The 122,818-nt window shown below is 47.7% G+C and overlaps 2 protein-coding genes across 2 annotated transcripts; both read right to left on the bottom strand.

The window, feature by feature from the left end:
• Positions 1-37,060: 37,060 nt before the first annotated feature.
• Positions 37,061-42,850, bottom strand: SUPT4H1 (SPT4 homolog, DSIF elongation factor subunit). Its single transcript, XM_090026234.1, has 5 exons — positions 42,692-42,850; positions 42,499-42,605; positions 38,495-38,550; positions 38,085-38,138; positions 37,061-37,380 (listed from the first exon to the last, which is right to left on the bottom strand). Exons 1-5 carry the CDS (start codon positions 42,758-42,760, stop codon positions 37,313-37,315), a joined length of 354 nt encoding a protein of 117 aa, XP_089882360.1. The 5' UTR covers positions 42,761-42,850; the 3' UTR covers positions 37,061-37,312.
• Positions 42,851-44,479: 1,629 nt separating this feature from the next.
• Positions 44,480-121,323, bottom strand: RNF43 (ring finger protein 43). Its single transcript, XM_090025821.1, has 9 exons — positions 119,160-121,323; positions 76,803-76,925; positions 66,143-66,217; positions 64,189-64,320; positions 63,760-63,861; positions 60,882-61,037; positions 59,522-59,624; positions 57,533-59,041; positions 44,480-48,565 (listed from the first exon to the last, which is right to left on the bottom strand). Exons 1-9 carry the CDS (start codon positions 119,394-119,396, stop codon positions 48,522-48,524), a joined length of 2,481 nt encoding a protein of 826 aa, XP_089881947.1. The 5' UTR covers positions 119,397-121,323; the 3' UTR covers positions 44,480-48,521.
• Between the last annotated feature and the right edge of the window lie 1,495 nt (positions 121,324-122,818).

Here is a 122,818-nt window from a genome sequence, read left to right on the forward strand (position 1 = left end):
GGGGTAGGATAAAAACCCAGAAGGCATCACAGCCAGCAAACAAGAGAGAGTCCCAGGAATACACTGCACTGTATTTCTTCACTACCAGGATCAGAGGAAAGGAAAGCATCTCTCTGCTGAGAAAAGCTTGCTTTGTATCATCCTCATTTTGATCTGTCAAAGGTTTGGCAAGCAGAAGATCCACAGTGCAAGCCCCCCCTCCCCTCTCCATCATACAAAGGCTGCAAAATGAGCTGCAGAATATCAGGCTCAGCGCTCTCCTCAGCTGCAGCTCCTCAATGCACAGGCTCTGTCATCGCTCAGCAGGATCTCCCTTCTCGAGTCCAGAACAAACAGCATCCAGCAGGCCTATTTATTTGTTCAGGGTCTGATGCTCATCTGCAGCTGTGTGCTATGGAGGCCTTGTCCGATCTGGTGCTTGCCTCATACTCGCACACGCTGAAGCAATGACGTAGGTGGAGGGGTTGGGGAAGTTGTCAGCCCTTACTGCTCCAAGGAATCTGTCCGTGTTGCCTGCCGGATTTTTCCAGTGCAAGCTCCATCGCCAGCCGTGGAATCACCAAAATCACCAGCACAAATAACACAAAGTCATTGATATTAACACAGGACTTACACCTAGGAGGATCATAACGCTGCAAGCCCTCCAATAGAAAAAGACTCTGTTGGTTTCCATGGAAATTGTACTGGAATGGTGTGTTTGCTGCCTATTGATTAGAGGTTAGGGTACTGCAATACCAAGCTGTCAAATAAGGAACGCACGCTCCTGATCAACACCTATCCCTGTTGATCCGATATTGATATTGGGCACTTAGAACCCCGGCAGGACTCGGAACCAAAGACCCCTCCTTCCCCTCCATCACAGTCTTTAATCACTTCCTCACCCTAGGGCTAGAGCAGCTCTGTATTTTGACAGCTGGCCTAAATACCACTGAGACCTCAGCAGAACCAGCTTTCAAAGCCCTGCAGCCCATCCCGGGAGCCTGCACAGACTGCTCACAATACAGAATCCTTAAGCTTGCCAGAAATGTCCTGCATGGGAGTGGGAGTTAACGCTGCTGTCAGTAAGATGCATTCCCAGATCAGCTCTCGCATGAACGGTTGCTTCCTACAGGAGGAGTCAGCACAGCTCTGCCTTCAGCTGCTTCTCTCAATAAAGCAGCCAGACTGACGGCTCCAATCTCATCACAGGGAAGGTTCAGATGCTGTTCATCTTCCCCTCTGGCAAGCTAAGACTCCTACACACTGTGTGCAGTCTGTGGCAACCATTTCACAGTGTTAACCAACCAACCGAACTGAGACCATTGCCTGCCGCAATGTGCAAAGGCTAGGCGTCCACCTGAAATCACTCCAAGCCGTAAATTCAAAGGGTGGAATTGAAAAGGAACGCAAGAGGGAGATCTTTGTAAAAATCAAATTAGACAGGAGCGTGCAGCGTAACATAGCAAAAAATAGATCGCTGCAATTTTTGAGCCTGTATGCAGAGGTATCATACTCTAGAGCAGACAGATGAGCTCTGTCTGTGCCCACCTATGCACTTCTGATACAGTGGAGTTCAGTAAGTTTTCACTGACACTACAAGCTCCAGAAGCACTGCCAAAGTGTTATTGTAACTAAAGGTGGCCCCATGAAATCCAAACACAGCCAAATCAGAACATGCTGTACTTAGCTGTCAGTACTGCTTGTTCCTGACATGCTGGAAGGTTGCTCCATAACACAATGCAATTCCTCCCTTCTCTCTCTCAGGATTGTGTGTCGCTTTTTCTTCCTCCCTGGTTGATGAGACTTGTTATGGCTCCTGATAGTTTGAGGAAACATCCCCCACAAGTGCTCCCTTGTTATCAAGTGCATTGGAACAGGGAGGTCGCGTCTACATGAGATACTGACTACTCCGTCATTTAGTACTTGTATAAACAAGTACTAAATGACCGTGCAGTAACCTGAGTTACTCTGCAGTTGCATCGCCAAACAGTTTTTCATGACACTGGTTGTTCAGTAACCCAAAACTACTGCACAGTAGCACTGCATTAGGTTTTCTGCCACACAACACTACTGCACAGTAGTCACCGTCTCATGTAGATGCAGCTGGAGTGTCTCTAGTCTTGGCCTCACCTCAGGCAGGGTGAATGAGAATCTCTTCTGTGGGGCCTGGATGAAGCTTTATGCTTCTCTGTTTCCCTCTCCAGGCGGGGGTCTTGGATCATGGCTGTGAGAGAACCTGCAGAAGCTTTGTGCAGGGCAGCATGGGGGGATGTTAGCTATGGTGGAAGTTGTGGCCACAGAGTTGTAGCCATCCAGTTCACTCATGTTTCAAATTGCTTTGCACAGCACTTTGTGTTTTGGCTGGTCACACACTGGTCTATGAGCATCTCAAGCAGCTTTCAGATTGGGCTATCTGCTTCTCTGGTCAGGGAGTGCGAACAGTTATGATGCACTGCCGTAAATTTCCACCATCAGAGTATCAGACACCAAGCAAAATGCCCAGGCTTATATCCAGGTTAGGAGAATCGGATGCTGCAGCTGAAGTACCACAACCACAGTTGAGCCCCACTACTCTGAAAAATATTACTGACCTGGTATAGTTCAGCAAGGAACAACAGTAATGAACAAGAGCAGATTTTAAATAGCTGGATCTGTCTAGCTTGATTTAACAGCAACTGTGGTGGGGTAGTAAGGGGTGAGCCGCCTGTCTCACTGCGCCTGGCCAGAAACCAAGCTCCAAATGGCTCCTCTGGGGCACCTCATGTCTAGCCGACCCCCTTCCTGGAGTACACGTGCAAGCCTGGGGGTACCGCCACCACCACCCAGACTCAGGTCTTCGTCTGGGCCCTGTGCCTTCCAGGATAAACAGGCTCTATAGAACATGGGATTCTGGGGTGCTTCTGTTAGCCAGAAGCATTCACCAGTAGCCTCCTGTGTGGGAGGAAAGTAAAAAGGTGGGAACACCTTAGCAGGTCCCTTCCCTCTTAAGCACACACAGTAAGGCTTGCTAAAATAGATAGATTTATTGACCAAAGAGGAATAGGGTGGGGAAGGAATACCAATAGCAGGATATAGAAAGAAAACCAACCTTGAGCAAAGCTGAGTGGCTTGTCAGCCTTTTGATTCATGACTAGGTTACAAGTCCACTAAGATCCTAGTTAAATTTCTGATAAGTTACCCACTTCCACATCCAGAGCGAGCTGTGGGGGTCCAAGCTTCTGTGTGAATGTGGTTTAAAATGTCTGCCACCACCTTCTTCCTCAAGGGACCCTCTTAAATAGCCCTACCGACCTCACCACCTGGGACCAGTCAGGGACAGGGGGCATTTGAACCCAGCCAATCAATTTGAAAGACATTACAGTTATCTACTGGAGTGACCTGGGCCTAAGCCCCTGCCTCCATGTCGTGAGGTCAGGGCTCAAGACAGTAAAAGCGGCTAGATTCACCCCGTTACCTGAGGTTCCTCACATATGCAGTAACCTGGGGAAATCAGGTTGATAGACACTTGAGAGAGAAGAGAAACAGACAACCTCCAAAGAGAGAGAAGGGTGGAAGGGGATTTTTTCACACCAACTAGAGTGCAGAATTACTCCTATATATGTGAAAGAGACAGACACTAAGGAAGGAGAGGAATGTAGCTCTAGGGTAACACTGAGGGGTTGAAATAAGTGGAACTAAGACAAGAAACCCTTGGACCAAATCCCAAGCAAAGGTCATGGAGGTGGCTGGTGATCATAGCCTTCAAACTCAGTCACCTCCTGCTTTTTTCACTTCTGAACATTTCTTTCCAGGTTAAGTCCTGACTGACATCTCGGTCTTTGTGGCAGCCCATCTGCCAGCATGCAGGGTTCATATTTACAACGGTATACCTGCCACGCAAGAGGGTAATACCTAGAAGAGCTCCAGGTACTCCATCAGCATTTCTCCTAGCATAGCATTTCCCTGGAGACAGATATTAGGCATAGCAGGTACCATGAGCCAGGACTGCTCTTCCTTCCTTTTCACAAGACTGGGACCACAATTGTTTTCTCCAGTCCTAAGTGGTTTCCAGATCTCCACTGCTTATCACGAACAACTGTCCAGTGCATTCATTAATCAATAGGGCTCTGCATATTCACTGAATATTGTATGAGAGGCAGAAAAAAAAAAATTCAAGGCAACAGACCTTTATCACTTCCCTGTGTCCCTGTCCACCTTCTGGAAGTTGAGAGCACAAAAAAAAAAAAAGTGGTCCAATGGTCCTCTGAGCCCCAGACTGACATGCCCACAGAGTTATCTGCATCTTTAGACATCTCAATACTTCTGAAAAATTTGTTCCAAGTGCCTTCATATCAGCAACCAGCAGCTACTTGGAATGAGCCTAGTTGTCAAGAGTTTGACTGGGACACAGATGATTAGGTTTTGACCCTAGAGGGTCACAGCACAGGGGGATCAAGAACAGTTCGGGTTAAGGAAGAAAGACCCAATTAGAGTAAAGGGGATCAGGAGTAGGTGGTTACCTTGGGCAAACCCATGAACTGAAAAGAAGTGGGAGGGAAGGATCCAGACTGGAGTCATCTACTAGCCAGGGGTTCTAGAGGACAGAATAGCTGTACAGGACCAGGACATCAACAAGTGCCATGCTAAACCACAAGCCAGGGACCAGTTGCCAAGAGAAAGGTGTCTGGACTGAAGTCAGGATCACAGGGGATAAAGCTGGAATCTGGAACAAGGAGGCAGAGACCAGGACAAAACCAAGAATTGAACAAGCATGACCAGGGGGCAGGAAACCAGGAACAAACAAACAGCATAGCACACTAGGAACAAACGAGGAGGCCCCAGGTACTTGAAGCTGGGAATCAAAGGGTGGCACTAAAACCAAGAAGTCATTCATACAAAACCCACCAGAAAGACACCAGTCCTATTGAGTAGCTTGCTGGGCATTGAAAAAGCTGCTACTTATTAGTAGACAACCAAGCTCATGCAGGCAATTGGGGCTAGATGGGGGTTAGGCCACTGGCAATCAGGATCACTAAGTATCAGCTAGGGATAATTTAGCCTGCCTACTACCCTAGCTCTGGATAATAGTAGAGTAGCATCTACCCGAGGCAAAAGCAGAGACCTGCTGGTCTGAACCGCATGCTGGAGCCTCCCACACACTATTTGGTTCCCAAATTTCCCAAGAAAAAGCAACTCAGTGTGCTAACCCTTGTACAGGCACATCATAAGGCCTGGCCCAGACACTGATGAGCTAATTTTAAGGCAAGCTGTAACAAGTGAATCTGAGAAGCAGGTTAGAGCAGGTAGCAAGAAAAGCCCTATAACAGTAATAGACCATGTGTTTTACAGGTTGGGTACACATGGCTTGCTTAGGCAGTGTGCACCTAAAACCCTACACTGGACGGTTTTGCTCTGCTGTCCCAGGGACTTGTGCACTGTTGTGCTATTTGTCTGTCTCCTTGTGAATGGCTTTTCCTTTTCCAAGTTGCAATCAAAGCCCAACTGGATACCGATATCTCTTGCTCTCCTGGAAGCTACCTCAGCCCCTCACCTAAGGGGCAGGCTCCCAAAGCAGGCTTAGCCATGGGGCTCCAAGGTTCTTTCTGGGACAGGCAACCCAGAGGGTCCAGGGACATGTAGGGTGGAGTTACTGGATGAGCATAATCTAAAAGTTTTAACTCCAAGGCCAGGCTCTGCCAGCAGATAGATCCAGGCACATGGGCGCCTGTCTGGGCTGTTCCATACCTGCTAGCATCTCCTAGGGCTACAGACAGACAGCTCCACTCCAGCACATATGGGCTGCTCCTCTCCTAACCAACAAGAATGGAAGGACAGAATTTGCTGAGGATCTCTTCTGGATCCTGGAGGTCATGAAAGCCTTAGCTGCGTTCTTCTCCCCTTGCCTTGGAAAAAATCCTACTTATAAATATACACACTCCTGCACTAAGATACCTGTTGGATTCTCATTGTGAAAACTGATCCAAGTGGAAAAACAAGGATTTATTTGATATCAGACCTTCAGGATGTGTTAAAGCAGTCAGCAAGGCTGTGTGTCACTCCAGGGCCTGGATGCCAGATGTCCCATGGCACATAGACCTCCTTTCTTAGCAGCAGGCTGAGGGGCACATTGGGATAGGCCCCACCTCTCCATACATCCATTTGTGCAAAAGGACCCTCAACCCCACATGGTTGTAGCATCGCAAACAACTCTAGTCTGTACACACAAAGGCCACAGGGCACCTCCCCATCAATCTCAATGGGTGACCTGAAAGGGGAGAGACACTACTTTGTGCCTGTGTGATCCAGTGGGAGGAAGGGGGCAGTGGAGGGATGCAAAGGAGGGGAGGTTAATGCAATCAAGCTATGAGGCAGGTCCATAACATTGTAGCCCCATTCTGAACAGCTTGCAGGGAAACATGGCAGAATTTCTCCTAGCAGACAGGTCTAGTCCTGAATCATGGATCCTAGAGATGTTGCATAGGGCAAGAGGCATGGGGTTAAATGCTATTTCACTTTTAAATGCCAAAGGGCTGCTTATGCATCCAAATGTAGCTGTGTACATGGCATTTTTGGCACTTACACAGTTTTTAAATCCTGTTTGTCTGTAGTTGCACTTCTGAGCATGCTCAAAAGGTTTCAGCTATGGCTGTCCAGGAATGGGATAACCCATGTGGACATATAACTGCCCAGAATGTGTGGCTGGAGTTGGAAAACAACCATGCTTCTTGTCCATTTGAGCCCAAGGCTTGGGAGATTCAACTTCTAGGCCCCAGAGAGATGGGGTGAGGGGTTGAACCTGCATTATTTGTGTAACCCCTTCTTCCAGGCTACTCAGTCCAGAGGCTCTACCACATATGCCAGCCAAAGTAGCAAGTGATGGATCGGAGACCTGCACCAGGGTTGTAGACCCTCTGCTGCTGGGAATCACTTCTCTGCCACTGTCAGGGGTCAACACCAGGGGTCCCTGCTACTGCCAGGTGTTGCCACTGCACCTAGGTGTTGCCATGGGTCCTCTTCAGGTTGCCTATGCAACCCCAGCTCTAGAGGTGCATTGATACATAGGTCCCATATAGGACTGGCACCAATATAAGGAAAGCTGACAGGATCAAACATTGGCTTTTCTGGACTATGTGGCCAATAATGTTGCCAATAAATGCTGAGTGTATGTGCATAGCCACAGCACAGCACGCAGAAGGCCAGCAGTGCAGCCCATCAGCATGGAGAGCAGCCAGGTTTGGCTGATAAGTCTGTTGCTAGGGAAGGGGCATGGGGGGAGCAGGGCAGATCAAGGCCCCACAGTGAGGGAAATAGTGGGGCAGCGGGAGGCGCTGCACAGCAGGGGAGGAGCATGGGATGAAGCCTCAAGTGGGTCATCTGGGGTAAAGCTGGAGGGAGGGATCTCACTGTTGTATGCACCCCTGGAGGGCATGTGGGCATGTGCCCCTGGATCTGCACGCAGGGCAAGGGTGGGCTGTCGCTGCAGGCTGGGACTGGGGTGACGCCAAGCTCTTACCAGCAGGGGGCTGGGCCGAGCTGTGCTCGGGGCAGGTGGTGGCAGCACTGGAAGGGGGGGTTGGGGAGGGCTACAGCAAATTTTGGGGTGGCTGCAGCCCTGTCCCTGTGCCCCCCCCCGCCCCCAGCACCACTGCCGCTGACTGCCCCAAGAGCAGCCCGGCTCAACCCCCCTCTGGGAAGAGCCAGGCACTACCCTGGCCCCAGCCCACAGCAGCAGCCTACCTTTGCCCCATGCACAGTCTAGAAGGCAAATGACCCCCATGCCCTCCCAGGGTGCATGTAGGAGTGGGAGCCACCCCCCGCCCCATTCTCCCCAGACGAGTCGCTTGCAGCTCAATCCCACACCCCACCCCAGCTGGCCAGTGCCTGCACCTGCCCCTGCCCCACTCCCTTGATCTGCTCCCCCACCCCCTGGTCCCTTCCCTTCTCCTTGCCCCTTCCCCCACAACAGACTTACCAGCCGGACCTGCTCTCCAAGCTGCCCAGCTACACGTCGGCTATTGGATCAGTATCAGCCTACATGGCTCATTAAAGGTCAGCCATCAGTATCAGCCCAAAAATTCTCTCCTAGTGCACCCCTACCCAGCTCTTTTAGACCCTGACCTTCTTGATAGCAAACGCAGGGATTTCTGCTGTTTTAGCTATAGTGGACGTGTCCACACCAGATGTTTACTAATTAGTTGGCTAATTAGCTCCACAGTATCCACATCACCATCTCCACCTGTGGTGCTATTAGACTGAAGTAAAGTAATTAATTCCTCTGTAGGACAGTACTCCCTATCTTATGGTGGAGTTATTCACTCTACCACAATGCCGGTGTAGATGCTGATGGGGCTGGCTGGGCTATGAGGGTGTGTCAATGCAGGGGCCAGCTAGCCCTGCACTGGAGCAACCTCATGCCTGAGCCAGCCCCCCTGCATGTTGAGCTGGGTTGGAGTAGCCTGAGGCTGGCAGGCTGACCCTGGGGACCCCCCTGCCAGCCAGGGCTGCTCTACCCCTGCTCAATGTGCTGTGGTCCCAGGCGCACTTGCAAATGCGGCGCCCAGGAGCAATAAACTCCAGCTTGAACTGCACTGGAGTTTATTCAGCCACATTTACTGCACATGTAGACATGCCCAGTGAGTATCAGGCTTGGACATCAATGCACCAGAGGGACTAGGGAGTTGTGCTTACAAGCACTTTCCCTGTGAGGAACTGATGATGAGCCACAAAGCCATCAAAGAAATAATTTCCCTCCAGTCTCTCCTGTTTCTGCATTAGGGCCTCCCACAGCAGATCTCTGCAGGGCTCAGTTACAGCTGACCCCTGTGACCTTTGTGTAACTTTCGATTAGCAACATTATTGTGCCTGCAGACTTCACACTTTTGGAAAGGAGAACCTCTGAACACAAAGATGTGCTCTGCCCTCCTCTTGGAGCTGGCTCACTGGGCGACAAGGAAGGAAAAGTACATGGGATCAAGAAGGCACAAGTCAGGCTGAGGCTGTGAGACTATGTCTGCAGGAAAAGGCCCTGGGTTCTGGCCCTCACAGCTTTTCTGTACTTTGCAAAGGGGTTGACAACAGTGGTATAGTTTCTGCCCCATTGGGAAGAGCAGGGGCCAGTTACTGGAGCTTTCTGAGCACCCATAGCTGCACAGCTGAAATTCGTGCTTAGTCACCAGGATGCCTGTCCTTAGTGATGCCTTAGTGCCCACACTTCAGCACACCTGTGACTCTAGCACAGCCACAGCAACCACCCCCGCTTCCACCCAGTCCCTGTTAGCATGTGGCACCACTTCGTGCCTCCCTCCCATCAGGGTGAGCCCCTCCCCACCCCGTCCCACAACTGCACCAACACAGGGGTCTGTCACCAAGTCTCTCCGGTCACCCACTGCATGCCACACAACCCATGGAACAGCAATAAACTAGAGAGCCCCTCTCCTAGGGGGGCCACATCTCCTCTACACACAGCCACAGCGTCTGCCTTCCAGACTCTTAGCTGCTGGCAGGTAATAGAGGCTACCAGGGATGGACCCGCCCAGGTGCTGAGATGAGCCCCAGGGCCTGTGCCTGCCTCTCTGACAAGACAGGACCCTGTTGTCCCACCTGAGTCTGCAGGCAGGAGCCCAGCTGCCCTTCCTAGGGAAGGGGAAAGGGGAGCCATGATGCTGCAGCACTTTGCAGGAATGGGATGGATGCTTCACCCTGCCAGCATCACTGTGAGTGGGAACAGGGTCTCAGGACAAGGCTATGCTGGGCAGGAGGGCAGGTCCACACCCCTAATGGCATCTTGTGAAGCCAGAGGACTCAAAAAAATACTTACACACCAACCTTGTGCCTCCCCTCTGAGCTCAGGAAAGTTGAGTCTTCTCTTCCCTCAGAGTTACCATACTGCCAGCCTCAGTGCAGTTGCTGTAGCATCAGCAACACCGGGAGCCCGAGTGTAGACGGGGCTCCAGGCAGCCAGTAGTGTTGTGCATGTGAGCTGAGCCTTGGAAACTCTTGGGGCTCAGAAGAACAAAACCTGGAAAATGTCTAAACCCCCAGTCTCCTACATTTCATTATTGAAAAAACAGCTTGGAGCAGCGTGCAGCAGTAACTGCTATTCAGCATGCAGTCGAACTGGAGAGAATTCATATCTATGGCTTGTAAAGGCACAAAAATACGAGTGAGGATAAATAAAGTGAGATGATATAGCTAAATACAGAAAAAGTCTACAAAATAATCTGAGCTGCTTTCTGCTTTTCTGGGTGTAATATGAAGCAATTTTTCAGAAGTTTTCATGAAAAATTTTTTGAAAAAAATAATTTGTATTTTCCCTTTTCCATTTCTTTTATTTTTGCAATAAAATTAATAATGTCCAATTTTGAAGTTTGTTTTTTTATTTTCACTTTTTCCACAGTACATTTTCAAAACTTCTTCAACTTAGGGAGGTTTTGTCCCCATCAAACCAAAGCGTAGCCATTAGCCCCTTGATGAGTCCAAACAGGCTGATCTCCAGAGGCTGGGGGACGGGAAGACACTAGATCTCTTAGTTTTGTTAGGACTCGCTGTATATACTGAAGCTCTTGGGGCTTGGGCTTGGGCTAAGTCTGAGGGTGCCTCCCCAGTTTAATAAGAGTGGCAGGTGAGCAGGCATGGGAGGCCCATATGACAAGGCTCCCCGGGAGCCTCAAGGCCTCGTAGGGGTACAGTGCCCCACCTAGTTCTCCCCTCAGTAAAGGCTATAACCTAAGTGTAACTCATCCCTTCCTTTCTACTGTTCACTCAGCAGGTTAAGGAAAATCTAAATTTGTGGATGCCCTCACCCAGGAACCCATCACCCCATTCACTTCAAATGGGGATAAAATGACATTCTGCCCAGCCCCGATCTCTTAACACTGAACCCAATAGCCCCGTAATGCGGATCCCATAGAACAAGCCTGAAATCAGGCTTCCAAAAAGAAACTCAACTACAGTCTTAGCTACAGAGTGGCTACTAGCACCCCTTGGCAAGCCAATCAGAGACCCCAGTGTAATGTCTGGCCGTGCAATGGACTCTGTTGTGTTGCTGTCAGCACCAGGGATGGTAAGTGTGTTTGACTGGCTTTGTGGGCTATATAAATATAACAAAGAAATCTACAAAGAAGTGATAAACCACTTTATTTATAATCCCCATCCTTCCATCACCTTACAGCATCATAAAACAATTCAAAAGATCCAGCAAGAGAGGACCCTCCCCATGCTTGAAAGCAATCCAGCCATTTAAAAAAAAACACCACCACCTTGCACCTGAAGCAAACCTGTCTTCACACTCCCACTCACTAATGTCTCTCGCTGTGGTAACTCAGCAAGCAAAGGAAACACATTGCTCTCTGTTTTCTGTGCTTCACAGCACTTTTTACGTCATTTTGCCTGTTCAGTCAGGCGCTTTCCTGGTTCTTTTTTTCTGCGGGTTTGTCACATGACAAATGTGGAGAGAAAAACATTTTTGAAAACAGGAAGATGTGGCTTAGGGCCCTAAAGTCTGCCTAGGCTCCCCCCAAAATGCAGTGCCTAGAATCATGCTCTTATAGCAAAATGTTTCACTCTCCATCCCTTTCATGTGCCTAGGGAATGGAGGGAAAAGGGAAAGAAGGAGGCACACGGGGGCACTCGCACTCCCCACCCACCTGCTTGGGCCACCAAACACCCCCTCTAGCACTTCCATGCTCTCTTTGAACAGTCCCGTCTGCAGCACGTGCAACTGGCTGAACTCTCCTCATCCGGGAAAACAAGCCAAAGAGCCTTTGCTTCCATGGAGCAGCCCCTGTGCTGGAGAAACATGAGAGCTGAGCATGGACTCGCAGGCAACACAGGCTCCAGACAGCAGCAGTGCCTTACATGGCTGAGCCCAAACACTCAGACAGGGACAGGGACAGTGGGAGACGGGGACAGGAATCTCAGTCCGAGGTCTGGCCTTCCAGCGACGTGCAGGCAGTCGGTGTTGTGGAGACGGTGGCGTTCTCTTCTCCGTAGCCCACAGTACACTCATCCATAAAGTAGGAAACACTACACCCTGCAGTGCTGTTTAGTAGTGCTTTCTACTTTATGGGTGACTGCACTGTCTCTCAAACGTTGGTCGGCTCCTCTTCTCTTCCAGTGCTGGTTCTTCCTTTGCCAGACCAGACCCAGCTGAGCTGAGCCCTATCTCCCACACAGAGGAAAACAGATCATGTGGTCTTCCCAAATGCTACTGGTTAATAACTAGATTTTCTTCTGGAGCAGCAACAGATCTACCAGGCTACTGGCCTCAGGGCTAACTGTTCAGAGGAATCAAGAGATGCATACCCAGAGGAGACCCTGCCCATGACTCATCCTAGCCTCTCACTCCCGATCCCCGCCGGAGACCTTCCTCTTTATGCCCCAGTCCCTGCCAGAAGTGACCTTTCCCTGCACTTCATTCCAGCTCCTTGCTCCTCTCTGCTCTGTGCCCCATCCTAGCCCTTCATTCTCCTGCACCTGCCAAAAGAGACCCTACCCTATGCTTACCCTAACACCCCTGTGCTTGTCACGAAGCCCTGCCTGCACTCTCCCAAACACCTAGTTCTTGCCAAAAGAGACCCTGCCGTTCACCTCATCTGAAGCCTCACTCCCCTGTCTATGCCACAGGAAACCTTGCCTGGCACCCCATCTAAACCCTCAGTCCCAGCTCTGTAGAGGAGACCCTGTCTGACCCACAATCAAACACCCCAGTGACAGAGGATCCCTGACCCAGCCCAACTTCCCACCTCCTCCTATTGCAGACCTGGCTCCTTGTCGCAGCCCAGGCCCTCACACTCCTGTCCCTGTCGGGGGAGATCTTACCCAGGGTACCATCCAGGTCTTTCATGCTCCTTTCTTTATTAGAGGAGATGCAGCCTCGCACCCCATCCCAGCTCCTCCGCAGCTGATTACAGGAGGCTAGTTTCAGCATAATAGTCCTCCATATCTAATTCCAATTCATCTCAATGGGGCAAGGAGATGTGAGGGGAGCTCCCATGTAAACTTGCCATCAACCTTTCCACCTTGCTGCTGTCACCCTTCTCAGAGCAGCTCTCCCCCTATGGACCAGACTGGAGGCCAGCCCTACCTTGCAATCTGAGAGCGAAAGCTGACAGGTATGAATGTACATGAAGAAATAGCTGCAGCTAAGTTTGGTGGTTCATTTATGGCTTTTCCACCAAGCGGCTGTTGCCCATGGCCGTCCCTCCCCTACAGTAACAATGGGAAGTCCCCTTGTTAGACAAATGATTATTAGCTGCAGGAAACCCACAGCCGCTGACATGGTGCACTCTTCGACAAGTGCTGGAAGCAAAACTTTAGGACTGACAGACTAACTCTCTCCACTCCCAGCCTGTTCCTATCAGAATAGGACAGAACAAACTACCTTATGCAGAAGAAATGTTTGGCCTAGAATGACCTGGTCACTCTCACTGTTTCTTGAAGAGGGATCTGGCAGAGCCTGCTTACAGACTCACCCACAGTCGGAGTCCTAGGCAGGAACATGAGCTAGTGCCCACCAGCCCTCCTTGCTTTGCAGCTGCACTCTGGCCCTGGGAAACCTTCCCCGAGAGGCACTGCAAAATCTCCCTACTTCTGCTTTTGGAACTTCCTCCCTCACTGTCTGCTTGGCTAACACAACTCACTGGGCTCATCTTTCTCTTTCTAAATGAGACCATCGCAGGCACATAGGAGAAGTGTAGCTGAGACCACCTCCCCCAACTCCCGGCTACTAGCAGACATGTATCTGCTAAGACTGGCCCGCGTGGACACATGTCCACCCCAACGAGCCCCACTCCGCCTGCTACACATGGCATTTGTTTAAATAAAGCCCCCTGAAGCTCTGCAGGGAGCCTGCCAGTCTTTGCCTCTAGCCGGGCCTTTCTTACCTGGTTCAGTGGTGCCTGACTTCTTCACATCCAGGCACTAAAATGGTTGGTCTCTCAGAAGGAACAATGAACTGTTAAAGTGGTGAGTAAATGCAACACAGACACTGGATCTGTTTGCTTCACTGCTGTACTGTTCCAAGTATATTTTGTAGTCATCCTCTCTGCACACTCGGACTCATACACTGCACACTTACGCTTGCATTTACACACATGTGGATCCACACTCACACTCCAGATCCTCAAATTTATACATACAAACACTGAAACATTTGCATTCCCGTGCACATACGTGTTGATACGATACACTCATGTGCAACAGCCATGTACACGCAACACACTCTTGCACACACCGATGTGCACCCTTGCACAGCCAGTACTTGCCCTTGTGCATATACCAGGCACACACACATATACGCATACATGTGTGTATACAGACTTACAACACATTAGACACTCACATGTATGCATGCCCTTACTCACAATCACTCTTCACACAACAGATACTGCTTTACAGTGACTCGGCTCTCTGACCCTATGTGGTACCTACCAATACAGACCTTAATTTCTGAAGCTGTAGAACTCTTGCCCAGCAAGTTTCTTCTGCGGACAGAACCATTCGAAGAAGTCTAAATACGTTACCAGATTCAGCCTCTTGCGCGATGTGTTGTACAGGGTAAAATCAGCTCTAAGCTGTTCTCATTGGGTCACCTCTCTGTCCCTGCTGCTGCTATTGCTGCTGCTGCTTAGGGTGCAGCAAGCTGCACACTGGTGTCTCAGGAGGAATGGAACCCCTCCAGACAGCGCCTGCTTTTAACCCCTTCCTACCCACGTGGGCTTAACCACAGGAAGAGAGTCGTAGCAGTTCGAAAGATAAACCGTGTAGCTGTCCCCACCCAGTGACGCCCCAGCAATGTGACCGCAAAATGTTCTAAAACGACAGTGCGGAGTGGCTGCTGCCGCTGCAGAAAACTCACGGGAAATAAGACACACTCTTAAGCTAGAGTCAGGCTTGCTCTTCAGAGCTTTGCTTTTCGCAGCAGAAACTATACTTTTTCCAAACCCTTGTTTTACCCAAATGTTTATTTCCAAATGGTTGTTTTCATCGGCCTAGGCAACTCAGTCCCCTTGCTTAGGAGTTTGCCTGGAAACCTTTCCTCTTTGAATTACGAAGTCCTGGCAGACTCCTCAGCTGGGTGCCTTGCCATCACACTGTGGCATGTAGGGGGTGAACCATGACAGAGCCTGCACAATGACATCCAACTCAGCGATCAGTGATGAAGGCAGATGCACTGCAAGTAAAAAAAAGGGTCAAAGGCAGCTTATTTCCACTGCTTCCAGTTGTGACGGCTCGTCACCTACAAGCCCCTGTCGGTTATTCTCATACTAGCTCTGTTCCCCTTCCATTGATTTCAGCAGGATGATTTGTGAAGTAAGGTATTGCTCAACCTCACTCAGTAGCCAGCCCTGAGTGGCATTGATCAAAAGTCTTGGGAAGGCAGTGAACTGGAAATCACTGAACCAGAAGGCATTCCAGCCCCTCTCGGCAGGATTGAGTTTTGGGAAGAGAGCAGAGCTGGCTTTCGGTATGGGCTTCTCCATCTCTGTTAAGCAAATTCCCCTCGTGTTCATTGAGGCAGGAAGCTGATGGGGCCCCAGGAAGCTACTAGCAGCTGGAGGAGTCAGTGCAGGATGCAAGGCCTACACTTGCTTCACAGGGAAAGCATTACCTAATGAACCAGCTTGCCTCTGGCTGACCTCTCACGCACACAACAACTAGGGAATAGTCAAGAAAACTCAGCACTTCAAAGTGAGGACAAAAACTAGGGACCTGTAATGACCTACAATAATGTGGCGAAAATCGCAGACAGGAAATCAGGGCTGGGTTTGCAGAGAATTTGGAAGGCTGGAAGGATTGGAAATGGGAGATGGAGACTTTCACTTCAAACTTATCAGCTTGAACCAGTTCCAGGCTAGAAGTGACTGCAAGCTGTGACTACCTGAGAGTGACACTATGAAAAGTCCATGTGACAGGTTTAATCACTGCAATGAAGTTCCTGGTGGACGGTCTGTCACACAATCCACCACCAAAACCATTTGACCTTGTGCCTGATGTTGGTAGCAAAGAGGTACATACTGAAGAGGTGCAGGCTCTCAGGGTACATCTTCATCATAGCCACAGAAAGCTCAGTTGTTCCACAGAAGCTATAGAGAGGCCCTGTCTGCCTACTCCTGCTTTGTGCTGGTCAACCCTGGAAATGAACCCCTAGAAACTCTAGTCTTGAGCGCAATGCCAGCCACATCCTCACTGCCTCATTTCTGAGTTGACACACACAACGGAAGAGCAGAGGGGCAGGGCTTATTGCCTCAATGGTGCAAATGGGCACTCTTTCTCTGTGATGTAGACATACCCTTAGCTACTCTTCCCTCTCCAGGACTAGCTTCTTCAAGTCAGGGATGAATGCCATTGGAAATGCAATGTGAAGGAAGGCTACATTATCATTATCATCCCAATGCATGTATTAAATATGCACTGTGCACCAGTAGCTAAAACATTAATTATCTTTCAATCTGTGGCACATGGTTTACAGAAACCAGGAGGTGCCGCCTGTGCCCTTATTATATTGGTGTGGTATACAAAACACTGCAGTGTTGGAACCAATGAACTAACAATCAGTTCGGCTGATAAAGTAACATACAATTCTTTAAAGCAATCATGACATTGTCATTAGAAAAACAGCATTAAAGAAACATGAACTAAAAACTAAAAACAGGCTAACTGATTGATCTAAAAAAACCAACTGCAACTGAAGAATTGTCTTCAATCAGAGACTCCTCTTAGGAATTTTCTGAGATCTGTTTTCAGACCAGTGCAATTAATATCTATATCGCTGAACTGAAAGAAAATCTAGTCATTAATTAGAGTTTGCAGATGACAAAATAGACGGTAGAGCAAAAAGCAATTCAAAGAATGGGTCACTTCCAGAGCACTCAGAAGCACTTGGTAAGCAGGGCTTATTTCAACAACATAGACCTTGGTGTATGTTTTTTGTTTGTTTGTTTGTTTTGGTTTTTGCAGGGGGTGGGAATGTGCCACATAGTAACTTATTTGCAAAAAATGTCGCTTCTGTCATCCTGAAGCTATTTATGAATTTGGGTCAAATTCACTAAATAGCTTTGGCTGGGAAAAAATATTCAGAGGTAAGTTTACATAACTTCTAGAAGAGGATGCAGGTGAAGGGATTTGAATCTGCCTTACTGACTCACTCTAACACCCTCTGAGGTAGGGGAGGCGAAGGGGTCAAGGAAGGCCCCCAATATCTTCTTTTAGTGGAGCTGGTCCACTTTGCAAAAATATGTTAACATTCACTGGAGAGGGAACTGGGACCCATGTGTCCTGCTTCCTAAATGAGTAGCCAAACCACCCAACTAAAATTCCCCTCAGGCCCTGTTGTTCTGACTGTTCAAGTATTTTATATTGGGTGAAACAGCCTCTGCAGGCAGGAGGTCTGTCTCAGGCTTTGATCTGTGGAAAATCTTGGTTCATACCCCTGCCCTAAAAAGGATCACAACAGCATCTATCTAAGGACTGCCTTATCCAAGAAGCTATAGGGCGTGCTGAAAATTGATGCCTCTCAGACCTTTCTGTTAAAACTATTTCAGCTTGTATTAAACGTTTGACTATTCACTGTGCCAGAAAGGTTGTGAAAACATCTCTCTAGTCTGGCAGTTGTGACATGCTTTTTCTACATGGTTGGGGAGCACTTTCAGTCTCTCCTTTGTAGACTTTTCCTGCCTGTACTTAGGCATCTTTTAAATTTTTTCTTGGAGGCAGATAATGCCCCTTTTCTGAGGGAGTTTCTAAAACAAAATCTCATGGTTTTTGGCATTGTTCTTCAAGTCTATGCTTCGGGAATGTGAAAAACTTTATATATATATATATATATATAAAAGAAAGCGCTAGTTTTTCACATTCCCAAATTGTTGAAGACCAATGCCAAAAGTCACGAGCGTTTGGCAATACTACAAAATGGAAATACATGGGAGAGGTTAAAGTGCAGCCCTGCCCTACGAGGCAGTTCTCAAACATGGTGTCAGGGCAGCCCTGGATAATTGTCTGCCCGCCTCAACAGCTGGTCACAAACAAAAGGATCATGGCCCTGGGGTCCCTTTGCACCAGCTGAGCAGATGCATGGCACGGCAGGTATGGAGCGCACGTGGCAGGGATGGTTTGGGCTCCTGTGCAGAGCTGGCTGCACCTGCTTTGAGCTATCCCCACACTAGCCCCAGCACAGGACAATAACGGAGGGAAAAAGAGGGACATGTGTGGACAGGGTGTTTGTCCACCACGCAGGCCGATGAAGCAGTGCCACAACTTACACAGCCCCTGAAACCCCTGAACAGTTGCCCCTTCTCTGAAGCTGTAGCAGTGCTGACCTGAATCAGATGACCCATTTCTATTTACGGTTCCTGCTAACTCACCCTGGGATCTGAGAATGTGAGCATCCTCTTCCTCCTCACCCACCATACAGCTTTGCTGACTAGTTTAGCCCTTCGCTGATGCCTGAGCATGCCGCCGGAGTGCCCGCGAAGCGGTGGAAGGCAGCACTGGCTGCCAGAGTCGTTCTGGGGGGCAGGAGTGAGTGCTACCTGGGTGTACCTTGCTCTGACACCAGGTACTTGGAGGGAACACGAGTGACAGCAACCTCTTGGAGCAGAGCTGCACTTTGACTTGTAAACCAAAAAGCTTTGTTCCGTGTTAACTCAAAGAAACCCAGTCATAAAGAAAGTGTGCAGGCCATGTGCTTTTAATGGCATACTAGCCTAGCAGCTAAAGAGTTAATGGCACCTGGTCTCAGCATACAGGGTGATACACTGTTGAAACCAGATTTGTGGGCTGTTCTACATTAACCATTTACTTTACTTGATCTGGAGAGGGAGCAGGAGAAGTTGCATTTTAGGGTGCTCTGAAAAGCCAGCTCTTAAATGTTCTGCTCAGCTTTAACCTGAGATGGCACTGTGGCTAAGCTGGCAGAACAGTTCATTTGAATTTACTCCTTGGAGGATTATGGCGAAAAGGAAACACTTGCTAGAATACTCCAAATGGGAGTTCCAGGTTATTGACCGCAGCCCAGTAGTCCTTGCATGGAGGCTGTGCAGTGGACTCCCATCTCCCAGGCTCCTGCCCCTGACTACAAACAAAGATGGGTAGTCCAGCATTGTTTTTTTGACAGATATATGTGGCAGTGGAAAAAAGCCAGAATTGACTAGGTTTTTTTTTTTTAACTGCAGATGTATTAGCAGGGAAGACAAAGGCAGGGAGTGGTAAGAGCCCTTTGGCTCTATTGCAAGTGATTCTGCTTAGCAACCGAGTTTCATCTCAGAAACATGGGAACAGACTGGAGGGAGTCCAGAAAGAGCCACACTGGAGGCTGGCTGGCTGGAGCCATTTTATAGAACGAGAAAGTGTAGAAGAGGGCACTTTGGGAAGCCTCATCTAGGGAAATTCAACCTTTGGCTGCTGCTGCTACCACCCTTCCCTTTTGTCCTCCATGTACTTGATCCCAGCTGGCAGGATTAGTCTCTTAACAAGTCGCTTGAATCCAGTGTCAGCCTGGTGGCCCAGTAGCACCAGACTCCAGAACTTGGCCCCAACACCCTCTGATTGGCACCAGGTGGGCTGAGTCACACAGATCCTCATTTCTTAAGGACAGAAGCACCCAATGGCAATCCTCTCATCACTCTTCTGCACAATGCAGGCTGGAGCAGAGGTTTTCAACCTTTTTTGGTTGGCCTACTCCCTGGCAGCCAGTCAAGAAGCAGGGAATCCCCTGGCTGGGCAATGAGTGGGGGGGGGGGGGGTCCTCCAGCAGCCAGTTGGTGAGCAGAGGGGAAGTCCCCTGGCAGATGATTGATGAATTTGGGGGGAGGAGAGGTCCTGGCCACAGCGGCAAAACCAGAAGTGCCTCCCACTTCTCTGTGCTGCTGCTGTGTACCCCTTGGGGCCTTCCCAAGTACCCCCTTGGTTGACAACCCCTGGGCTAGAGGACTCCCATAGATAATTTCCTTTTGAATAGGAGCAGGTTTTTAGAAGGACATCTACACATGCAATTAATACACATGAATAAACTCCAGAGGTTATTGTCTCAGAGATTTTTTGCTTCTGCGTGGACCATTTGAACATGCATCCAGGAACAAAAGACTCCAGAGTATACTGCTTCAAAGTTTGTGCGCCGCACATTCAGTCGAAGCCATGGATGGATCTGTGTGACTCAGCCTACCAGGTGCCAATCAGAGGGTGTTGGGGGCCGAGTTCTGGAGTCAGCCATTAGCTCCTTGCTCCATTCACATGGGTCTGGTGCCACTGGGCCACCAGGCTGACACTGGATTCAAGAGACTTGATCCCAGCTGGCAGGATTAGTCTCTTAACAAGTACATGGAGGACAAGGGGGAAGGGTGGTGGCAGTAACAGCCAAAGGTTGGATTTCCCTAGATGAGGCTTCCTTAAGTGTCTTCTTCTACACTTTCTCTTTCTGTAAAATGGCTCCATCCGGCTAGCCTCCAGTGTGGCTCTTTCTGGACTCCCTCCAGTCTGTTCCCATGTTTCTGAGACCAAACTCAGTTGAGCTACATTATACTGGCTAAGCAGAATCACTCACAGAAGAGCCAAAGGGCTCTTTTGTCTTTCCCTGATAATGCATCTGCAGATAAAAAAAACAGTCAACTCTGGGTTTTTTCCGCATGCCCCCAGAGGCGGGGGGGGGAACGGTGAGCTCCTGCAGGTGGCGGTCGTGCAGTTGGCAGCAGGAGGATGGCAGCAGCGAGTGGTCAGCTCCCGCAGGCAGCCACGGTACAGTCAGTGGGGGGTTGCCGAGTGCTGTCCAGCAGTCAGTGACTACCCGCAGACGCTGCTGGCGGAGTTAGTGGCAGGGGTGATGGCTGGTGAGTGGTGTCAGCAGTGTTGGTGGTGCTTTTTGGAGGGGGTGCACCGCCAATTTCAGTGGGTACACTATGTGTTGCCAATGGTCAAAGCAGCCCCAGCCAGCAGCAGCCCAGGGATGCGCCAACCAGTCTTAATGTGCTGCAGAGGGACTGGCAGGGGCATGAGGGTGCTTCATTGTGGAGCTAGCTGGCAGGTAGCCCTCATCTTGAAGCACCCTTGTGCCCCAGCCAGTCAAGCAGCATCTACACATGTGCTGTTGCACACGAAAAAACTCTGGAGCAAGCTAGTACTTGTATTTACAAGTCCTAACCTGCTCCAGAGTTTATTAGTTTTGTGCACCCCAATAGGAGAGCACGTTTAGACACGGAGATGTTTACTGTGGAGCTAATTAGGCAGCTCTGCAGTAAACATTTCATGTAGATGTGCCCCTAGTCTCCATTTAAAAATCAAGCCTGGAAGGAGGGTGCAGCTCCCAAGAGACAAATAATATTTTCCCCAGGGCCCCAAGGAAGGGAAAGAGCAGCATCTGCAGACAAGGCAAAGATCTAGCAGTCAGCCTGGAGCACAAGGAGCAGAGAGATGTGGAGACCCGATCTGGTGGGCATCTGGATTATAATCAGGGTATATCAGGCCATTCACCCACTGGCACCCGACCCATGTAGGCAGCCACCAGAGTAGTTTGGGCTGGGTGCTGCAGTGGATGGGGATCCAGAGGAATTACTAGAGCCTGAGTGTCTTGTGCTGAACTCTGGGGAGAAGGGAATGGCAATAACCAGGAGAGTGAATGCAATGCTCATGCTTTAGGTGGCCTAAAGCTCCAAAGATGGCACAAACAATCATGCAGAAGTGATGACTGGCCTGTGACAAGGTGATTCAGGTTCCAGTGATGGGCCATAGGGGTGATGAGAGGAGGCAGAAAGGGGAGCTGTCCTGTAGTATGCTCCTCTTACCTTAACATGATATTTTACTGAGATCTGGCTGCTTGTAAAGACAGGCAGAAAGGCTGGAATACAGGCACCAGGGGCTCTGGACGGCAAGGGCCAGATCCTCTTCCACTTATTAGGCACCTAAGTGGATTTGGGCACCTCTGTGGGCATTCATTAATGCACCACAGTTACCCACCTACCATTTTTGGTGGAGCCAAGCAGGAAAGGTATGTAACAGGGCCTCACCAGTGGTTAGAGCATGCATAGGTAGATCTGTCCTGGCCAGGGCACACAACCGTCACAGTGTAGGCAAGCCCAGAATCTCACCCTGTGCATTTTACATCAGTCCCACTTGAGCTAGATTGTATTTTTAAGGAAGAGAAACCCAGACTAAATTTGACTCCAAACTGACTTTTATCACATCCCTTAGTCAGCCATTCTGTTGCTAAATGGTATTCACTGTGAAATAATTGCACCTGATTTTAATCCAGATTTCTTTTTGCCTTTGTCCACAATGTGGACCCCTTTTCCCATAAGAAATTTTCCCACACACTTAGGTACTTATACCCCATGATAGTGACAGCCTTTAGCTTTTGCTTTGATCAGCTAAATAGTTAAGTATCTTGGCAAGCAGGCAGGTTTGAGGGACTTCAGATCTTTATGGCTGCTGTTCTCTAAATCCTTCTAACCATTCATTACTTTTGAGATGTGGATACCAGACTGGATGCAGTAGCCAGCAATGGCCCACATTTCTTTAAACATAACCTGAGATTTCCCTGTTCATGCATCCAAGAACTATCTTAAGCCATTTTACCAATGATTGCACCAATAACTTAGCTAATTTGGTTTTCACCTTTGCTCCTAAGTCTGTCTGAGTCACTGCTTTATAGGTTATAGCTCCTCAGATTGGATGTGTTCTTCAGTAAGCACCACATACCAGCATTAACTGCTCATTGAGGTGAACAAGGAGTGCACTCCTTTCTGACTTAGTATTCTAGGTAACCTGCAGACCAAGGCAGCTGTCATGACAGCCAGTCATGCCCATCATGGTTATCCTCATATCTGTGAGTAGAACATGACATTTCTTAATTTTTACAAATTGTGTGTGAGTGGTGGTCTCATAGCAGCCAGTACATTGGTGAGGACACACAACTTTGGTTCTGGCAGATGCAGCTGGACTGCTGCTTTCCAGTCGCTCTTGTGTGGTGGGACATAACATGTAAAATGGGAGAAGGGCAGCAGGCAGTCTAAAGCTGTTGATTTGAAAGTTATGGGCCACACCAGGAACCAGCAGGGGGAGGGGATCTTGTCAGCCTGTGCAGTCAGGTTGCTGTAAAGACTCTGATATTTCTTATCTCACCCTGCAGCAACTTCCCCTCCTTGCTTGTGGTCACAAAGCATTTACTGCACTGGCAGGGGAAGTAGGGAGCCTGGCCCAGCTGCATTCCACCCCACTTTACTCAGCTCTGTTTGAAAGTAACAAGGCTTCATTTCAGCAGTCTCCACTTGAGGAAAAAGGCTGATTTACTTACAGTTCATTTTACTTGAAGCGGCTTCTGGTAGCCAGCTCCTTTGCTATTTCTCCAAAGCCTGCTCAGAACTTATCTACTACCTGTTGATGGTACCCCCCAGGATCCACAGCCAACTGAAACATGCGACTAACCCGGACTTAACTGCAGCTGCTGCTGAAACCTAGCCTGCCTGCTCCCCCCATGGGAGTTGTTAAATACTCTATGCAAACCATTTCCTGGTCTGGTCGCCCCACTGCACAAACCATATTGCGAAAGCAGAAGAGCTTGTAGAGCAGTGCCAAAAATGGTGAGAGGTCTGGAGAGAGCCTAGATTCTATTGTTAGAAAGGGGACAGATCCAAAAGACATGACAGAGGATTAGGAAATAGTCAGTGGCACAAGGAAAGGGAAGTAAATGCTCTTAGTCATTATTCAATTTACCCTCCCATAATACTGGGACAGCAGGGCACTCTGCTAAATTTGTAAGTACCACTTCTAAACTGCAGGGAAGGAAATACTCTTTCATGCAATGCATGAATGACCCATGAAATCCCTGCCATGACATGTTAATGAGGCAGATCTGACATGTTTATGAATAATAAGAAAACCATCGGTTAAATTACATAGGAATCTATATTTTAAGGGGTATCAGCCCTCATGCTTCAGGATACAAGCCAGCTGACTTGGGGTCAGGAAGAAAGTTTTTTCTTAGTTTTATGCAGAATTATTGAAATTATCACCTTTCTCTGAAATATTTGCAAGCAGCCAGTGTGATAGATAGAGACTGAGAAGAGCTGCCCCTATACCTTGCCCATTCCTGCTGATTAGACAAAGATCTCCAGGGATTCTTTTAAAACTAGGGTTTTGCAAAATTCTGCAGGAAGTTTAATATTCAGTGCTCTGACCGAGTTCCAAGGCATAGCAAATTCAGTCATTTCATGACCTAATTGGGATTTCATCCACGGACCATCAAGCATTTCATTGCAAGGATGAGCACAGTGGCCATCTTGCTTCCAGAGGGAAGGCTTCTGATGAAATCACTGAAGCAAGAATAGATGCTAAATAAGGTGACAAGCACATTAAAATAAGAGTAGGGGTGGGCTATGCCTTCCTAAGCTTGCATATCACTTTATTTAGAGGTTTGGTGTGCTGGTTGGGTGAGATATTGTTGGATATGGGGCAAAGGGATCTCAGACCAGACAGTGGGCAGCCTTCCAACAAACCAGGGAGCTGCAGTTGGGAAGAAGCCAGCAAAGAGGCTGCCATATTGTCACACAAAGCCCAACTTTCATGGAAATACTACAAGTCATGAAGTGTAGGCCCTGGCTGTCAAGGTCACTTGAAGAATGGGACCCAGCTACAACCAATGTGGTACCATTTGCCTGAGCCTAAGGGAGTCCGCCTCATTCATCTCATTTGGCTGCTAGTGAAGAAACCTCATGACCATATTTTTCATTGTTAAATATGGCTTACTTTGAGATGACAGCATCTCAAAGATGGACGAGAGTAGCTGTGAGGGAAGGCTCATTTTAGCCTTGTGAGTGGAGGGACTTTGGGTTGTGGAGTTTGTTCATTTTCAGTCTGCTCCTGGATAAATGGGTAGCTAGCTGAGGCACAACGCAGCTGCTAAACGATTCAATGGACTTTGCCAGTGTTTTGCTTTTCTCTGAAAATATCCCCATGTCAAAGAGGTCTGCTCAGAAGCCCTTCTGGTGTGAAATGCGAGAGAAAAGAGGAGGTGGCTGAAGATTATTTGCTGAAAAACAGGTTTTTTGAACAGAGAAAAAGAGCTGCCCTCTGGAATGGAAGTGACGGCTAGATTATTAGCTATCTTCTCCTAAGGCCTAAGGGAAGCCAGCCTGGCAGGGCAAGCTAGGTAGGCTTTAAATCTAGTTGGAAGGTGGAAGAGAAGCAGAGAGGGGATAGGAAACAGAGAAGAGTAGCAACTGTCCTGTCCAGGCTGGCAGGGGTGATGCACAGAGCATGTGCGCGGATGGATATGAACTCAGAAAACCCATCCGCTAGGAGAAAACTGGAGTCCGTATTCTCAGGAGAGCTCAGTAAGGCCTGACCCAAAGCGCAGCGCTGCCAGCCGAAATAGTCCCATTGATTCCAGAAGACTTTTCATCAGGCCTAATCCTGAACGTTCAAGTAGGGACATCTCAGTTTTAACTTCAGAGTGCCAAACTCCCTCTGAAAGGGGGAGTTCATTCAAGTATTGGGGTAAAGTGGGCTTTACAATGTAAGCAAGGGCCAGGGCTCTGGCTCCCTGCCCCAGGCAGCCGCCTTGGGACGGGCAGGCTTCTCCCTCCGGGGAGACAGCACTAGCACTGGGCCTGGCATCGGGGTGGCGGCCCTACCCTGGGCTCGGCCTGTTTTCTGTTCACACGTGGCACCATGGAGGCAGAAGTGCCCAGAGCAGCGGGCTGCTTGTTCAACACAGCTTTTGTTCCACACCCAGGCACGATGAATAAACGCAGCCCACGGGAATCAGTGCAGATGGAAACCTCCAGCCTACGAGCCGTCGCGCTCGCTGCCCTCGCTCTGCTAATTGCCAACCGCCGTTCTCAGCTCGGCTTCCGATCCCGCACGCGCTGGCAGCTGCTGGGGTTGAGAGCGAGTCCGTTAAAATTGAGTCAACTAGAAACTGACAAGTGAAACATGGCTGGGCTTGAAGGCAAAAAACAGCCTGAGAGAAAAACCTCAAAAAGCTGAAGTGACAAACCCAGCGGCAAACTCAGACAAGGCAGGCAAGAGTTAAAACGGGAGCCCTGACATGCCCATATATAGACAAAACTTGCACGGTTTGCACCAATAGCAGCCGGCGCTGCGTGCTCAGCCTGCGAGCCAGAAAGTGCCCAGTCATTTTCCATTTCACCTGATGCAAACGACCCAGCCGCCGGGGGGGGGGAGGGCGCCCAGACTGCCAGAGAGGAGTCGGGGCTCGGCTGGGCTCCCCCTGCAGCGCCACTGTCCTTCCCCAGGGCACCGCCAGGCACAGGCCTTCAGAGGGCTGGCAGCACTGACACCTTCCTGTGCGTGCACGGCGGTCCCAGTGCTGCCAGAGCCCCCCCAGCTGCTTACACCCTTCACATGAACAGTAGCTAGTTTCCACCTCCCCCTGGTCTCGCTTGGGTTTCCTGTGTCTGCTGTTTCTTCCTTAACCCAGAAGTGGTGTATGGCAAGCTACCCCACAGCTAGCTCCAGAAGGAGCCACGCACTGCCAGGAGCAAGGGTCACTTTCCCATTACTTGCTGGTTGTCTGGAGCCCAGTTTCCACGTTGGCTAGGTCACCGGGTCCCCAAGGACAGTCGAGGTGCTCTGGGGAGGTTGTGGGAAAGCCATGTTGAGCATGATTAGACAGCTGTGGGGACATCCCTTCCACATGTGGAAGAAAGGAGGGAAGCAGCTCGGATTAGTGCAGAGAAGGAGCCAGTGGGAGGATTTCCAGTCTTCCCATTGCCATCAAGATAAAATAAGGGTTGGATTGCTGCACCGAGCTCTCAGTTACCCTGCCACCTAGTGGACTCCACAGTCCCAAGCGGGGTACCCTACGCTCCCCGTGTTGTACGTGGGGGGAGTCCAGTGCTTCAGAGCAGGAACCAAAGCTAGCACACCAAGTGGGGAACGGCCCAAGCAAGCCACAAGGAAACGTAGGCAAAAGTGTTGTGTAAACCTCACCCTGCTTGAGGACTTTGATGCCCCAACTGTGGGCTGCAGGGCTCCCCACACCTGGGATTCATAATCATAAACCATCTCCTGGAGTTAGGAGCTTACACCCCTCTTTGAAAAGCCAGCAAGGAATTAGACATATGGTGAGAAAGGGCTACTGTGCTCCCTCTTGCCAGAGGGAATTTCAGCTCCTATCACTTATCTCCCAGCATAGCATCCCGACTAGCCGTCACAGGCTATTTCAGGCAGGACTGTCTTAGACCCTTTCAGCTTTGACACTCTGGACTAATACTCATGGCACCTGCTTGTGATGGGAAGATCTGGGTTCCTGGGAATATTTAAGCCGTTTAGTCATTCTGATATTCTTGCATGCAAAGTGTAGCGGCTTCAAAAAGAGCCTCCACTTCACGATACTGCCTGGGGAGGAGAACGCTCTTGTGGGCGACATGAGTTCAATTCCTCAGGCAGAGGAAGTGAAATGAAACCCAGGTCTCCACACTCCTGGAGGAGTGCTCTAACCCCTGGCAAGTAGGTAGAAGCCAGGGCAGCAACACTCCCCTCTTCGGGAGCTCTGCTTTCTGTACCCAGGTCAGCCCCTGTAGTAGATGAGCTTGATGGGTTATCCCCATTTTGAAAAACCTGGCGAGGCCTAGACATGGGACAGGCACTGAACACTCCAGTACTGTCAAGATGTATGCTCAGTACTGCACACCCAGAATCAGGAACTTAGATCCACATAGGATTTTACATTGGCACTGAGGGGGTTTAAATGCCTACAGGGTTAAATAGAGACTTCATGAATAGCAAGTGACTCACTCTTGGGTTTAAGACACCATATTCTTCCTTAGCAGTATACAGTGACCTCAGACTGTGGTGTGGGGGAGACAGTTGGGGAAGCTGTGAGTTAATGCTGTATTTGGTTTGTCTAAAGGAAATGCTGGGGCGCTGTTAAATTGCACCAGTTCGTGCACTTTGCTGCCTTCAGTAGCAGCACAACTTACTGTGAGGCTTCCACGGAAGAGTGTGTGTGGGACCAGCTAGAGGATTGTGGGGAGCTTGGCTGACTCTCTTCATCATTCTTGACACCCTAAACTCCAAGGCCAAAACTCACAAGACAGGCCATTTAGTGGGGATGCCTCTTGCAGGACACCTTACAGCTTGTTTTTAAGCAGTGCTGAGTATTTTCAATACACAACATAAACCAGAGTAGTAAATGCCAAGAACCTCTGTAAATCAGGCCCCTTTAGAGAGGTTTCCTGCCCAACTTGTGATAAGTGAGGTATGCAGAACCAGTGGACATTTCTGAAACATTTGGGCCCAAGCAGCAGCCAGGCCCTTAGAGGCACAAGACGCAGGAACATTGGCAGAGCAGAGATTTTTCCAACTTGTGGGAGCAAAGGTCAGAAGTCCTTTGGCCCTTCTTTCCCCATACACCTCTCATCACCACTCCTCGGTATATCTTTCATTAGGTCCACCTCTTCTTTCTGTGGGATGCAGCATGCTTCATCAGCAGTGCTTCTCCTTTCTTCCCTCCATCTTCACCTGAATGACCTCGCCTGAAATCATAGCTTGAGTCATCTTCTCTGCCCTGAAGACTCACAGACCAACATTTCTACTTGGGATCCATCTCCTTCAACCAAGTTTAAGTCTCACTCTTCCCTCTACTATCTCCTTGCTCGTATCTAGCCATCCCATAGAACATAGTATGGACAAACTTGAGTGACTTGGTTTTCTGCACAAAACTCTTTTCTCTACTGCACCTCAGACTCCGTGCAGTTCAAGACCACAGTCTGGGAACTGTTTTTGACCACGTCTCATTTAGACCAAGGACCAAGTCTAAATTTTGCATCTCTCTCTCTCGTGTTTTTAAAAAAAAAAAAAAAAAAAAAAAAAAAATTTCAGAGAGCCAGTCCTTCCACACCATCAAAACTCTCATCCATGGCTCATCATCTCATATCTCAACTACTGAAGTCTCCTGTACTCTGGTCTCGATAAATGTAAATTTCCTTCCCCCACCAACCCCATTTAAAACCCTCCTCCCACTCTCCAGATCCTGGCACTGTTGCTTCTACACCCCCTTCCCCATCTCTACATCAGAGGCAACTTAGTGGTACACTACTTACCAGTAAGTAAGGCTAGTGGATGGCCCAGAGGACAGGTCTGATGAATCAACATATCTTATTGCAGAGCCACTGAGGCTCACCCCCCCCCCACCTTTGCAAGTAATGCCAGCCTTCATTCTTCCATACAAAGGAATAACTGAGGACCACATGAAACAAGACTGTCATAAAACAGCCTTCTTAGGTACCAGGCAGCATCCTGCTGCATCGGTTGGGAGGATACAACATGATGCTATGTGGCACCAGATGAACTCAGCTACATTGATTCTGGGTGGGACCTGTTCAGCCTGTTGTCAGTAGCATAAAGCAGTACAGCCACATGCATACAGGATAATTAGTCCCATCTCAGCATAGCTAGTTGTCCAGGGACAGCACTACATGAATAGAACTCAAATAATCTGAGAGAACTAATTATTTTCCTTTCCCCCACCCCAAAATACACCCTACTAAAGATGACTGCACTAACCAGAAGCCACATTCCAGTTACATAGGCTTGTGAGGCATCCAGGACCACATCCTGAATTTTCTTCCTTGAAGGTTACTTGGTTAGGCTGGGAACTGAGGAGAAGTTGCAAAGGTTCAGAGAAGGGCAAGGCAGCTACAAATAATTTTAGGGGGATGGCTAAACTGATTGGTTTTACACAAACTGAATAGAAGAACATTAAAGATGCTGAAGAGTTCTTGCATCCCTGTTTATAGCAGAGCAGCATTTTCTAGGGCACAGAGATTCTCTGCCTATAGAAAAGCTTCAGGCCCTGCTTGCTACACAGCCCCAAATGTGTTCAGTCAATTCTGATAGGCCCTTTTACCACCACCACTCCACACAGAGGCCACTACCCTAACCTCAGCTCTAGGCTGGGGGCTATGGCTCTTACTGACTTTATGCTAACTCCTGCAATTCATTCCTTGCAGACCTGCTGTGCATGTGACCACAGCAGCCCTGTGCTGCAGAGCAGGAGTGAGGAATGCATGTGTGTGGGTGGATAAGTCAACCGGAGGCTGTGTGTGAAAAGCGTGTGAAAGTGGGCGAAAGGAGGCCCCTCGCTCCTTGGGTGGGTGCAGGTGGTGGTTGTTCGCCTGGGCGTTCCCCAGAATGGCAGGCAGCTGCTTTGGGTAGAAAAAAACTCTGCTCTTTGTGGTTTTGGAAACTCACTTTTCATGCCTGAGGCAGAGCTCGGTATCAGTTCTTGAAACCGGTGCGCAGAAATCAACTCGCTCACACTTCCTGCCCAAGCCAGCCTCCCTGCCTCATGAGAAGTGCCTGGCTGCGACAGGGCCTAAGACCTGGGGTGGTGTTCAAAAGCCACACACAAGGTCAGGAGACCCCAAAGGAAAGCCAAGCTGCTTAAGACTAGCTCAAACAAGGGTGCCAAACCTGTAGCTGTATGATTGAGTCCCAAGGCCTGATTGAAACACTCCAGCACCACCAGTCAGTACAGGAGCAGCCTGAAACTGCCTCTGGGTTCTAGTCCTGCTTCAGCAAATAGGTCATAGTGTTGGCAGGCTGGGGTTTGTCATAGGTTTCTTTCATGTCCTGCTTCAGGGGAACTCACCACCTGCTATTGCCCCATTTCCTTTTATAAACCCAGCTCTAGGTACAGCCAGACCTCCCAGCCTCTTGCTTTGGCTAAAGATGCAGAGCAGATACGGAAGAAAGAGACAGCTGGACTTTGCTGCTGGGTTACCCAATGAAGGATGCTCTGTAAGGGGTCCCAGTCACTGGAACTAGCTCTGGGCTGGGCGAGTCACTAGGCAGCTAGTACTTTTCTTCCTGCCTGAGCACAGGTGGGGCTGCCTTGCTAGAGGCAGTGAAATGGGTATGCTGGTAGGTGGTACCTTGAGTCAGCAGAGTTCGAGAGCCAGCACAGCTGTTAAGACTGGTGAAGCTGCACCATACAGAAGACCAAGATACAAAAACACTGCTTTAAAAAGTGCTGGTACTTGAGGCCTTTGTTTCAGCCTCTTGGCCAAGTGTCAGCCGGGCCCGTAGCACTCCACACTTACCACTTCCCCTATCAGCTCAACTCAATACAAAATCCTTCTTCCTGTGAGGCTCATTCTTGAGGCTTAGGAACAGCAGAGCCCATAGTCACCTATGGGCTCTACAACCCACCATATCAAGCCAAAGGCGAGGAAAGATTCTTCCTGCTCCTTCTCCTCCCGTCACCTCGACTCCTCCCTTGCTGTCCCATAGCCCAGCACACCACTCAGTGCCAGCCCGCTCCATGCAAAGCCCCCAGTTAGCTCTCTTCAGCTCCATGTTGCTGGCAGCAGAGCAAGACAGACAGGACTGGATTCAGAACAAGAGGCCTCCACCTCCTGAAGAACAGCCATTGCCAGGTCTCATCCCTACACTTTGGACAAGTCAGATAGAAGGGTACACGGACCAGGCACCTGGCTAGCAGCCCGAGAACGGAGATCAAGTGCCCAGTGCATGCTTGGTGCAGAGGGAGCCTCCGGGGTAGAGCCGAGGTGGCTGGAGGAGTGCAGCACGAACAGGGGAAATGCACCCAGAAAGCTCAGCCACAGGGGTGGGTAAGGGCCATGGGTCTGTGCTGCCCCCACGTGGCAGCTAGGAACAGCCTGAGCAGCAAGGCTTCCTGCCAGCGGGGTTTGAAAATAAAGAGACATGGAAACAGTTCTCTGAACTCAGACAGGCAGAGCAACTCCACTCCACCACCCCAGTCAGTTCCTCCAAGAGCCTTCCTGCCACCTTGTACTGAACCTAAAATACCCCTTCCCCAAGCTTGCATCACTTGGTACAGATGCCACACAAAGACAAACCCTCTGTTGCACCTCTGCCAGCTCTAACAAGATGGGCATCTCCAGTCTCTAGGACTACACCAGTACTGGCAAAGCCCACCCAGCAGGAATCTCTAGAGGGTAATCTGCCCTAGACCTACCCTCAGATTAAACCAACCTCAGAAACCCCAACATCCAACTGACCTTGCTTACCCATACTACACCGCTGATGTGAAACCCACCTCTCCCAAGAAACCCCACAGGTTCGAGATGTTTCAGCAGTCCCAGAAGCACGCCCCTTGCTCTTGTTCGCATCTCTGCGGACAGTCAAGTTTCCTCACACTTTCATAAAGCCGCCAGTTTGGCCAGGAAGTACTTCACCGCTATCTTTTCTTAGTCCCATGTTCTGTGGAACCCAATTTCTTACATTTTAAAGTTATTCTTGCCTTTGAGAATTGCCCCTGTGCAAGATGGAAAAATCCCAGGCTGAATAGGTTGGAGATAAGTTTCCCTCAAAAGGCAAGACTTTTTCCCAGCTAAACTGTCAGGCTGGTATTTTCAAAAGTGAGGGCTCCCTGTTCACTACTGGGGGCCCAGACAATGCTTGACGATGAAGAGGCCCTTTTACACCAGAATGGCAGGGCTAAAAGGATACAAGTAGTTTAATTTTCCAGACAGGATGGGTTAGCAGATGCCAGTTAAAGGCTGACTTGGTTCAAAAAGCAAGATGTTTTATAGCAACCCAAACATAAAGCCCTTCCAGGTTGAAAGAGGTGGTTTCACTGTCAGACACCCCCAGAGACGACTGGCAGCAAGGACCCTCTTGATCTCCTTGTTTGAAGATCCAAAGGACAATGGCAGAAAACATTAAGATTTATTTCCTCTATTACAGTAGAGGAATATACTGCAATATAAAGACAGCCTCTACTAGATAACAGCTAACCTGGGAGTAGAAGCCCAAGTTGAAAAAAATATAGTACTTGCCCTCAAGTGGAAAGAGGTGCCAAGCCACAGAGGATAAGAATCTTATCATATTTACCCAAATCCAAGATGGCTTTGAATGTAAGATGGCTCCCCAGTAAGTTAGATTGTATACCTGTATCAATTTGTTATAAATTTTCCATGTATAGAATCTAATTAACAGAAGGTCATCATAAATTTAGTCCCCCAGTACTATGGTGGGGAAAGCAGGGACAGAGAAGGGACTAGAACCCCACCCCTTGCCCATCCCCCCTCATTCCTGCCCCCTCCCCCCCTGTAATATACCTCTCCGCCCCATTGCAACTATCCCTTGATGTAAATATATGCGCCTTGGTGTAAATACATATACAGGTAAAAGGGAGGCTGCACCAGGGATCTCTGAGCAAGATCCCATCTACTTATGAGCTATAGTCTAATTGCTCACTGCTCAATTTCATGGGCTCATCTCCCCTTTCAGCCATGCCCATCCCTCAGATGTTTCCTGTCCAATCAGTCTCCCTTGTTGGGACCTCGATCCAACTGGCCTCTGCCCCTTTTCTCTTGTTGGGCCACTTGGCTCAGGTCCACTGTGTTGGACCCTTCTCCTGGGCTCCAACCCTAGCCTTGCCCTACTGGGCTTGGGCTTAGCCCTCAAGCTTTGGGCTCCTGGCCCTGGTTCTTGCCCATTGCAGGCACTGGGCCCCATCCTTCTCAGGCACTGGTTTCACCCCTCTAGGGCTATGGGCCCTTGACACCATCTCCACCCCCTAGGGTGCTGGGCCCTAGCCCTCCTTAGCTCCCACTTGGAGTGAAGCTAAAACTTAAGAAAGCCACAGCTTCTCAGGTGCAGCCAGTCAGTGCCCTACCTGGCCCCTGGCTAGGCTCAAAGCAGTTGTGCACCCCTTGGATCTCAAAAACCATCCCTCGCAGTCCTGCCCAAACCACCAGTATAAACTACAGCAAAGGCCCTCTGGCTACACCACCACCTAACCCACTCTGGCTCTGAGCATAAACAGTGGCTACCTATCTACACAACCAGACTTCCCTTTCCCCCAGGTCACATTCCTCTGCGCGGTGGCGGCGGCGGCAGCAGCAGCATGCTGCTTGCATCCCCCAAGGTAGCACCAGTACCAGCTAAGAGCTCTCCTACACCCTCCTGGTCAAGAGCTCCTTCTTCTGCAGCCTCTGGGGCTGACTACCTAAGCAGGCACAGGCCCTGAGCTTATGTACGCACTAAGCCCTGCCCCCCTCTGGTCACGTGACTCAGAAGCCATCACAGGTGTGTTCATTCTGACCCTAAGGACTTACCTGCCTGCCCTTGCAGCTGTTTGCAGCTCTTTGCCCCTGAACACCCTGGGTGTCTATCCCTTGTGCTTGTTACTGCTGACATCTGCCTAAACTCCCCCAGCAGGTAGCTAGTTCCTTAACTGCTCGCTTTCCCTGAGGCAGCTCACCTTGCTGCAGTTCCCTGTTAACAGGAGCCTTCTGACTCTGTTACACCCATGCACCCCTGCAGTCTGCCCCTCTGTCTGTGCCTGCCTCCCACCCCATATCTATGTGCCCCCTAGCCCCTACTACCTCCTGCAGCCTGCCCCTACAGCTGTCCCCATCCCCCACCTGCCTCCCTACCCTCTGCCTCCATTTGCCTAACCACTTGCTATCTATCCTACCCCATGCCTAACCCCTGACTGCCAACCCCCACCCTCCCCACACCTGTCCCCTCAACTCCCTGCCTCACCCCCCACTTCTGCTGCAGCTCTGTTCCTTCAGGGCAGTCAACAGCAGTAGCAGCAGCTCCCAGCAGGCTGGGTAGGAGCTAGAGGGACCACAGTAGAAAATAAGGAGGGGAGGGGAGAGAGGCAGCAGAGGGGAGCATCGGTGGGGTGGGCACAGGCACAGAGGGCAAGGAGTGTGTAGGGTACAACCATTGGGGTGCACAGAATTATAATGTACTTAAAAGGGTACATGACCCAAGCAAATTTAAGAATCTCTTGAAGTAGAGGAGCTAATTGTTAAATGAGCTAAAAGACCAGGGTTCAATTCCCTAGTCTGCCTTTCTTCAGTGTTCCAGGTAAATACGTAATCAATGACTACAGAACATTTTGCAGTGGGACTCACAGTTCTTAAGGAAGCTTCCACTTTGCACAAAATAATACTAATTAGGCCAGAAAGAGCATAGTCCGAGTTTGGCGACTCAGACACTCACCTTGTAGCAGGGAAACCTGGATTCTCATCTTTGCTACAATGGCTACTTAATGTAACACTGCCATAAAATATCCATTTGGCCTAGTAAAGCAAGCAAGTCCAAGGAAGGAGTTAAAAAAATACCCCTTTCTTCAACATTTCCTCTCACTTATCTCAGGCCCTACTAAGCTTTTTGGTTCATCTAGATCAGTGGTGCTGAACCTGTACCTTATGGATCTCACCTGAAGTGACTGGATCCAGACATCGGGGGGGGGGGGGGGTGTTTGGAAATCAGCAAACATCTCAAGTCTGGCTGGTTCAGCTCCCTTCCCTTCCCTGCTACATGCCATTGAACCCCTTCCCAGCTGGAGGTGAGCACTCTTCCTCCCCTCCAACACTAGGAGCCACTTCCTATCCCAGTCTCTTCCTCCCCTACCTGAGGGGAGTGGAGGCCCATGATGCAGCCAGGTCACAAACACCTGACTTGCTGCTCTAAGAGGTTGTGCTCCACTGATCTAGATCCAGTTTTTCAGCACCTAACTCTATGCGTTCATTGGATAGGGAGCCTGGGTGCTGACGCACATTGCAGTAGCAAAGTGCTTCTGTAGATGTAGCTCTAAATGGCTTACTTATGAATCCTGCTGATGTCAGAGGGACAGAAAACTAAGTCATGGTAGCACCTCTGAAAACATTGCCATCAAAACATTGGATTTTCTTTGCTATCCGCAGAAAGTTTCCTCAGAACAAGTACAGCATTTTTAGGACACAAATAGGGCTTTAGAATGTTAATTCAAGCAACCTTAACACAGGAGAGGTAAGAGAAATGGGATTTGCATGGCTAAGCTTTGTAAGGGTTGCAGAAGTACTTTACTAGCTTCCCTTTATGAGCTAAAGTGCAGCCATTCCCCTGCAGTCAGCAACTCCTGCTGGACAAGCACAAAACAGAGCAAAGCCCTAGGCAAACAGGCTGCTTGCAGATGTTAAAAAGAACCCCCCCCCCCCCCCCCCCCAAATCCCATGCTTTAATCAGAAGGAGTGCATTACTTTGACCCAGCTCTGCAGTACCTGTATAGATCAGGTACTTCAGCGAGGCTTTTTGGCACTTTTAGCTAAAGCTGAATCAGTCAGCTCAGTATCAAAAAAGCTCCCGATATTTACAGATGTTGGGCAAGCCAGGTCCAGCTAAGGCACTGCCTTTTCTGGGAACGTGCAGGGCTTGGTGCAGGAAGGCACTGATTTTAAAGTAAAGTGCCTTTTTTTTTTTAAAAACATCTTCAAACAGCCACTGAGATGTTCAATGTGCAGCAAAAGGGCAGCAGCTGATATGACAAATAAGGAGCGAGAACTGGGAAGAATTCATCTAAGTCAAAGGTTTTCAACCTTTTTTCATGTGGACACCAAAAAAATTTGAATGGAGGTGCAGACCCCTTTGAATTTTAAGTGTGGGTATTCATATACTTTTTAATTGATCACAGTCATCTTCTGTGGACCCAAGGGTCCCTGGATCACAGGTTGAAAACCACTGATCTAAGTCCATCATTCATGGAGGGCAGGGCAAAGGAGTTCCATGAACTGAAAGCCAAACTGCATGGAGTGTGGGTATTATAGCTCCAATAGGAAAACTCAAGTATGCACTGCCCAAAGTCCCTACCAGCCCTCTTGCTCTGTATAGCACTGAAACTTCTCCCCTCTCCAAAGCCTAACTTTGTCAACACACCATGTAGCACAGTGGGGGTAGTCAAGCTTCTTGGGATCTGCAGACATCATCTCCAGATGAAAGGTTTAAGAACATCTCCCTCCTCCATGACTCCTCCTGCCTGTTGCACCCATCACCTAGAGCCAAGTGCTTCAACCACAATGCATGACTTCTCACTGGTACAGAAGGGAGCTGTAATCTAAGATGTCCAGACAAGAGGTGGCAGTTGCAGGGCCCAAGCTCTACAGTCTCTGCATGTAGTGGTCTGCAAGCAGTCTAACTCACAGGTAAGGCAATGGCTTAACTGGGGCACTGCCTCTACTCAGATTCAGCCCTTGGAGGCAGATGGAAAAGGCGACTGAGAAAAGAATGGCAAACAACTGAGTGCATGATTTATTGGGTATATTTACAAAAATCACAAGCACACCCCCTCTTCTCTTCCCCCCTTGCAGATCATGAGGCCCGTGGCCCACTCCCCCCCCCCCAATCAGATTCTTTATTGCTATTCTCTGGGCAAAAAGAGTGGTATCAGAGGAGTCCAGAACACAGATAGGACAGAGCTGATCTAAGGACCCCCAGTGCAAGTTCCTGCTTGCTCTTCCCTACTCTAGTGCTGAAAACCACCAGAACAGTGCTCTACAGCAGTCTCTGTACTCCAACCTATCTGCAACAGGAATGCTAGCAGAGCACCAAGGACTCCTCCATGTGACTTAATGGCTCCTTAGGTCTTTATGGCTGTGTCTCGGGATTTGTAGGCCACGCCTCGGCTCTTCAGCTCCCGTACAATCCCTGCAACAAGGATAAAAACCATGAGCTTTGGTGGCATCTGGGAGAGGAAGGTAATGCTGTGGAAGTCTGGTGGTTGGGCAGGTAGGGACACAATACATTTCTGTTGTTCTCCATTCCCACAATACTGAAACTTCAGTCACTACATCTTTCTATGAAACACACCTGTGAGGTAGAGAAGTACCAGTCCTATTGCAGAGCTGGAGTTATCAGGGAACACAAAACATCTAGCCTGACCTGTCTATTGCAGGAAATTCCTTTTTACCCAGGTATCCCTATACCAAACCGAACATATTGATTAAAGCCCATTTTTCAGAAAATGTCTAATCTCAATTTGAAGACCAGAAGTCTTCAAGTAATGAATAAGAAACCAGAAATAGATGCTTCCTGGGGTAGCTCCCAAGGATTAAAAAATGCCTTTGCTCAAAATAGAAAGAAAGTTCCTCATTTCTAGTTTGAATTTTTCTGGCTTTGGATTCAGCTCCTGACTGTTGGATCTTTTGTACCCAGTATTTCCTTTCCAGGTAAGTATGTAAACACAGACCAAGTCACACCTCAAGGAGCTAGAATTAGCTTCATATGAGCTTGAGTTAGGAGTGCTGCAAGTGCAATGTCTGAACCATAAGCTTCCCCTCCCCTCCTGCATCTGTGAAAGTGATGGGGAGATGCCACTCCATCACTCCAGTAAGAAACAATGTGAAGATTACCTTGAGGCAGACGACCAGTAACAGACACCGCATACACACCAGGCTTGAAGTTACCTGAGAGAGAGAGAGAGAGAATTGAGCGAAAGCATTCTAGATTATTCATTAAGACTCCAGCCATGGGAAAACACAATCCTCTCATTTGGAGTTTGAACACTTTCCTTTTTATATCTACAGGAAGAAGGCAGAACTGAATCCAATGGTGCCAGGAAAGTAATGAATGAACACATATTCCATGGAAAGCAAGTAGCTGTCTCTAAGAGCCAGTGCAGTCAGCTACAGATCACTAATCAGGAAACCCTGTCAACCTCCTTGGCCCTGACAGAGACAGCAAGGAAAGCAATGGCTGTTATCTTAAGATTCCCTAAAGAAAGATGAGCTGAAGTCAGAATCATGTTATAACAGTCACTCACTGATTCGCTGCCACTTGGAAACCCAGCTGTCCTCAGGGCTCATCATAGCAATGATCCTGCAGAAGAGAAATGGGTTAACACACAAGGTTAATTTCATACTGCAAACTGCAAGGCAAACTCCCCCTCACCACACTGTGCAGCACAGAACCTGCCAGGGCTATGGTCATGGAGGCATAGAAAATGGACTGACCTCTACTGCTCACATCCATGCCGCAGCTCTCATTAGCAGACCGGGGGTGGGGGGTGGAATTTGGGAGCATGGAGGGGGGACACAGAGGGGAATAAAAGCAGTAAAGACCCCTCCACCTCCCTATGTGGAAACATACCAGACCTTACACATTAAGAAAGTCATGTCTATCTCCAGCAGCCACCACTATACTTCCGAGCACCACTACTTAAAGATCACAAAACATGAGTTCTAGCAAGTCACAAGACACATCAGAGTGTAGTCTACAGAGAATGTCCTGGGTTTAGCTGGCAGGGGCCTCTGCCCACAGGGGCAAGGAAACAGACTTCAGACAGAACATGATCTGATGTCTAAGAACTTCAGTGCTAGTCAAATCCCAGGATATTCCAAGCTATACAGATTTCCAGATAAAAACCCACCTCAAATTGCACCCAGAAGTCAACTGGGGACCAATGGTCACATCATCTCAACTGATAGTAAAGGCTACCACCCTCATTCTGCAAGATCTTTAGGTGCATCCATAATCAGAACACTTTTAAGAAGATATTTATTCCATTTAAGCAGCTCAGAAATCTGGAAGATATCACAATCACAAGTTACACATACAAAGGGTGGCAATACCCCATCAATGTGAACATTACCACCTACCAGCAATCAGATCTATCCAGCACTAAGAAAATCAATGAACTAATGGTATGCTGCTGTCAACAGCTCAAGACTCCTCCTGAAGTTAGTCAACAACATACATGTTAACAAGAGGAATGGAAATGGAATCCTGCACAACCCCCCTGTGAAAGGATCTTGGAAGAATGAACAGTTCCAGATCAAACATCTAAAGACTACAAGAGGGGATACCCAATGTCTCATGCATGTTGTAGGCAAGAATGGTTTTGTATTGGAATTACTTTTTCCCCATTAGAAATCCAAAATATACCCAGAGCCCTGAAACTTCAAGGTGAGTTGGGACAGGAAACTGTGTACTGGACAAGATTTCTGCAGCCTTTGGAGCACTCTTTCCTGTGGTCTTATGTGCAGCTATTAGATATCCTAAGGCTTTCAAGAAGGTGAGAAGGAAGAGAATCCTTCACATTGGGGAATCTTGTAACTGTACAGCTGCAGCCTGAAAGTCAGAAACAGTAGGAACTAATTTTTTTCTGCAGCTTTCCTAATCTTCAAAGGAAAGGAGAGCCTGGGATTCTTTATCTGGTAGGAGAAAGGTTCTTAAAACTTTAATATTTAAGAGGCATATGGGAAGGTTATTTAAAAATTAAAAGGTGCCACAGAGTTGAGTGTTTAACTACCTTTCTACAAAGCTTAGGAATTCCATGAGACAGGAACTTGACACACTGTAGAATGGCAATCCTTTCTGTAAGAGGCAATGTCTACTCTCTGCTGCTAGTTTTCACTTCGTAAATTACTTAAGTGTTTCTTCCTTTTATTCTGATTAGTCCCACTGGGACAGAGGAGATAGCAAACTAAGCATAATTCTATTCCTTCTCATGCATCAGAATAATTTTCAAAACACCAACTAGTTTTACCTCTTATCATTTGACAGTACCTGTACAGTCAACCATTGGGCAACAGAGAAGGAAGAAGGTTGGTAACATCCTTTACATCTTTCTGTATTAGTCTACATAGCTCTGACTGAAGGCCACCTATTCTGGCTCACTAGGCCAGGCTGTACCATTTATTCCTAAACTACAGAACTCCCCCCCCACCAAAAAAAAAACCAAAAAAAACCACAACCCCATTTCCCCATTTATGACCTCTTGGCTGCGCTTCTTTTATCCACTGACCAAAACTGTTCCTTTCTAGTTAACAACTACATACATAACAATCGTACAAGCCCAGTCTAAATCATGCCAGCTTAAGGCCCCAACTCCTTCCTAGTCCAAACTCAAACCACCCTCCCTACCACAGATGTAGTGGCATATATATGCCCTATTTTTCATTCCTTCCCCCCACACCTTTCTTCCTACCCCAGGCCCCGAACTGCAAGTCATCAGCAGGATCTGATAATTACAAGTTCAAAACAACAGTCTTGTTCCACTACAGAAATACATGCACTTGCTTAAAGAGGGAGGCATATAGTATTCCTCTATATCAGGGGTGTCAAGCTCACCTTGTGCCCTGGGCCAGATCTGGACCATGGGGCTCCTCATGGGATGGATCCAGCCCAGGGCATGGGAAGACAACAGTGCTAGCAAGTGGAGTAAGCAGCCACTGGCCAGGCAGTTGCTTGCCATGGCAGAAGTAGTACAAATGGTGGTGGTTCAAGAAACTGAAGGCAGGGGAGAGCTGTGTGTCACAGCCCTAGCTCTGCACCCTGTCGCTGCTGATAGTCACATCCACAGATTGTGCGTCAGGCCACACCTCTAAATTCACTGACCCTCCAGTAGCTCTACAGGTCAGATAGAGCTGCTCCACGGGCAAGATCTGACCTGCAGGCCATGTTTGCCACCCCTGCTCTATGTATAGCAGCACATAAAGACAGACATTTTGGCAGCAAACATAATTATTTCTTCTACCTGTGGGTCCACAGCAAGCTGCACTAACAGCTCTATTATTGTAAACTACTATATTGAAAGGTCACTAGATACAATTCCTCAGATCAATCCTTGCGTATCACTTTACGCAGAAATACAACACTTGCTATCTTCCAATACAGTTAGAGTCAAAGGAACTGTACTATTATAGAGTCCACCCTCCCTGCTAACTTTTGAAAACATTTTAATGTTATTTGAAATGACCTCAAAATCAGCTTATTCTAAATCTTTACAGTTATTTTTATTTTGTAAATTACTCTTCCACTGCATAGGGTCAAGGGAGAGCTCCCCAGCACTCCCCAGGATGCGAGGCACCAGATTACCCTTCTCTCATTCACTAGGCTATTACAGGGTCAAGTTCATGCTCCTCATTACAGAACCTCAATTCAGCATCCTAAAGGTCTTCCTTCTTGGGTTCACATGTTAGTATTCCACCCACAGCCCCTGTTTTGGCTTCCCTTATTCACAGACTGGTTTATTTGTTGTACCAAGGTACAGAAGGCATAGGCTTACCAGGAAAACTTTAAGGCTCCCTTAATTATGAATGCCACTAGAAACACAACAATTGATTCAGGGGACAAAAAACATGACAAGTGATGGAAGTGAAGATCAAAAGTTAACAAGTGCGCCAACCGGGGGGACGGGATGGACGACACTAAGCAGAGGACACCAGTCAGCACCCACTGGTCCTCGAACAAGGCTAAGGAGCCAGTTAATGAAACACCTGCCTGGCGAGGAGTGGATGAAGGATTAGAACATGGAGCCCCACAGTTGCCAGGGCTAGAGCCGTCTTCCTGGTCTGGCCAAACACATCAGCTATCAGATCCAGGAGAAGGTTAAGTGGAAGGGTCCTGGGACTTGGTGGGGCCCTGGACAGGGAAAGCATAAGCAAAAGGGTGCGGGGAGTAGCAGTGCAGCCAGAACCTCAGCAAGAAGTCTCCCTCCCCCTGCTGGCAGAAGGGGCTGGTGTCAGGCATCTGTGAAATGTGCCAAACGTGCCTGTGGCGATGGCTCTAGGTAGAAGCCCCCAGCTGAGGAGCTTGTGGGACGAAGGTGGAGAATGGGCTTGTGCACCAAGGACCCTCGGCCTCACCAGCACGACCTGGGCAGGAGCCCGAGTGCACAGAGCTGGTGGCGAGGGGCTGCACGGACGGGGCGGCTCGGTGACGGGACCTCTCCCTGCGGGCAGGGACGGGCCCCTGGGGGCTGGGCAACCCCTCGCCCAGGACCCACGCCGGGCCGAGAAGAGGGGCCGGCCCCGCACCGCTCACCCGTCGAAGGAGGAGCTGGTGCAGTCGTAGACCATCTCGCGGTTGCCCTTCATCTGCAGGTAGGCGTCGCAGTTGTCGCACCCGTCGTACTCAAACTGGTCGATGGTCTGCGGGCGCGGAGAGCGGTCAGTACAGTACAGCACAGTACAGCAGAGTATAGTACGGCCCGGCCCCTCACCTCCCGCCCGCGCACCTTCACCAGGGAGCAGAGCAGACAGGCTCGCAGGTGCCGCAAGTCCTTGGGTACCGTCTCCAGCGCCATCGCCGCACGCAGGGCCCGTCACTTCCTGCGCTCAGCGGAACGACTTCCGGCCCAACGCCCAGGGCCGCCGCGCGCAAGAGTCGCGTAGAGAAACCCCGCCCCGCCCCCAGGGCGCAGCAGGAAGCGGCCGTTCGAGTTGCCTGGGAACAGCGCGGGGCGGGGCCAGCCTCGTTCTGAGCCGCTGGGCGGGGGCGGGGCGGGCGGCTGTTGGCTCCGACTCCGAGGCCGGTCGTCCTGACGGTGTCCGCGCACCGGTTCCCCCTGCCCGCAAAGAAGCGCGCCGGGGCTGGGGCCGGGGCCGGGGCCGCTCGCACCTGCTGTGCGTTGGCCGCAGGCGAGCTGGGGACGAGACTCAGACCCGTGTCTCGCTGGAGGTCCGGGCAGCTTTTACGAGCACGTTTTAAAAAGAGCTTCCCTAGCTGCGGGGGTCACGTGCAGCACCGCAGAAATCAGCGGCGCGGTTTGATCCCTGTGCCTGGCTCGGGTCCTCGCTGCGGGAGCTACCAGGGTAGCTGCTGGGCCTGCTTGGGGCTAGTCCTGGAAGAGGTGATGCATTTCTTGAGTGAGCTGTGCAATGCTTGGCTTGAAAATCTTTCAGGGAAATAGGCATAGGTGGCTTTGTCTGTGCCCTATAGGAGGAACCGAGTCGCGGGGGTGTAGTGGCACCAACATGTTAGATGCAGCCACCAAAGGAAGAATATAGGCATTTAAGACCCTGTGTGGAGGTAGCTGCAGGTGGTTCGTTCCTTCTGGCGGCCGCCATCTAAAGGATGCTGCAATGCCTGAGCCACACAAACAGTTTAACAAAGCAACTAATTTTTCATATTTTTTCCTGAGAGTTTCCAAAATCATTCAGCCACAGGCAGAGACCCAGGCAGAAAAATCCAGGCTGAGCAGTTCAAAGCGGGTAAAATTATAGGCAACTGGAAATAGCACGATAGCTTCACAAGACTTGTCTACACTTGAAACTTGTAGGTTTTTGTGTATCTGCACCAATGACTGACAAGAACTGTTGCACAGACATGCCTTTTGGGACTATTTGCTCTGTGCAGTATGGGACAAGTACTGGAAGAACTGGGAGAAAACCATATAATTTCCATAATCCTTTTTGTTTCCTTCCATCAACCATCTGGTTTGGAGATGCGGCTAGTTTCACAGCACTGTCAAGCAGCATAAAGTAAATATTGTTGAGGAGTGCAGCAGGCTGTTGTAAGCATATCTAAAGCCAGGCCATGACTAAAGAACCAGAGCAATGAGGAGGAGGCAGATGACATTGGGGAGACACTTCTGCTAGATGTTTTCTGGGAGTAGGTCTGCTTGCTGGAGCATCCCTTTTGAGCCAGGGTGAGTTAGCACTGACCTGTGGAACAGCATATTGCTGCCGACAGGCTGACCAACAGTGGGGAGTAAAAGTCAGGATGTCACTTTCCTGATTTTCCCAGAGTTCTGTGGAAACTGCCACTGTTACAATGGACTATGCACAGAAGATTCCCTTTAGTTAATTCATACAGTGTTATTTAAACCAAATCTAAATCTCAAAGGAGTAGGCAAGTATACTTCTTGCTGTAGGAAGTCACTCAGTAAGTGGTGACACCTAGCCAGTCTACCTGATTGCAGCTCCTGCCTTCATCCACAGAGGACCCAGGGTAGATGCAAGGACTTATTCCAATCATAACCATATTCTTTTTTCTCATGAGCATCAGAGGCCAAAATCAAGTCATTTGAAATAATTTATTTCTGTGGAACTGGAAGGAGGCATCTTCTTAAAACAAGCCTCTGATGACTTTATACAGAACAAAAACACAAGAGCAGACCAGGTATATGGATAAATATATTAGTAAATAAATATGTTTCTGAGCACATCATGATATTCACATTTTTTGTTTCTAACTCAGATATAAATACACAGTTTTGCATATATATAAAACCTATTTTTTGGTTTGTAATTTACCTCCAAACCCCAAGAGCCTAAAGAACAGACTCAGCAAAAAATGGCAACCATGTTCACATTTCAAAAGGATCTGAATTTTCCAAGAGGAGGGAGCAGAGGGCAGTGTTCATCATTGACAGACTCCAGTTTGGGGCCCTGCACCCACATTAGCTGCCTCCTAGTGCTGCTGGGTGTCCTGGGAAGAGGCTAAAGCTCTGTTCTCTGTCACCTCTTGGGGCCACTGAGGGTTGGGTAATGAATTATGATCCTTTGGGAAGCTCTGGCTTTCACTTCTACTTCAGCTGAAGCCCTGTTGTAGTGCAAGGGAAGAAGGCTGAAACCATGGGTGAGTGATGCCTCCTGAGATGGGGGGCATAGTTTGTGGGTGGCAGCATTGGCAGCGAGTGGTGACTGCCCGCAGAGGCCGGTGGCAGTGGGGTGACAATTGCCTGCAGAAGCCAGTGTTGGCGTGGCGAGCTGTGGCCAACTGCAGAAGCCGCTGGCAGTGGCAGGAGGGTGGCAACTGCCTGTAGAAGCCAGCAGCAGTGTCGGCATGGCAAACGGCGACCGCCTGCAGAAGCCAGTGTTGGCGTCAGTGGCAGCCAGTCTTGGGACATGTGCCCCCCCTGTACTTCACATGTCGCTTATGGCTGAAACCCTGCTTTGGAAGAGTATAGCAGACGAGGCATCTATACACATGCAGGGAAGCTGCTCCAACACACTGGAGCAGACTACATAGTAATTTCCATGCTCTAGCAGACTCCAGCATCATGTATCAGTGTCCCTGTCCTGAAAAATGGCAGCAGGGTGCTTTAAATTAAAGCTCGTTCGATGAGCTTTAGTTCAAAGCGCCCTGCCAGCAATGTTCAGCACGTGGATGCTGATACATATGACACTCTTCCTGGTGCTTTTAATTAGCATGGCTCTTGGAACTGGGGTAATTAAAGCACGCCCCCCTACCCCCTGAGCACATTTATAAATGGCCTCAAAGTCTGGTTCTGAGCACCTGTGAGTACCACTGAAGTCAGGAAGTCACAAGTGCTCAGCATGTATCTCGGGATAGGGAGCATTTCTCAGCCATGGATCTCCTTCCTAGAAGACCAAACTCTACTTCTCATACCATTTAAAATATCTCAGAATAAATCTTCCAGTCAGAAAGAGCTCCTTCCCCTCTTAAGAACCCACCTGGACACACCTAATGTAGCTAAACAACCCCTGGATCTTCTCTCAGTGCTCGGGGAGATCCTTGGGTCTTGGTTTGTAAATGAAAAGTACCAGCAGCGTAAGACCAGACAATGAAAATACTTAAAAAGTGGGAGCTGTCCCTCACAGCCCACATAATACTGCAGTAAGAGCAGAAGGGGTCCTTAACCACTGAGGGCATGTTCTGTTGAGCTCGGGCTTGCAGCAAGGGAACCTCCTCTTAGTGTTACTGGGAAAAAATACTTTAAAACTGCGAACTAGAGGCCTGTTCTTTCAAGTGCTGCCTGGGAAGCTTGAAGCAGTCTGACTCCTGGAGGTATCCATGAGAGCTTAGTGTGTTTATCTAGAAGTCAGCACTTTGCAGGATCATGCCCTGGATTTGTGAGCTTTGTGTTCAGGGCCTTCTGCTTTTCAGTCAGTTCAGGAGACTGGGATACTCATGGGTGGGGTATTTAAGATCCTTTAAGGACATTCATGTTCAGTGGAAATAGAATTGTGGGCATCTAGGCTGGCTCCTGTTTTCTCCTCAGGCTTAAAGTGACCTGTAAACAAGGGGAAATGGGCTTGTTCCTTTTGCCTAGTTATTTATAAGAGAGAGAGAGGCTAAAAAATGCAATCCTGCTCGTCTTTGACCTGAGAAATCCAGATCCTCTCCAGACTGGAAGACTCTGGCTAGCTGCGCAATGAGCGAGTGACAACCTCACACAAGCCAAGAGAATAAAAACAATTGTTTTGCTTTCTTTGTTTTGCTTTAACCAATATTATTTGTTTGTTTTAGTACCAGCTGCTTGATTTCAATGACTGACACCTGGAGGAAAAAAAGCCTTTCTTAAAGACTAAAGTGTTAAAGAGTTCAAAGTAAATTGTGCAGAGAATACCCATCCTTCCCTGCAAAAATGTTATATCAAAACCAGGAATGGGTTCAGGGAGGACTGGATTAGATACAAAGCTCATACAGTCCCATGTCCCGTGTTGGACAGTGACCAACACCAGATACTTCACAGCAAGGTACTAAAAACCCTACAGTAGTAGACAGGGTAATGCCTCCCCATGCTCCCTCTGCCCACTGACTCCCATCCTGATTTTTAACAGGTGGAAATTGGCATTAGATCCAAGGCAGGAGATATACCATCTTTTTCTAAAGCTCATGAGCATTAACTCTGTAAACTCTGGGTATTCCTGTTTGCCACATACCTACCTGTCCAACCCCTCTTTGAATCTGGCTAATCTCTTGGCCTGAAAGACTCTGTGGCAAGGAGTTCTGCTAATCCCATGTTTTATGAAAAAGTATTTTGTTTGATCAGTTTTAAATTTCTCACCTTTATAGTTCATAGAATGTCCTTGTATTACGAAACTGGAGGAATAAAAACTCCTGCTGTCTCCAAAATAAAATACAAACAGGAATTAAATAAACAAGACTTCTCAGACCTCCTGTCTTCATTATAAATAGGCTGGAAAATGGCATGAGCTAGCTACTTTTCAAAACCTGCAAAACTACAACAGTATTAGCAAGTGGGGCTCTGCCTGGCATTTACTGCTGCAGAGGCATCACAGGAAATTTCCAAGTACTTCTTACTGTGGCATTCGGTGATGATGATTACCATACTGAAGAATGGGAGAAGGAGCCATGCCACCTCCTGGATTTTCCTGCAACTCTCAAGGCAGGTGCTTCTTAGCTTTGACACCTGTATTATGCCTGATTTAGGCAGGTGTGGTCACAGTGCTACCCTTTAACATTTACTCTTGCAATAGGTGGGAGGGATGAGGAATTTGTGTTCATGTTCCCAGGTGAGAAGATAGATTCTGAGAAGCAGTGAAAGGATTAGCTGTTCAACTTGTGAAAATGCTGCTCAAATCCTCCAGATCCTTCTCACTCTTCCTTCAGTAGGATCCTAGTGCAGGCAAAGCATAGGAGGTCACCTGATGACTCTAGCTAAAGGGCAGTGAGTTGCTAAGTGGAAAGGATCCTTAATTTCTACTGGACCTGAAGCAAGGTAAGGACCTCAGAGAGCTCCCGTAGTGTAGAAATGGAACAGAATTATGTTTGTGCTTATGTTTGGGAAATAAGAGTGTAAGGAGTTAAATGAAATAGGCTGGTGTGACTGACCTAAATGAGGAAATGCAGAAGACAGGAGCTACCTGGCTACATATTATTTCTGCAGCCTTTGGTCTTGCATGTTTGTCTATTTTCCAAACATTTAGCCAAACTTCTAAGCCCTCCAGAGGTGTGGCCATGCAGCACTTCCTGCTTACACCACCTGGAATGCTTTCCAGCTCATGCACATCAGACATGGCTCTACGCATCTAAGTCCATGCACAGAGCATGCTTTTGAATGAGTGTGTGTTATCTAGGAAGAAGAAGGGGACATAGAAATATTGACTGGTGTTTTTATGTGACCACAAAATGTGGCATTGTGTAGGGCAGAGGCCAAGCCCAGGTACCATGTAAATTATAAGCATAGTTTGCTTATCAACGTGGGGCAAGCAGGGTGGGACTAGCAATGATGCTCCCTGCTTAGAGAAACAGACAGTGTGCCACTGATCTTGAAGGATTCCACTTCCTGTTGCTGTTCTGCATGTCTTTGTCTTCTCTGGCTCTCTGTAGTAGGCAAGTGAGTTCATCTGTTATTAAACTGAATGTTCATACATGTCTTGGATGCCCTCTTCAGATCCTGCAGTCAAAAAAATAAAGTGTAAGTGGTAATAATCCTAATACACTAGAGTCCTGATTCCCCTGGCACCTTGATTCTGCCATGAAACAGGGAACAGCAAATAAAACAGTGGAAGTCACAAGGTTCTGCCAACATCCTAAGGGAACCCTTCCTGACCCCATATTCACAGTCTGTTTAACCTTCTGAGTTAATGAATAGTCAAAGCTAGAGTTAAGGTGGAAACTAAATTGCTGTTCTAAGCACCTGTTTTCACTCAAACCTTTCTAAAATCATGGAGTGTGGGTGTGATGCCTTCCTGGCTTCACAGCAATACCAATAGGCTGCAGGTCTTTTTTTCTAACTTGAAAGAAAAATATGTACAGCCCTTTTTGATTACCAGTGATTGAAAATAACAATTTGTAGTCACATAATGCTTCTGGCAATACCTTCCATGTGCTGGGCTAAACAGCAGAATCAGCTCCATTGTAAATCAAGAGTCCACAAGGTTTGTGTGTGTGGATGTGTTATGGGGGTGTGTGCATGTGAAGAACTTATTGGGGACAACCTAAATGGGAGGTTGCCTGAGGTGGCAAATCATGCTCAGAAGTAGAGTTTGGGAGTAACTGCAGCTCTGTGTTCCTCAAAAACAGGGCCCAAAACCCAACCCATTGACAAGATCCTATTCCTCAGAGAACTATCCACAGGCACTAAGGGATTTACATGGGCACATTCCAGCCTATGGGCTCCAAAGAGACTATCCACTGTGAGTGTATTTACATGTTCATTAATGTGCTGTAGTTACTGTGCATTCAGTTTAGTACTTGGATAACCAAGTATTAGATCAATGCATAGTAGCGCCAACACACAGGTTTTTTTTGACGTTAACTACACAGTAGCCTAGCATGGTTTTTGCCCAGCACACTACTGTACAGTGTTATTAGGCTACCGTGCAGTTAGCATCTCGTGTAGACACACCCTGTGGCTACTGCTTCAGACATTCACTAGTCCTTTGGGGTGTCTGGCACCTCAGTCAGATGTGCACAATTCTCCTTTGTTGCTGGAGACTCTCTACCCCACCAAGTGCTTATACACTGGCTACATGAGCCCACCACAAGCAAATGCCCAAGTGCCCATGACACCTGCCTTTCTCTCTGGATCCTTGAGATCAGAAGGAAACAGCTCTCTGTCTGATTCTTTGTGGAGAATAAATAAAGAAACTTGTAAGCTGGTCACAGCAAATCTACCCTAGTTACAAATAATGCACTTATGCTTAACAACAGAACCCAGTCAAATTAGATATGGACAGAAAGTAACCAAATAAAATCTACTTAAGGAAAAGCAGCTAAGACTTTGGGAAGTTTAGCTTAAGCAGTGTTATAGGAGTGCTCTATGTGTACAGGGAAATAGTTAAATCAAAAGATGCCAGTAGATGGCACACTAGAATACATGTCACTCTCCCTGGGTTTTGTGGGACAAAAACACATGTGCACTATGAACTGCTTCTTGCATGCACGTATACCTTTTAACCTGGTATCAAAGTCAAAGCTATTTCAATTCCTAAACCCCAAGCCCCGTGCAGCATGTTAGGACCAGGTCATACTCCTTGCACCCCACTCCCCACATGGGGCCAGGATGGGGCTGGGCCATGCTCCCTCCCTCTTCCTGCCCCCCTCCCTACAAGGCCAGGTTGGAGATGGGATGCCCCCTGTCCACCTCCATGCCACTAGATGGAGCCCTGCCATGGCCACCCTGTGCCGGACTGGGACCATCAGCTGTATGCAGCTCACAGAGAGCCTGAGCATTGTCCATCCAGGCCACTGGGCAAAAAGGTTTAGCACCACTGTGATAAATTACTAAAAGGGTTTCTCTTTTTGCAAACCCTTCATCCCCTTTATGATTATAGTATCAATCCCCATCTTCTTTAGTTTAGCTAATAATGTTCTATGGGGGACAGCATCAAATGCATAGTTTAACTCTATATAGATTACATCTGCTGCATTCCCCTTATCTCTGAACAGAGAGAGATAGTTACCTGTGTTAACCTAAAGTCAAGTAGAAGGCAAGGTAGATTTGCACTTTATAAACTAACCGGAGTAGATACAGATATATAGCACAAACTTCCATGAGTCAAAGCTTACTGCATCAGATGCTGCAAAAGGACATGCAGCTGATATCAGAACGATGTTTGTTCATTCTGTAAAGTAGGGATCATCCGGCCTGTCCAATGTAGACAGCAAAGGGGCACTGTAAACAGGTGATGGAGTTGCAAGTATGTCGCAAGGCACTAAGGCATGTCTGGTCCTTTAAGGGCAGAAGCAGCCTAGCCAGAGAGCCCTGCAACCTAGGCAGAGCTCCACAGCTGCAGGCTGCCTGGGCAGCAGGCTAATGAGGGAATTAGTTGGCACCTGCACACAGTCAGCTGACTGGAAGGAGGCAGGGCCCTAGGCACATGTAAGCCCCAGGGCTGGGCTGGCAGGAGTTAGTTCTCTGGCAGCTGCTAGAAGAAGGTGTGCTTGTGTGGAAGAGCTACCCAGTGATGTCTGATCTGCTGCCTGCAAGACTAATGGGGCTCCAAGAGCAAACAAGGTACCCAGGGCTAGCAGGCATACAACAGTAGGGGAGAGGTTTGCCTTCCTAAAGGGGCAGAGTGTGCTCTCCATCACTATTATGTTATAGCTCAGGGGCTTGTGTTTATGTTGTCACTTGCACTGGTGAGGGATGAGGCTATAAGGCAGGGGTGGGCAAAATGCAGCCCTGGAGCCGGATGTGGCCCACCAGGCCATTCTATCTGGCCTGCAGGGCCCCTAAAAAATCTAAAAAACTTAATGTTTATCTGCCCTGGGCTGCAGCCCTTGATGGCTTGCCAAAACTCATTAAGTGGCCTTCTGCCCAAAATAATTGCCTGCCCCTGCTATAAGGGGAGGTGGAGGCCTCATTAGCAGGGATCTGAGTTTTCCCTTTCCCACGGAAAAACAGATAAAACCAGATTCCTTGTTCTTATTGGAGAAAATGCGGACTTCTCTTTTTAGCAGAGAAATCTGAGGATTCTCTGCTTCTACAAAGAGCTCTTACAGGCTGGCACAACTCCAGCATGCAAGAGCCAGTTGGAAAAAGGGGCAGGAAACCCCAAGCCCTGCCTGGAGTGGGGGAGGGCAGAGCCTGAGCCTCTGAGGCAGCCAAGGCCAGACTCAGGCTCACCCTTCGCCCCTGGAGCATGGAGGTAAGTGGGGCAGGGCTGGAGAAGATAGTTGCGGGCTGAGGGAGCAGGGGCGATGCTGCTGGCCCCAGGTAGCACATTGCAGCTGTGAGCAGGGCCAGCGGGTGAGGGCAGGGGTGCCCCTCTGCAAGGGGCTTTGTAGGAAATCACCACCACACTGTGCCCTGCATTGCCCACCATGTGTGGGCTACACACACTGCCTGACCATGTGCCCGGGGGAGAGGGAGCCTGGCATGTGGCCAGAGCACAACTCTGTGGCTGCTGCAGCCATGGCAAGGGATGGGGGCATGGGGCTTGCATGCAGCAGCTACTGCCACTTGGAGGGCTGTGATGGTGGTGATGGCCGCTGCTTCCAAAAACTCCCACTGCTGCTGCGAAGTCATGCTTGGAGCTGTGTGGCTGGTGGCAGTGGTGCAGCATGGTGGTGGGGCTGGGACTGGTTGCGTGCTGCCTGGCCACCACCATGCTGCTGCTGCTGCTGCCTGGCAGCTGGCTGCACAGCTCCGTAGCAGCAGCAGGCGGTTTTGTACGCAGTGGCTGTCACTGCTGGGACTGGCAGCCCCACAGGCAAATGGCAGGGGCGATGGGCCACTGCCTCCACAACCTCCTGCTGCTGCCATGGAGCTGTGCTTGGAGCTGTGTAGCCAGTGGCAGCAGCGCAGTGGTGAGGCTGGGAATGGCTGCATGCTGCCCAGCAGCCACCGCCACGCTGCTGCCGCCAGCCGCACAGCTCTGCAGTGGCAGTGGGAGGTTTTGGAGGCAGCAGCCATCACGGCCCTCAAAGTAAGTGGCAGTGGCTGCTGTGTGCAAGCTGCAGTCCATCCCTTGCTGTGGCTGCAGCATCAGTCACAGAGCTGTGCTCCGGCTGCATGCCAGCCTCCCTCTCCCTGCCCTGGGCAGCCAGCTGGGCAGAATGTGGCCAGCACATGGCAGGCAGCACCACACTGCCCCCCCCATATCACTTGCCTGCAAAGCCCCTTGCAGAGGGGCACCCCTACCCTTACCCCCTGGCCCTGCTCCCAGCTACAATGTGCTTCCTGGGGCCGGCAGCACCCCCTCCTCCTTCAGCCCCCAAGCCCTGCTTACCTCTAGGATCCAGGGGTGAAGGGCATGGCTCCAGTGGCAGCACTTGCCCACAAAACCCCACCACCCTGCATGCAGCTGCCACCACCCCACACCACTGCAGAGCTGTGCAGCTGGTTGTAGGGCATACTGCTGCATGCAAGCCGGCCCCCCCGCCCCACCAGGTGGCACATAGTGTCCCATGCACAGTGGTTGCCACCACACTGCTGCTGCACCCTGTGCCACTTGCCCACAAAGCGATTCAGGTGGCCATGGGATGGTAGCGCAGGGCACAGTGGCAGAGTTGCAGTGGTGGCCTCTGTGGAAGCCTCCTGTCAGGCTGACCAGCATGTTTCTGGCCCACAGGGTGGCAACCCAGTCCTGCTCCTGGGAGTGGGCACAAGGGCACACTCTGCTCCATCCCCCATTCTTGATCTATCCCCCAGCACCTTCCCTTTTCCCCCACCCTGCCCCACCCCTTCCCCCCACACACTTTACCTTCTGGGGTGGGTGTCAGTGCCTATGGGTACAGTCTGGGCGGATGTTGTGGGAGGCATCAGGAGGGCTGTTGAGACTGAAGTGGGGGGGGATTGGGGGGCACCAGCAGCACTGGGAGGGGCTTTGGGGGGCCTCTAATTTTTATCACGGATTTTAGGTTTTTAACCGGAGAATTTGGCGTTTTTTAAATTGGAGAAAACCAGGATCCCTGCTCATTAGTACCCAGAGGGGGTACACAATATGCATAGACTCCAAATGCCAGAGGGGTGCAGCTATACGGGCTGGAGAGCCCAGCAACGAGAGATTGATTGAAGCTAGTGCCTCCAGGCCAGGTCTAACACAGTGGGTCTAGGCTAAAAGGCCTAGCTACATAATGGGGGGAGGAAACGGAGTAGGCTGAGACTCCAACAGAGGGAACAGTATTCATATACCATCCTGGAGGCATGGGCATGATAAAGGAGAAGTTTTGGAGCCACACACTTAGCGCATAAGGCTTAAGGTGTCCTGTGAGGTACTGACTTAAAGTGGGACTTGGCAAAGGGTCCCAGAACCCACAGGGTTTAGTGGGGTTCAAGAGGACTGTGGCTGCACAAAAAAATGTGGGTAGCCTCCCTACTTGTAATCTTTTCTGCCATGTCTTGTTGGTAAAAGTCATAAGGTGCCTGCAGGGTGGAGCTGGCACAGTCATGGAGCCCAAGGGCATCATGGCCATCCCTGGGGACCCCATATTGTAGCAAAGTAAATGAACTTTGGATGTTATAATCCATGTTGTTTGGTCCTGTAATAATGTGGTCTAACATGGGAGTACAGAAGGCATTTGGATCTATTGCAAGGCTTAGTGGCTTGGTGAAACTGGGATTTAGGTAGCCTGTTGCTTGATACTCTTTTGAAGTTGGGGGGGCTGTCTGTAAGCTAGTACCAGTGTGTCTCCCATGGCTATTTTGAGACCTATCATCCTTTTCCAGGAGGGGATGGAGGTCATTAATAATATGTTTAAGATGTTCAAGCCAGCGGCTGTAGGTGACAATGAGAAGAACCCTGCTGTCCTTGTCCAAGCTTATGGAATGTCCAGAGAGGTTAAAATGTTCTGCCATTGCTGACCTTGGGCTATTCTCAGACAGCAAACTTAAAACAGATTTTAGTGAGAAACTGCAGAACATGAAATCATCCATAGACTGGGTTGTTACATGTAGTTTGAACATGGATTCTTGTCTCCATTACATAGGTTAGCTTTGGTGATTCCTTTGTTCCTATGTGTTTAATGCTCATCTCTTGTATTCTAATTTCTTCTTCCTTATATTCTGCTCTTTGCATATCCTTTCACAGTATCTAATTAAATGAACTTGATTGCACAAAAGCTTGTAGTATAAATATATTCTCATTTGGTTATTCTGTAAGATGCAAATCTACCCTGCCTTTTACTCATCTATGTTAGTTATCTCATCATAGGCTATTAGACTGGTCTGTCACAACCTTCCTTAGATAAAACCATATTGCATTATATCCACAAAGAAAATTCCTGTGCAGAAGAGACTTCCACCTTCCCACTCCTCTGAAATATGAAACATCATAACCAGAAGGAAATATTCTACATCCTGCTTGCCACCAGACAACTTTGAGGTAAAAAGACTGTTTGAACTTCTCTGTGCCTAATCTGCACAAAATGAGCTATTCCAAACAGGAGATTTTACCACACGTCAGCTCTCCTGTGAAATGTGGATTTTCATTTCTATCTAGGAGAACTCTTACAATCTTTGTTCTCTGCTATGCCTGAAGAAGGCTGCCTGTTCCCAAAAGCTTGCAAAAAAGACACATTTTTGCAAATATGTAACTTGTCTAATTTAATAAAAGAGATCACCTCTGCCACAAGTTCAAATTCCTTTTTGCCTCTAGACCAGTACGGCTACAACCTAGATGCTTGTTGCATATTTTTTTTTTTTTTTTTTTTTATAAGCAATTTTCTGATTTACCTCCATATCCTTGATTTACTCTGTCCTTCAATATCTGTTCTAAAATCTTGCAAAACTAATTAAGTTAAACCAACATGCCTGTAATTGCCTGGTTCATTTTCCCCCACTTTCCTTTGACATCAGCACTATACTTACTGTTCTCCCATCCCAGGATATTATTTCAAAATTTACAGATCTACTGAAGAGCCATGCTACAGGAATGGCTATTTCATTTGTCAGTCTTTCAGTGTTCTGGAATGGATCATATTAATGCACATTAAATTTAGTACCTCCAGTGTGAAGGTGGCTGTACATGTATGGAGGCTACTCGGACACTGTAATTCCAGCGTGTTGGAGCAGACTCTATTAACTGAATCTGCTGGCTCCTGCCAGCCTCTGCGTCTTATGTATTGGTGTCCCTGCACTTCAAAATGGTGGTGGGGGGATGCTTTATCTAAAGTACATTTGATGAACTCTAGATAAAGCACCCCAGTCACCATTTTGAAGTGCAGGGGCACTGATGCATGAGATGCTCCAGGCACTTTAATCAGAGTGGCTCCCAAAGGATGCTCTAATTAAAGCACCCTCCCTCACACCTGGAGCATTTGTATATCCACCCTGAGGTACTAAATTAATGAGCATTAGGATGCATACAATGTGCAGTAGGGTATTTGCATACGCTCTCTCTTTTAGTGACGCTTCAAGTGCAGTAGACTACTTTACTGCACAGTAGTGTACTGTCATGGTTTTTTTTACATGAATCTTTAATGCACAGTAAAATAGTCTATTGGGCATTAAAGCCCACATGTAGATCTGCCCACTGATTTCATAAAAAGGCCAATGTAGCTTCAGCCTCTGTGTACAAAGATCTCCCTATTGGAGGCCAGACAAGGGCTACAGCTCTGGTGAATGGGCTTGCTGAGCTGTAGGCAACATCCAGCTATTGACCAATTGGGGAAGCCAAGAGAAGAACAAAAGAGTGACTAGGCTTTGCTGGGGTAAAACAGATTTAAAAATGTATATCTGTCCAGTTAGGCTAAGGGACCAAAAAAGAAGGCAGGGGCTATGGTATCAGCTCACAGTTACTGAAGGAGGCACAGAATCGCCTTAGGCCCTACCTTGCATTATCAGGCACCTGAATACTTGCTAAATTTGGGCCTGAGATTCTAGAAGAACTACAGAAAGCTGCTACTGTTTGTGTTTGGCTATTGCTTTTCTGCCCAAAGAGGCAGATGCTAGGAGACTGATGTGGAGACCTGAGGCTTTGCAATAAGAAGGAAGCTATTATTGTTGTCATTTTACAGATGGACAAACTGAGAACAGTTTAAGGCAGTATTTCACAATGTGAGCATCTAGAGTTAGATACCAGAATCCTTACTTGCCCCCTAAAAACAAAACACTTACCCAAGGCCATACTCTGAGTCAGTTTCAGAGTTAGGAATGAAAGCCAGGAGGGATGAGAGAAATCCACAGTCCAAGAGGGATAAGAGTCCAAGAGCAGGACACAGTGTAACTATCAGGTATATAACTGGACTATAGAACTGGGAGCTTCATAGGTGTCTATGAGAGTGAGGCACACAGACCCCACTGAAGGTTAGGAATCTGAGGAAACTTCAGTCTTTCTGTATTGGTGCCGTCTCAAATAACAGAATGACTAACGTATACCAAGTGGGCATTGGGCAGCATCAGCAGGGAGACTCCAGAAAGAAAACCCAACACAATATGGTTAGGTTAGAAACGTGTGCAAGGTACATGGGAGGTAGGTAAGAGGAATGTATTCAAGCCAGATGGACCATTAGTGCATGTAGTTTGACCTCTAGAAAACATCACATGATCTCCCCTGTATTAAACCCACTAATTCATGTTTGACTAAAGCAACTGAAAAACGTAACTTGTGTCTAGCTGTAGTTGGAAAGTGGGATGCCAAGTCTTTATCTAAAGAAATCAAGAAATGGAGGCTGCAGCCCTTCCTTTTGGCAGTCTGTTCCAAGCTCAAATATCCTCCTATTTTAAAAATGTGAACCTTATTTCTAATTTGAATGTTTTTGGTTTCAGTTTCCAAAAGCTCAAGTACTTCTGTCAGATTGGTAAAACAGAGAGGCATATGAATTGCAGCTGGATGAATGATGCTGAAGCTTTGAAATGCACCTAGTTTCAGTTGTTGTCAATGGTTTGGGAGCAATACCTGGCTTATTATGGTACACACAAGTTTCTGTACATTACCATTCAGAGGTTAACTAACCACAGAAGTAACAAACTTACCCTGATTGTGTTGCAGAGCTTGGCATTGAAGGTAGGGGCCTGTGTTGTCTTCTGTTGTGCCTGTCCCTGAGAAATCACCTGGAAATATGGGCTTGGTCTCCTGTTCTGATAGTCCTTGTCTCGGCTGCTGGGGTTCTGAGTTTGGGTGTGGGACTAGGCACTTCCAAACCACCTGAGAGCCTGAGGAATAGGGCAAAGGAGCACTTGACATGAGTGGCTGAACTTCTTGGGAGCAGCTAGAGCCAGAGGGTTGACCATAGTGAATGTGAACATTACAGGTTTTGTGCATGTCTGAGTCCTCTGGAAGGTGAGCCAGGGAAGGCTCCAGGTGGCACTTCTTTTTCCGTCTGTGATGACGACTTTGTAAGCTGTATTTCTGGGACAGCTGGAAAGGGAATGAACCAGCTGCTCCAACTGGTCTGACAGCCATCTTGCTGAAGTCAGACTGGTCTGCAGACAAGGAAGGGGTTTTTGAGGGGTCATGTCTTTGCTGCAGACAGGAAGGCTGTCCTGACAGAAGTGCATCCTGAGGTAAAGAGATGCTTTCAAGATGCTGCGGGCAGTGACGAACTTTCTCAGCCTTCTTTTGTATCTGAGCACTGTGCAAGCCCATTTTGGCCCCAGAATATCTGGACTTGCGCTGGCCAGAGTCCTGGCCCGGTCTCCCAGATGGACATTCCAGGCCTCTCCTGTAGTGATGGTGTCTGTGGTGGTGATAATGGATATGGCTAAGTATCTGAGGTTGGGGCAGGGCAGCACTGCCAGTCACCATGAAGTCCAAAGACCTCGGCCTTGGCTCTCTTGGAGGTGGGGGCTGGTCCTGGCCATAGTCAGTGGTTGGTCCTTCAGAGCAATACACTAAAGGGTCATAGTCACTGCTCAGAGAGCTGCGGAAGGTAGAACAGCTGCCATGGATGCCCTGGAGGCTGACATCTGTGCAGTTCAACATGGAGTCACTGGAGGAACCATGACAGGGCCCCGAGCTGGAGTCGCTGCCTGGACCATCTGCCAGATAACCACTGTGCTCAGTGAGGTAGCTCTCTCCTGAGCCACTGCTGTTTTGCTGCCTCCCATGACTGGCTGCCCAACGAAAAGCAGTAGCATGGTGCTGCTTTGGTGTGAGGGAAGTCCTGATCCCCAGACAAGAGGACTGGTGCTGAAGGGGACAAGTCCTGTGAGAAGATGGCATCTGCCCACATGCTGGAGGTTTGCGGTGCTGCTGAATGAGAAGACTTTGGGGCTGATGGCTGCATGTGGGCGTGGGGCCTGCTGGCCTGTATGGCATGTAGTGCATGGTGTTAAAATCCAGCTGGGAGAGCTCTGGGGAATGGAAAAAGGGGTTGCCATGGGGAACATGTGAGGAAAAGCTTCTGGGGCTCTGGGCATAAACCTGTGAGAAGTGATAAAGGGCATGTCCTGGATGCTGCCGGAAGAGGTGAAGGCGCTGTCCAAGCTCCAGGTCCTGGGGGTTCTGGCTGGAATGCATAGGCTGAGCAAGTGGGGTCCTGTCTAGCAAGGAGAGAAGGGGCACATACTCAACGTGTTCTCTCAGCACCCTGGAAGTCTCTCAACACTGCTCCACCCCTCAAACCCAGGGCCTGGCAAATCCTCCCTGCTGCCCTGCACCCCTCACTCAGTGCTTGGGAAGTCCTCTCAGTCCTGGTTTCCCTGGTCACCACAGCATCTGGTAACACAGTCCCAACTGCTCTCAGCCAGTGCCCAGCAGCCCTTCTCTGATGCCTAGATGCTAACCTCTGCATGATCTGGAGGTATGCACTGCTGCTGATACTGGTTCACATCCACTGCATCTCTCACAGTGTGTCCTCATACATGCAAACTCTCCCAGGTGTACTCAGCTGTGAGTGTGTGCACACACAGACTGCCATATACACTCCTCACACCCTCCCCACCCATCTCCCTTCATGCTGGGAATCCTGTTTTTTCTGGGTAGCATGCTCCTGCTGGCCTTCTGCCCCTGTAGACTCCTACCGAGGATGTTGAACATGCAGAGTGGACAGGTGTGGTGCTGCTGCAGCCAGGGGTCAACACACTCTCGATGGAACTCATGGGAACAGGAAATGATGCGCAGCTCCTAGAGAGAGGTTAGGGAGTGAACTAGGCAAGTTCTGGCCCTAGACATGGGTTGAAAGATGTCTGTCTGTTCCTGGGATCATTCCAGCCTTACACCCACAGTACTTTGCAATTTATTGAGCAATAACACTATAGTGTCTCTGGTACTGTGTTAAACCATAAACTGGCTTTTCCCTCACAGAAACCCATGTCACCGGCCCACTCTCTGAGGGATGCAGGTTCCTTTGCAGTGCCCCACCTCTGGGGTTCCACAGAGGAAGCACATTCTGTGGGTCTCTGGAGAGGTGCTTGCAGCAGCTTCCATTTTCAGGAGCTACCCGGAGAGTATCTGCTGGTTCAGCACCCCAAACTATGAGACCTTTACAGGGGAAATGGACTCATTCCACTGCACCTGCCAACTTACTGGCAGCCAGCATAGGCCACAGAGATCTGGTGCCACTTGGCAAAGCAAGACACAGCTCTGGAGCAACAGAGCCACACTCTGAGCTAGCTTCCCACCACAGTCACAATGGCAGTCTGCTTCTTCATCTTAATCTGAAGGTGACAGAGGGTGCAGCTATACATGCATTAACGTGCCCTTTCCAATGCGTATTAAATGTAGCACCTCCAAGGTAAAGTACTAAATTAATGAGCATTAGGCTGCACTAATGCACAGTAGTGCATTCGCATGCTTTTTTACTGATGCTTAATGTGCAATAGACTACTTTACTGCACATGAGCGTAATATCGCAGCTTTTTACGTGATGCTTCAATGTGCAGCAGCTGCATCTACACAAGATACTGACTACAAGTTGTTACCATGCATTCATTTAGTACTTGCATACATGTGTAGCATCTCATGTAGATGCAGCCAGTAAAAGAGTTTACTGTACATTAAAGCGTATGTGTTGGTGTTCCCCAAGGGGTCAAATTTGGTCCCGAGAAGCAGGACTGAACTTGATTCAGGGGTCCTGGGGAGATGTACTCTTGGCTGAGCATCTAGGAACCATATGGGACAAACAGCCAAAGAACTGACAGCCTTGCAGGGCTCCTTTCTGTTGAAAGTTGTGGAATAGCTAGGCTGGCTACAAGGAACAGGTCCAAGGGATCCTTTGCCCCTGGGGCACATACCCCTTTTGCTAGTGCCAGAGGGGACTGCGCAGCTGAGCAGGCTCCTTCAAACAGCCACATGTGCCCAGACAGTGCAGAACCATGACTGTCCAAGCCAGTGTGTTCTCACAGCTGCTCCAGCAGGTCTTGGGGTGAATTCTGATCTTACCTGACCCTCACTGAACTCCTCCAGACAGACAGCACACACTGGGGCTGAGCTGCAGCTGCTTGCTGAATCCCACAGAGGGGCCCGTTGGCACCGGACTGGATATGTACGTGTGGCTAGCTGGCTGATCGCCTGCATGGTCTGCTGCTGCAAGGAATCCTGGGAGGAAGGAAGAGAGACTGAAATTGAACAAATGGCAAGTGAGCAGATACTAGATGCGTCCTACTGTGCCATGTGACCTGTTAGTCTTCAGACTGGACCTATGAGACTTCAACCTCCAAAATGTAAGCAATGCACCTGGCAGTAACAGGAATGAAAGACAACCAGAGGCATCATGATCTAACTGCCAAAGCAGAGCATCACCAGCCTTCAGGAGACTTGGTATCTAGTCCTGATTCTATGTGTGATCCGGGGCTAATCTTCCAAAAGTGTCTGCTAATTTGAGGTGCCTGGACTCCAAGTACTGGTGTCTTTGTTTGGGTGCCCTGAATGAAAGACTGAAAACTCAAGTCTTCATCTCTCTTGGACTCAGCTGCATAACTAAGACAGAGGTTCATATCACATGTTACACTTATGAGGTATTAACTACACTTGAAATGTGAGCATCTGTGTTCAAATGGTAAAACACATGCTAAGTGTGATCGTATCATAGAAAAATTAGGACTTTTCACAGGTGGCATATAGCCAGAAACTATTCAGCTATTAATAGCCCACTCCACAGAGATAATACGAGCACAGCTTCCTCATTTTCAGTCCCAGCCCTGCCACTACACCACAACCGGTTCAAGACTTGTAGTAAATGTTACTGTGTGGCTGCTCAGAACAGGGTCTAACTTTTAATATGGCACAGGAATGCTTAGTATGATCTAAAGAAAACACTTACTAAGAGTCCCATGTGACAAGGTCCAGAGAGTCTTGCCTTTTTAGAGGACCTTGAAACCCGCAGGTGAGCACACTGTATAGTGAGCCACATTCCAGTAATTAAAAAGGGCAATGGAAAGAACAGAAAACGAGTAGGGCCTGCACCAACACTAGGTATGACTGATCACCAGCTTGCTTCTAGGTATATTTTTTTTAGAAAACTGGAGAAGCATAGGAATTTCATCATCTAAAACTGTCATGTGTGGGTCATCAGGAGGATTCAAAAACCAGATTTCCCAGTTCAAAGCATTAAATAGCACAGCACCACCCTTTACACCTGAGCTAAAGAAGTCACTCTGTTAGCTGAAAGCAGCAGTGGCTGCATCTACACGAGACGTTGACTGTATAAACAACTACTAAATGACCAGTGAACAGCTATGTTTTAGTGCCAACAAACAGCTTTTTCATGATGCTGACTGCGTAGCAGCCCCAAGATTACCGAGTGGTAGTGTCATGTCATGGGTTCTGCCACACGACACTACTGCATAGTCAGCGTCTCATGTTGATGCAGCCAGTGAGTTGTTACTGCACACACTGGGTACAGCACACTTACTTAGGCTGTGGGTGCATCCGCTTTTCCTAGATAACAGTCATATACTAGGGAGCAGGACTCCTGATTTCTTTTGTTGGTTGTTAGAAGAGAATGATATCTCAAACTGCTTGGTGAAGACCTGTGAGTGCAAATCCTGCTTTACAGATATGCCAGCCTGGGACCTGTCCCTTGAAAGGCACTTAGGCAAAGAGGATGATCTTGCAATCTATCTCCAGGTCTGTAAGCATCTCATCAGCAAACCTGATTATAAATACAGGAGGAGGATATTGCATGCTGCAAGAGCAGGGCTATGGAAGTGATGATAATGAAGGGGAAAGTCTTACTGACCATGTGTAAATGGGGACTTTAACAGGGTTATAATGGAGCCAAATCCTGCCTGACTAGATGACCTATGGAGGTCCCTTCCAGCCCTACTTATCTATGATTTTCTAGGAACTTTTTCATAGGTACTGATCTCCTGGCATGCTTGTTTATATTTATTTCCATAGGAGACAGGCAATCACATTGTATTGTTGGGTCAGGAAAAACTGGTTCTGTTAAACCTATAGAAGTGTTTGTTTTTAGGGTCAAGGGTGCACAGGGTTCAGGGTTTTCCGTGGTCTACTGGATTTTGGGGGTGGGATTTAGGTATTTTAATAGGGTTAACGATCATGGGCAAGATTTTCAAAGGAGATTAGTGATGCTGGATGCTCAGCTCAAGACATTACAAAAAGGGCTTGGCTCCAGAAGTGTCTGTTCAGCATTTTTTAGAATTCAAGCCCTTTTTGGACATCTCAGGTTGGGCATCCCCAGTTGTTGTGTCTTCTGGGTCTCTTTATCACTGGGCCGTCAAGTGATGACCCTGTCATTCTCTAGAAAAGAAAAAAAACAATGTTTCTAAATTTTGGAGTATTTCTGACTTTGAAAGGCCTTTATATGTAATTGGCTTTCATCAAAAACTCTGAAGCATGTTAATCTCCAATCCCAGCATAAGCCAATGGCTTCACTGACAGGGCACTGGTTAATATTTGTGAGATGGGCAAAGCAGGGGACTTTGCCCACGTGGCACTTGTGTGCATTGCCAACTGCCTTGGGATGCTGTGTTGGGATCTGTGGGAAGGTGCCACAAGGCACAGGTACAGCAAAGTCTGGGGCAACTGTACAGTGAGCCTGGCATGACCACTCCTCAAATCCCAGGACTGGATTGCTCACGCTACAGGAACCAAAGCTGCTCAGCTTACACTGCTGCACTTCTTGGTTCAACGTACCTGTCTTGTATACGCGGGTCTGCTGTTCCTCAATGACATACCTACTTCCAATCTCCCTCTACCTTCTCTTAAGCTTTGTGTGAACAACAGACTTTTGCTTGTGGAGTAACATGAATCTGAGCTGCCTGCACATGTTTTGACTCCCCACAAAGATTCTTACCTGAGTCCTGTTGAAATGACACTTGGTGCGAATGACAAAAATCAAAACGATGACAATGACGGTGCTCACCACTGTGAGGAGGATCCACACATCATAGTCTGGCTGTTAGAGAAAGACAGAAAAAACACTAACCCTGGGTCAGCACCTGATGGGAATGATACTGAGCCAAGGTGTTCCTGACCTCTTCTTAACTGTTATGCTCCATACATAGGAGGAGACTTTGGCCAGCACAACTCTTATGGCCACATACAGTCTGAGACACACAGCTGGGGAAGAAAGTCTCTATCTGGCTCTCACAGAGGACCAGGGCTTCCATCTCAAGGAAGTAAAGCTCAGCATGACACTCCCAGTGCTGGGCAATTGCCCTCTTAAGGATGCCATGTTTGGCACAGGGTGAAGAGGCGAAGGTAGGTGTGATGCATCACTCACCCAAGCTGGTGGCTCCTTGACCTCTATCTTCACATGGGCCTCTCTGTTCTTGTTCACAACGCCCATCAGTAGTTCAGCGTCATGACCCCAGATCAGAACCACAGGCTGACTGAGGCCCCTGGGCTTCCTCAGCTGCAAAGAAACAAGCATGCTAGTGAGACGCCCAGAGCAGACCCTGAGATATGAAAGCATATGGAGATTTATCATCCTCCATACAGGCTTAGAAATTTGGACAGTGACCCAGCAGGTCACAGGACTGATGCCAGTGATGAGCACCACTGTCTCTGTAATTCTGATGTGCCATGAGGCTGCCCAGAACAGCACTGTCATCCCTAACACCAGTACTTAGCTGCTACCCAGAACTCCACCTAGCTGTCTCTTAAGTGTCCTTATCCTCCAGGGTTCGTGTCAGGTGGAAGCTGCTCATTTGTTCTTCAACACCCCCAAGTATGTCCAGTGCCCACCTTTATATTCACATGGTTCCCTTACAGGGATAACTACTCCTTCATGTCCTTGTCTCTCACATCTTGCTCCTTCACTCGCTGTGTACTCTCTCTTTCAAACCCTCCTCCAAGCCCTTAGGCCTACCCTCAGAGAATAATAACACCTAATGATTTTTGCTATAAAAATAATCACAAAACACCCAAGATGCCTGCCGAGATCACTGTAGGCACATCTATACCATTCCCAAACACGCTACAGGGCCCACCATGCCTGCTCCACCCACTAATGCCAAAAAATGCCATACTATTGCTATTTGGAGGGTACCCAGAGCACGCTTTGTGCTATTCTCAGGCTTGGGTGCATTTACTGGCACATGCCCAGAGCCCCTCCAACAGTAGTCATGTTACATTTTGTTGCCACTTGGCTTGTGCACAGCAGGAGGGGAGGGACATGCATGGTGGGAGATGGGGCAGGCATGCCCTGTGCATGTTAACATGTCCTAAGCCATGTAGCTGTCAGCCCTTATACTGTGACTTGCTTGTAAAGTGCCCTGTTCAGTGTTAGCACTGCATAATGAATACATGAATTAATAATTTAACTGCTTTCCCCCATAAAACTGCCTAAATCTAGAGGGTAATCTTTTGACCCCTGGAGCCATCTATTCACTCAACAATAGCAGCTAGTCTATCAGGTCTACAACTGGCTTTGTTCCATCCCCACTTTTCTGTCGCAGAGCTCAAGGTGCTGAGAGTAGGCCATGGATAAGGAAAACACAGCTGATCACAGCCAAGAACAGAATTGTGGAGCCCTAAGCTCCTTTTCACCCAGCCAGGAACTGGAAGCCCACCTGGATTTATTCTAAAGTGCAGCAGTCCTTCTTGAGACCACCCTGTCCTGCATCCTTCTACCCTGCTTGCACCCTCCACCTCTCTATATGGAACAAACTGCTCTGCATGCTTCCTTACCAACCACTTGCCTCTTCTAATTACTGCAAGTTCCTCCTCATCCCATGCTTCTCACTATAGTCCAGATGTTTCCCCATTTGCCTCTAAGGACCAGATGTTCCTTTTCACCTTAGTATAAAGTCATGCTGCCAGTTCTGCACAAGTTTTGATAACCTCTGTGATTCCTCTCAAGTCTGAAAAATGCACCTGTCTCTGCAGGGCTCCAAGGGGCGAAGGGGGATCTTCAGCAGAAGTCAGTCTGGGTGCAAAATGTAGATATTATGTGCATAACTGCCACACCCCTAGGGGTAAGTCCGTGTGAGAACTGGGTTCTCACTCTGTGTTGCTACATGGAGTAAAGGTTGCTTCTCCATGACGTTTGTGGAATGCTGGAGCCAGCCTGTATCAGGCTGCCTCCAGGTCCCTGTGTCTGTATCAGGCTGCCTCCAGGCCTTCTGCTGCCACTGACTGGTGTGAAGAATGGGGAGTGTGGTGCTAAGCTGCATGTGTGTTAGGACAGGACAGGAGCACTGGAGTTGAAGTGATGCCATCTGCGTTGTCTGTACCTGATCAGCAGCAGTTTTATCATCCGTGATGTCAAAGAGGATGGCACGAGCTCCCCGTTCCCCTGCCAGCTTTGCCTGTCCAAAAAAAACAGACCAGAAACTTGAGTCAATGCTTCATAATATGCACATGGTAGCCTACAGGGTTCTGTGCACTAGCAGGCAAAGGCAGATCCAGGCTCTGGGCACTGAAAGCAGCCCAGCCCAGCTGGAAATATTTAAACAGCCACACAGAGAACAACTGAAGTAGCTTCCTTGGGGAGGAAGGCAGTCACTGTTCCCTGGATACTTCAGATCAAAAGTAGGCATCTGCAAAAGCTCTGCTACGCCTCTGCTACAAGTGCCAGGCTTGACACAGGGCTGTAACATTTTCTATCTGTGGTGTCAAACTCAAAGGAGCTGGTGGGAAGGATCTGGACCACGGTACTTCTTGCCATAGTTGCCCAAGCTGCTGTCTCAGTACAGGTGGCACATGGGGGTAAACACCACCCCCACTTGCTGACCCACTGTAGATCTGAATGCTGAATGGCAATTACAAACCAGAAATTTATGGTGGGTGAGGGCTGTGGTGGTTTCAAGCCCCTGGCTGCTAGCTGTGTCACTACAGCAGCTTTAGGAGCCACAGAAAGGAGTGCTGTGAGCTGGACCTGGAGGTGAATTGTCTGGCCAAAGTGAAGCTCTGTGGCTGGATGATCCAATTCTGTGGGCTAGATCCAGCCTGCAGACCATGGTTGGCATCGCTATTTTAGAAGATGTTCTAGATCTTACTATATGAGCCCTAGGACATGAGAGCCCACATAGTGAACTCAAGATGTTACCTACATCCAGCACCTGCTGTTTCCTAGGTTTCTATGCCCACTCATAATTTTGTATCAGTGTATACAAATTGCCTTGCATCTTAAATACATGCTGGACTATTCACATCCCATTACATACAGACAAACACAAACACCTATGAACACTCACAGTTACCAGAGGCATGTGTAATACCCATGTGCCATGCATAAAGAAACACCCTCTTCCTGCACACACATGCTCACACATGCTCAAACAGAGCCAACCCTGACATATCCATGTTCCCTCGTACATGCATATGCTCATGCTCTAATACTTATCACTACTGTGCACACATACAACTACTCACACATATCCACACGTTCACACATATAAAACATCCCCTTACAGACTTCTGGACATAAACATGCACAGGAATACTTATGCATCTGCACACGCATGTGCCAATGTCTGCATAAACCCACATCTGCAAACAAACCCACCCACCCACCCACCATACTATGTTCCTTTTTCTGCATGCTAAGGCATATCATGAATGCACCCAGAATTGTCTTTCTTTAAGAGGCCTGTAGCCATGCACCCCAGCGCTGAGCTGGGGTTTTGTCCTGAGAGCTCCTGTGATGCAGAGAGAGTGACATAGTGTGAATTCAATTGCTCCACCCTCCCTAAAGAAAACTCATTTATCATGTAAAACCCAAGGGAAATTTGACTGCACACAGGGCCATGGTAAATAAAAAAGGTCAGGTCAGGTTGTGGCTTCCAAAGAGATAAGATATAGCCCAGAAAGAAGAAGGATGGTCTAGGAGTTAGAGGCCTGGTTTAGCCAATAAGAGATAAGGGTTCAGGTTTCTGCTCTGCCACAGACTTTTTTTGGCCTTGGGAAAGTCTCTCATCCTCTCAGGCCCTTCAGAGCTTGAAATCTTGTCCAAGTTCAATGCCCATCAAATCACAAACAGGCCAAAAGGCCAGATTACTGGGGCTGTAGGGACAGTTTATTTGGCATTCCTCACCTGGTGGCAGCAAGGGCTCCAAGAATAAAAAGGTTCCTTTCTAGGCCTGGAAGGTAATGCAGGGGGTTACCCTTAGTGGGACTGGATCAGAGCACACACTGTTACTGGTTGGGGGCACTGTGGTGCAGGAGACTGTTTGGTTGTGGGGCAGGGCTGCAGCAGAGGCTGCTGGCTTGCATAACGTGAGCACCTAGTCCTGGTTAGGTGGCCAGTTCTGCTGAGGGTTTTTTGCTCTCTGCCCCAGGCTGCCTTGGGCTGTACTCCCTTGGGCAGGAGGCAAGGCCCTGCAGGCAGACATCAGTTTTGTTCTCCTCATATCCTTTCTCCCACATCTGGCTCTGATCCTTCCTCTGCTCTGACAGGGAGCTCAAAGTCTGTGTCTCAGTGTACCAGGCCCAGCTCAAATAGGGTAACTGGTCCTCCCACCTTTCTGAACAGCCCTGCTGCTCTAAGGTGGGGGGACACCATTTCCCCTGGGCTCTTAAGGTTGCTTTGGTTTCCATCTTGCCCAGTGCACGGTTGTGGAGGGAAGTGTAATTCACCTTGGTAGCATGTGGTAAGATCTCATGCCCTTCACCCTCCCCAAGTAACTTCCTCACCAGGGCCTGCCCCAGTGTCCCTATAGACATAGGGAGCTTATATGTTTGTCACGTGCCATGAATGGAAAAACCCCACCGTGCTAGCTGTCCCTCAGCCTTGCCAGAAATGTGTAATCTCTCCCCCTCCACCCCCACCCTGTGGTCTACCTTAAACAGTCCCCTCCCCTCCCTGCCATCCTCCCTTTGCTCCTTCACCTGTCTGCCACCCACGCAGCTGATTGGCTCTGGCTCCTGGCCAGGACCCTGCCCTAGATTTCTCCTGGCTGTATTTCAAAGCACAGTAGGAGAGTTTTGGCTTCTTGCAAACCCAGGGGCTGTGCCTGCAACAAGCCTGAAGCAGTGTGGCTCTGAGCCCTGGAGAAAACCAAGAGCCATTTCAGACAAATGCTCCACCAATCAATCACGAGCTAGGGAAGAAAGGGCCTCACCCCACAGAATGGGGGCATGTGAATCACCCCCCCTTCGGGGGGCAGGGAGAACACACACACAGTGGGAGGGTGGAGGCAGGTCATACACACATGTATGCTCGTGCACCCCCCCCCAAACAAACAAATCCTGGTGGGTGGTCCAACAGCACAATTCAGTAGGAGTTAATTGGCAGGACAAGGTGCTGTCAGAGTATGACACAGACAGACCTCTCTGGTGAGTGCCCATTGTGGGTGGCATCCATGCAAGACCAAGGCCCCCATGATTTCCTGCCTCCCTCATAGCAAGCGTGCAGATTCCTCCACAATGATGCTGTATCAGCCGCCTCTCCTCCTCCTAGGCTTAACCAAACCCAGCAGCACATTCTCAGACATGACTGTTGTCTGTGCTACAGGCAAAATCATCTCGCTTCCTTTGGGCTGCTCAGAATGTATGTGCTAGTGTTTCTTATGTGATATCTGGGGCGGCAGAAGTGCCCTGGCCTTCCAGCTCACCTGCCCCTTTTCAAACCATCTCTTTCTGCCCCCGTTTCCTAGGAGCTCCCCAGAAACACTCCTTCAAGCCCCTTCTGAGAGCTGCCCTCCAAGGCACTTGCCAATGGCCGAGTTGCTTGATGCTGAGCCCACTGCCTGGCATGGGGCCAGTACTGGTTTGGTTCCTAGTGCTCCACAGTGTCTGAGTCCCTCTGTAGCTTCTTGTCTCATGCTCTGACTGCAAGCTCTGTGGGACAAGGACTAACTACTTGTTCTGCGTTTGCACAGCACCTCTTCCATCAGAGACCTGCCTGCTTTGTGTCATGGAACAAGAAAGAGAGAGAGAAAGGCAGACACACACACAGCGCTGACTCAAACTCAAACTGTCCTACTTAACTGGCAGCAAAACCCAGGGCTCAAACACTGCTTTCGACCTCAACTTTTGTACCTATATTATTTTTACTAGCAAACTGTCCGTCATGAATGATCAACCTGTGCCACACCACCATTGCCTCCAGGAGCAGAGGTGGGGGGGAAGTTTGCATGTGGCAGCTGCTGTCACCACCCACTGCACCATGCTACCACTGCTCTGCAACTGGCTCCATGCCACCACCCCTGGCCTGCATATGACCCCACACCACCCTCCCTCTCCCAGTGCTCTGTCCCCACCAATATTCTTGCTGAACTGGCTGTCGAGAATGAGGGGGGAAGCAGGAGGGGATGAAGTGCCCTCACCCACCACCCTGCATCTCTGCTACCTCCCATGAGCGGGAGGGGGGAAGCTTGTACAACTGCTGCCACTCGTTGCCCCATGTTGCCACTGCTCCACATACAACCATGTGCCACCTCCCCCTTCCATGTCTGGCTCTGTGCCACTCCCCCTACCTGGGAGGCTGTGGTGGCGCAGGGTGGTGGCTCTCTGTCCCTGCCCACTCTGCCCATCACTTGCGACAGGGATTCTTGACACGGCACTGGCTGGAGAAACGCCCTGCCAGGAGCCAAGCCCCATGAGAGTGGTATGGACAGACACACACACACACACACAGACAGATGGACTAAGCCCTTTATATAGAGAGATTTTTATTCACTATGTGCATTACCACAGCTCTCCAATCCCCAGGCCTTCACTGGGGCCCCCCCACAGGTCACATGCAAACACAGGACCAAACAAATGTATCCTGCCCCTTAGAGATCAAATTAAAGTATAAGACAAAAGACAGCAGAAGGATACAGACAGACGGGGGAGCACAAAGGAAATGGGATAGTTTTGGATATCAGGACAGGTAGAGGTCTCAATATATCATTGGCCTAACCATCATCAAGAGTTTTGTTGGCACTGCAGCAAAGGAGAGATTTGAAGGAGGGCAGCAAAGAGGCTTTAGGGAGGTTTATGGGGAGCTTCTCCCCAGCACAAGGAACTACAAAGGAGAAAGCACAAAGGTTTGACAATATAAGTGGGCCCAACAGGGCTGGAATCCTGGGCTGCTGTTCGGTGCGACAGAGACAGGAGAGGCAATAGAGCAAGTTCATCAGAACAACAGACCACATGCTCTGTAGCTGCCATGTGAATGGGTATGAGCAAGGCGAAAGCGCACTCAAAGCCAAAAGAAAGGATGACACAAGGGGATGAAGCCTGGTAGGTGTGGAGGGATAGGAAGGGCTGAGTCTTCAGGATGTTACCCAGAATCTGCAAAAACTGGATATAGCCTGGATATGAGGAGCCTGAGTCAAAGAATCGAGGCCTAACCAACAGGTGGGATGCTGGTGCTATCTCTAGTAACTGAGACAAGATACAACAGAGGGCTCGGTGAGATGAGGCTCTCAGTGCTCTAATTCTGCACCCACCTTGGTCTCCCGTCGCTGGGGTGAGGAATCTATTATCAGGGAAGTTCTGAGCAGGAGTCTGTACCTGCTCAGCTTGGCAGTGATTTGTACTGGCTACTCCCTTCCTGGTGTTGCAGGTTTAGCTCTGGAGACTTGAACCCCACTAGGGTTTGGGGGACAGTCCTACTGGCCAGGATATTTAGGTTGTGAACACAAAATGTGATTTTTTTAGGAGTGAGAAGCATGCTCATATAGATTTGTATTTGGCTTGCTGGTGGGAAAGAAGGGAGCATTTGCTTGGTCACCTCTGTTCCCTTTCTTGCTGGAGCTTGGGAAAGTTTCCATGCTCAGTGGCAGGCATGAAGGGTCTGGTGCATTTGTCTCAGTGGCTGAAGGATCATCCAGCGCAGAGATTTTGTTGGTAAACAGCTTTCCTTCAGCAGTGACCATTCCCATGAAGTGACCATTCCCCTGAAGCCACCTCATGGTTTAGAAAGTTTGGGTTTTGCCCATTCGCAGTGGGATGGGAAGTGCAGCACACTGACTGTTTACCAGCAAAGCCTTTGAGCTGGGCTTGTTCTCAGCACTGGCTGACTTTCTGAATGGGTCACTCAGCCCCTTTTTGGCTTCAATTTAGTTGTATGGGGACGTTTTAAAATAGCAAGAAGGAATGAAATGGTTTCTGAACTCTCCCACACCAGCCTGTGAGTGCAGGTCAGGGAGTGGGAGTGTCACGGCTGCTTCCCGTCTGGTGCGATCGGCCATGGGTTGGCGAGAGTGACTGCAGGGACACCCCCTGACTATGTGGCATGTGCCCCCCCCCAGACTAAGGTAGCATCAGTCACCCATGACACTGTCCCTCGCAGTGATAGGACCTTTAACATGGATCTGTGTTGAGATCTTAGAGAACTGAGTGCTGAAGTTTCCTGCATGTTACAGGCAGATCATTAGCCAGGCCACTAGGAGTCACAGGCCATATCACCAGGAGGGCCCCATCTGCTCATTGCGCACAGCCTAAGACAGACATACTGCTGAATGTCTCACTCAAAGAAGTGCAAAAGCAGGAGTCACAGGTTATTGCCTAGGGGTCTTTGACCCCCATGAACTCCTCTTGGCACCATTCCTTTCTCAGCCCTGCCAACCCTGGTGCTCTCTTTTGGCAGGGAAGGAATTAATGGCTCTCTCTTGTGGAAGGAAGGAAGGAAGGAATGAAGGAAGGAAGAAGAACAAAGTGCAGGGCCAGGATGATCTTACTTACACAGCGTGCTTTGATCTGAGTGTCCTTGGGAGAGCATGTGCAAGCAGGTATCTGCCAGATTTGCTACAGCAGGCTTCACAATTATAGAGCTTGCCTGTAGCTGAGGGCCAGAGGTCAGCACCAAAGCTTCCCAGCTGTAACATCAAAGGCAGCACTCCAAAGCCCCGGCTGCCCTGGGGGAAGAGGCATTCCCCAACCCAGAAGAGAACATCATACACTGACTGCAAGCTTAGCTCCCTCCTCATCCTGCACAGGCAAACAACTCCTGACCTCCGCTTTCTCTTTGCCTCTCCTCTCTCCTTCAACATATGGGCTCTGAGCCAGCAGCCTAAGGCCCTAGAGGTTGGAGCGAAAAGTGAAGTTAAGAATGAGGATGGTAAATTAGAGGCCAGGGGATTGGGGATTAGGGTTGAAGGCTCTGGATGAGTGGAGAGACTGATGCTCAAGGACTTGGCTGAACCAGATTGGGAAGCTGGGTGGTGGAATCAAAAGCTCAGGGATCAAGGGAGCAGAGTCATGTCTGGGATCAAAGGATCCTCTCAGTTTGCCAGTCTCTGAGAACAAACAGGACTTTCAGGTAATGAATTCCACACATTAGGAAACAGCTGGTGTCTGCTAAGTGGTGAACAGTTTTACCAGGATTATTAAAGACACAGGAGGTAGAGGAAACAAGCAAGCAGAGGTAGGAAAAACTGTGCATAACAGGCTGCTTCCAGGATAAAAGTTGCTCTTTTCCAAAGTGCAAACAGGCTGCTTACAAACTCTTGGCTACTGCTTCTCCCTGGAACCCTCACTCTGGCACAATCAGTCCTGTTAGCCCCAGGGCACTGCTGACTTCCCTGGTTGAATGACTGAAATATTTTTACACATTTTGGATACAAATACAAATGCAAATATATCTGAGTGGGAGCAGGCATGAGACTTTGGTTTTCTGGCAACTGTCCTTGCAATTGAAAGTTCACTCAGTGGCTCAGAAAGCAACCAATCCCAAAAGCTGTAAACATCCATGCAGAATAATAGTTTTGAATAATTCCCTGTAGCATGCGTCTAGCTCTGTAGTGATCTCTCCCTGTGCCTCTCAATCCTCTTGGCTAGGTTTTCAGTGTGGGACACCTCAATGAGACCTGCCCAGTTAAATGCACTGAAGAGCAGCAGAAGCAGTCTGGTGGCTGGGAGGTGTGTCTCACAGGGCAAGCCTGAAAGGGCTGACTGTGCCCAGGCTGGCTGGATGACAGCTAAGGTGGAGGTTATGATAACATTCTACAAATGGCTATTCTTATCATCATTTATATAGGGCTGCAATTAGAGATGCAGAACTCTACCACAGGAAACATTAACCGGAAAAGTGAGCGTCCCCTATTCCAACTGCATAAGCTGATAGGATACAAAAGGCCTCTAGCATCCTGTGAGGTGTGGCTTGTATGCACTAAATACCACATGAAGCACGGAGGTATCCTGAGGTGAGTTGTAGAAGTGGTGTGAGTGGGATCTTGTTAGATCAAGAGCAAGAGGCTGTTCCAAGCCTAACAAGCAGCATGGAATAAGGCAAGGAGTCTCGAGTGCAAGAAAGATGAAGGAACTGGGTAGGAAATAAGCTTGGGGGGAGCAGAGAGTATAGAGATGTTCCATGCAGTGGGGCAGGAGTTCATCAGAGCCCTCAAGATTATGGTGGAGGGAGAGCAGAAGTCTGTACAAGGACTGAGGGAGGCAGGAAGACATGGTATAAGTGGTGCCCAGTGATGTGATCCTTGCTGGTACAGTGGAAAGGGGAAAGAGACTAAGGCCTCAGCTCCTGAAAGCCATTGCGGGTGTGCTGGGGTGGAGCGCATTCCTAAGTATATGTGATATGGCTGAGTAGGTGGGAGTTCACTTCAGCAGTGCTGTTAGGTGGGCATTTTCAGGCAGGGCACACTGCAAGTGGAAGGATAGTGTGTGTGAGAATCACATTTTGCTGGTGAAGCAGGATCTCAGGCAAAGTCAAGCCTTGCTTGACTTCAGTCCTGGAAACAAAGCAATATTTACCAATGCAAGTGAATATATCTGGGGTACTACAGTTACCCTGGCACCTGTGAATAGTAAAGAAGCAAGGGCTGCATTTGCTTCAGGTATGTTGCATAAGGCAGACAAAGGTTCAGTCAGAGATTTGTGTGGGGCTGCGAAGTACAACATGACTGCACAACCTTTCCCAAACTGACCACCATGCAGTGTAAATATTATTCACTGCCTAAGGCCTAGCAAATGCCATTGGTGAATTGTATAGTACTCAGCAACAAGTGCTGAACTTAGCTTTCAAAGAAAGCACTTATCTGGCATCCAAGACCACACCATACACCATCTTTATAATCTGACTTACAAAGATCACTGAACTGTCCTCACAGCACCCCCAATCACAGGGCTGTTAACACCATTGTACAGAAGGGGAACCAAAACTCACCTGAATGGCACTGAATGGGGACAGACCACAACTGTGAAAACCTGCATCACTTACTAGTGTGCAGCTACCACTCCCCAGGATAGCTGAAATCAGGCAGTAGCTTTCAGAGGATGCACTGGCTGGGTGTATCATAGCCATCCCAAAAAGAAACAAGCCTGCCAGTAGCGCTGTATTTAAAAGCTAGAATCATAGAAAGATAGGTTTTTAAGAAACCTCAGGAGTTCACAGAGTACAATCTACTGCTCAAAGCAGGATAATCCCTGTCTAAATCAACAAGACAAATGTTTGTCTATCCTGAAGCTGAAAACTTCCAATGACAGAAATTCTGCAGCCTGTCCAGCGAATCTGTGCCAATGGCTATATGTAAAACAAGAAACTGTGTAGACTAATGGTGCTTAACCTTTCGGTCCTGCAGGCCAAATGAGTGGCACAGGGCTGGATCAAGAACCACGTGCCAGTCTCAGGTCCTGCACTGCCTCCCTTGGTCCCATGCTGCCATGTGGGTCAGGACCCCATGCCTCCTCCTTCAGCCCTGCTTGGAGCCCTGCACCACCTCTCTGCCTGTCACTGCCAGATTGGGACCTCATGCCAGCTCCCTGGGGCCTGCACTATTTTCAGCCAGTCTGTGTGTGCCCAGATCAGGTCTGGTCCAGCTCTGTGCTAACTGAGCGTGTTATCTGCCCCAAAGGGATCCCCACAAGTCCTGTAATTTGGCAGCAGGGGAGCAGCAACTGCCCGAGTTTGGGACCCATGGGGACCCCCTAATCCAGACCTTAAGTAAACACATGTATATATTTATAGTTTTATGTTCATTTATATATGTAGTCTAAACATATTAATACATTTAATGCCTATAATTAACAATAATAAACTTCATACAAAGCCTACGATAAGAATAAATCAAGATTATAAAATGAGGTATTAAAAATAAAAACTAAAAACAAGGAAGTGCTAATGTTGGGCTCCTACATTCATATTCAGCTTTCCTTTCTCATGTGGCCATCGTCACAGTAGCACACCTGCTACTTTTCAATGCTTAATGGGTAAACTACTCTGACCATCACAGATGCTCATGTGTGCTGTCATCACAGATACATACACTTTGAAGGCCAGACTGACCATTACGGTTTGTATGTCAGTCTGACTTCTGTCGTATGAAAGAGTTTTACACAGATGCCCCTGCACTGAGCCCAATAATTTGTGCTTGGCTAAATCTTCCAGAGAGACATTCAGTCCTGATTTAAAGACATCAAAAGACAGAGAATTTACCCTTCCTTTAGTAACTGGTTCCAGTGGCTAATTACCTGTACTGTTCAAAATGCATGTTTTACTTCTAATTTTAATTTGTCGGACTTCAGGTGCCAGCCATTGGTTATTCTTGAGTCTGCCTTTGCTAGATTCAAGTATTATAATACCATCTTTAATTATATGGTCACAGATTATGTTTTCCACTGGACCACACTTTATCCAGGTCACAAGATAAATGTAAATCTTTACTTTGGCAACTCTGGCTTAGTGGCATAACACCATAACCAGCAGGAGAGCTCAGGAGAGCACAGAGGGAAGTAAAGCCATGGGGGGCACTCAGCTGAGGGATGGAGTGGACTTTCTTAGGCAGGAGCCTGTGATGCTGGGGAGGGATGCTATAAAGTGCTATGATGTACAGCTGCTGAGGTCAGACGGCCCCTTCTACAAGAAAAGAGCCGAAAACAGAGACCATGCTGAGTCCCTCCTGCAGAAACAGAGACTGGCACAGAAACCCTCTAGAGACACAGTGACCCCTCCTTTCTGTCCTGTAGCCTCATAGCCCAGGCCATTCCCCCAGGGGGTGTTGCCACATGTACCTTGTTGGCCAGTGATAGGCATGGGTGGAGATCGCGATCTGGTCGTTCCAGCTTGACAATCGTGATGAATCCTGACTCTGTGTGCTCGTCCTCACTGGTGTTACACAAGGACAATGGGTGGAACTGAGGGAAACAAAGACAGAAAAAGGTCAGACCACAGGGCTCAGAGGTTTAAGCTCCATGAGAGTGTTCAGGTTCTTCCTGTAAACATTGCAGCCATCCAGCTAGTGCCAGGACATAGCACTAAATCCCTAGGATGACTATAGGGACCTTGGAGATCCCAAAATGTACATAACTACAGTCCATGAGTGGGCAATTCTGGTGCCAGTGTGACTGGGCTGGCCACACAAAAAACAGACTGATGACTCCCCTTTTCTCCAGTCTAGTACCATGTCCTGCTGGTGATCCTCTTCCAGCCCTGCCTCAATGGCCCAATGTTGCCTGAGCCCACCTTTGCAGTTTCAGGAAGTATAGCTCCTGGGCCAGCTGTACTACCTCCACCCAGTGAGACTCACAAGCCACGACTGGATTTCCTTAGCTTTAGAGGGCCTGTCCCTTTTTGCACAGCTGAAGACTCAAATCAGCCTCAGTGAGGCAGACTGCTTCTTTAAGGGCTATAACCTGGTACCTACAGACCTACTTCCAGGTCCCCACAGCCAGTATTTGTCTAAACTGTACCACTGTTACCAATTCCATTATTTTCCTGGACAACCTGGATTCTGGTTTCAGCCACCAGGTGCATAAATCTTTTAAGGCATTGTGCCTCTGCTTGGGGTTGAAATGGCTTTGTCCATAACTGGTGTCTATATGCCTCCTCTGTGACCTAAAATGGCAGGCTTTAGGGTGTCATAACTGCATGCAGCCTCAGTCACCAGGCCCAGGGGCTGCTTGAGCTTCCCTGGTCAGGTAGTGCACTAGCTGGGTAGCCCACTGATCCCAGGGCCATTGATATGTCCTGGCTACCCACTTGAACATCTCTAAAAATGCTTTGGGTTTGTCATCAGGCCCCATTTTTGAAAGCATTCCAGCCCCTTCTGACTGGGTTAGGGGAGCTCCCCCCCCATGCTGGGCTTCACCTGTTCTGGCATCCAAAACATTAAGTATTATGGCTCCCGTTGCCATTTTTCCTGAAACTGCTGCTGTTGAATCTGGAGTTGCTGAAACACTTGGCTGCTGTTGGAAGCCTTATTGTTACTGCTGCTGCAGCTCCTCCATTCACTTCAACGTGCTTCCAGGGGCCGTTCCAATGGTAGACAGCTAAGCCTGCCCACATTCTCTTGCACATGCAAGTGGGTTAGTGAGTCTGCAACCTCCAAGTGTGTCTTTGGCCTGAGAGGGATCTTAAGCTGATCCTTTGAACATAAACGCAGCCCTTGCTCCCACACACAAATAAGTGAACTGAAATTTGGAGCCATTCTTTGAGCTCCAGGAGAGGCCCTTTTGCTGCAGCCCCTTCCTGGTGGCAACCTCTGGGTTCCAGTGCACCGCCTGCTTGTGGACCACTTCTTCCCCCTTCCTCTCTTTTCCTGCCCTCTCTCTGGGATTTTTAACTGCCAGTAAGTACTCCCTGGCTGCATCTACACTAGACACTGACTGCACAGTTGTTACCCTGCAGTCGTTTAGTGCTTGTATGCACAAGTACTAAATGACCGTGCAGTAACCAGATTTACTACACAGTAGCATTGCCAAATGGCTTTTAGGTGATGCTGACTGAGTGGTAGCTTGCTATTACTGCACAGTAGTGTTGCATCACACTTTGTGCCATGCAAGGCTACTGTGCAGTAGTAACGAGCTACTGTGCAGTCAGTGTCTTGTGTAGACATGGCCCTTAAACTAGCTAACTGCCACAGCTGGGCTTCTACCACAGGACGTCTGCTCCCACTAAATGGGCCATACTGCCTTATTACAGTCCTCAAATTGTAAGAGAGGTTAGATTTAGTAGGAACCCTCACCAAAAATGCCAAGTTGTGGGTTTACAAACCTGGCAACTGGGTGCTGCTACTTCTCTCTTCCATTAGCTAAATGGCAGGGCTCATTTGAAGTTCTACATCAGTTTGGGCAGGTGACTTTGAGCTGTATCTGGTGGGGAAGCAGCAAGGTTCCCAGATTTAGCATGTCAACCGGTTAAACCCCTGGAGGGTTTGGAAAGCATGACATGTCACCAGCTATTTGTTTGGGGCTGGCCTGGATTTTCCAGGAGCCTCTTCAGGATCCATGTAGGTCTCTGCCTTGGCGAAGGTTTAACCTCAGCCCAACACACCAAGACAAAAGCTCTGCTAAAGGAATGTAAGGATATTTTATGAACAGTCACAGGAGAACCACTCTGCTGGAGCACCAGATGGTCCTTAAACTGGGGTTCTCCACTCAAAAGAGATAGTTATGAATTCTGGTATGTCTAATGGACACAAATGCCTGGAGGTTCAAATTATGCTTGAATTGGGGGCGATAGAAAAATATACTTGTCAATGGAGTAGCCCAATTTTGCACATGCCAAAGCTGAACCAAACCATTCATTTTTGTATTTATTTTTTAAAAGTAAATACAGTCTCAGAGTTTGATGCATCCTTAATGCGCTGTATAAACAAAATGTTTGGGGGCAGCCTGGGCTGTGGTGCATGAGGCCAGTCCCAATGCCCTGGGCATGCGGTACGGTGTAGGTGGAGCAGCAGCCAGACTCTCTGCCTGGCTGGGGGCAATGGACAGAATGGGCAGGCAGGCAGGGTCTCCATGGAAACTGCAGGTGGGCGAGCAGGCAGCAGTGTCCAGGAGTGGGACAGGCAGATGGGAGCTGGGACTGGGACTGCAGGACTGTGACAGTGTAGGCCTGAGACCTGGGACAGGTCCTATCTGGTCCTGTGGCAGGGATATGCAGGGAGCAGATCATGGCTCTGCCCTGGGCCCCAATCCTGCACTGTCACTACCCCACGATCCTGGCCCCAGCCCCACCTGCCCGTCCCTCCTGGATGCTGCTCCCCAACTGCCCATGGCTCCATCCCATCTGCCCAGCCGTGCATGCCCTGCCTGTGGAGGTCCCAGGCTGGTCTCCATGGAGACCCCATCAACCCATTTGCTCTGTCCAGCACCCCCAGTGGTGGGTATGGGGTGGACAGCCCAGGACCAGATAGAACCAAGTCTGCCTCCCCTCCCCCCACTCTGCCACACCAGTTGGATAGGGTAGAGTCCCCTCCTAACCGGGCCACAACCCACCCCCCTCCCACAACAGCTCACCAAATAATTGCCCACCCCTACATTAGTCCCAGAGTCCTCAGAGATTATCGCATTTGCAAATTTGCAGCACTGTGGGGTCTCTATCAGTTTCAAACCCTGCCTTTTAGACTCCATGGCACACCTGCTACTTTTTAATGCTTAATGGGTAAAATACTCTGACCATACAAGACATATACAGCTGCATGCCTGGATGCTGCAGTAATATTCACTGGTGCCTGTGACAAGCACATTGAGCAGGTGAAAGCAGCACTGCATTCACTTACAGCCTCACAAACTACCCAGGCAAATACTGGTGTGAGTGTAAAGAGACCACAGACCTAGGGAATAGCCTAGGAAATAGGAGGATTAAAGCCCTACCAGAAAGAAGTAAGGAATCCCCAGTACCCTCAACAAAACAACAGATAAAGTCATTCCTCAGACAGGATATTGTAGGATATTGTAGATGTTTCATCCAGCAGTTTTCAGCTATTACAGTGCCTTTGACAGATCTACTTTGGGAAGGGGCACCTGGGAAGGTACAATAAGTGTGCAGAGGCTTTTGGGACAGTAAAACAGCTCGTCTGCAGTGCCCTAGTGCTGATGCACAAGCCAGATTTCACATGAGAACTTGTGTTACAGACTGACAGTTCTGAACAGGGCTTGAGGGCTGTGCTTTCCCAAGGGTTTGAGGATGGGAAACATGGCATCCTCAAACAATTCTTTTATCTCGGTAGGAAACTTCTTCCCCAGGAGCAAAAATATGTGGTCATTGAGAAGGAAAGCCTTGCAATTAAGTGGGCAGTACTACCTCCTGGGGACCCCTTCATCTTTACCACTGACTATGGCCCAGTAACATGGCTTCATGCCATGTGGGAGGCCAACCCTAGGTTGACTCAGGAGTTTCTAGCCCTGCAACTACGTCTTTTCTATCTGTCACTGAGCTGGAGCAGCACATCTCAGTGCAGATTTCCTCTCCCAGAGTAGCGGGGGGCGGGGATCTTAAACCTGGAAGAGTGGAACACAGACCCACTTTCGAAGGGGAGGATGTGTACAGAGGTGCTCGGCCTTCAGTGACTTGAAATCCAGGTTCAGGTGGCCAACAACTAATAGTGTTTTGGCTGGAAGGTTGAATACCTGCTAAAACCGATGACCAGGTAAGGAGGGTGGAGCTACAAAGCTCCACACAAGAGCAAGGTGCAAAGGGGAGAAAAGATTTTAATGCTGACGGAGAAGCAGAGAAGCAACCTTAATTTTTAAAGGTCAGAAGGAAGACAGCGGGTTTTTGGTTTTTTGTTTTGTTTGCTGGTTTGTTTCTTTGTTTGCTGTGTTTACTGTGGGGAAAGGTGCAAAACAAACTGACTGGAGATCTTGGAGTCAGAGCCACCTCTATATATGGAAGTAGGGCAAGTGACCTGCTTACAGTAACACCTCTAGAGTAAGGAGAAGGTCAGGACGAGGTACTTCAGTTGAGGTCTCAAGAGGGACTGAATCATGAACAGTGGAAGACAGAAACTGGGTCTCTGGCAAATTGCTCTCTTCTCACCCTTTCCATCTGTAATTCAAGCCTCATTGCTCTTTCTGGCAACGGACTGGGGAGGATCAGTTATCCCATGTGTCCTGAGGGATCTGAAGAAGGAAGCACTCACCCCATGTGACAAATGTCAGAGCAGCAGCAGTAGCAGAGTAAGCGAGGTGTTGGCTTGTTCTATATAATGGGCCTAGTTTTCTTCAGGCCTTTGTGAATCTCTGACAGCCTCCTTATTGTGCCCAAAGTTTGACCCAATCTACTCTGTTCTTATAGCCTCTAGCACATGGGTGCCTCGGCACACAGCTGTTTACCTAAAAGCCAAGGCCCACACATCTGGTCTCTTACCAAATCATATTCAGTTACAAGGCAGTGCAGAGGAACAGTCCCACCCTGCTGTGGGATTACAAGCAGGACCCCAGCTGTCTTGAATGTGCTCCCAGTGAAACCACCGCCCCCCAGCACCATTCTCAGGCCATGGGAAAACACCTGGAAATTTAAGAGCTTTGAGCCAGCAGGAGTTCCCCACAGCTTTGTCTGAGGAACTAAGGAGGTTGTGCCTCAGCAAAGGAGAAGCCAGGGCAGGTTTGTAGTCTGGACAAATGCTCCTTTGTTATGTGTTTCTGATGCAATTTTATAGGGCCAGGCAGGGAGAAACAGATTTCAGAGAGATCAGAAGGGACACAGCAACAGCAATCTCTGGATTAAACCATGTGGTTCATCAACCCAGTGCCCCTCCTGCACAATTGCTGTGTGCTGGAATGAAGATCCCTAGAAGCCATGTTTGAAACTCAGCAAGGTGGAGTTTCCTGCTGAAGATCAAAGGCTTCATTATCATCCCTGTAAACACTGCAAACTAAGGGCAACGTTCTGCTCTCAGGCAGCCACGTGTGAGTCTGGTGATCCCACTGGAATTACGGCAGTTCCCCAGCAGGGTAACTAACAACAGAGGCTTGGCCCTTTGATCATATCATTATATTCATAAGTGAAGTGCAATGAATGCTGCTCTTAGTCATGGAGGAATTTCTATCTGTTGAGACGATGCTTTGCCACGATAAAAATCCTTGCCAATTCTGAATGTTTGAAAGTGCTGCCAGCCTAAGGAATTGAAAATCATGAGTCGGGTTCCTCAGAACAGGAGAGTAGCTTCCAAAGGCTCCGCAGCAAGGCATTTGGGGTCTGTTCATGAGGGGTTGACACTGTGTTTTCAATTTTTTTTGCTTCACAACAAGGAAGGCAAGACCCTGACTTAAAAAAAAAAAAAAAAAAAAAGAAACCCAAGATTCTTAGGAAATCACAAGGCTCGGTGAGCTGATCCTTCGGGGGAGACGCAACATATCATAAGATGTTCAGTAAAACAATGGGAGTTGTCAGTAACAGCATAACACCAGCATTAGCATTAGTTATCCTTAAGCAAATGGTAAATGTATCCCTAAGCAATAATAAATTATTTCCCTGGAAGGAACACAGAGTACAAAATGCCAAATTATGACATGGCCTGAGGTGGGATAAAGCTGTGATGCATGCCATCCCGTTTGTGGAGGAGATATCCACACAATGAACAGCCATATAATTCTTAATAATGTACCTTTGAGCACCTCACTTGCCTGCTCAGACCTCTCCCCAGAGATCTGTTCTCATCCTTTGATATCATCACTAGAGAGGAAACGTTAAGGCTGAGAGCAATGTTGAGTAAATGTTGAGCAAAACACACTTCTCCCAAAGCAAGAGTGAAGGAGAGCAATCTACATTTATTTAATTCTCCATGGCAGGGCCGCCTCTGTGTGCAGTGGGGCTGAGCCACAAGGAGCTTTTCCAGCACTGAACCGCAGACAGCACAGACCTCAGAAGTGTGTGGGAACATTTGGGGCTGAGGTGGCAAGCATTTGGCAGCTGTGAACTCCGGAGTTCCTTTCCCCGTGGAGGGAACGTGCATTGCTGTGTGCCCCCGGCAGCCCTTACAAAGGGATTCCCTAGGTGAGGCATCCTTCCAAGTCCAAGTGGCAAGTGAGGTTGGAAGGCAGGCTCCATCACTGACCACCTTGACTTTGAAAGATGTTAACACACCTTCCAGGGGCTGTGACTTGGCCCTATTCTAGGCATAGCTGGTGGGACTGCAAGCTTCCTTGGACTGTGAGCTCCTTGTGTACTGCCTCTGTCCGCTGGTTGTGTACAAATGCAATCGCAACCCATCAATAAGGAGGATAACGACAAACTCTGAGCTGACACATGCTTCTCTGGCTCACTGAGGAGATGGGGGAGGCGGGAGATGCGATTCCCTGGCAGAAGAGATGGAGTAATCAGTGAGAATACAGCCAGAATTGCTGCTGATGTGGAAGTTACGGTTATGAAAATTAAGACTTTTTCTCTCTCTCTCTCGTGACTGGTTTCCTGAGGTCAGAAGACAAAGGTCTTCTGTCCCTCTCTTGCCAAGCAAAAACAGTTTGCATTGAACATTTCTTACCTCCCTGGCATGCCGTGTGTGCCTGACATGACTGCACCAGCACTGAGGGGCTCCTGGGACACGCCAGACAGAGCAGGTCAATGTGAGAACAGCAGCAGAAGCAAAGTGGTGGTATCGTCCAGGCTCAGCTCCTTCCTCACACTGGTGAGATGCCCCAACACACGCTGTGCACATAAGCAAGTGGTCATCGAGGTGTGCAAGAGTGTCTGACCCTGCATGGGCAACTTGGGTCACAACCAGCCAGATCCCCACAGTGCAAGTCAGCTGGCCAGACCAGTGTAGAAGAGTCCCAAAAACTTGGCTTCCAGTTTTTATGACTGTCCCCATGCCTACCTGCACTAGTAAGCAGCATTCCCCATTTAGGTACTCAGGCAGGGGACAAGGCTGAGGACTCATTCTCACACACTAGACAGAGATTACACTGCTCCTGTACAAGCAGGTTTTTGCAATGAGCTGTTTGCTGGGTGCCAGAAAACGTTTTCCTTAGGATCCTGAGAATGAGACAGCAGCTGGGCAGAGCTAAGGCTCAGTGAGGGAGGCAGGGAATCTCTGGCATCCTGCTCTGGACCTTAGGAGAAAAGGCAGAAAGAGGCCTTTTCAGGCTGGACATGGCCATCCTGTGGCTAAGAGGGTCCTAAGGGCCTCTACATCTGGGAAAGTGACTGCAATGGGATGCCAGATAGGTTTCTGTCAGTTATTCCAGTGTCAAACCAGGTTAAGCATCATATCAAAACTTCTTTTAAATACCCTGTGTATAAGACCATTATATAAGAAGACAACCAGCCTGATGGTGAAGGGAGCAGGGCCACGGAAGGGAATGGCAGGAGATTTCAACAGCCCTGTTTTATCAGGGGAAAGGGGGCATGGGTTGAGGAGTTGCCTTAGTGTGTGCAGCCAGGGAATATTTATGTTCCTTGTCAGGTTTGGAGCTGTGGCAATCGCTTGCCTTGTCCCCAGGGTCTCTGGTCATAGCCTCCTAGGCCTCTTTTCTCTCAGTCTTCACATTGTAACATTCAGCTGTTTCTGGGGGAATTATCAGTGGCAGATCCCAGGAATCCCATAGTCCTGAAGGTCTCAAGAGGCACCTATACATGTGATGGACCTCTGCTCTGATGCATGCTAATTAGCATGCATCACAGCAATCTTGATTAATCGAGTCTGTTGTGAGTCTGCTGGAGCGTGCTAATTAGCATGCTGCAGCAGCCTCCGCGTCGCGTGTATGAGTGTCCCTGCATTTCAAAATGGTGGCAGGAGAGCTTTAACTAAAGCTCGTTGAATGAGATTTAAAGCGTCCCTGCTGCCATTTTGAAGTGTGGGATGCTGAATACACATGACGCTGCAGGTGCTTTAATTAGAGTGGCTCTAAGAGCCACTCTAATTAAAGTGCCCCCCTCCCCACCCCGGAGCACATGTATAGACACCCAAGTATCCTGAACACTGTTTTGTGTTTCCCCATTTTAATGGTGATGTTAAGGGTCATCAGGTTCTGCACTGACTTAACTGTATTGGAGGAAGAGCATAGTGGAGAAGACTGCAGAACTCTGCAAGGTAAGGTCAAGCTAAGGCACAGCATTGAATCCCTGCTGTGTCCCATTAGTGAGAGAGACAGAGCAGAGTCCTTCTGAAGCAGAATCCTCCAAACCAGTGTCACATTTAAAAAAGGAACAGAACTGGGGGGTCAGCATGAATTTGCCAAAACTGGAAGTAAGGGGGAGGAGCCCAGCAGGAGCCATCTACCTCCTGGTTCTCAAATTGAGGCTGACTGCCAGTTCTGACATAAACCCGACCCCACAGCTTTTTGACACTTCTCTTTGCTCACATGAAGAAGCCCTCAGCAGCTCCTCCAGGTGATTGTATATAAAGTACACACACTTTTGGAACAACCCATTTCCAGCATGTCACCAGTATGTGAGATGCAGATGGACAGTAGGGCCCTTCCTTAGGCCTAAACTGCTCGGTTTTTGAATGCCAACCTGACAACTGACAGTCTCTCAGGACTTTCTAATGAATGCATAGCCCTGAACAAGCAGCTGTGTTTGGGCTGAGATTATGGGTGAAAATCCTTTTCGGGTCACCTAGAACCACATTCTCTGCCATCAGGGGATCTCCTGAAGAAGCCTGGGCAGAGAGCTGCCTGACCCAAAGTTCAGTTTTTCTATGCCAAACCTGTCAACTGACAGGTCCCTAAACCTGTTTGTTACATACATTGTACAAAATCAGGGTTCCAGTAGGTCGGAGGTTGCTGGATATAATCCATCTGGTGTTTCTGTCAGTGACCCATCTCTAAAAATCTCTCTGATTCTAAGTAATGGTCACCATTTTCCACTCAAGATTCTAATCTCATAATTTCTGGCCCATAAATGAACATTCTCTGCAGATTACTGCTCTGCTCTCTGATAGTACATTATTTAATTTTTCACTGCTCAGATTTGTTACTGGAGATGAAATATCTCAGCATTTTACTTTGTAGTTTGAACGAGTGAAGTGACGTTTACAGTTGATAATGGGCCCTGAGATCTTGACCATTACTACAAAATAGTGAGAGCAAAGCTATGTTGGCCAGATGTGAAGACAGGTGATGCCTTCTTGTTGATGCAGCAGTACTGGCAGAACCCCTGCTCTGGGTTCAGCTTTGCCAACATAGGGCAAATTCTGTTTGTTATAGGAGGTGATACAGATGTGTTAGTAGAGATTTCTTTCTGCTGGGGGACATTACTCCACACCAAGGCTTCTGTCTATCTTATCCCTGACAGTCCTGATTTTTTATTAGAGGTACACTGATACATTGGTCCGATATCAGATTGGTACTGATAGGAAGACAATTATCTATATCAGATATCAGCCCCCAGGCAGTGGTGCAAGGGCTGGGAGCAGAGCTGAGGTGAAATTTGGGGTGGCTACAGCCTCCTCCCATCACTGCTGGAGCACCCTTTGAGCCCAACCCCCAGCAAGAACAGCCCTATGCAGCACCAACTCTACCCTGCAGCTGCTGCCTATCCCGTCCAGATCCGGGGGCACCCCCCCAGCCCTCCTGGGGTGCAAGCAGCAGCAGGAGCCACCCCAACCCCAAAACCCACAGCTCTGTCCCACACCCCCTCTGAGCAGCGCCTGCCCTTGCCCCCTAGTTTCATAGTTTCATAGTTTCATAGTAGCTAGAGTCGGAAGGGACCTAGGTAGATCATCTAGTCCGACCCCCTGCCTTAGCAGGAAAGAGCACCGGGGTCAGATGACCCCGGCAAGGTGCTCATCTAACTTCCTTTTAAAAATCCCCAGGCTAGGAGCCTGCACCACTTCCCCTGGAAGCTGGTTCCAGGCCCTAGCCACCCTGACTGTGAAGTAGCGCCTCCTAATATCTAATCTAAACTTACCCTCCGCCAGTTTGTGACCGTTATTCCTGGTCACTCCTGGCAGCGCACGGGGGAACAGGGACTCCCCCAATACCTGCTGATCCCCCCTGACCAGTTTGTAGCAGGCCACAAGGTCCCCCCTTAGCCTTCTCTTGTGGAGGCTAAACAGGTTCAGGTCCCGTAGCCTATCCTCATAAGGCCTGCCCTGCTGACCCCTGATCATACGAGTGGCCCTCCTCTGAACTCTTTCCATATTGTCCACGTCCCTCTTGAAGTGTGGCGCCCAGAACTGGACGCAGTACTCCAGCTGCGGCCTGACCAGTGCCGCATAGAGGGGGAGGATCACCTCCCTGGACCTGCTCGAGATGCATCTGTGGATGCATGACAGGGTACGATTGGCCTTCTTGACTGCCTCCCCACACTGCCGGCCCATGTTCATCGTGGAGTCAATGACGACTCCAAGATCCTTTTCCGTCTCCGTGCTGGCAAGAGGGGAGTTCCCCAACCTGTAAGTGTGGTGCCGGTTCTTCCTCCCCATGTGCAACACCTTGCACTTATCAGTGTTAAACCCCATCCTATTCTCATCCGCCCACCGTTGCAACCTGTCAAGGTCAGCTTGTAGCCTATTGCACCCTTCTAGTGCACCCACATCCCCCCACATCTTAGTGTCATCAGCAAACTTGAACAGGGTGCTTTCTACCCCCTCATCCAAGTCACTGATGAAGATGTTGAACAGTGCAGGCCCGAGGACCGAGCCCTGCGGAACCCCACTGCCCACATCCTTCCAGGTCGAGAAGAACCCATCCACTACCACCCTCTGGGTGCGGCCCTCCAACCAGTTGGCGACCCATTTGACCATGTGGGCATCGATACCACAGTCTCCCAGCTTTTTGATGAGGACAGGGTGAGAGACAGTGTCGAAAGCCTTCCGGAAGTCCAGAAAGACTACATCCACAGCAACCCCTGCGTCTAATGATTTGGTGACCTGATCGTAAAAGGCCACCAGGTTGGTCTGACAAGACCTGCCACTGATAAACCCATGTTGGTTGCCCCTGAGCATGCATTCCCCCGCAAGGCCCTCCTGGATGTGTGCCAGGATAATTTTTTCAAAGAGCTTACCCGGGATTGAGGTCAGACTAACTGGCCTGTAATTTCCCGGGTCCTCTTTTTTTCCCTTTTTGAAGATAGGGACCACATTGGCCCTCTTCCAGTCCTCCGGCACCTCGCCAGAGCACCACGAGTGCTCATAGAGCCGTGCCAGGGGTCCCGCAATGACCTCAGCCAGTTCCTGTAGAACCCTAGGGTGAAGATCGTCCGGACCAGCGGACTTGAACACGTCCAGCCTCTCCAGAAGTACCCTAACTAACTCCTCGCTAACCCTTGGCCCAGGCGTGTCTCTCTCGGGGCCCGAGGGGGGCCCAGCAGGGAGGTGGCTGAACTGGTCCCTACTTAGGAAGACAGAGGCAAAGAAATCGTTAAATATGTTAGCTTTGTCATCTGGCGTGATGACTAAGTTGCCCATCGTGTCCTGCAGGGGCCCCACATTACCCGGGACCCTCTTTTTACCCCCTATGTATTTGAAGAAGGACTTCTTATTGTCCTTAATCCGGGAAGCTTAAGGGGGGCATTGATCAGCCTCCATGCCCCTTCCCTCCTGCCTCCCCTTCCACCACACCAGATTTACTACCTGGAAGCAGCTGTATCGGATATCGGATTGGTATTGGCCGATATGCCTAGTTAAATATTGGCTATCAGTATCAGCCACCAAAATCTCTGTTGCATCCCTATTTTTTATGCATGTTTTGGGGTGACCCAAAGAGAATTTTCACCCATAATCCCAACCCAAACACAGATCCTTATTTGGGATATTATACATTGCACACAGCCCTGGGGCCTGTGAGTTGGCAGGTGGGCACTCAAAAATTGAGCTTTGGATTAGGCAAGGGGCCTGCCCAGGCGTCTTCAGGAGAGTCCTCCGGTAGTAGCGATGTGTGTCACACACAGGTGGCCAGTCTTGCCGCCCAGGGGGAACCCCACAGCCGATCCCACCAATTGCTGCGGCTGATCGCTGTAGCAGCTGCTCAGGGGGTGCATGTGAACCCCCTTCCACACCATATGCATTGCCACTGATATGTGTTTTAGGTGATCTGAAAAGGACTTTCACCCGTAATCCCAGCCCACACTGCTCCTTATTCAGGGCTATGCATTTATTACAAAGGCCTGAAGGGTTGACAGTTGAGGGCTGGCACTCAAAACCTGAGCTTCAAGTCTGGCAGTGCTTTGCCCACACTTCCTCAGGAGAGTCCCCCTGGCATGGAGACATATGGTTTGTGGTGACTCAAAGTTAGTTTTTCCCCATAATCCCAGCCCAAACTCAGCTCCTTATTTGGCCAATGTACATTGCATGCAGGTCCAGGGGGCTCTCACATGAAAACTGAGCTTTGGGTTGGGCAGCACCCTACTCAGACTTATTCAGAAGTGTCCCCCGGCAGTGGAGATGCATCGTTTGGGGTAAACCAAAAAGGATTTTGCCCCATAATCCCAGCCTAATCTCAGCTCCTTATTCAGGGCTATGCATTTAATACGTATTATTTTACATTTTTATTAGTAAATATACATTTCTGATGAAATTCTAACTCTTTAGTATGCCTAATTCATTACTAATGCCCTTTAACTATATAAAGATTAGTTTTGAAAAAGGAACCAGGAACAGCGAATAAGGATCCAAACTCAGCCTCATAATTTCAGAGCACTGCAGGGCAGGCAGGGGGAACTTTCCCAGGTCTGATTCTCTACAATGCCTTCTTTGGGGCTACAGGCACCTGCCTCGCATGTACTCAGTACTGCTCACTGCTGTATAAACATGCTCAGTGAGTTGGTCTGGACTGGGGAGTCCTGTGCCCAGGGCTCATCTCATAGCATCAGCACTACTGGCTTCTGCAGTCAACCCAGCCAGAGCAGTGCCACGGTTACATCAGCCTAGAGGAGGGCTGGGATCTCCAGCTTGATCATAGCCAAGGAGGGGTCTCAAGTGACCACTGAGGAAATGGGAAATGAAAAGAGGAGCCCTGGACAGAGACCTGGGCTTGCTGGCGAAAGGAGATGCCTGCTGGAGAAGGCTCCTGGTCTGTAGGGAACTCCAACAAGAGCTTCCAGGCTGTGGCTGGGGTGTGGCTGAGCGCACACTGCCTGACTCCAGAACCATTCCCACCCCCCACAGTACAGCCTTTCACTCAGCCAGGTGCAGAACAAAAGGGAGCAAATGATGTAGTTCTTGCTTCAGCGGTGCAAGCTTGAAGGTCAGCTGTTCAGAGCAAAGCTCCATTGTATGGCCGAGCCCTGTACACTTTGCCTACAGACCTGGAGCTACAATCAACCCAGCAGGGGCTATTACTGTATGGTTGCTTCTGAGCGGGGAGATGAAAGGCTTTTTCTAATGTAATAACTGACGGCCTCTTCAGTGCCGTTTGAACTGTTTACAGACCGAGTTAACGATTACAGGCAATGTGTATCTTGGCTGGCTGCCCAAAATTCTTACCCGCCCGTCAGATATTATCAAAGAGCCCTTCACTGCCTGCCTGGAGTCCTTCCAAACACTGTTCAGAGATGCCGACAAAAGGAGGAGCGTTCAGCATGTAGTCTCTGCGGCAGCCCAGGCAAGAAAGTTGCATATCAGCTCTGGCAAGGTGTCCCAGGAACTGGCTCCCTGAGTCATGGACTCACCCACAGGAGGCATGGAAATGCCAGTGAGGTCACATCCCTCCCCTCCCTGGGTCGGCTTGGGATGGACACTTCCTTATGGGTCATGATCTAGAACTCTGCCCACTTAGGAAAAACAGCAGCATATGAGGGATATGCAGCGAGAGCTCCTGGAATGTACAGTATTTTCCCTCATCAAGCAGTGGGAGCCTTCACTCCTGGGTCACTGAAAACCTCTCTCACTACCTCCATGGCTCCAGCTCATGCCGTCTTACCAGCCCGTGGGTATCCTCTCCACCCTTGGGTAGACCTGCTGGCAAACAGAACCTTGGCCCCATATCCAGAGCACTTTGCACCCCATCCAGACTGTCAAGGCTGTTGTGTGAGCATGAGTGGTGACACAGCTGAAAGCCACTCCTGCCAAACATGTTCTTATCACCCTTCTGCCTGGTGGACAGTTCAAACCAAAATAAGTTAGGGGAGACTGGGCAAAATTGCTGTCACTGTTATGTGCAAAAATGCAGGAGTAGGAAGAGGAGCTTGGCTAGGCCAGGTTATATACCCAGCTGGGTGTCTTGGGGACAAACCCGGCTTACACTCAGGAAACTCTTTGCCAACTAAAAGAGTGAGAATCTCAAAGCCTCAGAGAAAGGCTTTGAGAATCTTAGGTTCCCATCCTCTCTGTACTGAAATCAATGGGAATTTTGCTACTGCCTGCAATGAACACAGGATGTGTTTATGCATCACTAAGCACTACTTTCAGATCACACAAGATTCAGGATGCTACAGTTCCTATCCAACAAGCACAAAGTATCTTGTCATTCATCCTCCTGCTAGACTCACAGTAGACATAGCACCGTGGTGCAAACCCTTAAAGCCACTGTGCTGCCCCAGAATAAACCCATGGTGTACATGTACTGCCCAATATAATCCCCTGGAGAGGTCCTGTTTTCCTGAAACAAAGGTCCTAGAACTGTTGAGCTGCCCTAATGCAAACCCTGGAACCTTGTCCTGCTTCTTCCATACAACTCTCAGGGGTTGTTGGGATGCTCTGGTGCAAGTCCCTGGGGTTGCTGCATTTAACTTAGAGCAAGCCCCTAGAGCCACTGTGCTGCGTTGCTTGATTCAGTGTAAGCTGGCAATGCCTTGTTGTGGCGCATTCTGGTAAACTGCTGGAATCTCTACTGGTGCAGCGTTTGGCAAATCTCACTGTAAGCACAATAACATTCCACTGGTAGTGGTTCCTTTCATCTAAACAAGCCCCTACACCCATGCACTTTGCTGTGGGATAAGGCTTTGACCACACACACAGATAGAAAGGGTTTTTGCTTGTGTGACTGTCACTTTCTGAAATCCCACAACTAGGCAAGTGTATAGGTAGGTGAATATCCAGATTTGCAACAAGAGCTTACCTGGACAGCAAAAAGTGCATGCAGATTTTGCTTGCACAAACTGCAAGAGGGGCCATTGTGGGCAGCTGAGCTGTCCATGATACAAAAGTTGCACATTGCAAGAGATGCTTTCTATGATAAGAGCTGTTGGAAACAGGCTGCCAGTTCTGTGCAGGCAGCATGACCTATGTCAGCTGGATCTCAGCTTTAATGGAAGAGAATGCTCAACAGGCACAGAATCAAGTCACTTGATTTTCAATCATGCATTCTTCCTTGTTCCCCACCGTTTCACTGCTCTGATGTGGTTGTTTTTCTGGGACAGGAATGAAGAAGTAGTGCTGGAGATAATAATCCACAGGAAGAAGCAAACGCCTTGCCAGAGACCACAGTTATTGGAGGGAGACAGGAATGTGGATGCAAAATGTTTTGCTAAAATGATCTGAAACATAAAACCAGTTCCCCCCTCCACTTATCTGCTAAGACCTGAGTTAAGGCCCTCTGAGTTCTCCACTTTCCTGGCTGCCATCAATGACATCACTGACACCCAAGGAGCTGAAGGAATGAAGGCAACAGGTGGGACCTGATTAGCATGTCCAGGTTTGGACAGATTATAAGGCTGTTCTGGAACTCATGATCTCTTACAAGGCTATGTATATGTATCCGTTGCTCATGATAAGCTGCATATCATGATATGCATCCACAGCAAAGGAAGTGCTCTAGCCCCTGGGACAATTCCCTGCAAAGCTCTGTGCATGCATATCATGATATACAGCTTATCATGAGCAACGTATCACAATACATACATATAGCCTTGTAAGAGATCATGAGTTCCAGAACAGCCTCATAATCTGTACAAACCTAGATATGCTAATCAGGTCCCACCTCTTGCCTGTTCTTGTGTACAAGAGAAACTAAGCCACTCACAGCCACATCAGGGAGAGGATCCAGGTTAACTGGTACCCTGGCACTTGTGACCTCCACTGGTCATAACACTACAAGATCCAAAGCAGAGTTGGGTACTTACATGGGGAAGAATGGCCAGAGTCACTGCTGAGAACAGTGTTTTGGGAAGAGGATAAACCCTCCTGCTTAAGGACTGAAGCCACAATCTATCATAGAATAAGACAAGATATAGTGCAGGGTCCAGTTATCCCACATGAGACCACTATGGGGTTCTTGCATCATCTTCTTAACATAGATGCTCTGCACAGCTGGAGGCTGGATAAAGGAGTGGATGAGACTGAGCTTGGGTTCAGTCTGGCATTTCTCATGCGACTTACTTCCAGGGCTCAAACTGGCTGTATTGTGCCCACACCTGCGTTTGGTTTGGTGTGGGCTGCTATCTTCTTTTTCAAATTACTAACTTCTTTGTTCCTGTCTTTCGTCAGCCTCTGGCTTTTACTATTATGGAGAAAACCTTCACGTAGGTATTTCCCATGCTTCTGGGCTTTGCTGGTTGCCACATGGGGCCAAGAGGAAATTTTTTCACCTCCTGCTGCTACATGTGTCAGGGTTAATTTTAAGCCTTCCTCGGAGGCATTGGGTGTTGGCTACAGCCAGTGCTGTGGATTTTGACTAGGGTGTGCCAATGCTCCTGCTGGGACTTAAACCCAGAGGGCTCCTGGCTAGATGGTCTTGCCCCCCTGCTCAGGGTCAGACAAGACAGGATCTGACTCTATGGTCAGACTGGTATGGACTGTGGGGTTTTTGCCTTCCTCTGTAATGGGGGGCAGCAGGGGGGAGGGGTTTGGCCCTCTTCCTGGGATCTTGTGTGTATTTTTAACAACCTTTGCAGCAGCAGGATGTTGATCACCACAGGGTTTTAGGTCTTGTGTTGAGTCAGGGTTGACTGTGTAGTTTTGCTAAGAGGTTAGACAATGGATTTGGATGAGATAATTTGGATTGGGATGATCCTCCCTTAGGCAGGGGGTTGGACTAGATGACCTATGAAGGTCCCTTCCCTTCTATGATTTTAAGCGTTACTAATTCAGCAATACCTGCCTTTATCTATAGAGAGCCTCGAAAAGGAGTCCCAAGAGATGCGAGATAGCCCATTTTGTGGGGTGTTCATGCAGTGGTGGTTATGATGTAGATATCAGTGCTGTTAACTATTCCTTTGCTGGCTGAGGCATTTAAGGAAAGAGGGGACACGGGTATTTCAGGTCTGTCCAGGCTGCTGAAGAGGCCTCTGCCTTTAATGCCATGAGGCAAAAGTGGTTGGGAAACAGTGTCTGCCCCACTCAGTTTTTTCTGCAAAAACTCGAGGCAGAAACACCATTTTAGTTGTAACCAGAGCGAACATGACTGGACTCTCATCACACACCAGTGCAATGTGTCAGCCTTGCCCAGGGTGCAGGCAAGCTACTGGAAGGGACCAAGCCAAGGAGCCCATCAGAGCATTTAATATCTGCACAGTTTGCTGTGAGCAGCATCTCACTTGGCATCTCCACTGGACAGAGCTCAGCTTCTAGGCAGTGATTATGATAGCCATGGTCTTCTTCCATCCTTGTCTGACTAGCTATGAGGCTCCCTTGTGATGGGGGTGGGAGGTATTGTTGAGGGTCCAAGGTGCTCACCCAATGCTAGGCACCGACTCCATCTAAAATCCCCCCGGGTGGTCCAGCTCAACAGAAGGTGATGCTCCAGCAAGGGTTTGTTGCTGTTCTTCCTGGGAGGGCTTTTTCTTGTTGAATCTGGGCCTCTCCAGAACCAAGAGAACCTACAGTTAAAACCTGATGGTGAAAGCTAGTTACAGGTGCCTGCCATCCCCATGTCTTGGACAGTGCTCATTCCCACATGAGACGCATCTCCAACACAAGACATAGGATGTTTTCTATTTCCTGGGACACGATGGCACTGAGAGCAACATTCAGGAACATAGTGGCAATTGGCAATTTCTGCTGCAGACTGAACTCTGGTGAGAGCTACACCATGTGGGAACTAGCACAACTGAATGACATGAAAGAACAATGTGTTGTGACCTGTTTGCTGCTATCTTTGAACTCCAGGAGAGGTGATTCTCTGTCCCAGTATATCTGTTTTTTCCTATCAACACACTTTCAAAAGGAGCATCTTCTGCTGTGGATCCACATTGCTCAAGATACCATACTCTGAGGATTCTCTCATAACAGCTGCATAAGTAGAATAGCCCCAGTGCAAAAAGTTTCTGTGTGATCAGGCCTGAGCAGCTGAGGAGCACTGCTGCCACAGTTTCCATTTTGCCATGAGGATTTGGTACAATGTTGGAGAACGCAGGGATAAATCATTAACAAGCGCTTATTGTTCACAGGTATTTCTGGCAATAGACCATTGAGGTCAACTTGGATAAACTGCCAGGGTTTGGGAGGGTGGGGGGGAGAGGGGAGGGGCATTTTCTGTAGAGAAGCAGTCTCATTCTTATCTGGTTCCTTTAAAATAACCACCGGGAAGCAGGCTCCTACACAGCCCGGTATTTCTCCCCACTCCTTTTGCTTCCCACTGGCAATTCTCCCCACTCTTTTTGCTCCAAACTTTTCTCTCCTAGTCTGGGATATCTCAGGGGTAAGGGCTGTATCTTCTTATACATCTATAAAATACCTAGCACCTTTCTGTTACCTATTAATTAACAGTATTACTAATAGCATGCCCCAATGCTAACCTGAGTTAGGACAAGTACATCCTGATAGTTTAAGCAGCCCTGAATAAGGCCAGCTGGGTTACCTTCCGAGAGCTAGTAAAATGCTCAGTGATCTGTATGCCATTAAATTGCATCGATGTATCCTTAGAACTTCTAGCATTCCCAGATTTTCCAGGTCTGCAATGGAGTATTTATTCTTGCAGGCATTTAATTTACTGCTCCTACAGCCAGTTGGCCACCTACCTCTGTTGCTGTCTAGTTGTAAATCAAATGCTAAGGGGCACTTCCAAAATACTGCCTTGTGGCAATCTCTTGGATTATATGGGTGAGGTCATTTTAAAATATGCTAGCAAGGAAGTCTGATTCTACCAACTCAAAAGCTGCTCTGTGCTGCTCATGGCACAGAAAGTCTCCAAGGACAAAAGCAAATATTGAAGCTAGACTTTTGCAAAATCTTCTTATGAATTTCCTGTAAAATGCCTGGGAATCAACCTAGTTTCTCAGATGGCCAAGTAATCAACCAGTTTTGACTCTTACCAATTTTTCCTGGTTGGGATTTTGGGCCTGACTTTCTGCTGGAAAAAGTTGTTGCTTACTCCTTAGCATTCTGGGGCCACCTTTCATAAGCTGAGCAAGGTCCTTAAGACAGTCTATGGAACAGGAAAATATCATGACACTGCATCATGACCCAGTGTGCCCAGGGAGAGACTGCAGAGGCAGTAGCTCAGACCTTCCTAGTGCCCTTTGGGAGCAGGGAACTCTTTCTGTAGTGCTTTAACTCAGTCAGCTCCTGGCTGCAACCACCTGGCACTGTACTAAGATGGCCCTGTAAGCTCTCTTTCATCTCTCCTACATTCTGTTTGCTTTGCACTGTCCCATTTCCTCAGTGAGGTAGCTCCTGGCTTCAGGCTAAGGCAATAGTGGACTCCTGTCAACGTGCCAAGATCCATTTTACTCATAGCCAATATATTTCCTGTGCCGTCATCTACTGCTCCTTCTGTTGCTTTCACAGGAAAGATCATTCCATGAACAATGACACCTTTGGGGCAGACATCCATCCAGAAAACATGCCTTCCTGCTTCCCCAGAGCTTCAGACTACAGCAACTGTAGTGTTGTCTGAACCCCAGACACCACCCCAACGGGACCTAGGGGAAGTGTTTTGTTTAAAAGGGCCCTGGTAGGCTGGACCTCCTTCCTGAAAGTGCCCACAAGTGAATGCCTCCCTTAATCTAGGTGGGGATAAGGACTTGGCTAATAACAGGGATTATGCGTAAAACATATAGAAACAGCAGGATCTGGGATTAGGACATGTACTGTCTACACACTACAGTGTTTTTTATTGTAAAATTCAGGTTCTGCCAGTAAAACTGTAAGGGAATCTGCACTCACAGCTCTCCTGTCATGGCAGAGACCTTTTGTCTGCTGGACAGCACTGTCAGCTTTAGATGCAACAGCAAGCTTCTGCTGTCATAGGGAAGCATCCAGAAAGCAAATGTAGGTGACCAAGCTATGTGCTGGCAAACACAGTCTCACACAGGGGCTCCCAACGTTTGTGCGCCCAAGGGCACATTTGAATTTAAAAGAAAAAGCAGCAGGCACCAATATGACGGCATTTTTTGTTGACATGAGTTTTACTGATCGTGAAAATGTGTGCAGGCACCTGAATAAGCCTCAGGGGGCACCATGACACGATGGGTACTGTGTTGGGAACTGCTGGTCTAACAGATGGTGCATCACAAGGTACACTGCTTGCCCTGCACCTGTAGTGAAGCCACAAGCAGCCACGTGGCAAACATGTGCTCTGGCAGCTGTCTGCTCACACAACTATTGCTGGTAGAAAGCTTGTAATGTAGACAAGCCCACAGTGTCCTGGCTGTCAGCCCACTACACATTGCCTAAGGCTACAAAGTGGGGAAGGCCACTCTCTCTGACATTCCCAAATCCATTGGCACCAGCATCACAAGATGCATGGCCTTGGGTGACTGTTTCAGACTTGGCTGCAGCCCACCATGCTGACCACAGCATGTGCCCTGCCCATGCAGGGGGACGAGGTTTGCCACTGGAGGTAGAAGGAAGCCAGTGCCTGCCTTACTGCTCTGGAGAATCCCTTGCTTAGTGGCATCTGTGTGTTGGGAGAGGGCAGTAGTTTACCAGTCAAGGGAACAGGCAAGAGTCCTGCAGTCACTAAAGGTAAGCGTGTGTTCTCTTCTAGGTTGGCGGACCTCCTCCAGCGGGCTTTAAACTAGGCTCGTTGGGGGAAGGGGAAGATGAGGGCGGAGGAAACATCAGACTGCCAGACCAAACAGCACCCACAACTATAGCCCAGCCCAGACCAACGAGCGAAGCAAACAAACAGGTAAGAGAGAGGGGCCAGGGTAACGCTGGAACTAGGGGATCAGTACACACACCCACAGGAGGCCTCAAATGCCCCTACACAAACGCTCGTAGTATGGGCAACAAGCAAGAGGAACTCACTCTCCTGCTGGCTGACGCCAGCCCGGACATAGTGGGGATTACGGAAACGTGGTGGGACACAACGCATGACTGGGCGGTGAATGTCAAGGGCTATAGGCTGTACAGGAGGGACAGGATAGGAAAGAGGTGGGGGCGTGGCGCTTTATATTAAGGAGGAATACACATCCTCGTTAATTAGCAAGGAGTCAGGGGAGGGGCACTCTGAAGTGCTTTGGGTTAGGATACAAGGCAGTCGAGGGGAAAGGGACTTAACGGTGGGAGTCTACTACAGACCTCCCAACCAGGGAGAAGAGCTTGACCAGGAATTCTTGGGTCAGCTCACAGAGGTAGTGAAGGCTAAGGATGTGGTAGTCATGGGGGACCTGAACTTCCCGGACATCTGCTGGGAAGAAGAGTCAGCCAGGTCTGAACGCTCACGTAGGTTCTTGGCCAGACTGCAGGACCTCCATCTAACCCAGGAGGTGCACAGCCCCACCAGAGGGGACGCCTTGTTGGACCTAGTGCTGGCCACGGGTGATGACCTGGCGAGGGGGCTGCGGGTGCTCGACCACTTGGGTGACAGTGATAATCGCCTGCTGGAATTCACCATCCAGCACAAGGTGGCAAAGGCATGCAGTAAGGCAGCAGCCCTAGATTTTAGGAGGGCAGACTTCAATGAACTAAGGAGGATAGTTGGAGAAGCGCTGAGGTCCCGGAGGGGAGGGGAGCCAGGTGTCCAAGGAGAGTGGTCACTCCTTAAGGAGACGATCCTCCAAGCCCAAAGGAAGGTAATCCCAATGAGGATCAAAGGGAGCAGGAGAGCACACGAGCCTCCGTGGCTCACCAAAAGCATCCGGGAATGTCTCCTTGCTAAAAAGGAGGCTTATACCCAATGGAAAGAAGGGGTCATCACCAGGGAGGACTATTCTGTAGTTGCTCGGGGATGTAGGGGGGTAGTTAGGAAGGCCAAGGCAGAGCTGGAACTGGGGCTAGCTTCCCAGATTAAGGACAATAAGAAGTCCTTGTTTAAATATGTAGGGGGTAAAAAGAAGGTCCCGGGTATGTGGGGCCCTTGCAGGACACCATGGGAAACTTGGTTGTCACTCCAGACAGCAAAGCTAACATGTTTAACGATTTCTTTGCCTCCGTCTTCCTAAGCAGGGACCAGAACAGCCACCTCCCTGTTGGGCCCCTTTTGGGCCCCGGGGGAGGCACACCTGGGCCATGGGTTAGCGAGGATTTAGTTAGGGAGCTTCTGGAGGGGTTAGACGTATTCAAGTCAGCTGGCCCGGAGGATCTCCACCCTAGAGTTCTAAAGGAACTGGCCGAGGTCAGTGCAAGTCCCCTGGCACGGCTTTACGAGCCCTCGTGGTGCTCTGGTGAGGTACCGGAGGACTGGAAGAGGGCCAACGTGGTCCCCATCTTCAAAAAAGACAGGAAGGAGGACCCGGGAAACTATAGGCCGGTTAGTCTTACCTCGATCCTAGGCAAGCTGTTCGAGAAAATTATGCTGGCACACATCCAGGAGGGGCCAGCAGGGGACTGCATGCTTAGGGGCAACCAACATGGGTTCATCAGTGGCAGGTCCTGTCAGACCAACCTGGTGGCCTTTTACAATCAGATCACCAGATCATTAGATGCAGGGGTAGCAGTGGATATAGTCTTCCTGGACTTCCGGAAGGCTTTTGACACCGTCTCTCACCCTGTTCTCATTAAGAAACTGGGGGGCTGTGGTGTAGACACCCACACAATCAAATGGGTCGCCAACTGGCTGGTGGGCCGCACCCAGAGGGTGGTAGTGGATGGGTCCTTCTCAACCTGGAAGGACGTGGGCAGTGGGGTCCCCCAGGGCTCGGTCCTCGGGCCCGCACTGTTCAACATCTTCATCAGCAATTTGGATGAGGGGGTAAAAAGCACCCTGTTCAAATTTGCTGATGACACTAAGATGCGGGGGGACGTGGGCACATTGGAAGGATGCAACAGGCTACGATCAGACCTAGACAGGTTACGAGGGTGGGCGGACGAGAATAGGATGGGTTTCAACACAGACAAGCGCAAGGTGATGCACCTCGGGAGGAACAACTGTCACCATACCTACAGGTTAGGGAACTCCCCTCTTGTCAGCATGGAGGCAGAAAGGGATCTGGGGGTCATCATTGACTCCAAGATGAACATGGGCTGGCAGTGTGGGGAGGCGGTCAGGAAGGCCAACCGGACCTCGTCATGCATCCACAAATGCATCTCGAGCAGGTCCAAAGAGGTGATCCTCCCCCTCTATGCAGCACTGGTCAGGCCGCAGCTGGAGTACTGCATCCAGTTCTGGGCACCACACTTCAAGAGGGATGTGGACAGCATGGAGAGGGTCCAGAGGAGGGCCACTTGCATGATCAGGGGACAACAGGGCAGGCCCTATGAGGAGAGGCTACGGGACCTGAACTTGTTCAGCCTCCAAAAGAGAAGGCTGAGGGGGGATCTTGTGGCCTGTTATAAACTAGTCAGGGGGGATCAGCAGGCACTGGGGGAGTCACTGTTCCCCCGAGCACCGCCAGGAGTGACCAGGAATAACGGTCACAAGCTGGCAGAGGGTAGGTTTAGGTTAGATATCAGAAGGTGCTACTTCACGGTCAGGGCGGCTAGGGTCTGGAACCAGCTTCCAAGAGAAGTGGTGCAGGCTCCTACCCTGGGGGTGTTTAAGAGGAGGCTAGATGAACATCCTGCTGGGGTCATTTGACCCCAGTATTCTTTCCTGCCCTGGCAGGGGGTCAGACTAGATGATCTGCTCAGGTCCCTTCTGACCCCAGAAGGTATGAAACTTGCATCCACATGCCACATAATTGCAAGTCCTGCCCACATGGCACAGCAAGGCCCACCACATGTGGCTCCTCCAGGAAGAACATGTTCTTCCCTTTTTGTGATCTCCTGGAGCTCTGGGCCATGATGTTCATCACCATTTGTCTGCTGCCCATGACTGCTGCTGCACCTTGGTCCACAAGTAAAGGCAGATCCCCTGTTGTGAGGCTGGGAGAGCTCCATTCACTAGGTTGAGGGGCTGGGGAAGAAAAGATTTGCCCAGGGACTGCCACTAGGCAGCACTGTCAGAGCGACACTGGGGTCCAATCCAATGACAGTCAATTCTAGTAAACTATCAACCTGCAGCAAGATTTCCAGCATCACCAGACTGCAGGAAGGCTAACAAGAAGACATCCACCACTGTCAGCTGGGAACGGAAGGAACAAACAGATCTCCTCAGGCCAAAAGGGCTCCTCCCCCGTCTCAAGAGGGCTCCTCTCTGTCTGGTTATTTCTGCTGCTGCGTTGGTTGTGGCAGGCGTGTGTGTAGCTTTGAGTGCCCTGTGATGGAAGCCCACATGGAATCCATCTCCTCAGTTGTAGGACTGTGTGGGCATTGGCTGAGACTCCTGCCCTTCCTGCCTTCTCCAGATTGCTTTTTAGGCCCTTCTCCAGTCCTTAATAAGCCCCACATACCCTGGGACCAAGAATGAACATCAGTTGATTATAAAACAACTTCTTTTGTTGATAGAAAATTCTTTGCAGGGCGTGAACAGCAGGCGAAAGAAAGGAGTTTTCTGAATTGCAAGCTAGTTGGAAACCCCCTGAGGGCAAGAATCTGATTCCTCGCCTTTGAGAGGTGCAGGCCTGTCTGTACAGGCTGCAGAGCAGCAGGCCCGAGAGCTTTGTACGCGCCTGGCTGACAGCTACAGCACATCAACCTTTTTGCCAATGGAGGAGTCCCAGGGTGTACAAGATTTACGAACAATTTACAGCTCCTAATCAGAGCACATCAAATGGCCTCAGTTCCACAGCCCCAGATCTGCCCCGCACCCAGACAAATCTCCTTACACTATTAGGCATGTGCCCTTTCCCCAGCACCCCATATGGTTCTGCATACCTTCCCTCCCCTTTGCGCCTTCCCACTCCCAAGAACATTTACCATAGGAGAGATCCTGCCCTTGGCAGCATTAGACATGTCCAACCCAAAATCTACCACTTTGCCCCCCTTTAGCTGTTCATGGGGAAACCTTCCTCCTATAGCTCCTCTCAAGTCTTTCGGGTTCAGCCTGCCACAACTGCAGAGACCACATTTCTGTCTTATCTACCCGCCCACACAGGACAGTGTCTAGATACCTTCTGCCAGATTGAACAACATAGGAAGTGATGGGCAAAATCAGTGCTTACAGTGGACGCCACTGAACAACATGCACATGCTGTGGCTAGTCTTATACAGTAACGCTGGTCATTCACAAACTGGCCCTCTGCCTTTAGGTCAGTCTAGGCCCTAGTAATGCTGTGTTCCTGGGATGGAGATGTCATCCCCAGAACTCTTTCACTGTTCCCCAGGCAGAACTTTGCTCCCCAGTCCAAGCTCCTCATGAAAATAAACCTCAAATGTCCTTCCAAACAGTATGCCAGCCATGTGGAATAAGCACATTAGCTCAATATTTCTGTTAACAGATTCAGCAAAAAAAACAGCAAAAATCCTGGGGTGACCACCAGGATCTGGGGGAACGTTTGTTCACCAGAGCACCCCAAGGAATGATGAGGTCGAACAGTCATAAACTACTGTGAGACCGTTTCAGGCTGGATATAAGGAAGAATTTCTTTACTGTCCGAGCCCCCAAGGTCCGGAACAGCCTGTCATCAGAGATGGTTCAAGCTCCTTCAAGAGCATTGAACACCTTCAAGAGCAAATTGGATGCTTATCTTGCTGGGATCCTATGACCCCAGCTGACTTCCTGCCCTTTGGACAGGGGGCTGGACTCGATGATCTTCCAAGGTCCCTTCCAGCCCTAATGTCTATGAAATCTATGAAAACTTAACCAGATGTCATAATTGCACCTGAATGGGAAGAATGGTACTGTTCACCTCCTGAGCTCATGTTTCACTTTGCAGATTCAGGCAGTGCTCCCTTTTGGAAGGATTTTGCCTCAACCCAAAATGCTACAGCCATATTTTTTCAAATCAAAGCCTCTACCCCTCAGAATACATTAGATGGGGAAAAAAAGCCACCAGGAGCAGATAAATCTTTTGACTGCATGAAAATTTGCATGCAAGAATTCCTACTTATTCAGGTCATGAGTAAGGGCAGCACCAGGTATGGCCCAATCCCTGAATTCCATCAGTCTTGCATACTCACTGAATGCCCCCAAGCTGCTGTCTTTAACCCCCACCTTTCACTGCCAGGTTCTGCTGAGGTCTGTGCTACACTGCTCAACAGCACATGCTTTTTGGGTCTCAACCCCACCTTTTCTTTGTTATGCTTACTCATGGCCGAGAAGCAGAGTTAGAGGACTACTCTTTGGGCTGTAGTTCCTGTTCTAGATGACAGAATTGTTGCGTCTTTGGGAGGTGCAACTCAAAACCTTTAAGACATCTTTGCTGTTCTCAGACCCATGCGACTCCTCACAGAATTTGGGGAATTCTGAAGGGCTATGACCTTACAACTGGTCTCTTTATGGCAGTGGCACTCTTTGAAATCTCTCCAGTGCAATATCCAGTAGCCCTGACTATCCTCAATCCAGCTCTCCCTGCACTAAGGCAGAGTATAATTCCTGTACCAGGATAATTCTACGCCAGTCAGCAAGGAGTGTTGTGGTCTTTTTTACATGGTAAAAGCAACAGCATACACTGCTGGGCCAACAGAAAAAGACACCTCCCCTTGATGGCTATGTGGTTGTGGATCCCCCATTGTGCATTTTGCTGTATTCATCACTCCACAAGTCTCGAGTAGTTAAAATCTCCTTGTATACCGAGAGCTGATCCTGGAGCACTCTGCTCTCACTCTCCCCATCTGGAGAACTATACCAGACAGTGCTGAAACAACATTATTTCTTAACCTTTGTGTCATATTCCAAAGTTTGCTTGTTCCATACCCTTTCTGTACAGATCCTTCAGTACATGAATGCCCTGAGCTTCTCTTTCAGAACTCCAGCCTTGGTCTGTAGTCAGGACTTACATGACAATCAATTTATGTGTATTTGGGTCCAGCTGCAATGGTTCAGAGCTTTGCAGGAAATGCAAGGACTGAGAAGAAATATACATACAAGGAAGCATAGAAAGGGCCTGTTTAGACATATGATGGGAGCTGGGAAGACAAGGAGAAGAGAATCAGGGAGAAGGATTGTTTTGGAGGAGAATAGGTCCAAAGCTTCTGGGCAGTTTCATTAGAGGATTGAGTAAATGAGTTAGAGCATGTGCTGCCTGAGGGTCAGAAAAGCTGTTGCTAGTGTGAAGGGACAGCAAGGGAAATCAGGTACAGTGCTGTCTGTCTATGAAATTCAACCTAACAGAACAAGAGGAAACATGTTGCTTGCTTAATACTTTTATTAACATGTGCAGAGATTAGGCACTGGAGACATTTGATCAGCGCATTAGCTTGAATCAAGCTCTGTCTCTGCCTTGTCAGTTACACAAACATTTCTCCATTGATACTGCATCTTCAAAGGCGAAGGAGAGCACCCACAGCTCATCCAGCACCTCTGAGCATCATCAGATAGCTGAGATACCAAACGCTCAGCACTCATGGCTGAAGAGCAGCCATGAGCCTTTTCTTCCTCAGATTTCCAACACATAAAACACACATAAAACACAGACATGATGCCTACAAACCTATCACACAAGCATGCTGTAAGGATTAACTAATATCCATAGAGTGCCTTAGAGATGCAAAACGTAAATTTATGTAATGATTGCTATGATATTATCAATAGTGACAGGATGCTTTATCCTGGGGAGTAAAACCACGTGTAAAGAAAACATGAAAAAGCAGTTATACCCTCAGGGCTGCCCAATGTAATGGGCTGGGTGTGACACTATCACTTCCATGCATGAGCCCTGAGACTGGGACTAAGCAAGGGACCCTTCCTGTGACATCACCAGTGCAGACAGACTGGGTGTCCTCCATTCTCACACCCGTGTTCAAGAAAGTAACTCTAGTTGTTGAACATCTCCCCAGTTATCAGCCCAAGTCATAGAAATTTACTCTGAAGCTGCAGAAGAGCCAGTCTGGCCAAGTAGGAAAGCTTCAGTCTTCCTCTCTTGGTGGCATTTGTTAAGGAAATGCCAATTCATAATCACCATTTGGTGATGGATGATCAGAACCAGGATTTTTAAATGCCATCAGTGACTTCTGGGTGGCCAACTGCAGACACTTTACTGGGTCTTTGTTTTTAGAGGGTAGATACTCAAAAGAGAACTGAAAAAGTGTTGGGTATCTCACTTGGGGCATCCAAAGCCATCAATTGCATCTGAATACAGCAACACAGACTACCACAAGCATCTCAGATGTGTCCTCTGTGCTCTACGCTGAGTTCCCACAGAATTCATTTAATGTTGAAGGTGTCAATCATTATTCTTAAGGTGTTCTACAGAGAACAACTGAAAATCTAGGGTGAAAACTGTGGTTGACAGCTCTGGTCCTCTGGCACAAGGGAACTCTACAATAAAGGTACACCTAATCTGTTCAGGAGACAAAACTTTTTTAGGAGCCACTCCAACATTTTGGAATGAATTGCCTAAAGAATTAAGAACAAACCACCAGCATCGCCAACTTGAGCTCCAAGTACAAACCACTTTTCTTTGAACTCTTCTCTCACATGTACATTTAAAGAAAACATACCATTTAATCAAACAACCCTTGAAGTGAAGAGCTTTTTCTCAGCCCTCCTGTTCAGCATGTACATGAGGACACTGGAGGTGTTCAAGAAGAGGTTGGACAGTCACAGGTCTGGGGTGATATAGGTATAGCTATGCTTATGTTCTACTATGGATATTTCCCATGCTTCTGGGCTTTCCCATACTTCTTCTGCTCCCTCCCCTGCTTTCTGCTACATGTGTCAGGGTGTGTTTGTGTTCCACAGAGGCACTGGCTGTTGGCTACAGCCAAGGCTGGGGATTTTGACTGGGGTGTGCCAATGTTCCTGTTGGGACTTAAAGCCAAAGGTTTTTGGCTAAAAGGTCTTGTTCCTCTGCTCAGGGTCAGACTGATTGCCATATCTGGGGTCAGAAAGGAATTTTACCTCATGGTCAGATCGATACGGACTGCGGGAGTGGGGATGGGGGTTGCCTTCCTCTGTAGCAGGGGGCATAGCCCTCTACCTGGAACCTCTTGAACATATATTGACATTTCATAGAATCAGGATGTTAGCTGCCGTGGTTCTCCTGTTTTACCTGTGGAAGGCTAGGGTGTTAGGTCTGTGTTGTGCCAGGGTTGACAGTAGTCTTATGTAGCATTTAAAATACAGATGCTTTAGGTACAGATGATCCTGCCTCAAGCAGGGGGTTGGACTAAATGACCCCTTCCAGCCCCACTTCTCTGATACACTAGAGCAGTGGATGTCAACCTTTTTAGGACTGAAGCACCTCTCATTTGACCCTTCAAAATATCTTGCGGCACCCCAAAGAATTGCTGCACTGGAGGACCCAGTGAGACCATTCCAGGGAGGACACTGACTCTGTTTTACTGGACCCAGACAACTTGACTTAATTAGTGTCAACAGGAATTAGGGTCTGAATCAAATCTAGCTGATTGAAGGTCTGTCCAAATGAAAGTAAGATAACATTGCTAGGAATAAAGCAGCAAAGCACAAAATTTTTATCTGCACTGATAACTGATTGGCTGCCTCCTTCTTGTTCCTCAAAGATCTTGTTTGATCCTGGGCTGCTTCTAAACCCTATGCTAGAGATGTATTAGTCAAGGCTACATTTAATATGTTCAGCTAGGAGGTTGCAGTCTTTCCTTTTACCACCACAATTACCCAGGCATTTGCTTTGGCTAGGTTGGATCACTACAAAGTCCTCTTATTGGTCCCGATTCTGAAAACTTCAAGCTGATAAAATATGTGAGCACCTTCATTTAGCAGCATCTTTAAGAGAATACGTTACACCTGGACACCACTAGTTTCTAATTAATTTCAAGGTAGGACCCCCAAGCATTGAGTTTTATTTTAGGTCTCTTTATGCTGAGCCCTACATGTCCTCAAGATCTATTCCTTTTTTTGTGGTGTCCCTTTCAGTTACAAACACTGTGGGCACTGGACAGTCTTGGCAGAGATGCTTTAAAGGGACACAATCATTTCCCATCTTAAAGTCTGAGGGTGGTAGCCTTCCACGCATATGGTAAAAGCTCTCTATTACACAGACTGTTAGGGGGTTAAGTTAGGAGAGTCCGAGTCTTTTTTTTGCATTTGGTGGATTGGGAAATTTTTCAGTCTTTTGCAATATTAATGTGATTAGGAGGTTTTTTTATGTTCCTAGAATGCAGAGGTGGTGCACCTACATTTCATTATAAATGTAAAGATTAACACCTGATTAGGGAAGCCAATTGCTACACAGATTATACATGGTTTAGAGACACCTAGCTTTCATTTTGGCAAGTCCTGGAGACAAAAAGAATAGTAAAGTGGGATTGCAATAAATGCTAAAGGCTGTTCTATATGCAGAGCCAAAGCTTACAATGAAGGGTGTTGTTTTAGTTAAATTAATCTGGAATACGATTGAACACATTCCTGAACTTAGCTACTTATTTCTTGGCAGAACACTACCGCATACCAAAATCTACATCTAAAAGGGAGACCATTTCAAATTTATAGATATGGGAGCTTTCTTCCATGAATGTTCATGGAGGTCCTCCAGGGAAGAAACTGTCATTGAACTGGGCCGATCTTCCTCATGACAGCCATCATCATTTGCTCCAGAATTTAAGATTTCTCTGTTTTAAATTAGGTCTATAGCCCCCTACAGTTACCATCAAACCAATAACGGTGATGAATGGAATGTGCTTCTCATTTCATAGGACTGTTAATGCTAAGTCTAATGATGATAATTTCACTAACAACACTAGTATTTCACTCATGTTCAAGTCAATTCAGAGAGGGCAGGGAAGATAACATCAGGAAAACTGATAGTTGAGTTTTATTATGACATTTCTGGTGGAGGGAGTTTATTTTGAGGGCAGAACCTTGGAGAGTTCTACTACTCCTTTTTCCCATTTGAACCCTGGAAAAAAATGGATGAATAGGTGAACTATTCCATGCAACCTGTGCATCTAGTGAGTAGAACAAACAGACCAATCTTTACAAACACACTTGCTATTTGCAATTGTTCAGCAAAAACTCTTCACAGAAAAAGGGTGAGCACTTCTAGCATGAACAGCACACACACAACCATCACCATAATAATCAGCCATTCCTCAAACTTGTGTGTGAACAAGATCTTATTTACAAAACTATTTATAGAAAAATTGGGGGACAAGGCAGCACCTGGTGAATGGCTGTTCAGAATATTCACAGATATGGCTTTGTGGTACTTCTAGAGCTCTTACATTTTCAGTAGAGCTAATCATAATCCAAATGGAGAACTGAATTTTGCTCCTGTAACTTTTTTTTACCAATAGGTCAAGTTCCTCAAAGATCAGTAGCACCATTTTAAATTAGTTATCAGTCCAATTCTATTAAATATTTTAGTCAGTGACTTCAAAAAAAGTATATCAGTAAGTAAATCAAAAAAGTTAGCAGATGCCCTAAGGCTAGTGCAATGCTGAGGACATGGCTGAGGCAGAGAGCCACCTCTAGAAAGCTAAATTCAGGTAAGCCACATACATTTTAATAAGGCTAAATACAAGGTTATATGTATGAATATATACAGGAACAAAGAACACAAAGGATGAGGGACTTGTGTCCTGGAGAGGACTGACTAAAAATGAGCTTGGGGGGGATGAAGAGGTGTCAGGTGTCAAACAAATTAACAAGAGCTCCTGGAGTAAGGCTGTAGTAAAAAAGGCCTAAGGTGACCCTTTGGTGTAAAACCAAAACCAGATCAAGAAATACAATATGTATAGCTCTAAAGGGGGTTTATGAGACCATTACTGTAATTTTATGTCCAGTTTGGATATTACCACTGCACAAAGGGAAAAAAAAAATCAAGAGGATTCAGAGGAAAGGTGCAACAATAATTTGAGGAATGGAATGTACTAATTGTAAATCAGAACTGTCAGGCTGAACCCCAGGGCTACAGTAGACTTTAAACCTTCTCCAAATGATTGGGAAGAGAATGATGCTACTTTATTTAACAAGCAAGTCTATAGCTACTTCCCTTTTGAAGAGTCTTCAAAATGAAAAATGATTGCAGGGTGAATTGTAATGTCTTTTTTTTCCCTTTTAATTTGTTCCACCTGGCAGACTCATAATATGTGTGGGGTGTGATTTGTATGACCTGCAGATGACCAGACACATTTGGAAAACTCTAAAAATCTGACAGAACTTTATAGTGAAACAGCTGGTAAGGAGGCAAAGCCATGTCCCTCCCATGAGAACATCCACAAGACAACCCTCAATTTACACACAGTTCCTCCACTTCCCTCTCAGTGGACAGATTGCTCATAAATCTCACTAGGACCTTGGCTCTCCTGGCCTAAGCCCTGCATAATATTTGGAGAGCTTTATAACCCTCTCACCACAATTCACAAGACTTCCACAACTCAACCCACTCACTCAAAGGCATGTTTATGTATTCACTACTCTTGCAGAGTTTATGAGCTGACAGGGACTACTTACAGGCTTTAGCAGAAGCCAGAAAGGGTAAAGAATTTTAGGGAAGTTTGTCCCCAGAGACTTATAGAAACAATTGCTTAGCCTCAGAAGTACCCAGATTCACTCCCATTTTTAAGTCATTTACACTTGTACAAAGTGTGAAAATGTGTTCAAGTCAGAACTGCCCACTCATTCACATCTATGGTCTATTTCACACTCCCTTTACTTCCATTTTGTTTCAGTTTAGGTATTCTCACAAGGATGGGCCCTTAGGTTCTAGAATGAAGAATAAGACAGTTTTCAAAAATGTGGGGTTCAGGTCATCAAGAATAAGGCTAGGTATGCCATTCAACAGAGCTATAGTCTGGGATGCAGTATAATTCACATACCTGGTAACATTTAGTTTCATACAGCAAGAAAAGCAATATTTGCTTCCATAATGATTCTTTAATCACTAGGCAGGTGCCAAGGTTGTAAATAAGTATCAGTAAAAGTAATCTTACAGGAATACAAAAAAAAAAATACTGCAAGGGAATGACACTTGCAGTTAAGGTGAAAGAGAAAAAAAAATTGTGAAAGTTTGGATCTACAAGAGTTCAGATCTCTCAAAGTGTATATGTCCTCTAGACAGATCCTGGTGGGTAGAGGTTAGCAGGGACTAGCAAGTTACCAGGTATTAAACTGAAGTGTCTTCAAAGAGTAGACAGGGGGTTGTTATTTTTTACTAGGTAACCCACCACCTGAACACGAGAGATCAGGTTGACATTGTATACCTTGAATTCCAAAAGGCCTTTGATCTAGTATCCCACGATGTCCTCATGAGAAAATTGGAGGATTGTGGGCTTAACTCTGAGACAGTCAGATGGATGAGAAACTGGCTGCATGATAGGACCCAGAGAGTCGGAGTGAACGGATGTGTCATCCTAGCAAGAAGTGGGAAGCAGTGTCCTGCAGGGCTTGGTCCAGTACTTTTCAACATCTTTATTAACAATTTGGCTGTGGGGGTGAAGAGCTCACTAGCCAAGTTTGCAGATGACACCAAGTTAAGAGGAAGCGTAGTCATACTTGAAGATAAACTACAGATACAGGTGGATCTAGACAGGCTAGCAAGTTGGATGGATCAGAATCTGATGATGTTCAATGCTGAGAAATGTAAAGTGCTCCACCTCGGGACGAGCAACCCCCAACACACATACAGGCTTGGCAGCACCAAACTGATTGGCACCACAAATGAAAGGGACCTGGGGCCACAGTATGAATGAGCCGACAGCGCAATGCTGTAGTCAGTGGGGCAAATAATACTCTGGCATGCATCAATTGATGCATCTCCAACAAAACCAAGCAGGTGATTTTTCCACTCTACTCAGCACCGGTGAGACCGCAAGCTGAAGTACTGCATCCAGTTCTGGGCACCACAATTTAACAAGGACACGGACAAGCTTGAGAGAGTCCAAAGAGCCACCCATATGATCAGAGTCCTACACAATAAGCCATATGAGAAAAGGCTGTGGGATCTGGGACTCTTCAACCTAAAGAAAAGAAGGCTAAGAGGGTACCTGGTAGCAGCTTACAACTACACTAGGGGAGTACATCAAGGGGTCAGTGAGCAACAATTCACCAGGGCACCCAAGGGGAAAACCAGGAGTAATGGCTACAAACTCCTGGAAGACCGACTCAGGCTCAACATTAGGAAAAACTTCTTCAGTCAGGGTGCTCAGACTGTGGAATAAGCTCCTTCCAGAGGTGGTGCAATCACCTACCCTGGAAAATCTTCAGGAGGAGAGTAAACAAGTCACCTTGCTGGGGTCACATGACTCCAGTTATCTTTCCTGCTTGGTGCAGGGGGCTGGACCCAGTGATCTTCCAAGGTCCCTTCTGGCCTTACAATCTATAAATCTATAAGTCATTTATGAAAAATGGGTATTAATTCCCTCTAATTAACCCAATTACATTCTCTAAAAATCAAAAGGAATCTTCCTCCATGCCATGTTTCTTAGGCCCTGTTTTAACTGGGGTAGGATCATATTCCCTTGGCTTCATTTTTAAAGCCCAGGGTATGGTTTTCAAAAGTGTGCTTTGTTTCTTCATCTGTTGTGGCTCCCCCAACCCTTGCTTCTCTCCCACAGTGATGCCCACCCATGCCACAGCTAGGTGACATGCGTAGCTGAAAATTTTGCACTCTGTCGACTTAACATGGCTAACTACTTCTCTGAGGATCTTATGAGACAGTAATAGTCAAGCTACTTAAGAAGCAAGAATCTTCTCTTCTGTGGTTTTTTATAATCTTGTACCAGGAGGTAATACTAAATTTGCCAAAGCTAGAGAGAACTTAAATCTCAGCCAGTTTTATTTTAGCTCTAAGTTTCAGACACATCATATCCAAGCGGCATTAAAACGAGGCTTATTCGAAACCTCAGGACAGTAACTTATTTACATGTCTCAGCCAGGGAACAGGAGAAACTAGTATGCTACCAAAGCAACAGAGAACTAACTAGGTGAGGACATGCCCAGATTATTTTAGCAGACAATTCAGGCCCCCTGCTGCTCAGGAAGGTGATAAGCCCCAGGTGCAGAGGCAGCAATAATTTGACAGAGTGAAAATTCCTCTCTGCTTGCAAGCAAGACACCAGGCAAGCATCTGAGAAAAATGATTCTCTGAACTATGCTGGAGAACTGAGGATTCCATGCCTTCTAGTGTTCCGTCTCTAGGTAAAGCCAATCCCTGATGCTTTGAAGGATGGTGAAAAAAATTTCATTTGATCACATGGAGGGAGAAATCCTGCATGATCCATACAGGCAATCAGCTATAACTCTGACACATGAGATTTGATTACAAGGTGCAAGTATTGTTAGGAAACTAGAAGCTGTGCCCTATTATCTCCATGAAGCAACAGAATGGATAGCAGGATTCACAGTCACTGACTTCATGGTCAGAAGGGACCACCAGTGACCTGCTAGTTAAAAACCACCTGTGGTGGGATAAATTCTTTCAGAAACCAAATTAAAGCATATATTTAAATATATATGTATCTAATTTTGCCTCAAAGACACTAGTCATTGATGCATCTACCATCTCTCCTAGCAAGCTGAAAACTAGAAAATTGTATCCATTTTCACAAGACTGAATTTTTCTAACTCCAACTTCCAGACATTAGATCTGCTTATGCTTTTGTCTGTTAGACTGAAACATCTTCACTATCATGTCTGTAAATACCTGTCCATGGTGACCTCTCAACAGAAAAGCTGAATAAATTGAGCTCCTTAAACCTTGCAACGCTAGGTTTCTTTTCCAGGCTCTGGATTATTTTTGTGGTCCTTTGAACTCTCTCCAGTATTTGTACACACTAGATGAATATGAACACCAGACCTGAACACAGTGTTCTTCAGAGGTGTGTTAGTGATGCTGTGTATAAAAGCAAGATCATTTTCACAGTTCTATTTTATACATCCAAAGATTACTTGAAATATCCTATTTTATGCAGGTTATAATCCAACTGTTTACACCAAAGAAACAAGATCCAGCAGACTCACAGATTCTTTTGCAGATTTCCTCTTTCTGATACAGGACTTTGTTGGCTGTTTTTTTCTACCTACTTTTTGCTATTTACTCTTTCAAATTTATCTCTGCCTGCTGAACTTCCCTCTTCACAAACTGCTTCTTGTAATTCATGCTGCAGTGTATTAGCGACACTTTGATTACATTTCTACCATTAATGGTTAACTACATTTAATTCTTGAATTAGCTTTTCTATATCACTAATATTCAAGCATAGCTTCATTTTTCTTGTGGGCTCTAGCATCAGCTGTAATACAAAGCAAAAATTGTGTCTTTCAGATTAGTCTCACTGTGCTACTTGCCAATGTATCTGTGGGTAGCTGAACCTCTACTATCATTCTATTAGACTTCCCTGCCTCATTGACATCTCACAACATTGCACGCTTGATATAATTTTGCTTTATCTAAACTCTAAAGGCTATTATTAATTTTAATTAACTATTGATATGGTAATATTCTAACAATTTATGATCTGAATCTTACACATTCAACTGAGTGGACTTCTCTCAACGACACTACATGCTCCTACATCAGGAACCCTGTCCATTTCTAAGGTTTCTATTCTGTGGTGAGATTGGATCCATCAGATTTGTAAGTTATTTGTTCCAACAGTTACCCTCACTGCTAAACATTTGCACCATATTACTTCTCTGAATTCATCTAGCTTCAGGTACACATTTATCATGCTCTGTATTCCAACATTTTTTCCTAATCATGATTCAGAACCTCACCGAATCAAAAGCCATAAGATGAATTTAGAAGACAGTTAATAGAATTGCTTCTTTTTTTCCCACTGACTTCTGTGTTTTGGGGTACATTGCATCAGGTTTTTCCAAGCTTTTTCCAGCAAGATCTAGGAGCCTTTTCTTTTAATGAAAACTGGGTGCATTTAACACATGGGCTCTACTGTGGATCTCAGTAATTAGCTCTGCAGTACAGCATCACCATCTACACGTGCACCAGAATTAGAGCACAGTAAACTAAACAACTCCGCCATAGGATAGTACTCCACCACAGATGTACATTGCGCCTGGTCAGCCCATGCAGCCAGGGGCCTGCTTTGCCCCAGCAAGTTGTGTAGATGCTGTGCCCAGGAGCAGTTGACTCTGGCGTGAACTGCTCCAGAGTTTATTGTGTTGCGTTAATGTCACATGTAGACGCACGCACTGAGAATCTCAACAACTAGAATTTGGAAATGCATGAGTTTTGTGGAAAAATGCAGTACATACTAAGTGAATTGACACTGCTTCTGATACCTTTCCCTGCTAAATTACAAGAGCCTTTGACTACATGAAATACTCTTTACATGGAAGTGTAGAGCATGATCAGTTGCCTCTTAATTTTCTCTAAATTAAGTAGATTACACTTCAGTCTTCCTCCAGCAGATTTTCCAGATTTTGACTCATAGTTTCATAGTTTCTAGGGTCAGAAGGGACCTGAGCAGATCATCTAGTCCGACCCCCTGCCATGGCAGGAAAGAATACTGGGGTCAAACGACCCCAGCAAGATGTTCATCTAGCCTCCTCTTAAACACCCCCAGGGTAGGAGCCTGCACCACTTCTCTTGGAAGTTGGTTCCAGACCCTAGCCGCCCTGACCGTGAAGTAGCGCCTCCTGATATCTAACCTAAACCTACCCTCTGCCAGCTTGTGACCGTTATTCCTGGTCACTCCTGGCAGTGCTCGGGGGAAGAGTGACTCCCCCAACGCCTGCTGATCCCCCCGACTAGTTTATAACAGCCCACTAGATCCCCCCTCAGCCTTCTCTTTTGGAGGCTGAACAGCTGACTCATTTTCTTTTGTACCCTTTCCCATCTCTCAGCAATGATCTCCCTAGTTCCATATACAACAGTAATATCACTGTCCTACTTCTGTATGAAGAAGAAAGTTGGAGAATTATACTCCAATTGTACTCCAGCTCAAGAATATATCAATGCTTAATTTTAATTGCAAACTTTTTCACAGATACTTTACAAAAACACATTTATTTGATTAGGTGATCATATAATAAAGTTTTTTATAGTGTTATAATACAAGTTCAAGTGTGTTATGTATAAATCTCTTGGTCTCAAGACCTTAAAGAGATAACCAGAGTTACTCTGCAGTAGCTAATTCCCTTTCCTTCTGAGTAATACTATGTCTGTTCAAAACACAGCAGTGAAATGCAATGATTCACTAATGTCAAATGTAATCAGAGGCATGGGTAACAGGCCTAACTATCTGAGACTCAATTCAGCAAAGACCTGTATCCTAACTAGGAGCAGGTAAGTGGCACACAAGCCATGGGCCCTAACGGGGGAGTCCTTTCGGTAATTATTCAATTGATCCAACCTAAAAGATACATTATTGTGATATGCTCTGCATAGCTTATGCCTTCAAATGATTTAGAAATCTGAAGTAGTGCAGAATGTTGTTGCTTTCCCTATTAAGGAATGTTATTATGACAATCTGGGGTTCCACAGCTAACAGCTGCCAAGTTTTAACTGAAAAGGGGTGAAAGTAGTAACTCATAGATTTGGAATTTGTCCACCCCTTTATGCCCCACCCTGGTCCTTGAAAGCCTGGATTTGGTGACCTTCACAATGTGCTACCAAATACAGTGCTTTCCCAGGCCTTTTCTGGGCTAAGGAAATGGGCTGATTGTAAGTGCAGTTAGCAGTTAATTCTGGGGATGGGACGAGGTTCAGTTTAACTTCTATTTTGGAAGATTTGTTAAAAATAGTATCATATTCTAATTTTTTATATGTTATTATTAGTGTTAATTTTTGTAATTGCACCTAGAGAACATAATGGACATAACTCACAACTGAAAATACAAAAATACTAGCAGTAAGTCAGTAATACCTGCATTTTAAATGAGACAATTCTTTGCGTCATTCTTTTGTGTCATCCTTATAAAAGATCATCATCTATTTCTAAGTAATTATTTTGGCCAACATGTATGTACTGCAGCTAAAAAAAAAATGTTCTTTTAATACAATCTAATTATACAACCTCAACACAGGGAGTAGTCAAACACATGCAGAAATCAAAGGTACTACTTATGGGAGAAAGGGCTTCAGGATCTGTCCTGAAGACATCTTATTCCTAGATTAAATTCTGAAACTACTTCCTGCATAATAGTATTAACAGTGTCAGTTTTTATTTTCAAATGTTTTCATTTTTAGTATTCAGCCCTCCATTTTACTTCATTTCTTCAAATAAGACTGTTACAAAACTGAAAACAGCTAAAACATTATTTTCAGAAAGGCCTGGATATATACAAATTCAGTTCTAAAACTGGAGGAAAACTGCAAGCTGAGAGAAACACAAAATAATGTTTTGTTTAGCACCCAAACAATACATAGAGGCCTTATTCTTTATGCTTAACTTTATGTACATTAATAGTCTCACTGAAGTCATAGTTCAACATAAGCCCCAAAATCTTTGCAAGATCAGAAATTGGCAATTACATGTAAAATGAGAAGTTCCAATAAACCAGAATTAAGCTACATGTACAATTATGTTTAAATGTGAACTTATATTAAGCTTATCCAATTAGTTTCTTACCTTATTTTATATTTCTTTAAACACTTAAGCCCTTTTAAAGGAAATATATTTTTCTTAGCTGTATAACATGCCACTGTATTTTTTTCTCATAAGGAACTCAAGCACATGGATTCTATAGCAAGATCAGGCCTAAAATACCACTGAAGTAGCACCATATTATATACTATGAATACTGGCATGTGATGACATAATTATAATATATACACATGAGGTCAGACGTAAAATTTGACTAAGCTTTTCTGGACCACTGCAGCTGGCACTGTACAAACATCCTGTAAATGAAGATATAGTTTCACCCAAAAAACTTTAACCTCAGCTTTTAATCCTGGAGCCAAATCCATGCATAGACCTTTGCAAAAAGATGGAGCACCACTAGCTTGGTGGGATTCTCAAGGATAGAAAACACTCACTTGTGCAAACAGTTGTAGGAGTAAGGGCTAAAATCATATATACACCATACTTCAGTATCTGCTTGCATACTCTTAAAAAAGGCCAGTCCATCAAGTGTAAGATTCTCTCATAGTCACTCAATACTTAATATTTTAATATAGTACAAAATATTTCATTCTGCAGAGCTTCAAAATGTGTCTTGCACACTTCATGTAGTACAACTATTGCAATTAAAAGTTTCCCCATGTTAAAATATTCAAACTTCAGAAAGACAAAGATAATGTCCTTTCCCACCTATTCCTTTTTAAAACAAAAGAAAGTCTATATTATAAAATATGACTTAATGTTTGTGACTTCAATATTCAACTGTACAACCTGAATTTTGCACAACTGTAGTTTCTAGTAGGGAATAAATACTGACTTTCCTGGGCATTGCATGAGAAGAGAACTGCATCTCAAGTGTATGGGTTAAAGATACTTTTATTTATATAAATTATGTCATTTTATACTATAGAAATTATTTTGTACTGCTATGGTGCTTTCTTTCCAAGGAACTGAAAGATCTACAAACCCAAATGAAGTTTCACAAATAGCTGATTTGTGAGCAGGTGACCATATTTCCTAGCTTGAGCAAACACATTTAATTTCTCCCAAACCTATACACAATTTGTTTACCATTTTAATTTTAGTTTATAGTCAGTGTAACATTTGGAAAAACACCACTGACAGAATGTAATAGGATTTTCAGAATTTTAAATTACAAGGAAAAATATCTTTCTTCATGTGTTTTATAATATCTGATTCTTGAATGAGGAGTTAGTTCTGTTGTCCAAGAGCTATGCAAAAAGTCACTGACACAGATAACACACATGGCACTAACAGAGCAGCATGCCTTATACACAGAAACTAACTGAATTCTACAGATACCTTATGTGTATGATAAGTTTGTTCATTGATTAATACAACTCTCCTCAAAAATCACTATCTGCAGCGTGCAACAGACTGTCAGAGGCCCTCCTTTTTCTTTCTAAAGATATAAGTAAAATCAATATCAAATCTCTAACAACAGATAAGGTAGTGATAATGTGGGAACCTGTGATTGGAGGATAATTTACCTCTCTGCCTGAGCCAACACACAGGAATAGAACTAATACAGCCAGTAATTCTGGAGGGCACAATCCAGCTGTATCCTTGAGCAATCAGGATTGTGGAAGAAAGCCCATACATGCTGACAAGCAAGTAGCTTATTTGAGTTTGCACTGTATCACCAACTACGATATAAAGTAATAATCCTCATGGGATCAACTAAATGTGTCCGTAAAGTCAACACCAATAAAAGTGCGAGTGTAACTGATGACAGGATAAAGAAACAGTCATAAAATAAATTATCCAATGTGCAAGGTTAAAGAGCAGTAAGACACTACAATACAATACAAAAAAAATAGGCGACTCATAAAGGGAAATACACTGATCCCCTGGTTATAATGTGCATTGGGGAAATAAGAACTATTTCACTGCAGGAAGGACTGAAGCAGCAAAGAGGGGAGAGAAGATAGGCTAAGCAGGGCACAGGTAGTGTAAAAGGAATGAAACTGGATTAAAAAGCTTCTCTTACCTGCAGCAGTTTTCCTTCAGCTGGAGTAACCTCAGCAACATTAGCAAACACTCCTTCCAAAGTGATTGGTTCCACTTTTAAGGGGATCACCCTAATGATTGCCTTCTGAGCTGCTGATCTCTCTGACTCCACTGCTGCGGCGACTGCCAGCCCCGTATGACCAAGTCCTACCTGAAGGGTGGCCATTAGCAGCCAAGGCCAGAGGACAGCCAGCTGCAGCTGGGGGCCAGCACTCATGCTACCAGCTGCAGCAGTGCACTTTGACCACACATACCGCTCAGGAATGAGTCCTCACTCTGCCAGCAGTTTTCCAACAGCAGGCAAAGCTGGTTGAGCTTAGAGCTCCTGCTTGATTTCAGTCAGTAGGGCAGATGAGAGGGAGGGAAAGGGGCTCAGTTATCTGCAGCTTCTTTCTCCCAACGTTCTTTAGTAGACTCCTCTTCTGTTTCTCACCATCATCTTTTCCTTGATGCCATGTGCTCATAGGCCTCTGGGGCTTTAATGAAAAATTGCCAAAAGAAAAAACACAAAACAAAACAATTCCAACCCACCAAAAACTTTCAATCAGTGTTTCTCATCCTGCAGAGGATAAATCCAGAAAAATCAATACAGATGGAACAAGTGGCCATTAGACAAGAAACCAACCTGAACCTAGAGGAACGCCATATAACATTAAGACATCTTCAGTCTTGCCAGGTCCAATAATAGGGAGAGAGTCCTCCATGGAAAAAGCACCTTTATCTCTCCTGCTTTAGTTCTGGGAGGATTAACAGGTTGAACCCCTCCATCTCAGATGTCTGGGGAAGACACTTGGCCTTCTCTCCACAAAGCTGTCTTTCCCACATGTCCCATTCACAAAAGCACAATCTGTTTTGATTTAGCATTAACTATAGTTATCAGTGTCCTCCATCAATTCCACATATTAAACAATAATACTAAAGGGGCTCTCTCCCTTCAGCTACTATAGCAGTAGCTTTAAAGTTTAATTTAAATAAAAAGAAAGGGGGGAAAGTGTTGTTCTCCTCCGATTCTATTTGATTTTTGCCATTCCCTTTTCTGTCAGAAATGCTTCACTCACTTCAGCTTGAGAATCAAGATTAATTCTCTTGGTCTGGCATAAAAAAAATAGGGACCCTACAGTAACTTGCCTTTTGAATCTATTAAGCTATAAAGCCTGTGATTACCAGTTCTTATTGTTGATTAATGGAATGAAAGACTTCTCAAGATGCTTTCAAATTCCTAAAAAGTAAAAGCCAAAGTTTAGGTATGGGTTCCAAAGAAAAAGGTACAAATATGCCCTTTTTGGGTTCCTATTAGTCCTATTCACACTTGCAATCAGTTATCACTGCTTTCAAGCACATGTTAATACAATCTTTAAAACAAACTACTAGTTCTAAGAAAGAGTTCCATGGACTATCCAAAGTTCCAACAAAAAAAAAGAGTCTTCATAACTGCAGAGAATGGAAAGAAATTCTGCAACTAAAACATATCGGTTACACTGTTCATTCTTCAGGAAAAGGGGATTTTAAAAAAATCAGTCTGCAAACCTGTTGAGCAGTCTGCCTGTAGCAATCCACAGGGGTTGAAACAGATGGAAATGTTTCTATAAATCCTGGACAAAAACAAGTCTCAAGAGCTTAATAAAAATTGTCTTTTTTAACCAGTTTGTTACTTTGCCGGGTGAGGGGAAAAAAGTATACACATGCCCTAGGCAGGCAGATGCTGGAGGAATTTCTCCACCTGAAAGAGAATCCAAGAGGATCAAAGGGAGAAATCTACAACAGCCTGAAAGCTCCTGGGGCCAGGCATGGCTGAAAATGAACTTTCCAGATATAATCTAAAGAGTTTTAGGAAGAATCCAAAAGTATTTCTGAAAATTCCCTTGAAATAGAAGTTTCTTCTCACTACAGCACACAAAATTATGAGCTGTAAGTGTAGGAAATGGAAAGAAAGTAAAGTCTGGAACATCAGCAGCGATCCAGCAGTAAACCCAGGCAAGCTGCTATCATTCTAAAACCAGCAACAAATCCCAGAAGGAAAAAAGAGACTCTCAGTTGTGGAGTGAACTTGGAAAATTCAGCAAAAGTCGTGGAAGAGCTTTCCTTCCAGATCAACTCCCTGGAGGAAGACCGTGGTTTGGAGTTTCTGTGTTCCCAGCTCTCTGCCTCCCTCCCCTGGGACTGCAAGCACTCTCCCTACCTGCTGACACAAAGTGAGGGTGGAGCAGCTAACAGGAACAACCCCACCCCCTCAATGTCTAGTTTTCTGAGCTCCTGGACTCCCTCTCCTGATCCTCTGCTTAACTGCATTCAACAAGCAGAGTCCTTACTAACCTCTGATTAAGCTATCACATGTAAATTAGGGTCACTCACTGGTCTTTCAAACTGACATCAAAGCAAAGTCTGTGCCCAAGGCAGTAAAGATAAAAATAAAAAATACAACAACATAAAATGAAAAGTCAGATCAATAAACAAATGAAGCAGGGAATTTATCAAAGTGAATTCAAGTTCTTTCCCAGACTTCTCATGGCACTCTGAATGGCACCTAGCCAGCATCTAAAGCAACTCCACTCTATAACATTAACTGATTTATTGCAGCCTTATGTCTCCAGCCCTGGGAAGGGCTCTGTCCATTTCACGCGCAGCCTTTCTTCAGCTCTTGCTAATTTAGATTCAGTAGCCCTTTTCTAGTTGCTACTGCAAGGAGGTTTCAGGTCATGCTGATGTCAGAGGTCTGGAATTCAACTGTTATTCTACTCTGACACCACTGGGAGGTGAATAATACTATGGGTCAGACCTATAACCTCAAAGTAAGGTTGCAAGAAGTAGTTTGTAACTTGACGTGATGGATCTGGCTGATGAGAAGATCCAGAATTTAATACAAAGAACATTATGTCATATACTGAAAACCTACTATATATTCGGTCATTTCTTCATTAAACTGTGATTTCAGCATTTATAAATATTCCTCTATCAATCATGGTATTTAGGAGAAAGGAATTGCCCTCCAGAATATGACAGAATAATGACGTTTTGGATACATGTTCAACCAAATTCATCCCTATACTCCATATAACTTGATGGAGTTACACTAAAATATTGAAAGTCAGTGGGGAAATGATTATTTAAAACATAAAGATGATATCCGGCGCTATTCATACACTAAATATTTATTTTCAAAATATGATACATATGCCATTAAAAGTGTAAAATACACACAGAGAACATAAATGCAACATTCATTTCATTTTAATAACCTTAGTTATAGGTTACTGAACCACCAACCGCATGTGCTGCTATAATTTTACACCTCAGTGTTAAACCAAGCTCCACACTGTTCCTACTAACAAGAAAGCAGTTAAACAAGAAAGCAGTACCTTGCTGGAGTAGTTACATTTTATTATTTACTGACTGAAATACATTCCTGCTAAAGGTGCTGCAAGACCAAGATGTTTGGTCTGGAGGATTACCTGAGACTTGTAAGGCCTTGTACAATATTAGACTTATTTTTAAGCCACTGAATGTGCCCCACATTATGCCCAAGAAAGTAACTTAAGGATAAAGAGAGTTTTGGTTGATCATACTACTATGCATGGGAGGTATGGTAGGAGATCCAGCTCTATAGCCTTCTTATTGGTATTTTATATACTATATAATCAA

The sequence above is a fragment of the Crocodylus siamensis genome, chromosome 13, assembly GCF_052110815.1.
Source record: "Crocodylus siamensis isolate JL-2025a chromosome 13, ASM5211081v1, whole genome shotgun sequence".
In the NCBI taxonomy this organism is placed as follows: domain Eukaryota; kingdom Metazoa; phylum Chordata; order Crocodylia; family Crocodylidae; genus Crocodylus; species Crocodylus siamensis.

Excerpts from the sequence above, each read along its gene's own strand:
- SUPT4H1 (XM_090026234.1), bottom strand. The coding sequence starts at position 42,760 with ATGGCGCTGGAGACGGTACCCAAGGACTTGCGGCACCTGCGAGCCTGT. Across the intron at positions 38,551-42,498 it reads ACCAGCTCCTCCTTCGACGG|GATCATTGCTATGATGAGCC; the intron begins GTGAGCGGTGCG and ends TCTCTTCTGCAG. Across the intron at positions 38,139-38,494 it reads TTCCAAGTGGCAGCGAATCA|GTAACTTCAAGCCTGGTGTG; the intron begins GTGAGTGACTGT and ends TCTCTCTCTCAG.
- RNF43 (XM_090025821.1), bottom strand. The coding sequence starts at position 119,396 with ATGAGTGCTGGCCCCCAGCTGCAGCTGGCTGTCCTCTGGCCTTGGCTG. Across the intron at positions 63,862-64,188 it reads TCAAGGAGCCACCAGCTTGG|CCAGACTATGATGTGTGGAT; the intron begins GTGAGTGATGCA and ends TTTCTCTAACAG. Across the intron at positions 48,566-57,532 it reads AGCTCTGCAACACAATCAGG|GATCTGAAGAGGGCATCCAA; the intron begins GTAAGTTTGTTA and ends TTTTGACTGCAG.